Here is a 142,623-nt window from a genome sequence, read left to right as displayed (position 1 = left end):
AATGAATAAAGACTTTGGCAAAAGACTTGGCAATTAAAAAAGACTTGGAAAAAGACTTGGCAATTAAAGATTATTGTTGGCACGTTGTATAAAAATAATTTTTTTTTAGTGTCAAACAGAACAGAAATATAAAAATGTTGCGCATGTTGCTCAAATTCAATTGAAATACAAGTGTGAATCATCTTGTTTCATTTACAGCCAAATGTACAGCTTGTATGTGTTGGAAATCCCTCCTTAGTGGAGTCAAGATGTGCGGCCGAAAAGGAGGAGAGAAATGGAGCTGCACATGCTTTCGGTGCCTTTGATTTCCTCCTTAGGCTATCTTCAACCCAAGGACCTAAACTCAAAATATCCCAAATTATTGCTCAAAATATCTCTCAACCCAAGAAAATGAAGGACCCAAAATTTGGAAAAACCCAAATTTGGACCCAAATACCAGTCCACTTAGGCCTTCTCCAACCTATGAGGGGCTAAACCCAAATTTTCCCCCTCCAAAAAGTGATTATTTGGGTTTTCTCCGTAATCAAATTGTTTTTTCTCCCAACCCTCCAGACTCAAATTTTAAGTCCGCAACTTTATTAAATTGTTTAAGAATGGTTTAAGTCTAATCTTTTTTTACGGAAAACTTTTCTTCATTAATCTTTTTAAATAACATCATAATTTAATTTTTTGAACAATTTGACCTAAAAAAAATTGAAATTCCATAAATTTAATTTTATTCCAAAAGTAAACACACAACATAAAAAAAACACACACACAAGATAATTGAAACACAAAAGGAGGATTGAAACAATTGTCAACCTCGTTCACCATCTCCAAAGCTCCTCATTCAATATGCCCTCCAGTTTCCTTGTTAATAAGAATTGACTGACGCAATATATATCTTGGCTCCACCATTTCAGAACTTAGTTTACAAGATTGTGCGAGGCTCTCATTATGAATCTATGCATCTTATGTGATGTGTGATGAGTTTAGATTAGTGAGGGTAATTTATGAAGAAGTGATTGTTGTAGAGAAAGCATTTTAATTTTACTAAAATTGTATGTGGGTGTAAAGAATGTGTCAGTTCAAAAAAATAGGATTGTTGGGTTCCATTAATTAGGCAGAATTAATAACAATAAAAGGGGCACGAAATAATAGTAGAATTTGGAACGAAGGAAACTAAACCCTGTATCAACGTTTGGGCATCGCATTAACAAAAATTGAAGTTCAGGCCGAAAGAAGATACAAACAAGCTATAAAAAAAATAAAAAATAAAAGAAGATACAAACATTCAAGTTGGGTTTTATTATGGAAACCGGAACACGTACATAATTTATTTCTTTAGAAAATTTGGCATAAGTCCAATTATGAGGAGAGATTTTGGGTGCAATCCACGCAGAAATTGTTGTTGATCCAAGTCCTTTGACTTTTGCGCCACATAAGATTACATGCCTATTTCAATTTATTAATATTTACTTTTTTATATTTTATATTTTTTATTTTTTGTTCCAGTTATGCACCTAAAACATAAATAATGTAAATTATGAATTCCTAAAACTGGTAAGTTGTTGATTTGTAGGATATTAATTATCATATTTGATTTGAATTTAATTGAAAATTTATTTATTGAATTCTGAAATTTTTCCAAGGTATACCGACATCAAAACTTGTAAGAAGAGTTCATAAAAACTTCATACCTTAACAATAGGTAAGGTACTTATGCATACACTTCGTATGCAGTATGCAGGTAATTAAACCCATAAATTACCTTTGGTCCAGGTAATTAAATACATAAATTACCTCTAGTCTAGGTAGTTATACCCTCTAGCGCAGCTAATTGAACTCATATAATATCTTGGTATAGATCTTTAAGCTCAACTGAGATAAAAATCCATACAAAATTTCTTTGGGAAAAAAAAACACTATTACATGGAAGACATGTACGTATGTATATCAATATGAACCTCCAGAAAAAACTGCTTAAGAAAACTCAAGAAAAAAACACTTGCCTGTAAGGCAGGTACATATATACCTGTATGTATTAACATTATTTACCTGTATGTCATGTTCATAATTTAATGTGAGTGATTGTCTAATCGATTGGTATAATATGTGAGTCTTTATTTTTTATTGATTAAATTGTATTTTATCTATATATTAGGAATATTATCAAGGAAAAAAAAATTCAAAATTCAAAATTTGGAATTCAATTTCAAGGAAATAATGCATTAAATTTAGATTTTCAATGTGTTTTCCTTATTTACCTTAAAGGGTAAAATCGACACAACAAAAAAGTAATAAATGTCAAAGGACCTACATCTAAAACCAAAAACACGAGGACTAGACCCAATTACAGCTAATCGTTTTGGACCTAGATCTAAGAACCCCTTATTTCTTTGAACAAGTCCTTAAAACTTTCTTAAAATTGATAGAAACAAATATCAGCAAAAATGACATAAAAATCCAAATGTGAATAATCCATATTTGAATTGAAATTGAGATATTGATACAAGTTCTTCCCTTACGAATCAGACAGATCGATTCATCCCAAAAAACGTTCTGATGCTTCCCAAAGTCTGCCTTTTTCGGCAAATATTCCTGCTCCATAAGTAGAAATGAAGATCTCAACAAGAAGGGGAAATTGCATCCATGCAAAGGAGACGATTGGAGCACTAGAAAGTAAAGTGATTGGAATCACGATCCATGACTTCTCACCCAACATAATACAAAGGGTAGAAACAAACGCAATCATCATGGTGGCTATGGAGAAAAAGAGGGTGAAAAGGCCTATAATCATTTTCTTTGGCAATGATTCAAGGAAATCAGCTTCGGCATAGCGTGAGGTGAGGACTCCCAAAAATGTCATTACAGAAGTCGTGGAAGAAAAGAGTGATAGGGCATCAGAAACTATAAAGACCTTAAACAACTTTTCATCTAAGAAGAAGGGCATGCCTGTATTTCCGTTGTTTCCACCTGGAACTGTGAATGCTGCAGTAAACATGATGGTAATGATAAGCGCACCTACAACCGTACAAGAAGTTGCTGTCTCTTTCATTGATCTTTCTCCTTCTTTCGCCAACTCTTTGTGGTTCTTAGTAAACAAATCACGTGCTGTCATGCCATCTGTAACATTTACAACCTCAAGAATCTTGGGAGGTACAATTTTTTCAATCTCCTGCATTTCGTTGAAGCAATTACTGCTTTTCTAATCCTCGAATATATGCTTTTCGACCGAAAAAAAGGAAAAGAATATTTTCTAATCCTCGAAATGTGTAAAGAAATTCTGACCTTGAACCATTGTAATTCTCTCTGCATTTGCAATGCGGCACCTTGGATATGATTAAGCTGTTCAATTGGGGATAAACCCACTGCTGCATGTAGCAACGTATTGCTAAACTGATCTATTCTCACTAACAAATTAGGCGCTATTCCGGTAAATTTATAGAAAAATAAATAGACTTTTTCTTGACGACATTCAATGGCAAACTGAAGCATGGTCTTCCCATTTTCATCAGTGAGCAGCCCGCCCACTGCTGGATTTGATCGAAATATCTCATGAACAAACTCAACATGCCCTTGTTTAATGGCTTCGAAGATTGCTGCTTGCACGACACTTCCTTGCAGTTGTTTACCACTTTTACCCTTTATCGCTTCGCATATGGAACATAGAATTTCAGAAATTCTTTCATGGGTCCATTTCATCTTATATATGTGATTAATTCCTAGGATGGCATAAATAAAACAATATTAATTACCAAGTCTCAAAAGAAAACGACCAAAATAAGATTTAAGAGAATGGATAATTATACATACTGAAAATCGAAGGAAAAGATTAACAAAATGTGGATATTTAACATTACGTACCAAAGAGGTTACGGGGATTTGGAACAAGTCCTCGCAATATAGAACAAGTCCTTGCAATACCTGTTGCAAATCGAAATATGTTTGCATTAGAGAATATTTTAATCACAAATTTTGTGTATGATGGTAATGTACAATGTCATTTTAATGTTATGAATTCATTCAAATTTTAATACATGTACAATCATTTATTTTAAAATATAAATTCAACATATAGATATGGGTAATACCACTTGGTAACTCGCCCCTTGCACCCAAGTTAGAATGAATTCATAATAGTGAAATCACGGTGTACATGCCTATATATATATACACACACAACTTTTTCTTCTTTGACAAAATATTTAACTTCTCCCCACAAATATGACCACAGACATGCAAATTGGGAAAGCACATGCCTCAAAGTTCCTACGCTAGTATAGTCAGTTGTTTTATGCCTCATTGTATTGGTGGGTTCTATCTCTATTAGAGAGGTAGAGAGGCAGAGAGGTAGTACACAAGGTGGTATGCAAATGTGGCATGGTTATGCTCTTATTGATGTATCTGATAAGTTATGATGATAAATAGGTATTCATCAATTTAATTTTTTGTTGACAATACACTATTTTAAACTAATACTCTAATATTTGGGGAGGGACACAAACTTAGGTATAAGGAGGCATGTACATTGCCTAGTCAACTGAACTAACCCACATCTGTTAAATGCTTAGTATAGATTTATTTTAATAAATTAACCATGTGATATTTGATCACAATATGTGAAGTTTTAACCTCAATGTTGGTCTTCAAAACAATCAAAACTGGCCTTATTCAACCTAGAAATTAAATATATATAATAAAAAATCTGTAAAAGTTGTGTGCAGAACCAAACCGACCAAAAGTTCAGTATACCTCCAGAACAGCTATGTGTCCAAAATTATCGGTTAACAAAAGATTTTGACCTACTGAAAGTCTGATACGGTGATCGGTTGAACTCTCTGCCGATCTGTCTCAAGACCTACTATATATGGAGCCATTTTTAAGGAGAAATTTTTGTTACACACACAATCATGTAATGTGTCGCGCAATCCCATTCATTTCAATATTTACTAGCAAAAATCATAATGCCACAATTCGGATATATCATACCTGAGCAACCTATGAGACCCCTTTTACTAATTGGGTCATCTTCGACGTTTTCAACATTTATGCGAGTATCATAAACTGCTGAATCAGGTCGTACGTGTATACCTATCAAGTTATCAACACAAGAACAAATGCCTAATCAATACGTTAAAAGTTTCCTTTTGATGTAAGAGCTTTCCCCTATATAGTGATTTTTGTGTCGTGAACATGGAAGTTCATGGGCATATACAACAATAATGAATGAGTGATGGTATAAGAACACATTATTTTTATCATACCTCTTTAACACACAACAATAATAACTATGTGATGTAAGTGCCCCGGGTAGGCTGGCTCAGGCGGTGGTTTGGCTGCTAGAGTGCATGAGTTATTGATCAGGGAGGAGATAAGAGAGATAGAGATCGATTGGGCTTGCTGGGTGCTAGGGAGATCAAAACCGAGGGGGGTGTGTTGGTGGGGTTGGGTGGGAAATCAATTTGGATGGCTTGGCATGGGTGGAAAAATCAATTTGGTGACTAGGGTGGAAAGTGTGGGTGGCTGATATTGGGAAAAGTTCAAAGGAGGTGTTGATTTTAATTTTCTGTTTTTACTTTCGTATTTTAATTAGACCAAAAAAATAAATTATTACATGAAGTCCAAAAAAAAAAATATGGGACATAAATAAAGAGTAGAGAAAATGTAGTACTAACAGTTATAGATCCATTGTTGCCTGAATTTGAGATGCATTCCACTTAAAAATCCAGAACGCATACTAGCGCACATTTGTAAAGGAGTGAACCCATAGTAGTTTTTAGCAAGGGCTAAGTTTGGGCAGCGCCGAACTAAATCCAATGCAATATCTACAGTAGGGTAGAGGAGGAGTGACAAGAAAAATGAATGAATCTAATGCTACTCTTAGGCTTAGTTTGGTATTGCTGTGCTTTTAAAAAAAACTGCTTCTGCTGTGCTGTGAAAATAAACAGCTATGAAGTGAAGCAGCAAAGTGTTTGGTAATCTATATTTGTAAAAGTGCTGTGAGTATAAAAAGCAGTCTTATAATGTTTGGTAAACTTTTTTATAGAAGTGCTGTGAGAGTGTATAATGACAATAAAGGGCACCATGATGAATTTTTTTTAAAAACCTAAAATTATCATAAGAAATAAAAAATGTATACTTTTTTCTCCCTTTTGTTTCCTCCTTTCTTCTTCCTTTCCAGGCCCCATTCCCTTTTTTTTTCTTTCTCCCTCGTCTGCTTTCTCTTTTCTTCTTCCTTCAGGGGCCCCAATTTTTTTTTTCCTCTCCCTCTTCTCTCCTTCCTCCTTTCTTCTTCCTCTGTTTTTTTCTTTCGTCATCTTCCTCATCCAAAATCTTCAAGACAAAACTTGTTTTTGTTGTGATTTCATACAAATTCTTGTTATAAAGACACCCGTCGCAGTTTTTTTCTTTTCTTCCTCTTTTCCTCTTCCTTCCCAGGCCCCCCATCTCTCAACCTTTTTACCTTTCCTCTTCTCCTCCTTTCTCTTTTCTTCTTCCTTCCAAGACTTCTTCCCTTCCCATGTTTTTTTTTTATTTCTTCCTCTTTACTTCTACCTTCCCAGCAACCCCCGCCCTCTTTTTTTTTAATTTTATAAATTTCTTCGTCTTTTCTTCTACATGCCCACCTCTTGGGGATTTGATTTTCTTTTGCTGAATGAGATAATTGGTTGGTAATCTGGGTGTTGAATTTTTTGTTGCCGTAGAGATAATTGGTTGGTAATCTGGGTGCTGAAGGAGATCTTCTAGGTTTGTAAAATAGGAAGCTGGGTTGGTGGGGTTTTGGGTTGAGTTGGTAGCTTTGAGGGATTGAGGAAGGGAAAAAGTTGCAGAGAGAGGATGATATTCTGGGTCTGTAAAATAGGGAGGTGGGTTGGTGAGGTTTTGGGTTGAGATGGTAGCTTTGACGGATTGAGGAAGGGGAGCAAGTTGCAGAGAGAGGAGAGGATGAGGCGAGCAATCCAGAAAATAAAAAAGGAACGACACTTGGGAGGTTCGAACTCGGGATGATGAGGATATAACATGTAATTGTGTGAAACAAATAAGGGCAATATGGGCAATTTGAAATTTTCATTTAAACCTCCGCATGCTTCTCCTCGCAGCAGTTTTCAGAAGCAGCTCCCCACCTGCTTCTGTTTTTCAGCTTTGAATGACAGCAACTTATTAAATAAGCAGCTTATTTTTGTTTTACCAAACACCCAAATCTCCAAAACTTTTTTTTTAAGCTGCTTATTTTTTAAGTTAAGCAATACCAAACTAAGCCTTACTACATTTATATATCACATTCTCATACCACCTTATGTGGGAGATGATGTGGATAGCCACATCAATTAGTGCCAACAAATTATAAAAAATAAAAAAAAATTTAAATTAATTTAAATTAATATGGATGTCCATCTCATTTGCCACATAAGGTGATATGGAAATGTGGTATACAAATGTGGTAAGATTAGCATTATTCATCTTATTATATGGCAAGGTTAAATTGGAAACACATACCGAAATTTTTGGCCCTAAAACTCTCCGAAACAATCTCAGCACCACCGCGGCCATTGTCTTGCAACAGAGCTTCGAGTGGAGTAACAGAATACAGGTAGCGAGCCAATTCCCAATAGCCGAGACTATAAGCCCGGAGAAGTGGAATTGTGTTGTCTGGAGGACATGGAAGGCTAAGCAGTTTTTTGTTTTTTTCAGTTATGCACTTAGCCAATTGTGTGATTCCTCTAGTCGCAACGTAGACCATAGCTGTTAGACCATTAGCGTCCTGTATTTCCAAGTCTTCCTCCGTCATCAACTCCACTAACGCTTTCGCCATATCTAGATGTCCAAGCGCAACTGCTATGTGAAGAGCTGTCACACCTGATATGGCACCTCTTTCTCTGATTGCTTCGGGATTTCGACTAAGATACTCCTTCGCTAAATCCCAATCGTCCTTTACCACATTATCAATAAAGGGTTGATGGAGGGCGAACTCATTGACGTGGCTGATGTTACTCTCATTTCCTGCCAAGTTTTTATTGTTTTAATAAATTACTATTTGCTAAGAATGTCAGCGTCCAACTCACTCAAACAAAATTCTTGAAAATTCTTGTCAGTCAGTGTATAAGTTAAAGATTAGATATTGAAGGGAAACAAAACAAGAAAAAAAATAAAAAATAAAAGTGTTTACGAGAGATCACATACCATCATTCGACGTCGGATTGATATTCAAGTCTTCCCGTGGCACCAACGGAAACAACTCCTCTGCATCGCACACATGATAAGAAAATATCAATTAACTAAAGTCAAAATGAGTAATTCTATAGACACTCAATTGGCATCTAGTTCCCAATTCAAAAGCACAAATTGACAATTTTACCCCTTAATTTGACGACAAATTTGATGGAGGGACAAATATAACACAAAAGAGAGAGTTGGAGGACCAATGGATTGAAAAATTTAGTTAGAGGACCAAATGGAACTTGAGCATAAATTCAGGGACCATTTCAATATTTAAAAACAAAAAACAAAAAAACCATTTTATATATTTGCGAGAAATTTATGCAACATGTCCTACACTCAATCAAAAAATTTGTTAGCAATCATACACATACAAGTAAACACTTCAAAATTCAATTACAAATGCATAAAGCACCCACAATATGAATATTCTACCTATTGTGAAGGAAGAAAAATGCAATATAGTTTTACTCAACCTTGTGCACAGTGAAATAATGTTTACTACTGCAGCTGTACCATCATAAAAATAAAAAATGAAAATACAGTAACCTAGATCGAACCATACATATATACTGATGCCGCGCTTCGTGATGTGTCCACCATTCTGTCAGAGTCATTTAGGTGTAAAACATGCATGCTTGTTTTGACTACGTACCTTGAGCTGGCTTTAGCTTTTCGGCCAAAGTATACCAGGCAGCTTTGGCGGTCTTAGTGCCCCGGATTAAAGAGTAATTATCAGACCCACAATAATTCTGGATTACAATTAAAGCCTTGGCATCTTCCTTCCTCCAAGCCTTAAACTCAGCTTCACCATCTTCTGGTTTAGGAGGTTCAGTGGTGGCTTCCACAACGTCCCAAAGATCTTCAGCTAACAAGTAGAGTTTAACCCGGAAACTCCAATCTTCATAGTTATTCTGGTTAAGAACTGGGGGATTAGGAATTGCACTAGTGACAGTTGTAGCTGCCATGTTCAATCTGCCAATTGACCCATGGTGGTATTATGTCAATCGAGTATATACGTTAGAACAAACAAGAAAAAGAAAATTAAACAAACACAATCACAGATTGAGTTGGAACAAAAGGACATAATTTGTTTCCATTCAACTATTTTTGGGAGTTAGGCCAAATAGATTATTGTTGGCAATTGTTGTATAAAAAAGGAAGATGTGCGCATCAAAAATAATTTTTTTTTAGTGTCAAACAAAAAAGAAATATAAAAATGTTGCGGATGTTGCTCAAATTCAATTGAAATACAAGCGTGAATCATCTTGTTTCAGTTACAGCCAAATTTACAGGTTGTATGTTAGTATACATCCTAAAGCACCAGATTGAAGCCTTAGTCTAAATATCTTATGCCCAATGGCGGAACCAGGAATTTTTCTAGGAGTGTGCTAATTTTTTTTTGGGGGGTATGGAAGATCTATATAAACAATGAGAACCAAATTTTATTTGGTATGCTAATTAATACAGTGAGAACCAAAAATAAAACATATATCATAATATGTAAACAATAACATCTTAATTACATACCTCCTTCTCTCTCTTTCTCATCTCTCTCGTGCAGCTAGGGTTTTTTTTTAAAATGATGGTTTTCATTTTTCAAGGATCGGATAAATAAATAGAGAAGACAAAAGGAAAGAAAGAGAGAGAATAAAGATGGCGGAGAGAAAGAGGAACAAGAAAAGAGAGAGAAGAAATAAAGAGAAAAGAGAAATGAGAGAGAAGAAAGAAATGACAAGGAAGAAACAAAAAGAAAAGAAAAAAAATGAGACAGAAGACAAAAATGACAAAGAAGAAACAGAAGAGAGAAAAGATAAAGGGGAAGGGATGAGGAACTCATTTTCAAGAGAAAGGAAGGAAGGAAGGAATGAATCATGTCAGAGGGAATATATGTCTTTTGATCTATTAGAGTTTGTTTTTCTTTGGTTTAATTAGTATATTATTGCAATGATTCCACAATCACAGTAGTCTAAAGAAATTTGTTTAAAAGAGAAATGAGAGAGAAGAAAGAAATGACAAGGAAGAAACAGAAAGAAAAGAAGAAAAATGGGAGAGAAGACAAAAATGACAAAGAAGAAACAGAAGAGAGAAAAGATAAAGGGGAAGGGATGAGGAACTCATTTTCAAGAGGAAGGAAGGAACAATAATCATGTCAAAGGGAATATATGTCTTTTGATCTGTTAGAGTTTGTTTTTCTTTGGTTTAATTAGTATATTATTGCAATGATTCCACAATCACAGTAGTCTAAAGAAATTTGTTTCTTTAGTTTAATTAGTATATTATTGCAATGATTCCACAATCACAGTAGTCTAAAGAAATTTATTTGGGTTACTTAAGAAAAAAAAAACATACATACATGCCAGTAAAACACGAGTGGAGAAAGAAAAAAAAAAACATATAGACCTTCTTGTAAAAGAAGTGGAAGAGACCTGATAAGAGAGTAAATCTTATTACGCAACTTAAGAAAGAATTTGAGTTTTCTTATTCCTAACCGTCATAAATTCTGTTGACGTGAGTCTCCTAATTAATCAAGGAGATTTATTTCCTTGATTAATTAAGGGATTTACTTTCCTATTCTATATAGTTGACAAATCATGTATAATTAGGAGATACTATCCTAATTGATTACTGTATCTATTTCCTTGTAACGCATTCATGTAAACTCCTATATATACCTCCTTATGGAGAAGAATAATACCTAACCCAAAGTATTCAAACCATATTCATATTTTAGCATGGTATCAGAGCAATCGATCCTAGGTTGTCTCTAAACCCTTATCTCAAATTTCTCATATTCAAATCCAAAACCCTATATCAAATTCCTCATATTTTTCCCCAAATCCAAATCCCTCAAATCTAAAGTCCTTAAATCCTCTTATCAAAATCCCTAAACACATACCCTCAATCTTATATACATAACTCTCAAATCCAATTCCTACATCAAATTCATACATCAAATTCCTCAAATCAAATTCCTCCAGTCAAAATTCCTCACATTCTCATATCACATCTCACTTCCACTTCGATGTTAGGAACCCCTACGATTCTCCCCCTTATTGCAGACTCATAGTAGCATGTGGTCAATCCTGCTGACCCGACTACTCGGACTCGTGCTTCTATCGCCACTATCAAAGGTTCTACTTTTCATATGTCCTCTTAAAAATATGCATGGATTATCGACTCGGGTTCTACGGATCACATGACATTTGATCCTGGCCAACTTATTAGTCGCAAATCATCCACTCCATCGGTGGTGTCTAATGCTAATGGTACCCCCTCCCCTGTGGTTGGGGAAGACTCTCTATCAATCTCTACTTCCCTACATCTGGATTCTGTATTACTTGTTCCATCTTTGGACCATAACTTGTTATCTGTTGCACAACTTACTACTACTTTGGGGTGCACTATAACATTTTAGCTGAATCATTGTGTTTTTCAGGACATCCTCACAGGAAAGATGATTGGTTGTGGTACTCGGCAGGGCAAACTCTACTACTTGGACTGGGCACCGGATAGTGAGATCAAGGTTGATCAAGCTTTCACAACCAGTGGAACTCGTTCTGAGGGGGAGAGAGACAAAATTTGGTTATGGCATAAACGTCTTGGGCATGCCTCGTTCAGTTATCTTAAGAAGTTGTTTCCATCATTATTTTCCAGTCTTGATGTTTCCAGCTTCCAATGTGATACGTGTGAATTGGCTAAGAGCCATCATGTCCCGTTCCTATTAAGTTCAAATAAGAGTTTGGTTCCGTTTTCTCTTGTTCATTCTAATGTTTGGGGACCTGCTAAAAGTGCCACTTCGGCAGGGGCTCGATGGTTTGTCACGTTTATAGATGATTGCACATGCATGACTTAGGTTTCTTTTCTCAAAACTAAAGGGGAAATCAATTCAAAGTTTCAACAGTTTTATCAAATGGTGGAGACTCAGTTTCATGCCAGAATTTAGGTTCTTCGTTCTGACAATGGCGGAGAATTTCTCAACCATGATCTTAACTAGTTCTTACAAGATCATGGCATTATACATCAACGCTCATGCCCTTACACTCCCTAACAGAATAGGGTGGCTGAAAGAAAGAATATGCCATGATCTTTTTGGGGCGAAGCTGTCGTCTCTACAGCATACCTTATCAATCGGATTCCCTCTAGAATCCTAAATTTCCAAACATCACTTCAAACACTTCACCATCATATCCAAACACCCCCCACCCCAAACCTAGAACCCCGGATTTTCGGTTGTGTTGTATTTGTCCACTTACATGATCACCAACGAAGCAACTTGGATCCCCGAGCCAAAAATGGTGTTTTCATTGGCTATGCACCTCATCAGAAAGGATACCGGTGTTATTATCCTCATAGTCAGAAGGTCTTTACCTCCATAGATGCTATGTTTCGGGAACATGACTTATATTTTTTCAATAGCCCATGAGGAGAATCGAGAATCCACCACTACACAAATTCTCGATTTTTTTCCCCAAGACGTCAATCTGCATCAAAACGATTGGTCGCCAGTGGAAAGCGATCGGTCGGCCCCCTTTAGCTCTTCGAACACTGAGAATCTGCTTCAAAATGATCGGTCGCCTGTGGAAAGCAACCAATCGCCCCCCTTAGTTCTTCAAATACAGAGAACCTGCTTCAAAACTAGGAGGAGGAAAACAATCAGTTGTCTCCACGCTGTCAAAATCAGGATGAGGAAATTGAACCGTTTTATGAGATTTTGCCCGCTTCAGCTCTAGTACTAGACCAATCACTTGCTGAGGAAGTCATTTATGTAACTTATTTTCCTGAAACTGATAACACTAATGAAATATCCCATGATGATTTGATTTCAAAAGGCATAGAGCCTACATATCAACTTCCAAAAAGGAAGAACCATGGCAAACCTCTAGTACAATATGAAACAGATCTTAAAGCCAAGGGGAAATACCCCATCAATAATTATATATCTCTCAGCAAATTATTAGAGTCACGTATGCATTATGTGAAGTAAATGGCGGATATATCTGCACCCAACAATGTAACTGAAGCACTAGAAGACCCAAAATGGAAAGAAGCCATGAATGAAGTAATGCGAGCTCTCCAAAAGAATGTCACATGGGTACTCGTGCCCTTATCTCATGGAAGGAAGACAGTAGGATGTAGGTGGATTTATACTGTGAAACTCAAAGCAAATGGATCCCTTGAAAGATATAAAGCTAGATTGGTGGCGAAATTGTATACATAGAGATATGAGATAGACTACCAAGAGACCTTTGCCCCAGTAGCCAAGATTAACACTATTAGAGTTCTATTGTCTCTAGCAGCAAATCTCGATTCGCCACTACATCAGTTTGATATCAAAAATGCATTCTTACATGGAGACTTGGAAGAAGAAGTATATATATATGGACATACCCCTAGGATGTAATTCAGCTCCTGACAAGAAAAATCAAGTTTGCAAGCTCAAAAAGTCATTATATGGGTTAAAGCAATCTGTCAGGGAATAGTTTGCTCGAAGTACTAAATCTATGAAGAATTTTGGATATACACAGAGTAATTCAGATCACACCTTATTCTTGAAGCGTGATGAAAGAAAACTTACTGCATTGAATGTTTATGTAGATGACATAATCGTAACTGGAAATGACGCAAAAGAGCAACTGAAGTTGCAAAAGTATTTGTCTTAGGAATTTGAGATGAATGATTTAGGTGATCTGAAGTACTTTCTCGGAATCAAAGTAGCAAGGTCCAAAACTGGTATATTTATGTCTCAAAGGAAGTATATATTAGATTTACTCACTGAAACATGAATGCTTGGATGTAAACCGATCGACACACCTATCGAGATGGATCACAAGTTGTGTGAAGACGTGGATCAAGAACCAATCAATAAGGAACAATACCAACGCCTTGTTGGAAGGTTAATATATTTAGCCCACACAAGACCAAATATTGCATATGCTGTGAGTGTGGTTAGTCAATTTATGCATTCACCCAACATGTCTCATAGGAATGTAGTTGATCGAATCTTAAGATATTTAAATCAGCCCCTGGGAAAGGATTAATGTTCTCAAAAAATGGAGATCTTGAAGTTATTGGATATACAGATGCTGATTGGGCTGGTTCCATTATAGATAGACGCTCTACTTCTGGTTACTTTACATTCGTGGGAGGTAACCTAGTCACTTGGAGGAGTAAAAAGCAAAATGTGGTTTCTCGGTCTAGTGTAGAAGCAGAGTATTGAGGAATGGCTCACGGAGTTTGTGAATTATTGTTGATCAGAAGGCTCTTGACAAAATTAGGCTTCATGCCAGAAAAGCCAATAGAGTTGCATTATGACAACAAGTCAGCTATCGATATTGCCCATAATCCAGTTCAACATGATCGAACCAAACATGTTAAGGTGGATAGACATTTTATCAAAGAAAAAAATTGAGAAGAAGATCATCCGCTTACCATTTTATCAACTGATAGATATCTTAACAAAAGCTGTTTGTGGTAGAGTATTTCATGACTCACTTACCAAGTTGGGCATTGGTGATGTATATGCACCAACTAAAGGAGGAGTGTTGACGTGAGTCTTCTAATTAATCAAGGAGATTTATTTCCTTGATTAATTAAGGGATTTACTTTCCTATTCTATATAGTTGACAAATCATTGTATAATTAGGAGATACTATCCTAATTGATTACTGTATCTATTTCTTTGTAAAGCACTCATGTAAACTTCTATATATACCTCATTATGGAGAAGAATAAAACCTAACCCAAAGTATTCAAACCATATTCATATTTTAGCAAATTCATTCTCAGAATTTGAGCTTGCTTGGATAGAAAGCTTGCACCGCCATATTGATTAGTGCATAATTGTATATCATTTTGTACTCTTCTAACTTATGATTTCGTTATGTTTTTTAGTTAAACTTGTGCTTTTAATCTATTTTGTGTTTGTCATTCAGTTAATTGAGCTTTAGGTAGTAATGGTGGCTTTGGATAGAAAAAGATGTAAAATTGTGCAAAAATGTGCAAAATTGGAGACTGAGTTAGAAACTTGTTTCGGACTTAACATCTTCATATGACCTTGGTTTGGCCCAAATGACATGCGGTTGGAAAGTTGACATTCTGAACTTCAAGTTGGAAGGCTTAAAGTCGTCCTTTGCTTTAAGGAAGCCCAAGTTATGATCCCACGAAATTGTTGGTCATTCTGACCTAAGCATGAGGTGTTGCTGATGGTGGGAAAGTTAGGTGATTTGATTCAAGTGGAGCTTTTTGGCAGCCACAAGAAATAAAGAACATGAAGTGGGAGCTGCAACACTAAGCCTAAAGAGAAGAGAAATTATTTTCAGATGCAATTGTGTGTTAGGTGAAGTGGGTGTGGTTGGTGGACTCAATTGTATAATCTGATTCACCTAACCCCTGTGCCTATAAATAGAGAGTCTCCAAAGAGCTGAGATTCATTCAGAATTCATAATTCCATCATTTACACTTACATTGTACACAAAGAGAGGGAGAGTTGAGAGTCTCAAAGAGAGAAAAGAGAGAAGGGAAGCAGTCATGAAGATGAAGCTTTTCCATCTCCAGCATGCTGTCTGTTTGTGTAAATTTCTCATGGGAGAATATTTGCTTGTAGATCCTTCACCCTTTGAGCTTCATTATCTCTCTTCCTCGATTACTGTAAAATCAAGCATGAGTAAAAGAGCACACACATGGGGTGTTGGCCAAGGCCCTCCGATGCCTAAGTTAGTTTGATTAGATCTTTGAGTAACAATATCTAAAAATGGGTATGAAGTTTTCTCTATGAGGAGAACCAGGTGGACGGAGCCGTGTGTGGTGGCACTTGGCCGTGAGGAGAAAGAGGAGAGAGAGTGAGGCCGGCGGCAATGGAGGTGCGTCGACTAGGAGAGAGAGAGAGAGAGAGAGAGAGAGAGAGAGAGAGAGAGAGAGAGAGAGAGAGAGAGAGAGAGAGATGGGTGTTTAGGGAATTAGGAAGACAAGGTTATGACCAAACACCTTGGCTTAATCATATTTTAGAGAAAATCAATATTTTTACTTGAATTGAACTTGTTAACTTATTTGCTTGAGTTAGTTCTTTTCTTTCTTTCTTGTTTTCTGCAGAGAATCAAATTGTATAAATCTATCATCAATCCTCGTGGGATCGACCTCGCGCTTACATATGCTATACTACCCAACGGTTCATGCACTTGCGAGTATCACAAGTTGAGGATGCAGCTGAATCGACACAATATATATGTATCAAACTATGATTTGTAGAAAGAAAAAATGGCCAAACAAACAATGTTCCTTTTAACTAATATTGACTAGAAGTCTCTATGAGAATCAAGACACAAAACCTTCAAGTCAAACTTCGATTGTAGAGTCTTTCTCTACACCAGCATCACCACTAATTAGGGTGTGGTTGGTGTGAAGTCCAAATTCCTCATCTGAAAAGTGGAATGCTTGATGTTAACATTTACGAAATTATTGTGATTTCTGATACACCAAAACTCTGTTTTTATTTTTGTAGCTCTTGTGTTGTTAATCCACAAAGAACTTTGGTAAATAGCTCTTGTGTTGTTAATCCACACTTAGAAGTTACTGCTTCAAGAACTTTTGGGAGGTACTATATGTTTGTACCATATCTGATCCTCCACTCATCCATTGACACGTGGATCGCTTAAACTCCCCAAATGCCCAAAGGCTCCGAACAATCGGCATCGGCTACCGATGATATTGTCTCAAAGCAGCAAAAGATCGCTACAGGCCCAACACAGCCTACAATCGGTATCCCTTACCGATTCTGCAGAATCACCCTCGAAGCACCAGCCCGAAATATCTAAGGACTCGTGTCAACCTCATAGGGCCCTCCCACGAGTCCCACATCGAAATTAAGTACTAAGAGCATACGAAATGCCCTCTATAAATAGGCCCCTCCACTACAATACAGGGGTAAGACTTTTCAGCTTGACTTTTATACTTTTATATGGTCAATAGCAAGAGCTCTTAGAAACAAACTTACTTCAGCATCGGAGGGTCTTAGGCTGGTTCCACACCGGTTCCATAGACCTCACAAGTCTCAACTCTCTTCTATTCAGGATCTGCATCCAAGGACAAGAAGAATTTGCATCTATCATTCAATCGATCTGCTAGATCATCCTCACCACTTGTAAGTTGCACTCATCTCTATCTGTTCAGTTTTAGTGCCAACAGATTGGCACCGTCTGTGAGAACGTTTCCAATCCTCAGCGACACTTCAACTTCCCGAATGTTGCACCCCTAGCCACCTTCAAGCACAACTCCATTAGCGAACGGCAGGCGCACATTGATGAGTTCTCACTCACCTTTCGTGCCGAACGGCAGACGCACATTGATGAGTTCTCACTCACCTCTCGTGCCGAACGGCAGGTGTTCCTAAACCTTGCCCTACACTATCCTCTCAGGCCATTCGGTACCGAATGCCATCTCTTTTCCAAGCTCACCCGCTCAGGCACTTGGGGGACTACATGCCACCATCGGCAACAATGAGACCATCGAATTCGGATCAGAATGCCAAAGATAGATTCAAGTCCCCAACCGAGAAAGCTTCTCAATCGGTAACTTGGGGGACTACTGTTTGTACCATATCTGATCCTCCACTCATCCATTGACACGTGGATCGCTTAAACTCCCCAAATGCCCAAAGGCTCCGAACAATCGGCATCGGCTACCGATGATATTGTCTCAAAGCAGCAAAAGATCGTTACAGGCCCAACACAGCCTACAATCGGTATCCCTTACCGATTCTGCAGAATCAACCTCGAAGCACCCGCCCGAAATATCTAAGGACTCGTGTCAACCTCATAGGGCCCTCCCACGAGTCCCACATCGAAATTAAGTACTAAGAGCATACGAAATGCCCTCTATAAATAGGCCCCTCCACTACAATACAGGGGTAAGACTTTTCAGCTTGACTTTTATACTTTTATATGGTCAACAGCAAGAGCTCTTAGAAACAAACTTACTTCAGCATCGGAGGGTCTTAGGCTGGTTCCACACCGGTTCCATAGACCTCACGAGTCTCAACTCTCTTCTATTCAGGATCTGCATCCAAGGACAAGAAGAATTTGCATCTATCATTCAATCGATCTGCTAGATCGTCCTCACCGCTTGTAAGTTGCACTCATCTCTATCTGTTCAGTTTTAGTGCCACCACTATACTCTCTACCTCCTGCATTTCATTGAACAAGAAAACAATTGATATATCGCCATGAACTCTTTGTTATTACAAATTATTTTTTGTTTTGAGTCTCTATCCTTCCTCTAGAAATAAACTGACAATTCATTTTCTGGTGTTTGAAGTTTAATTTTGCAGATTCTGTTGTGTTACGACTTTTCTTTTTCTTTTTCTTATCTGTGATTACTAGAAAAAGGGACTAATTAAGGCCACAGTTGCTATGGTGCAGTTTAACATTCTTTTCTGTCACAGTGAGACTTAGTTGGTCCTTACTGGGTTTCTCCTTAAACAATAATTAAAAGGAACAAGAAAAGAGGATGTGAGAAAATGTCACAGTGAGATTTTCTTGAATAATAGACTCAATTGTCAGCCATGGGATTCTACTTGTGAGTCAATCACAAGGAACAATAGACTAAAGATGGATTTGAAATTGAATATAGATGAAGCTGCGTAAGTTCTTGTGAGACAAAAACGTTTGGGATACCAGAAGAAGCCAAATAACAACGTTTAATTTTGTGTGTGTTATCGCTTAGATCGAAATTCCTAATTTACTTTGAAGAACCTTCATCTTTTTAGGGATTGCTTCAATCTTGCCCCATTTCGAACCCCTACTTTATTCCTACTTTCTTTTACTTTTTCTTTGTTTGGGTGTCTTCGTGTGTTTCAAGAAAAAGCAAGAAATCCAAAGAACCATTCGTTTCTTATACTCTTGTTGACCACTGTGAATCTCACGGCCTGGTGCTCCGGGCCGAGAGGGTCTGTGCCAACACATGTCGTCCTTTTTTGGTGCAGTACGGTTTTGTGCGGGCATGCCAGCACGGTCTATTGTGCGTTCGAAGATGGTGAGGATGAGCGGATGGATGAGTTGCGCGCTTGTTCGAGTTTAACTTCTAATCAGAGCGATTGTGGCCGAGAAAGGAACTAATCTCGGCCGTCAGGTTCACGGCTTGAGCTACAAGGCCATTGAATGATGATGTTAATGGTGGGTTTTTAGGTGGTGCTTCGGCGCGTTGCTGGGTAACAACGGTCGTATGATATATGAAATGAACGAGATAGTAACAAAGATGGTGCTCTGGCGCCTTGAGAATCAAGGGTCGTCTGATATATTGATGAATGGATTTTCCTACAAACTGTCACTCCTAAGAAAGCAAGTAAAGGTATTGAAAGTGCATTACAGGAAGATAAATGACAGGAGGTAAATGACAGGAAAAATAATCTGCTCCGCGGGAGGCTTGTGTGTGGTGTTTGAACCCTTTAAACGTAGTTGAAGCCCGATATTTATAGGGGAAGTCTTAAGAAGAAAATCAGGCTGAAAATTTGCATGATGAGGCTGATCAGAGATAGTGGGTGGTCGAGCTGACGTTTGTGGACGTGAAGTATGGTGGTGTGACCCCCATAAATCCCGGCCGCCGCCCTAATGGTGGGCTCTGCGTCTTGGGCCTTGGAGGAGCATTTAATGCCCCGGTCTGGTAGTTAGTGACTCAATCTTACAAGTCGTGAGATTTTTACACCTAATCACTCTGTTTACTCGCCATATCCTGACTTCAATCACTTCCTCTCTTTTCTTATGCATTAAATGCTCTCACGAGGACCGTGGGCCCTCTGTTGTAGTCAAGGGCGTTACTTCATTAAATGAAGTGTGGGGCCTTGATGCCACGTGGAGACGCCACTTGATCTTTTCTGCTTTGGCTGTGTACTTGGGAGTATATTAATTTCTTCGTTTATGTTCACCGTGGCCATGGCCGTGACGATTTTGCCTTCGCGGCTCAACCTTTATCCTACAAGAGAAACGAACCACAACTCGACGCGCCCGGCCCCTTCTTCTTCTAGGTGGGCGCTTCGGCCGAGAGGTTACTCCTTTGGCCGGTCTCATAGGCAGAGGTTTCTAGGCACAAACGACTCTTTGGAACGTCAATACATATACAGTCCCTTTTACTTTTCCTCTCCAGCTATATATAATTCATGGTGCACTATATGAGCAATAAACTTTGGTTCATTGAAATCATGAAATAGTGATAGTGATCATCCTGATAATGTTGACCAAGTCACCACCAAACATGTTTTCCACGAAAAGCGTCACAAAAAAAGAAAGAAAAATGAACATCCTGATTCTCACACCAACAAAATGTTAGCCCAATATCCAAAACCAAATTTTTTTTTAATCTTTTTTGCTCTGTTGGCAAAATTATTAGTGGCCCATCATAATGTTGGGCATGTCAGCCCATGAACAGTATCATATCCAAGCAAATCTCATACCATGGCTTCCTCTACTCTTGTCTTCTGCTTCCACTTCGCAGGTATACCAGGTACTGGCCCAGACTCTTAAGAGCAAAATATTTCTCAATCAATTTTAAGCTTTCGAGCGGAAGGTAGTGTAGAGACGTAGAGAATAAACATAATTATTATGAGGAATTCAAACATACAAAGCCAAAACCAAGGATAATAATATAGAGAAATTAAATACGATATCAAACGTAGTATCATTAATATTCAACAAACTTACATAGAAGCAGGGAAGGCAGTAGTGCTTAACAGAAGCTTCGCAGAAGCAGCACTTGAAAACACTCAAAACACTCAAAAACACTCCAAAACACTCAAAACACAAAGTTTATTTTCTGCTTGAGAGGCGATCTTTTTCGGTGCTTCGCAAAGGAGGAGAAGCCCTTCATTTAAAGCCTCCTGGCTGTTGACGTGTCAATTAGAGGCAGAAGATCACAAAGCAGCCTACAGTAGAGCGGCATCTTCACTTTAATGATTCTGTCCGAACGTTCACGCAAGCGGCCAAAAAAGGAAAAAGGCAGACTCTTACAAAAGGCAAATAAAAACAGAGTAAAAGCAGGAACGTATTGCTTTTACCAGAAAAACGTAAAAGTAAAAAGCTTTATCACAAATTACAGTAAACACAAATTGTCTTCTTATCAGACATAATATTACTTGGACCCACCATAAAGATCCGAATGGAGATCTGGATGAAAGTGGTCAAGCATGTCTTCATTAGCAAAAGGGTCCACCTCATCTTCAGGTTGAGTGGCTGAAGCTGATGCCATCGACTCGTCATCTAAATCCAGGATCTCGAGGACTTTCTTTTTCAAATCTTCTTTTGATGAAGAAGAGCCTGGCTGATCTATCAGCATCTGTAGCCTTTGCGAAACACTTAGACTGGCAGGAGAAGTGGCCAAAGGCTGAGCAGCAACAGGATCAAAGGAGGGAATAATTGCTGGGGTGATCTTGACAGGAACTAAGTGGTCTCTTGTGAATTTATCCCACCAACGAATTAAGATGCTACGGACTAAGTTAGGAATATAGGTCCATTCTTCATCAATGTCTTCCGAGATGACATATTCCCACTTTAATATCCAAGGTAGCTCATACATTATCATGAACCACATGAACAAAGTCCTTTGATCAGGATGATTCTTATTCCATTTACAAAATTTCATTTGAAAAGACTCCTTAATTTCAGGAGGAAGGTATTCCATAGTAGGACCCCAGATAAGGAAAAAGCTCTTGAACCAATTTGGGAGTTCTTTCAGAGCCCGAAGCTTAAATTGGATGAACCAAGTATGAGAATAGTTTTGATTTTGAAAACATAAGACATATTCCCATGCTTTTTTATAATCCCAGAAATTATATGAATATGGCCTAATTTCAGGATGGATAAATCTTTTAGCCCTTTCAGGGCTAGGACCCCATTCTTCCAAGGAAATAACATTTAGAATTTGGATTTTGGAAAAGGCTATTGTGTTGGTATTTTCACCCCTATGACGATGAACTATATTAACAGATTTAGTTTCAATTAGGAGAGTTTCATAGAATAGACGGGGCTTATTTAAGGGAGGAAGGTTATCCCTTAAATATTTTTCAGCTAGAAAATTCGGATGTTTGTCCAGATCATTCATTTCAATAATTGCTACAGACATATTCATATATTCACGGAATGGATTTTCAGCAATCTGCTTCTCCTTACCCTTATTATATGGAGAAGAAGTCATCAAGGGCTTTGGATCAGTCGGGGAAGACCTAGCAAGAGCTCCTGAAGAGCTCCTACTTGGAGTCATTTGTCCGGAACTCCTGGTTCGCACCCTGCAAAAATTCTCGAGTTAAGAAATCAGGGAGCGCATTAGTTTCACCTTTAATAAATTCAATATCAAAATCGAAAGCAGATAGTATTCCTTGCCATCTTGCGAAAATTTGTTTTGATGCTAAATTTTTTACATCTTTAAACAGAATGTCTTTTGCAGCCTTGCAATCCACTCTTATCAGGAATTTTTTATTTAAAAGATCACTTTCGAATTTAGAAACAGCATGGACTATGGCTAGCATTTCTTTCTTAACAGTAGAATAATTCTTTTGAGCCGGTTTCCAAACTCCAGAAGTGAATCTAACCAGTTGTTCTGAATTATTGACCTTCTGTTTTAGGATTCCTCCATACCCGATTTCTGAAGCATCTGTTTCTACTATTTTAAAGGCTTCGGGGTTGGCTAAGGCTAAGCAAGGAAGTTCTTTGACTTTAATTTTCAACCTTCTTACCGCTTTAGTGTGTTCTTCTGACCAGGGAGTTGGGTTCTTTTTCAACCTTTGGTATAACAATTTTGAATCTTGAGCCAAATCTTTATAAAAATCTTTTATATAATTAAGACTTCCTAAGAACCTTTGTAACTGTTGCTTGTCCCTTATCTCATCAGGGAATTTTTCAGCAAAGGATATTGCTCGATCAATAGGAACTATCAGTCCCTTATTAATATTGTGTCCCAAAAAACGAATCTTTGAAGAAAATAATTTCATTTTCTTTGCCGAAACCACTAATCCTGCATGCTTCACAACTTTCAAAAAGATATTCAGATGTTTAAAGTGTTGTTCTAAAGAATTAGAATAAACCAAAACATCATCAATATAAACAATGGTGAAAGCTGTGTAAGGATTAAATATATCATTCATAATATTTTGAAACTCAGAGGGAGCATTTTTTAGACCAAACGGTAAAACATTCCATTCGTAATGTCCGAAGGGGACATTAAAGGCTGTTTTGTACCTGTCTTTTTCTGCAATTTGAATCTGCCAATATCCCGATTTCATATCAAATTTAGAAAAAATTACTGCCTTATTTAATCTATCCAAAAGGTCCTTTTTATTAGGAATTGGATATCTAACCCATTTTAAGGCTTTATTAAGAGGTTTGTAGTTTATCACCAATCTAGGTACCCCTCTTTCTAATTCTGCTGCGTTTTCTACATAGAAGGCAGAACAGCTCCAGGGAGATGAGCTTTTCCTAATTAACTTTTTCCCTAATAAATCTTGAATTTCAGATTTACAAATTTCCATTAGCCTAGCATTCATTTGAATTGGCCTAGCTTTGGTTGGGATTTTCTTTTCATCAAAATCAGGCTCATACGGCAATTCCACTATGTGTCTTTTCCTATTCCAAAAAGCATTGGGTATTTCGGCACAAACTTGATTTTCAAACATCTTTTGGACTTCTTCTACCTTTTCTTTTACCCTATTGTCTTGCAGTTGTTCCTCTATTCTTTTGTACTGCAATTCTTCTTTCAAGTGATATAGATAACTTTCTTTCTTCTTTATCTTTTCTTGAATTTCATTAATATACTTATGCTTGGGTGGTTGAGAGAACCTAAAGACTATAGGTTGACCCTCTACCTCAGTTCTTATTCCCTCTTCAGAAACAGAGAAAGGATAAAGCATATTAATGAAAGGGGTTCCTAATATCAGGGACTGGTTTAATCCTTTCACCAAGACAAAAGGGGTTTCAAAGCAAATTCCTTGATTAAGTACAGCAGCGTCAGATAATTTAAACTAAATCCCCATCCTTTGACTATTGACTGCTGTGTGTAGGACTTGGGTAGTTTTCTGAAAATACCTCGTTGGTACAACACCTTCATTTATACAATTAAGATCGGCTCCAGTGTCTATCAGCCCTTCAACAGTAAATTTGTAGGTTTTATTAATAACAATAGTTATCATAGCATACCATTTTTGTGATATTACCTTATCTATGCTATTAATGAATCTCATAGTATTAACTTGTTCTTCCTGTAGGGTTTCTCTTGTTACAGGTTCTATTTTTTCTTGAAATTCTTCCATTAGGTTTTCGAATTCTAATTGCTCAGATTTTTCTTCTGTATCTTTTTCTGAAAAAGGACGATAGAGTTCTAAAACTCTAACCCTATTTTTTAACTCTCTAAGTTCTTCTTTCACCTCATGGACCTCGCACTGAAGGTCGTTGAGCGTAGGTTCCTTTTTATGAATTTTATCATTCATTCTGTTTACTATAGTCTTAAAACTATAGTTTTCAACTGGTTGTCTTACATTAGCTATGGCCGGTTGGGGATTATTTGGTCCGGTTCTAGCTAGCGAGATATAACTTTCCAAAGCTTCTCTCTTCTTTTCTGGATCTTCTATTTTATCAATTAAGTCTACTATTAGACTTTCTTCTTTTGTTAAGACACATATTCTCAGATCTTTGAATTGACAGGCGCACTCTTCCTCGCTACCTGAGCTAGTCTCAGCATCTGATTCAAACAATTCTTCATTTTCTAGTTGGGCTAGTTCGTCATCACTATCTTGTTCAGAACTAGATGAATTAAGCATTATTTGGCAAAGCTGTTGTTTAAGGTCTTCACTAATGCTTAGGTTACTGATTTTATCCTTCATTTTGCACTCAGATTTATAATGTCCTACTTTTCCACACTTATAGCATGTAGGGACAGCTCCTTTCTTTCCTTTACTAGCCTTTTTGCTAGTATCTCCTGTGTATTTCCTTTTTCTGAAAGTTTTATATGGCTTCTTGGGTTCAGACTTATATTTCTCGTATTTTTTAGTCTTACGCCCCCCAAATTTCTTTCCCTTCTTGTATGTTTTATGTGAATATGATTTTATTGGTTCAAAACCAAATTGTTCACAAAAGTTTCCTAATTCCTTTTTTCCTAGGGCCTTTTGCTTATCAAGCTGTTTTCTTAATTTCATATCTGTGCAAAGAGCTAATCCTTCTGCGCAGATTTCAGAGGACAATTCCCCATAGGTGTAAGACCCATAAGGAATGACACCACCATTTTTCTCTTTAATTCTATTCCTAACCTTTTCAGCGAATAGAAGTGGCAATCCTGAAAGAAATTTCTCTTTCCAAAAGTCAGCATTACAGTCTTGCCTAGTGAACACCTTGGAGTAAAACACGTCCTTATACCACCTAAAATGGGACAAGGTAGGACACTTAAGGTTCATTAAGAGTTCTCTAGACCTGTCGTGCTGTAATTCTGTAGTTCCTACAAAATGTAGAGTAATTGTGTAAATTAGTGAATTTACCGCATCTTCCTGGTAAATGTTTTCACTTTTGATTAATCCAGTTACTGGGTCTTGTACATTATGCTGACCAATAGCCACCTGGGCGTTCAGGATTTGGGCTCTTGCTGAGTCGCTTAGGTGGAAATCCCACCATCCTTTTAATTGACCTACAAAGCCTGCGATGATAGCTTCAGCCACCCTCTTATCTCCATTTCCTTTTATCTTAGAGGCTGTAGCGTACATCATCATATGTTTCATTGCATTAATGATCTGATATTCCGTTAGACCATCAATATTCCATTCTACTATGGAGCTTCCATCATACTGAGCGGAATTCCACATTCCATCTTCCTCAAACTGTAAATCTACTGGAGTGGGTCTGGGGTAGTAATTTCTTGTTTTAGCAGTTTGAGTGAATTTCTTTTCATTTGTTAACTTATTAATTTCAGGTCGTTCTTCCTTAAACATCGTTTCAAGGTCCTCTATTTCTCCTTCAGTGAGAACCGACACTTGAGGTCCTTTTCCTTTATCTGACAATTTTACTTCTGATAATTTCTTTGCCAGGATATCAACAAAATTTTCATCTTCTGACAATGTTCTTCCCATCTTAAAGTTTTTATTATCTAAAGGGGGAGGTGGTTTGAAGAACACCTGACTACTCATTTCCTTGATCCTTTTAGTTTCTGAGGGACCGGGGTCGGATTTCTGCTCCTTTACAGAAACAGACGTTTCAATCCTAGTGACTTGCTTTCCTAGAGACTGCAGAAACAGGTTGGTGTAATTATTCTGCTGAATAACTGCGCCTATATCCTCTTTACTCGCTGTGCGAAAATTATTGGCGCTATCATCAAGGAAAGTGGTTTCTTTGTAGGGAGCCGCTATCATATCTTTCTGTTTAATTACCATCTCGGGTGGATGTACGGCTTTTACTGATTTCCCATCTTTGGAAGTGTAAGTCGAGAATGGGCTTCCTATCATCTCTATATGGCTCCTATATTCAGGAATGTCATATTTCTGAGCACACCAATCTAACCACGTAAAAAAGAAACAATTGAATTTCTTTTCTTTCATAAAGGCGGTATGGGCTTTCCAGAGATGATTTTGCCTATGCTCCTGAAAGGCTGTTTCAAACCAGATTCTTTTATTAATATTTTCAATACTCAGATAATTCCTTTTTATCTTTTTGTGTTCTATTTCGAAGGATTTTAACATATTTATTTCAAATTCTACATCCGAGAAGGAAGGCTCGGGTTGAGGTGGATTCATCCTAATTCCTGGGTTTGGAAGGGTTTGCTCAAACCTGTAGGCTGGCCTTTGTGTCTGTTCCTGGGTTCTCCTAAGACCTGCCAAGATCATTCTGTCATGGTCTAGATCGTAACCTATATCAGAGGAGGTGCTCGACCTATGGGGTTCTAGGTTGGATCTAGAGGGTGCTAGATCAATCCTAGAGGTACTCGACCTATGTGGTTCTAGGTTAGATCCAAAGGGCGCTAGATCAATCCTAGTTTTTCTAGCGTTGGAGAATTGTATTTCTACCTCTCCATCAGCGAATTGGGAGATCCGAGTAGGTTCTTGATTTTCAAGGGGCTTCTTTGGGACTATTTCATCCAAAATCCACTTTTCTGGTAGGGTTATATCACTCCACTTTATCATTTTTGGGACTGCCACGTTTGATTTTTCAAGGTTGGTTTGGAACAAGGTAGTTTCACCTTTGCTGTCTAAATCTTTAGCTTTGGGACAGACAGTGTTCATAACCTTATATGAAACCCTATAAATGATCGCTAGATTTTGGGATCCTGGGTCCATATCATAACCCTGAGTTTGAATATTTAATGTTAAAGCTTTTAGGACATTTACGTCGGAAAGTGCAACAGAAAAGTTTGGGAAACAGTTAAAGTATATCGGACCTTCCCCTAAGGTTGACTCAACTATTCCTAACAAGGAATCCGTGAACTTTCTATGTCTTCCATCTCTTACACAAATCAAGATTGAACTGGGCAATCCTGTTCTGGTAAGTGGTTTCACCGCTACCTGCACCAATCCTATGTGCAAATAGTTATAATTTCTCTCCAGATGCTGGTCGATTTGACTCTGGGTGAATAGCTGAAAACTATCTTTTTTATCAATGACAGATATCGTTTTTTCAACAGTTTTTATTGCGTAATCAGATCTGAACTTGAAAGATCCTTTATAGTATATATCAGTGATGGGTACTCTGGGTATATCCCAGTTGCACAACTCCTTTTCTACGTCCCGCATGATTATTTCTTGAGAGTTTTTAACTCGTAGGGTTCTATGGCTAGGACTGTTACTAGAGCTTGCTTCTCCAGAAGAACGGATAGACAACATTCTCCTAAGGCTTGCCATTTTAAAATTCTGGATTTTATGCTTTCCTTCTGTTCTCCTCCTAATTCAAGGTTGCTAGTCCCTGCCTAGGTCTCTCAACGCCTTAGCTTAACGGGCAACGGCTAATGAGCCTATCTGACAGCTAGACAACTCGATGACTAGTGAGTAAAGGAAACTTGACAGAAAAACCAGAAGATTAAACCAACAACTTAGTACGAACCTTAAACTTAACCACTCTTCTAGGGATTTTTGGCTCTGATATAAGAAAGATATAAGAAAGATACAACAACAAAAAAACCCTATAGATATAAGAAAGATAGAACTCATTAGTTATTCAATTTCAAATTAACAATATATAGCAAATGGATCACTAGTTTCAACATTAGGACGAAAAATACAAACCGCTCACCAAGTAGGAAAGAAATATGTATTTTGCTTACATAATTCATACAAGCTTCTTAAAATTTGCAAAATAAAAGAAAAAAACCATTAAGTTACATATATAGCATCAATAATTTAGAATAAGTGTTCGATTTTCTTTTCAAACATTCTTCTTCCATAAGTAGAAACAAAAAGCTCACGAAGGAGGGGAAATTGCATCAGGCCAAATGAGAAAATTGGAACAACACTTGCAAGCGAAATGATCGGAATAAAAATCCATGATTCCCTGTGAAGCATATGATGAGGGCACAAGAAAAGGCAATCATCATGGTGACGATAGAGAGAAAAAGAGTGAAAAGGCCTAATATCAGTTTTGTGGGCAAGTATGTGAGGAAATCTTTTTCTGCATAACGTGAGGTCGGGATTCCCAGAAATATTATTACTGAAGTTGTGGAAGCAGAGAGTGATATAGAGTCGGAGATTATAAAAACCGTGAACAAAGGCTTTTTCAAGAACATTGGAAGTCCTGTATCTCCTCGGATTCCTCCAGGAACTGTAAATGATGCAGCAAACATCATTGTAACGATGAGAGTACCTGCGACTGTACAAGAAGTTGCTGTGGCTTTCAATGATTTCTCTCCCTTCTTCACCAATTCTTTGTGGTTCTTGCTAAATAGTTCTTGTGCTGTCATATCGTCGGTACAATTGGTAAGTTCACGAACATTGGCAGGTGCAATATTCTTCACCTCCTACATTTCATTAAAAACAAAAATTTAGAGATGTGACCCACAAACCCTTTATCTCTTCATACAAATCCTTGAGCAGTTACGTACGTAACCAAAACCATTTGAGATAAAATAATTGTAAATTGATTTGATGAGTTTGATAAATACTTTAAGGAAAGTAGCATATAAAACAGTGAGAAATTCTGACCTCGAACCATTGTAGCTCTCTCTGCATTTGCAAAGGTGCGCCTTTAATATGATCATGGTGTGGATACAAATTCCCTGCTGCATGTAGAATGCCATTGTTAAACGTACCTGTAGAATTTATACTAGCTTTCCTTCATTGTCATGCTTGTATATAAAGTCGTAAACTTTTGCTTGACGAGATTCAATGGCATGTTGGAGTATGTTCCTGCCTTTTCCATCAGTGACCCGTAGGAGGTCTGGATTTGCTTCTCCTAAAAGATCAATAAACTCAACATGACCTCGTTCTACAGCTTTGAAGATTGCTTCACGCAAGCATGGAACTTGCACAAGCTGTTTGTTTTTTACCACTTCACACATGCACTGTAGAAATTTCCGGGTGCGGATATGAACCAGTTTCATGTCATATATACATTTGATACCTATAGGTTAACATTGAAAACAATATGATTTAAGGGAGTGTTAGAAAAATGATGACTAAAATAATATTTAAAACAGAAATCAACAATATGTGGATGTAGCATACGCAAAAGTTGAAGGAGATTCGCAACAGGTGCTTGGAAGAAACCCCTAATAACTGCATTGAGAATATGTTTATTAGGTTATATGTATTTTCCTGCAATAGCAATTGACGTGTTTTGTTGATGTTTTCTGGCATGCAATCACAAACCTGAGAGAATGTGTTCCGTTTGATTGCCTTCGTCATCTTCTTGTTTTTCAAAAATGTTTACACAACAAATGTCACTGGTAGTAGGAGTAGGACAATGTTTGTATATGCCTATCGACAAAAGAATGCAGCGCCAATTAATACAATAGAAGCCATCTTTATATGATGAAAGCTAATTTTACAAGAGAAGCAGTACTAACTGTCATAGATCCATCGTTGCCAAAATTTGAGTTTCTCTAGATCTCCACTTGGAAATACAGACCGGGCATTAGCTAATGCATTGAAAGGATAGCGCCCGGAATAGTCTTTAGTAATGGGCAAGATTTGGTGATGCTGAATTAAATCCCATCCAATATCTAGAATAGGGTCGAAAGAAGAGGGAAGAATTAATTCCCCGAGACAAAATTCAGAAGCCGCCATAATACTAGAGAGATCATATTTGAATATTATTCAATGAGGTAAGTGATGCTTTATATATAACCAAAGTTCACTGAAATAAAATCATTTGTTGACATGGCATGTACACATCATTTTTATAAATTTAAAATTTAAAAAAAAAAAAAAAAAAGGTTAAAAAAATCTTACCAAATTCATGGGTAAGAAAACAACGGGAAATAAGTTCGGCGCCATCGCAGCAGCCGTCATTTTCTTGAATCAGAAATTCGACGGGAGTGACAGAATAGAGATAGCGAGCCATTTTCCAGTTGCCTGCTTTATAAGCCACAAGTACTGGAGTCATATTCATATCCCTGGGAGAGGTAAGGCGCTTGCTAACTATTTGCTTGTTCTTCTCAACCAGGCATCTAACCATCTGGATGGTTCCGGTCGCACAGCGCAACCAAAAGTTGAAACGCCATAACCATCTGTTATTTCGAGGTCTTCTTCTGTCATCAACTGCAGCAACGCTTTCACGATGTGCAGGTGGCCCGCCGAGATTGCTAGTGAAGTGCTGTCGTTCCATTTAATGCACTTCTTGCTCGAACCGCGTCGGGGTGTTCGGCAATGAACTCCTTTGCCTTGCCCCAGTCTCCACTCTTCACATCCCTTAAGAAAGATTCAAAGTCGGCGATCTCAGGCTGGTCCTTGTTCTCAGATCCTGTTTGGTAAAATTAATTCAGCTAGCATGTAAATTTCACTTTTACTTATCACTAAAAAGTTCTCTAAAACTTTCAACAGTCTTCTTTATTTTTATTTATGACAGAGCACGACAAAAAATTATGTTAGCTAGGTGCTATATTTGTTGGAGAACTATGAGCTAGATATATAACCTTGGCTTGTTCAAATGGTTAGGCTGAAAATATGTCGTGCCTGATGTTTGTTATGATTTGTTGGGAAAGAAAAGCTATCGTGAAAATCATTTTGATATCGTATTTTGAGTTTATTTTTTAGAAGATGTTATTGGCATTCACTTTTTCTTCGTGAGAAAACATAAAGGGTGAGCCAAACTTCTAATTCCACTATGTGCATCCAAATGCAGTAGCCAAACTTCTAATTTATAGACAAACAATAATGTTTCGTTCAAAAAAAAGACAAACAATAATGTATGTTTTCGTTATGTTTGTTTACAATAACAAATCAGAAATTAATTAAAAAAGAAAGAGACTTGGCAAAAGTAAGAACACTCCAAGTCGCAAAAGGTGTCTCAAGGGCTGACCTGGAAATCTCATCGATGATTACAATTTAATAGAGTATAGCTCTTATAATTTGTTCTGTGCCACTGTAGTTGATATGTCTAATTAATACAAATTTAGTAGTCTAGTAATGGAAAATTGAATTTTTTAATTTTGGACATATATACTGGACAGGAATCTCATTATTGCGTTTTTTTGTTGCCAAAGTTAGAAAGGAGTAATTAAAGAATACTACAATAGTACATCTTGTACATGTACATGTGTTATAATCAATAAATGGATATTTATTGATATTATTTTCTAAAAGGATGGAAATAAACTCTGTCAAACAGAGAAACGAGTTATTTAATAAATAATAAAGTAATTTATGTTGACATCTTCTTTTCACTAGATATTAGATTATATTTTCATTTTGGTGGTTTTTTATTTATTTTTTAGCCAAAGTTAGGAATGGGGAGGGGGAAAATCACACACACGAGTATCATAGGAGAACATCAAAGGTCTAGGCTAGCTAGCGATGCGAGTTGGACTGGAAAATCCGATTTCGACCAATTCCAATTAGAAAATTTCCAATTTTGGCAAGTCCAAATTAATTACAATATCCAAAAATTCCGAAAAAAAGTTGGATTAGAATTGGAATGTATCTCGAGATTCCGAAAAATTCCGAATTCCAAAATATATTGAGGTTTCTAGCTTAGACTACATACAATTACTAATTTCATGTTAAACTAAATATAATTTGATGACAAAATAGATATAGATAAGTTATTCCATAAATGATAACAACATCTAAGTACTAGCATATAATAGTTTTTCAAACATTCAATATGAGTTCTAAATTTTGAGTCAATTTTAACAATTCAAATGGTTAGGCATGTTTAAAATTTTGAACTATTTTTAAAAAATTCTAAAAATTCCGAGTTTACCGAAATGGATTGGATATCGAAATTCAGAAAGATTTTGGAACAAAATTGGAATAGAATTTTCATTCCGAAAATATTTGGATTGGAATCACCTAATTCTGATATGATTTCTCTGAAAATTAGCCATAGTATGAACCAATCCAACTAAAACCCTGTTCAGTCTGAAAGATTCATTTTGGTGATTTAATTAGGTATTTATATTTCTAGGTATAATTAAATAATCAAAACCAAAATTCACCAAACACTTAGGTTTAATGAAAGAAAAACCTCACACCCAATCTATTCCGGAAAATTATGTGATGTTTCTTTACCATCCAAGAAAAGAATGTAAAGCGTTCCAATTCAGACATCTTTTGCTTACAAAAGAAAGTCAAACAACTTGTGACTAAAATAACGCAAGAGGTGCATGATTAACCAAATTTTGAGTCTACTTGTGTTTTTTGTTTTTGTTTTAATCTGAAGTCTTTAATTATCCTTATTTTACTCTGAAGTCTTTAATTATGCTTATTTTTATCTGAAGTCTTTAATTATGTCTGATTCTTTTAAGATTATGAAATTTTCAATCTGCTGGCTAGGCTGCTGACAAGGATTATTGGAGTTATTTGGAACAAAATGACATAATTTGTTTCGTTTTCAATTATTTTTGGGAGTTGGGCCAAAAAGATTATTGTTGGGTGTACGTATCAATCAAATATAAAAATGTTTAGAACTTTAGTACAAAAAATATATATATATATATAAAAATGTTTAGTGCCAAAAAAAATATAAAAATGTTGTGTCTGTTGTTCAAATTCAATTGAAAATACAAGTGAGAATCATCTTGGTTCAGTTTGAGCCAAATTTGCATGTTGGAGTGGTCCTACCTTCCGTCGATGATATGACATAAGCATGAACGATGCAATCAAACGTCAGTTTTTACAACTAGCTCATACAATAATTTTGTTTTTCTAAATGCAAAGAGTACTTATGCTTATAAGCATTTCTGGGAAAAAAATGTTTTATTAGAAAAATATCAAAAAAGTTATTTAAATTTTTTAAAAAAATATCACTAAATAAGCACTTTTAAATTTTTCTATCAAATATTATTAAAAATATTTTTAATTTTTATAAAATGCTTTTAATCATTTCAGAAATAGTTCAACATAGACCGAGTCTTGAAACCTAGCCTTAGAAATATATACTTATTTTGGCTAGTGAATGATTTTAATTTTTATTTATGAAAGAGGATACATAACCAACAATCTATAAGCCATTTCAGGCCAAAAAAAAAAGATATTTATTCAAAAACTCTTTTTAGCATGACATATTATACAAAAATTCGTATAGAGCCTATTTGGAGAGAAAAATCCAAAACTTGCCACTTGTTATTTTCTAATTTGGTTATTAGTGTGTTAAAATTTTATAAGAACCAATTAGAAAATAACAAGTGCTAGTTTTGGGTTTTTCTCTCCAAATAGGCTCTATAAGGGCTTTTGTATATTATGTCATACTAAAATGGGTTTATTAGAGAAATCTTATTTTTTTAAAAGCCTTTTTTATTTAAACCCCTAATGAGAAATATTATGAGCCAATCATCAAGCTAAACAAGCCTTTTTGGCCGAGCCGTCAAAACTTTGAATTAATAGTAATATTCAATTGTTTGTTTTGCTGGACAATGTGGGCAAAAAAAAATACAGGATCTAGCAAGTCAGGCTAAAGGTAGGTTAACATGTTGATTAAAGTTAAGTAATTTCCACCAGTGGGGTATAGCTCAGTTGGTTGAACTCTTCCACCTCCATTCATGTGTGTAGAGGTTCGAAACTCCTATACACCCAATGATTATTTGTGTAAAGCCCCTCCCCGAATCGATTGTACTAAAAAAAAAGGATTAAGTAATTTCCTATATGTGCTCCAGACGTCCTCAAGTTTCAACATTTATTTTGGAATGTTATGAACCTAAGACCTATGACGTTTTCTCACAATTGAATTCATCGAAATAGCAAATAGGAAGGTCCTTGCACACTTCAAAAGAAGCTTGGCTTATAATAATCAGGGTATCCCATTCATCCCAAGACAGAGCAATAATGTATGTACAATCGTAGTGTGAAGGCAACACGATAATTATTGGACTTAAATCATGTACGTAGTATTGGAATTACATATTGTTTTTGTCTATGTTTGAAATTAGGAAATTTCTTTATTTCCATTTCTGTAATTGATTGTAATTGATTGAGGAGTAGTCTCCAAGTAAACCTAGGATTCCTTGTAGGGTTTGTAAATCTTTCTATAAATACTTAGCCTTCTGGCTCTATCAATCAAGGTCTAAAATATCGGTGTTATCGGAAATATCGGAAGTCCAAAAATACGGAAATATCGATGGAAATATCGGTATCGGTAAAAATTGAATAAAAACCACGGAAATTGTAAGAAAAACTTGGAAATTTTTATTGAAACTTTGCAGGATGTTTATTTAGTCAATTATCTATTAGTTTATCACAAAAAATTGGAAGGAAATGCATTGCCTGATGGATTTAACTGATTTAAGTTGATTATATAGCGAGCTGGCAAACACTGTAAGTGTAGAAAATATGTAGTAATTAATGAAAGAAGATTAAACACACCATAATCATTTATATATAATGAATTACTATAATATTTTACACTTTATACATTGCATGGTAAGATACATGAGTGACTTAGTACCACATAGAGTTCCTATGAGAGGTTCAAAATTTTCACTATCTTCATCATCTCTATGTGTAGAGTAAGTATATTTTGAAGAGTAGTCATCAAATGATAAATCCCCAAAATAGTTTTGCATGTAATTGTTAACACGCCACCATATGGATCCGAGATTGGTTGACGTTGTCCATAAGCAAAATCATTTGAAGATTGAGTCTCGGATTCTTTCCATGAGTTGCTTGATTCCATCCCAACAGGAATGAGATATGAAGGGTAGGGAAATGGTTGGTTATGAGTATAACCATAGTTACTACTCATCTCATGTGAAAATTTGTTTCTTGCAAAAAGAATTCAAAACAAAACCATGTATATATATATATATATATATATATATATATTAGCATATTTTCACAAAAACATAAGTGATATGGTGGTTAAGGTGTTGAAGGAGTAAAATGGGAGGGGTTCGAATCCCTCTATGCGCAACAGGGGAGGCTTTTCAAAAAATTTCATGTATTTTTTGGGTTTCGTATCGGGATATTATCATGATATTATCAATAATATCTCGATATATTGCCCAAATCATTCATAAAAATGTTGAAGTTATCTCCCCGATAATATCGGGATAATATCGATATATTGACGATAACACCATGGTTAGTTGCTAAAATATCGGCCCCCCAAAAATAAGATATTATCGGGATAATATCGCCGATAATATCGATATTTAATACCTTGCTATCAATACATAGAGAAATATTCTTCTCAACACAGTCTCCAATTTGACATAGTATCAGAGCGCCGATTCTAGGTGTCTCTTTGTTTACAAACCCTAGCCGTTTAACTCTTCATGGGTGACACTAGCAACACCTCCCAAACAGAAGCCAAAATTCCTCCAACAGAAACCATGGATCATACTGATCCTTACTTCTTGCAATCCTCGGATCATTCAAGGCTTGTTATTGTCTCCCAACCTCTTGATGGAGATAACTACAACACGTGACGCCGCACCATCACCATTAGTCTCAGTGCCAAAAAAAAAATTAGGGTTTGTTGATGGCACCATCAAATCTCTTTCTAAGAAAGATTCCAAATACAATTTATGGCGTCGCTGCAACGATATGGTGATGGCTTGGTTGTTGAATGCTCTCACACCAACCCTCGCCAATAGTGTCATCTATGCCGACACCCCTGCTGAAATTTAGAGTGATCTGCATGATCGATTCTCTCTTGGCAATCTTACTCGTGTTTTTCAAATTCGGAGGATCATCGCCGAACACAAACAAGGTCAGCAAACCGTCTGTCAATACTACACAAAATTGAAATTCCTTTGGGATGAATTGGGCTCTTATCAATCCGTACCAAACTGCACCTGTGGAGCCTTGAAGGTGTTGCGAGAACGCGAGGATGAAGAGCAAGTCATACAATTTTTGATGGGTCTCAATGACTCATACACAGCCATTCGATGCTAAATTTTATTGATGCAGACTGTTCCTTCTGTTAAGAATGCCTATTCCATGATTATGCAGGAAGAACAACAGCGTGAAGTGGGAGAACACACTCCGTATGAAGTTGCACATGCCATGAACGTGAGTAACAAGTTGTACAAACCCCCTGGCTCCTCCTCTTCCAACAACTCCAAAGCACAAGAGACCAACTCTTCTAAACATACCGCTCAAAGAAACAATTCATGCATATCACTCTTTTGTACCTACTGTGAGGATACTACTCATGCAGTAAACATGTATTATTATTTGAACGGTTTTCCTACTTGGCACAAGCTTCATAGAAAAGATGTCAAGCCACCCAATCGCTCCAAGAAACCCTATATTGCAAATCAGACACAATCTACTCCACCACCCGCCGTAGAAGGTTTCAAATTCTCCGCTGAGGAGTATGCTCAACTCAAGTCTTTGCTTCGTGATGGCAAACCTCGTGCTAATTTCACAGGTAAAATACCTTCTTTCTCTGCCCTCACGGGCTCATCATCCATAAATCCTTGGATATTTGATAATGGAGCCATTGATCACATTGCGCCTCCTTCCGGGCTATTTGTTACTACCTCACTGAACTCCATTGTTGATCTTCCTGATGGGTCTCATGCAAAAATTAGTGGCCTTGGTTCCTCATCTCTGGGTCCAAACTTATCTGTTGATGGAGTTCTTTGTGTGCCTTCCTTTCGTGTTAATTTACTTTCTGTTAGCAAACTTACATCTCGTCTTAACTATTCTATTCACTTCTTCACTACCTTTTGTGTCTTACAGGACCTGAGTTCGAAGAGGATGATTGGCTTGGGGAAACAAGTTAATGGCTTATACTACTTGCTCACGAAAGAGAACGTCACCACTCCACCATCCACATCCAACGCCACCACATGCCACCTCAATCACAAATCCGCTGCTCTCTAGCATCAACGCTTAGGTCATCCATCCAAAGAACCATCCAAATTTTTATCTCAAACAATTTCTAGAATTTTATTTGATTTGCACCATCATTGTGATGTATGCCCTTTAGCTAAGCAAACTCATTTGCCTTTTTCTTTCAGTTCAATAAAAACTACTCGCCCTTTTGATTTAATTTACTGTGATATTTGGGGTCCTCACCGCGTTGCATCTCATTCGGGTGCATTATACTTTCACACTATTGTTGATGATTACACACTCTACACTTGGCTTCCCCATCACAAATCTGGCACACAACAAATTCTCAAGAATTTGTTTGCTTATGTCCACAATCACTTTCATTATTCTGTCAAAAGTGTTCGTTTCGATAATGGAACTGAATTTGTGTCTATGATCTATTTCTTTGGTGAACATGGCATTACTTTTCAACACTCATGCCCTTCAACTCCACAACAAAATGGTGTGGTTGAATGCAAACATAGGCACTTACTTAATGTTGGTCGAGCTCTTCAATTTCAAGCTCATCTTCCTCTTCCTTTTTGGGGAGAAAGTGTTCTCATTGTTGCCTACCTCATCAATCGCCTTCCCACACCTACCCTCAACCAAAAATCACCATATGAAATGCTTCACCAAACACCTCCCAAATATACTCATCTTTGTGTCTATGGGTGCCTTTGTTTTGCTACCAACACCAACTCCAACTCACCTTCCAAATTTTCACCTAGGCCTCGTCGTTGTGTCTTTGTGGGATATCCATTGGGCCAAAAGGCTAGGGGTGAGCATTATTACCGAAAACCCGACCGAACTGGCCGAACCGGACCGCCCAAGGTGGTTTGGTTCAGTTTTTACACTCAAAATTGAAGAATCGGTAAAAAAATCGACCGAACCGGCCATGAACCGGGTTGGACCGGTTTTAATTGGCTACAAATCGGCGAAAACCAGACCGGACCGAGTATTTTAATTATATTATTTAAAAATAAGTAATACACGTGTCAAGTGATGATTCATCGAGCGAAAACCATTTCCTACTCTATGTTACACCGGATCGAGCGAAACCCTAAAAGACATTGCTTCAATTTTTTTTCTCCATTTCGCCTCTTTTCCTCTCAAACTCTCTCACTCTCAACCTCCTCTCCCCAAATCCGCCGCCAGCTTTTTCCAGATTTCTTTATCGCTCTTGCTCTCTCTCAATCGCTCACGATCTCTCTCTCTCTCTCTCTCTCTCTCTCTCTCTCTCTCTCTCGTTCGATTTTGCTCTCTCAATCGGTCGATCTCGCTCTCTCAGTCACTCGATCTCGCTCTCGCTCTCTCAATCACTCGATCTCGCTCTCGCTCTCTCAGTCACTCGATCTCGCTCTCGCTCTCTCAGTCACTCCCGCTCTCTCTCAATTGCTCCCTCTCTCGATTTTTCTTAGACCTGGCAAACGGGTTGGATTAACGGGTTTCGGGTCGTGTTCGTGTCAACCCATTAAGTTAACGGGTTAACACGACACGACCCGTTAAGTTAACGGGTGACAAATACTAGACCCAAACATGACCCGTTACAATTCGCGAATATCCGATACGACCCGTTAAGCATAAACCCAAAAAAAAAAAAAAAACTAACTAAAACTATCACAGCAACTACCCAGCCACCAACACGCCTTCTCTGTCTTTTTTCCCCCAAATCCCAACCCTAACTTTTCTTCCCTCTTTCCCTCTTCATTTCAATCTTCTCACCCCAAAACAGTAGAGAAGAAGAAACTTGGCCAAAATGCAAACAAGTAGCCTAATGGAGTATGTGGCTTCTGAGCTCGAAGGAACACTTCTCAAGGACCCCGACCCTTTCTCCTACTTCATGTTGGTGGCATTTGAGGCATCGGGTTTGATCTGGATATGGAGGCTTGGAAAGTATTTAGCTCATATGATAGGAGGGTTGTGGTGACTAAGATGCCAAGGGTTACGGTGGAGAGGTTTGTGGAGGAGCATTTGAGAGCTGATGAAGTTACTGGAAAGAAGAGCAGAAGAGAAGTAGAGAAGAAGGAGAGGAAAAAGAAAAGGAAAAGGGCAAAGAAGAAAAAGACAAAAAGGAAAGAAGAAAAGTAAAAAAGGGAAAGAAGAAAAAGACACGGAAAGAAGAAAGCTAAAGAGGAAAACGGAAAGAATAAAAGAAAAAATATGTATTTTGCAAAATTACAAAATTAACCTCCTTAACGGGTGGTTAACGGGTTAACCCGTTTTCGACCCAACACGAGCCGTTAGCTGTTTGTACCTGATAAATCACGGCCATGAGCTGGCCGAAGGAGCCCTTTCTCTCGGCCCTGGCACTTGTTCGCAGAAGCTGAAACGCAGCGTTTCGCCAGGGTATTTCGCCTTCCTAAAAAATAAAAGAAGAAATGTTAAGGCATGATCATCTCGGCCTCAAGCGTAGGCCGAGGCCGAGGCCGAGGCCGAACAAAATTGCGGCCAAGGCATTAAAGGCAAATCATCACGTGACAGCAGGGTCCCAGACTTCATTTAATGAAGTAGTGCCTGTTTAATGCAGCAAACCCTTTGGCCACAAAGAAGCATTTAATGCATGAGGGAAGGTGGGAAGTGACTGAAGTCAGGATTTGGTGATAAAGATTAGAGTGATTAGACGTGGACACTCTCACAAGAATTCTGACAGCCTGAGATGTTAGTTCACCAGCTATCCAGGCCATAAATGCGTCTCCACGGCCAGAGGCTCAGAACCCACGATCAAGAGCGGCGGCCGAGATTCACCGGGATTTCTGGGGTCTCACCACCATACTTCACGATCCTAAATGTCGATTGGACTGCCCACTTGCGCTAATCAGACTCCACTACGCGTAAATTCAGCCTCGATTACTCATCCAGGGACTCTTCCTATAAATACAAGACTCGAGCTACATTCAAGGGGTTCAACACCAAAAGAAAGCCTCCCACGGAGCAACTTATTTTTTCCTGTAATGCACTTTCAATATCTTTACTTGCTTTCCTAGGAGTAGTGGTAGATTGTAAGGAAAATCCATTCATCAATATATCATACGACCCTTGATTTTCAAGGCGCCGGAGCACCATCCTTGTTGTTCGTTCACTCACCCCATATATCACACGACCGTCGCTCCCTGAGCAGCGCGCCGGAGCACCGCCCAAAACCCACCACCAACACCATCACTCAACGGCCTTGTAGTTCAGGCCGTGAACCTGACGGCCGAGACCAGTTCCTCTCTCGGCTACAATCGTTTGACTAGGAAGACAGATCAAACAGGCGCACCACTTATCCATCCAACACTCGTCAACACATCAACGCACGGTAAACCGTGCTGGCACGCCCGCGCACAACCGCACCGCACCCAAAAGCAGGAAACCCCGTGTTAACGCACATCCCCTCGGCCCGCTACTCCAGGCCGTGAGATTTGCGCGGCAGACACTAGCTTAACGGGTGGCTAACGGGTGGCTAACGGGTTCACCCGTTTTCAACCCGACCCATTAAGCTCAACCCAAATACTGATAATTTCGTGCGAATTAGTGTCGTGTTAACGGGTCGTGTGCAATATTGTCATGTCTAATTTTTCTATCTCTTTGAGGTAATATCTCTAAACCCTAATTTTCTATATTTTGATTCAAAGGATTGGCTCTCTCAGTCGCTCGATCTCGCTCTCGCTCTCTCAGTCACTCCCGCTCTCTCTCAATCGCTCCCTCTCTCGATTTTTTTGTCTCTTTGAGATAATATCTCTAAACCCTAATTTTCTGCATTTTGATTCAAAGGATTGGCTCTCTCAGTCGCTCGATTTTCTGTCTGTTGTGATTTTGTCTGTCTATGTTGTGATTTTTTGTTTTTCTGGACAGAATTGATTTTGAAGGCTAAGGAAAGTACTGGTTGGTTGTGTTTCTTTTCTGGTAATTTTCTGTATTATTGTGGCTTTGTTATTGGTTTGGTTCGGTTTGTTTATGGTTGCTGCTTTATTTGTAAGGAGAATATTATACTCCATAATAATGTGCGGGGCATGATTCAACTCTGTTCAATCCTTATGGAATTACCATGTTCAGAAGTACAAGTAGACATTTTATAATGCATATATACGTGTTAAATTTCTTGCTGGACATAAGCCTGTTTACATGGACACTTTTAATGATTAAATTTAAATTACAATATGGATGTATCAATATGCTTGCAGCTTGTGGTTAATGATGTGGGGAGATGTTGAAGATAGCCTTGAATAATCACATATTGCTTCAGTTTCTACCAAATATTTTTTTTTGAATTGCGGACATTGTTCATATCTCATTTATGTTATTTGGTATCCAATGAACACCCCTAATAACATTCTTGTTTGTTATTTTCTATATCATATTAAGTTATATATTTATTAATTTTTTTTTTCCTTGTGCAGATGTGCTAATTTAATTTGAGGAGTATGAAACTCATGGAATTTGATTTCTATATGTAATGGTCTGTAATAATGATTTTCTTTTAACTTTGCAAATATGCAGATTGTGATTGAGATTACTCTCACAATCTGCTATGGTTTGTAATAATGATTTCTGTGGATTTGGGCATGTGTGGTGGATGATGATTTTCTTAGGTTTTTTTTGTATTTGAGTGATGATAAACTGTAAAATATGCAAAACTACATAAACTGGATAAACATACAGGAACCCTAAAATTTGAATGGACCTGGAAATCTGACCAAATAAAATGGGCCTAGAAAACTTTAAAAAAGCTCCTTCAATTGTTGCCTTTATTGGGCCTCGGCAGACAACTGAACCGAACCAACCCAACCCGACAAATTCGGGTTTCGAATTAAGTCGAAATTGGGCCCAACAAACAGGTGTTTGGTTCACCATTTGGGCCTATCGACATGATCCGGTTCGGCGTACGATTTGGGCCCATAACCGACCCAACCCGACCCGTGAACACCCCTACAAAAGGCTTATAGAGTATATGACCTTTCCACACACAAGTTTTTCTCTACTCATGACGTCGTGTTTCATGAACATGTCTTTCCTTACCACACCTCATTATCAAACACACATCTCATTGCTTTCGCACCTTTTCCTAACTCGTTTCCAGACATTTTTCCCTCTGAAATACAATCTCACCCTCAAACAACGTCTAGAACCACAAACTGCCCAGAAACGATCGATCGCCCATCCTCTAGCGATCGATCGCTTTTTGACATAGAGCATTCGAACTCTCCAATTGACGAAACGATCAATCGCACCTCTCACGACAATCGATCGCCCCGTGACATTGATAATGTTCCTGACTCTCCTTCCACAGAACTGTTCGGTTCATTTTTACACATGATTTTTCATGTTATTCACCCACTATTTTGAGTTAGTTCTTGACATTTTATAGCTTTTTACTTCTTTTTTGTGTTTTAATAGGTTTTACCTTGGTTTGTATGAAAATGAGCTAAAAGTGCATTATTTGATATAAATTCTGTTTTTGTTCATTTTCGTAGGTCAACTTCGTGGCCTTGGATCAGCATGTTCCGGTCCTTGGATGAGGTGATGATCTTCATAAGACTTGTTCCAATGGATGTTAACTACAACATATCCAAATTTGAGCTCCATTGGGCAAGTGTAGCCTATCCAGCTGATCGGACAATTGACGCTGGCTCTGGATGTTTGTTTTGGCCCAGTTTTCACCCCCACTTAATAGCATTTTATTTCTACTTGTTACCACACCTTTTGGTAACAATGGATTGCATTTGAGTGGCATTTCCTGAGTCAATTGGAGCCTTGGATTATACCTTAAAACAAGGTTTCATCATTTGCAAGGGGACAATGGGCAATAGCTTTAGAGAAAGAATAAGTTTTATACTAAAAGAAAAGCTGGAAAGGAGGAGAGAGAGAAGTCAAAAGGGATTGCAATCAGATTTGGGGGAGTTTTTGCGACGGGAGAGAGGGTATTCCACCATTCTACACAATTGAGAGCAGATTTTGGAGCTTGGAGCTAGGAGAAAGCCAAGGTGCAGTCAAGAAAAGTGGAGAAGAAGACTTCCACCATTGATGATCTTGAAGCTTTCATCATTTTCTGAAAATCTGTAAACTCTTTCTAATTTCATTTTGAATTTGTGTTTGAAATGATTATGAGGAACTAAACTCCATAGCTAGGGCTTAGGTTGAAGCCCTAAACATGATTACCTTTTTGTTTTGATGCTTGAGTGTATGAATTTCTAGATATTGTTGATGAATTCCAATTCACCAAATTAATCTATCCTTGATGTATGTTCTTCTTTGATTGATCACCTTTGAAAGCATGCTTCTTGAGATTGTTGGGATTATGTGTATCCTCATGTTATCCTAAGCAATAAATGGATGAAGTAAGAATCATCCATGTGAATTGGTTTCTTGAATACCTAATGTAAACACCATGCTATTAGGATTCTTGTGATGTTCATATTCTCTTTGAACTTAATGGGTTCTCCTTGTAATTGAATCGAAGTACGAACCATACCTAGGTTCGGTTATGAGGAGGGCACAAGTATTGTAGCACGAACCATGCACTTTACGTATATTAGAGAGAATCAATGCGTCTTGAGCCACGACCCATGGTCTTGATTGCGAACATCTTCATCAACACGTTTAGAGTTCATTACTTGAGTATTCATGAACTTGGGTAGAATTGTTTAGGGTGGATTCCGAAACCCTAGTGTTTGTTACATTTTGATTTCACATCTTGATAATTCATCTCCGCCATTCTCATTTAATTTCAAAGTCCATTTACTTTCATGCAATAGAAATAGGTTACTTCAAACAAATCAACCCCCCCCCCCCCCCCCCCCCAATGTGTGTGTGAGTTGCGTGTTTGACACGTTACGTGTCTTTGTTATTAAATTCTATTTGTTTCCGTAATTGTTTTGGACTTTTGGTCCGCGTTGTGTTCTTCCATTTTCTGTGCTGAATTCAACCGTATAAAGAACGTGAATTTTGGACGTACGGTTGGAAAGTTATAGGCAAAACACTGGATAGAGGTCGAAACTGGAAAAACAGAGAAAACGACTCTGCCCAAGAACGACCGGTCGCTAGTGTCTCACGACCGGTCGCTCAGCACACAATTCTGAAGTTTCGACTCTGTACTAAAACGACCGGTCGCTTTTACCTCACGACCGGTCGCCAGACAAAAAACGACCGGTCGCTCTTAACAAACGACCGGTCGCTGGTCACTGTTCACAGCACAATTCTTTTTTTGTTTTGTTTTGTTTGTTTCTTTTATATTTCTTTTTAGTTTCAAATTTTCATTTGTGCATTGTGGTGTGTTAGTTAAGTGTTCTTTTTGTACTCGAATTAGAACTTATAGACAACCGACAAGTTCTTCGTGGGATCGACCCCGTACTTATACAATCTATACTTCGATAGATTCGTGCACTTGCGGGTATTTTTAATTGGTTGTTTGCACATTAAATTGTGTCCTTTTAGGAATGCAACAATTTTTGGCGCCGTTGCCGGGGAACTGGCACGGTTGCTTATATGTTTTGTTTGAGTATATTTAGAGTACTTAATTTTATTTTCATTTTTTTTCCTTGTTTGTCATTTCATTTTATTTGAGTTTGTTTTTGTTTTCTTCTTATTGCAGGAACATTTTGCTTATGTCCCTTCTGAATTTGGATATTTCATTAGATAGCACTGTAGAAGATATCCAAGCTCAAGCTTTGAGAGAAAGGAACATCCAACTAGCTGTGTCTACTCCATTGCCTTTTTCACTCTCGCCATTTTCATCATCACCAAGCTCACCAAAAGTCGAGTCACCTCCACCTTCACCAATGGCGGCAGCAGCTGCAAATGCGGAACTTACTATGCAAGAATACTCTTCACCGCCAACAACTGGACAACCATCTTGCATAGTATATCCCGCAAGCACTTTGGAAAACTTTGAGTTGAGATCGGGCATGATACACATATTGCCTAAGTTCTTGGGAAATCCTGGAGAAAATCCTAATGCACATATCCTAGACTTTGAGGAAGTGTGTTCCACAATAAAGATCGAAGGCATGAGTAGTGATGAGATAAGAATGAGACTTTTCTCATTTAGTTTGAAGGATACAGCAAAGGAATGGCTTCACTATCTACCTCCAAATTCCATCACAACATGGACGGATCTTGCTTCAAAGTTCTTGCAACATTTTTTCCCAGCACAAAGGACAAATGAACTCCGAAGTCAGATTACAGGAATTCTGCAAAGGCCGGGAGAAAGCTTCCAGGATTATTGGGACCGTTTCAAGAAACTTCTAATCACTTGTCCGCATCATAACATACAAGCTTGGCTTCTAATGCAACACTTCTATGAAGGATTTTTTGAAGCGGACCAAAACAATGTGAATGCAGCTGCAGGAGGAACTATAATGACCAAGACTCCAACAGAACTGCGAGCAATATTTGATCTTGTTGCTGCAAATGCTCGCCAATATAATTCAAGGCAAAGACCAGTCAGAAAAGGGGAATCCTATGATGTAAGTACCCTTTCTAGTATGGAAGCTCAGATTGCAAACCTAACCAACATGGTGAAGAAATTGGCACCGGGATCATCCAAGGTTTGTGCATTTTGCTCCACAATTGGTCATGACACTGAGGATTGTCCCTTGGCACATGAGGAAGCAAATGCAGTGGGCTCATTTCAAAGAAATCAGTGGCCTAAGAATGATCCTTTCTCACAAACATACAATCCGGGGTGGAGAAATCATCCAAATTTCAGGTGGAGTGACAATTCTAATGTTCAACAAGGGCCAACTCAACCACCTCAAGGGCCAACTCACCCACCTCATGGTCAACAACATACTCGCCCACCTCATGGTCAAATGCACTACTACAATCCACCACAACCACCACCTCAACCACAATCTACAGGAAAATCTTTGGAAGAACTTGTTGCTTCCATGGCTAGAAACACAGATAGTTTCATCACTGAGACAAAAAGCTACATGCAGAGGAATGACACCCACATGCAGAAAACGGATAAGGCCATTTCCAATCTAGAAAATCAAGTGGGGCAAATTGCTCAAGCTTTGAGTCAAAGGGAACCTGGTATGATGCCTAGCCAACCAGAGATTAATCCAACTGGGCGTGAGCATGTTCAAGCAGTTACCTTGAGAACTGGTAAGGTAATTGGTGAAATTGATGGTTCTAAAGATTTGATTCACAATGTTGATGACATGCAGGTTGAACAAGTGGCTGAGCCTAAAGAAAAGGATGAAAGCAACAAAGAGAAAGATAAGCAAGCAGCTTCTTCATCCGAGTGGATCCCAAAGCATGAACTTGCAAGAAGGGCAAGAAAGGAGAAGGTAAGTCGTGAACCTACTGACGAAGAAATCTTACGTGCTCCTTTTCCTCACAGGCTTATGAGTTCCAAAAAAATTCAACAAGCCAAGGAAATATTGGAAACCTTCAGAAAAGTGCAAGTCAATATTCCTCTCTTGGATGCAATCAAGCAAATTCCGAGTTATGCAAAGTTTTTGAAGGACCTTTGTACCACCAAGAGGAGATTCCAAGATCATGAAACGGTTGCACTGACGGAAGAAGCTTCTGCTGTTTTGCAAAGGAAGCTCCCTCCCAAATTGAAAGATCCAGGAAGTTTTACAATTCCTTGCATAATTGGAGATAAATTGTTTGACAAAGCTTTACTTGATTTAGGTGCTTCAATTAATTTGATGCCTTACTCTGTTTTTGAAGCCCTTAACTTAGGTGATCTTAAACCAACTTCTGTCAGCATTCAATTGGCGGACCGATCAGTGAGATATCCAAGAGGAATTTTGGAAGATGTACTTGTGAAAGTAAATGATCTCATCTTACCAGCTGACTTTTTGGTGCTAGAGATGGAAGAAGCTCCTATTCCGGGTGTGGATCTTCCATTGATTCTTGGCCGCCCTTTCATGGCCACTGCAGATACTGTGATCAATGTTCGACAAGGAACATTGACAATGACAGTTCAAGGGGAAACAATAAAGTTCAAAGTTTATGATGCCTTCAAACTCCCCAATGATGAACATGAATGTTTTCGTATTGATACATTGTGACATATTGTGCAAAATACATTTAATAGTACTCATGGTACAGATTCATTAGAAAAGGTGTTGACACAAAATCCTCAAGTTGCTGAAATTGTTGATAATGAGTTACTTGAGGCTGTGAAATTCCTTGATGCATGTCCAGCCATACCACGTAAGTACACTCCAAATTTTATACCTTTGCCAGTCAATACTGAAAAGCTTGTTCCTTCTCTTGACAGGGCACCCGAGTTAGAGCTCAAACCATTGCCATCCCACTTGAAGTATGTTTATTTAGGTAAAACAGAGACATTGCCCGTGATTATTGCTAGCAATCTCAATGTGGAAAATGAACAGAAGTTGATGCAAGTGTTAAGAGAACACAAGGGAGCAATTGGTTGGAGTATTGCGGACATCAAGGGCATAAGCCCAACAAGATGCATGCATAGAATTTTACTGGAAATTGATTCCAAACCCACAAAGGATGCTCAACGCAGGTTAAATCCAATCATGACAGAGGTAGTCCGAAAAGAAATTCTGAAGCTATTGGATGTGGGTATAATTTATCCTATTTCCGATAGCAAGTGGGTAAGCCCGGTCCAAGTGGTTCCTAAAAAGTCAGGAATAACTGTTGTAAGAAATGAGGGAAATGAACTTATTCCTTCTCGTGTCAAAACGGGATGGCGTGTTTGTATTGATTATAGAAAATTAAATACCGCCACCCGAAAAGATCATTTTCCATTACCATTCATTGACTAAATGCTTGAACGTCTTGCAGGTCACAGTTACTACTGCTTCTTGGATGGCTATTCAGGATACAACCAAATTGCCATCGCTCCTGAAGACCAACACAAGACGACATTTACATGTCCTTATGGTACCTTCGCCTACCGGCGTATGCCATTTGGATTGTGTAATGCCCCGGCCACCTTCCAACGATGCATGATGAGTATTTTCTCCGATATGGTAGAAAAATTTATTGAAGTATTCATGGATGATTTTAGTGTGTTTGGTCATTCATTTGATTCATGCCTTAACAACTTGTCTTTAGTTTTGCAAAGATGCCGGGAATGCAACTTAATTCTCAATTGGGAAAAGTGTCATTTCATGGTACAACAGGGAATCGTTTTAGGTCATGTGATTTCCAGTCAAGGCATTGAGGTTGACAGAGCCAAAGTAGATGTGATAAGCGGGTTGTCACCTCCCACATCAGTGAAAGAGATCCGATCCTTCTTAGGACATGCCGGGTTCTATAGAAGATTCATAAAAGATTTTTCTAAGATCTCTCGACCATTGTGTAGCTTGCTTGCCAAAGATGCAAATTTTGATCTTAATGATGAATGTTTGGCAGCTTTTCAAAGGCTCAAAACTCTTCTCACAACTGCACCTATCATTATGCCTCCAAATTGGAATTTACCTTTTGAATTAATGTGTGATGCATCTGATTTTGCAGTTGGAGCTGTATTAGGACAAAGAGTTGAGAAGAGATTGCATGCAATATATTATGCAAGCCGTACCCTTAATGATGCTCAGTTGAACTATTCAACTACTGAGAAAGAGCTGTTAGCTGTAATTTTTGCTTTAGAGAAATTTCGTTCGTACTTGATAGGCTCTAAAGTAATTGTTTTCACTGATCATGCAGCTTTGAAATATCTCTTGGCAAAGAAGGAAGCAAAACCAAGATTGATACGATGGGTTTTGTTGCTCCAAGAGTTTGATATTGAAATCAGAGATAAGAAGGGATCGGAGAATGTGGTAGCTGACCACCTTAGCCGATTGATCACTAACTCCAATACCGAAGAAGACACTCTTCCTCTTCGTGAATCCTTTCCTGATGAGCAACTTTTTGCATTACAAATTTCTGACCCATGGTATGCTGACATTATCAACTTTCTCGCTACAGGAAATATACCAAGGGATTTGTCAAGAGGTCAAAAGGACAAATTGCTGAAAACCACCAAGTCCTATGTGTGGGATGACCCATATTTGTGGAAGTATTGTTCGGACTCCGTGATTAGGCGATGTGTTCCCGAGACCGAATCTCAGTCCATACTCACATTCTGTCATTCGAACGCATGTGGTGGCCACTTTGGAGCCAAGAAGACAGCTTTAAAAGTTTTGCAAAGTGGATTCTATTGGCCAAGCTTGTTCAAAGATGCATCACAATTCTGTCTATCTTGTGATAGGTGTCAACGAATGGGTAACATTTCATCTCGAAATCAAATGCCTTTAAACCCAATTCTAATTGTTGAAATATTTGATGTTTGGGGAATAGATTTCATGGGTCCATTTCCTTCATCTTTTGGAAATCTATTTATTCTACTTGCGGTTGATTATGTTTCAAAATGGGTGGAAGCAATTCCAACCAAGACTAATGATGCGAAAGTTGTTCTTAGCTTTCTTCGAGCCAATATCTTTTGTAGGTTTGGAACACCGAGGGCCATCATTAGTGATGGGGGATCCCATTTTTGCAACCGATCATTTGAGACCCTACTCAAGAAGTATGGCATAACTCACAAGGTGTCCACCCCCTATCACCCTCAGACTAGTGGACAAGTGGAGATTTCTAACAGAGAGGTGAAGCATATATTAGAGAAGACTGTTGGTCCTACTCGAAAGGATTGGTCTTTGCGCCTTAACGATGCTCTCTGGGCCTACCAAACTGCTTACAAAACTCCAATCGGTATGTCTCCATTTCGCTTAATCTTTGGTAAACCTTGTCATCTACCTGTCGAGCTTGAACACAGGGCCCTTTGGGCAATTAAGAAGTACAACTTCGACATGAAGGAAGCAGGAGATATCAGAAGGTTACAACTGAGCGAACTGGATGAGCTTCGCAATGATGCTTATGAGAACGCAAAAATTTACAAAGAAAAAACAAAGGCGTTTCATGATAAGCATATCATTAGAAGGTCGTTTGAAGTAGGGCAAAGAGTATTACTCTTTAACTCTAGGTTCAAACTCTTTCCAGGTAAGCTTCGTTCCCACTGGACTGGCCCATTTGTTGTTACTAATGTCTTTTCCTATGGTGCAGTTGAAATCCGACCAATAGGCATAGGAAAGGAATTCAAAGTTAATGGGCATAGGTTGAAAATCTACCACGAAAATACTTTGCATCAAGAAGATGAAGTGCTTCACTTCATTGATATACATTCGGGGATGCAAAACTGAGTTGGGAAGGTAAGTCCTTAATAAAGTTTTCAACCTAAAAAAAAAAAAAAAAAAAAAAAAAAAAGAGAGAGAGAGAGAACGACCGGTCGTACATGCCTCGCGACCGGTCGCTCGTTTGGAGTTTCAGAAAAAATTGAATCTGCTTCGAAACGACCGGTCGCTCGTTGTTTTTCTTAAAATTGAATCTGCTTCAAAGCGACCGGTCGCTCGTCGCGATTTTTTTTTAAAAACCGTCTTTTTCTTTCCTTTCTCTCTTCTCTCTCCTCACTTCCTCTTCTTCCCAGCGACAGACCCACCCCCCCCCCCCTTCGACTTCTCTCTTCTCCCTCCCTCTACCTCCCTCACAACCCACCCTAATCCTAACCCAAATCACACTTTTCTCACTTAATTTTTCGAGTAGAATCCGTTTTTGGCATCTATTCCTTGAAATTTCAAGTGTTTTCTTCAATTTGAGGTGATTTTCAGTTAGGGTTACTGTAGCACCAAGGTAATTTTCGAATTTTTCTTGGTGTTTTCTCTTTGATTTTCTTACTCTAATGCATTCCTATAGTTGTTTTGTTTCTAATTTGTTGTTTCTCTTTTTTTTGTTTTGGGTTTGGCTTGTATTTATCATTTGGTGTGATTTTCCTCAATTGGGTATGTTTTTCTCACTCTCAATCTCTTATTTGATTATTGTTGTTGTTATTTGTGTTTATTATTGGAATTTTGTCATTTTGGTTGAATGTTGGGAATGTTGTTTACATTTTGGAATTTTGGCTTAATTGTGCATTGTGATTAATATTGTGGCATTGTGGTATTTTACATTGTGATTAAATTGTCGACTCGTTCGAATTGGTGTATATTTGTATTGTGGCAAATTTTGGCTATGTGCATGCATTTTGGTTTTGATATTGGTATAATTGTGGCGTATTGCATGTTTGGGAATTGTGGCATGAATTTTGTTGTTGATTTGTTTTGTGCATATTGGTTTTTTTTTTCTCCTTAGATGTCTAGAGCTAGACAGGGTACCAGAGGGGGTGCATCTTCTTCACGAAGTGCACCTCAACCGGAAGAGGCAATGCTCACTGCCACTGTGGTTACTGAGCGTAACTTAGATCTTAGTCCCTCCATCCAAACCGCTGGACTTATTCAAGTCCGGCACCTTATTAGGGACCGAAACCTCCTACCCTTAGCTCACATCTATGCAAAATATAATGAATCAATTGTGCGTGAGTTTTATGCCGCTTTCCTTAGGGAAGAACTTAGACGTAATGCAGAGGTGCCCCTTAAGGTTCGGGGCAAAAATATTGTACTATCCACCTCCATTATCTCTGAGGTTCTTCAAATAAGTGACAGAGAGAATACTGTTAATTGGAGACAATTTTTGGGTGAGGATTTTGACATGCAAAGGGCAGCTGAAACACTTTTTTTATGCTGACCCTGCTGCCTTTGCATCTCAAACTAAAAAGACTGTCCTCATTCAGGGTAAGTTGACACCCTACTTTGCCATCCTGTGGAGCTTTGTGCGCCACAACATTTATCCATCCGGCCAACGGTCGGAAATTCCATCAGTAGGGGTCAAGCTCCTGCAAATTTTGCATGAGGGAACTTTTATCCTACCAGTTGTTGACATCATTTTTGAACGCCTGAAGGCTTGTGCACGTAAGAAAAGCATAATTTATTATCCTTGCCTTGTTAGCATGATTTGTGACCGCTCAGGTGTTCGGGCTCGCCCCACTGATATATATGTTGAGCCCATGGGTCCCATTTCGGACACTTCTGTGTCCAAGAGTATCTCTCAGAGGCGCCATGCACATGCACCTGCACCCGCACCTGCTCCAGTGCCGCCTCATATGCCACCACCACCACCACACGGGCCGGCCTCATTCCAGCCATTCCCGCCTGCTGCCACTGTCGACACTTCTGCTTGGGAGCCCTCTCTCCAAGCCATTTGGGACTTGCAGATGCTCCAGTATCAGCAGATGCAGCATATGAGCACTTCCATTGACGCCATTTGGACGCACCTCCAGATGCCAGGTCATCCCGGGACCTCTGCACATGTTGATGGTGATGATGTTGATGGTGATGATGTTGATGGTGATGATGATGATGAGACTGATGATGATCAGTAGTACTTTGAGCTTTGTACCCTTTTGAACTTTTAATTTATTTTGTTTTTGGGTTTTATTTTGAGACGGTTATTAGTTTGTTTGTTTCAACTTTTACTGTTAGTTCAACTTTTAATTGTTTACTATTTCTTTTATTTAGTGATTATCCATCCCAATTTTTCTATATGGCATTGTTTAGTATTAAATCTCCATCATTTATAAACATTGTTTCATATAAGTTTGGGAAGTAGGTTGCTTTATGATTTTGCACTCAGAATTTTGGCTCAAATGCTTATTTCATTCCAAAACATGTGATTCTACACACACACACACACACACACACACACACAAAAAACAATAAATTTATGAATCACTTGTTTCTTTTGCATTTTGAGCTAGCTGAGGCTTCTGCTAATTGCCTCTGTCTGTTCTTGCTTGTAGAATCTGCAGCAGCTCTACATGATCTTCGTTCCTTTTCTGCAGCATCTCTACATGCTGGTTGGCGCTGTAGAGCCGCTTCTGCAGGTCCGCCACCAGAGCTTTCAGGGCCGCCACCTCCTCACTCAGTGCCCCGCACTCTCGTGTTCTCGCCAGTAGGCGCATGCCCAAATTTGTGGCCGAGACCGCGTTGAGCACGGTTAGATTGTGGGACTCGTCCACTGCCATCTAGTCAGACCTCTGCGCCACATGCAGGTGATCTGCAACTGTCAGTCTGCTGACAGTCATGCCCTCCGGCATTACTGCCCTTCGCGGCACCACCTCAGAGAAGTTTGAGGCCGAGCCATGGTGGTATGAGGAGTTTGGGAAGATAGGGTTTGGAGGAGCCCTTATCTGGGAATTTGGTGGTGCTAGTGACAGCTCAAGGTTGAGATCATCAAGGTGAGTACATGTGGATGCCATTGTTTTGTTTTTGGATGTTTTTGATGGTTTTCCTTGAGTTTGCAGAAAGAATTGCAGGGTACTCTTCCGCTTGCAGAGGCGTGGCTTAAATAGACATATGCAGATGAGAGGGAGAGCCAACGCCATTTCGGATTTCCCGGGCATGCTCGACCTAATCGCTTCAAGGGGGAGCACATTAACTTTCACTTTACTTTTCTTTTTTCCGTGTTTTTCTAGTGTTTTGTGTTTTTGCCTTTCCCTTTCAGCTATCACCTTTGTCTTATTTTAGTTAGGGAAGTGTGTTTTCCCTTTCGGCTGTCGTCTTTGTTTTGTTTGGGAAGTGTGCTTCTTTTTCTTTTGCAACTTCATTTCTTTTATTTCTGACAAAAAAAAAACAAAAAAACAAAAAAACAAAAAACAACAAACAAATACACGGAAAGGGCAAAGACAACCAGGCACACCAATAATACATTAGAAATTATTCTTTCACAGTGCTCGGTGTCTCGGCCATTGGACCTTTGAGTTTAGCCCTATGGCTATCCTCTTCCGGGGCTTCACGCACAGCCTCTTGGGGCTCATCACTTGAGCTCCCGAAGATCGCACTCTTAGCTTGAGCATACCTACTCTCGCGATCGGTTTTCTTGCGTTTACCCGGTTGGTCCAGGTCCTCCAGCTGCTTTCTCATGTCATGGGCGTAAACACTTACCATCTTTGAGAGATTTTGGTTCTCTTCCCGCAACGCCTCTAGCTGGTGTCGATTCACCTCCACTATCCTTGCCCTTTCCCTTTTTAAACTTTTAATAATACTCTGGCACTCTTCCACCATACTTCGCTCCGCCGCCAACTGACCTCTTAGCACCTCCACTTCATGGGACTTCGCAAGTAGGCGATGACCCACACTTGCGACTGTTGCGGTGCTTTGCACGCTTAGTGCCAGAGCATCGCTCACGACCCGGTTGTCATCCCTTGATCCCAGCACCCGTATATCCTTGGGAGTTACTAGATTTCTAGCAACTCCAAGGGCAACATCGTTGTCCAGCAGTATCGAGTCATTCACTGTCACGTGCCCCCGTGCAGAGGCAAAGTAGGGCATCCACACTGGTGCCACTGCTTGGCCCCGAGTCTGAGTCGGTGGAGCTAGGTTGAGATCCAGCGAGAATGGGTAGGAAGAAGCCATTTGAACTTTCTTTTCTTTTGTTCTTTCTTTTCTCTGTTGTGTGTTTCTGCGTTTGTGTGTTTTTCCCCAACTCTTTCTCTTCTTCTTTTATAGAGTTAGTTTCTACGTAACCCTAGACACGGCGCTTCTGCGTTTTGCGCGGCCCTTACGGCCTATCCCCTTAGGTCACCTCACCTGGTCCCCAACCCCTTTAATTACAGTTCTGCCTTTCAGCACTTTTGAGAAACAAAAGTCGTCACACCTTCCTATGAAGCCAATAATTCTGGCTTGGGACCGAGAGAGAGACCGCTGCTTGTCGACACGTCTCTCACTTTGTTTCCCGTGACTCACAGGTGCCGAGACTTCAGGGCCCACTTTTTTCTATTTTACTGAGTCCTCGCTCTTTGTGCTTCTGACTTGGTTTCTCTGTTTTTTTTTTTTTTTTTTTTTTTTTTTACTTTCTTCGCTTTTGGGCTTTCGTTTGGGTTGGGCTTTCATTTGGTTTGTGCATTTCATTGGGCTGGATTTCTGCATGTGTAAGATTGTTGTTAGGGCTTACTGTTTGGTTTTGTTTGGTGTTGTTTTGTTTTGTTTTGTTTTGCAACCGTGTTGTAGTTGTTTTTCTTTTTTGTTTTTGTATTTACTTGCTCTTTCCCTTTATTTCTTGTTATAACGTTGTTAATGCCTGAATTCTTTAACATTGAGGACAATGTTTATTTCTAAGTTTGGGAAGGGATAGCAAGTCTTTTTCGTTTCGCTTAAATTCTTGCTTTAATTTGTTCTGTTTTCTTTTCAGTTTTGAGTCTTTTTTGTTTTCAAGTCACTTTCCGGACATATATGATGAGATTGTGATGAATGTTTACATGACTTGATTGAAGATGTTAAAAAATAAAAATAAAAAAAAATTAAAAAATTTGTTATTCACTAAATGGCATCGTTCTAGCATGATATGTTTGAAACCCTCTATGCACTTGCCATTTGTTTCATAATTCTCCAGTTGAGGGACTTGCATGATCCAAAGAATTGTATCAAGCATGAATTAGACTTGTATAACCATATAATGTGAGCTTTGAGCCTTGTGCTTCAATTCATGAGTGTTATACACATATTCTTACTTTTCTTGTCATCTGAGTTGTTGTCTGATCTCATTATTCATTGATTTGGTTGAGCACTTAAAAGTTACTCATTCTTGTGCAATTTGATTACATGACATTTGAGAAATGATATTAAGGCCCTCTTTGGACCGTTTGTGCCTTTCAAGCTAACCCTATGCATGCTTAAGCATGATTTTCCATTGTTAACCACCTTGAGCCTATATGTATGCCTTTTCTTTCAAGTAACCAATTATTACTTCTAGCCTTAGCCTGAAAAACAAGAATTCACCTTTCTAAGGAACTCGTGAGCTTTAATTTAGATGTGTTTTTCATGCTAAGTTTGGGAAGGGTTATTACATTCTTTAAAAAAAAAAAAAAAAAAAAAAAAAGTACTTCACTCAAAGGGTGAAAGAAAAGAGAAAAGTCGTGGTTAAGTGGCAATGGTTTCAATTTCAATTCCATGTTTCTTGGTTGTTCAAATGGAAGGAAGGAGTGTGAATCATAATTAGTGGAGGTATAAGGCTTTGTGGTCTATTTGATCACCAAAAACTGAGTGAAAATCTCAAGCGTGATGTTTCAAAGTCTTTTAGTCAACGATTATATGCTCTTACATTGTGAGTTCCTTGGACTTTGTTGTATCCATATCCTTCATTTCTTACTCACCTTACACCCTTAGCCCCATTACAACCTATAATAAAGACCTAAATTGATCCTAAATGTCATGTGGTTGATTTGCACACATTTTTCAGCTTTTAAGTGTTTAGCATCCTTCTTGAGATCATATTCATGCATGTTTTTCATCTTGCTAATTTTGAGTTAAGTCCCGTATGGTTTAACTCTATTCTCATATTTATTATTGAGTGATGCATTGTAACCCTCTTCCGAGTGATTCATTTGTGAGAGGACAACTTTGGTGAGATTTGAAGTTACATTTGTGCTTTGTATGATTTTTGAAGTTGTGTGAAAACTGAAATTGGAGAATGAGTTCCATTTGGCCATCACACTACTACACTTGAGCATGTTGTGTTATGAATTTTGCCGCCTTGTGAATAATGTGTAAACTGAGTTTTTCTTGTGAAAACTTTTGAGTCGTTTGCATGAGTTGCTCTCTCCTTAGAAAGTGTTCGGAAAGTTTTGTTTCGAGTCTTGTTTTAATTTCTGTTTTGCTCGAGGACTAGCAAAAGATAAGTTTGGGAAGTTTGTTCGGTTCATTTTTACACATGATTTTTCATGTTATTCACCCACTATTTTGAGTTAGTTCTTGACATTTTATAGCTTTTTACTTCTTTTTTGTGTTTTAATAGGTTTTACCTTGGTTTGTATGAAAATGAGCTAAAAGTGCATTATTTGATATAAATTCTGTTTTTGTTCATTTTCGTAGGTCAACTTCGTGGCCTTGGATCAGCATGTTCCGGTCCTTGGATGAGGTGATGATCTTCATAAGACTTGTTCCAATGGATGTTAACTACAACATATCCAAATTTGAGCTCCATTGGGCAAGTGTAGCCTATCCAGCTGATCGGACAATTGACGCTGGCTCTGGATGTTTGTTTTGGCCCAGTTTTCACCCCCACTTAATAGCATTTTATTTCTACTTGTTACCACACCTTTTGGTAACAATGGATTGCATTTGAGTGGCATTTCCTGAGTCAATTGGAGCCTTGGATTATACCTTAAAACAAGGTTTCATCATTTGCAAGGGGACAATGGGCAATAGCTTTAGAGAAAGAATAAGTTTTATACTAAAAGAAAAGCTGGAAAGGAGGAGAGAGAGAAGTCAAAAGGGATTGCAATCAGATTTGGGGGAGTTTTTGCAACGGGAGAGAGGGTATTCCACCATTCTACACAATTGAGAGCAGATTTTGGAGCTTGGAGCTAGGAGAAAGCCAAGGTGCAGTCAAGAAAAGTGGAGAAGAAGACTTCCACCATTGATGATCTTGAAGCTTTCATCATTTTCTGAAAATCTGTAAACTCTTTCTAATTTCATTTTGAATTTGTGTTTGAAATGATTATGAGGAACTAAACTCCATAGCTAGGGCTTAGGTTGAAGCCCTAAACATGATTACCTTTTTGTTTTGATGCTTGAGTGTATGAATTTCTAGATATTGTTGATGAATTCCAATTCACCAAATTAATCTATCCTTGATGTATGTTCTTCTTTGATTGATCACCTTTGAAAGCATGCTTCTTGAGATTGTTGGGATTATGTGTATCCTCATGTTATCCTAAGCAATAAATGGATGAAGTAAGAATCATCCATGTGAATTGGTTTCTTGAATACCTAATGTAAACACCATGCTATTAGGATTCTTGTGATGTTCATATTCTCTTTGAACTTAATGGGTTCTCCTTGTAATTGAATCGAAGTACGAACCATACCTAGGTTCGGTTATGAGGAGGGCACAAGTATTGTAGCACGAACCATGCACTTTACGTATATTAGAGAGAATCAATGCGTCTTGAGCCACGACCCATGGTCTTGATTGCGAACATCTTCATCAACACGTTTAGAGTTCATTACTTGAGTATTCATGAACTTGGGTAGAATTGTTTAGGGTGGATTCCGAAACCCTAGTGTTTGTTACATTTTGATTTCACATCTTGATAATTCATCTCCGCCATTCTCATTTAATTTCAAAGTCCATTTACTTTCATGCAATAGAAATAGGTTACTTCAAACAAATCAACCCCCCCCCCCCCCCCAATGTGTGTGTGAGTTGCGTGTTTGACACGTTACGTGTCTTTGTTATTAAATTCTATTTGTTTCCGTAATTGTTTTGGACTTTTGGTCCGCGTTGTGTTCTTCCATTTTCTGTGCTGAATTCAACCGTATAAAGAACGTGAATTTTGGACGTACGGTTGGAAAGTTATAGGCAAAACACTGGATAGAGGTCGAAACTGGAAAAACAGAGAAAACGACTCTGCCCAAGAACGACCGGTCGCTAGTGTCTCACGACCGGTCGCTCAGCACACAATTCTGAAGTTTCGACTCTGTACTAAAACGACCGGTCGCTTTTACCTCACGACCGGTCGCCAGACAAAAAACGACCGGTCGCTCTTAACAAACGACCGGTCGCTGGTCACTGTTCACAGCACAATTCTTTTTTTGTTTTGTTTTGTTTGTTTCTTTTATATTTCTTTTTAGTTTCAAATTTTCATTTGTGCATTGTGGTGTGTTAGTTAAGTGTTCTTTTTGTACTCGAATTAGAACTTATAGACAACCGACAAGTTCTTCGTGGGATCGACCCCGTACTTATACAATCTATACTTCGATAGATTCGTGCACTTGCGGGTATTTTTAATTGGTTGTTTGCACATTAAATTGTGTCCTTTTAGGAATGCAACAAGAACACATCCCAACCTCTCCACCACTTCGCCATAGCCAACGTGTCTCTCAACCATCCATTCTCTTACGTGATTTTCACATGCAATCAAGCTACAAATGGGCCATCATCTTCCAAGAAGTCAGGTACACGGTTTCCCTTGTCCAATTACATTTCTTACACCTCTTTATCTCCTTCACACAAAGCTTTTGTTAACCAAATTTCAAGTGCTGTTGAGCCCACTTTTTATGCTCAGGCTTCACTCAACCCTCACTGGCGTACCGCTATGGATGCTGAACTACAGGCACTTGCCCAACAAAACACTTGGTTGTTGGTTCCACTCCCATTTGGCAAGCGTGCAATTGGCAGTCGGTCGGTGTATCGAATCAAGTACAATTCTGATGGTTCTATTGAGCGTTACAAAGCTCATCTTGTTGCCCAAGGCTTTACTCAATGAGAAGGCCTTGATTTTACGGAAACCTTTGCTCCTGTTGTGAAATTGGTCATCGTTCGTTATGTACTAGCCATTGCTTCTGTTCATCAGTGGCCTCTTTATCAGATGGATGTTAACAATGTCTTTCTCCATGGTGATCTCTATGAAAAAGTTTACATGACCCCTCCTCCGGGCCTTTGTCAACAAGGGAGAGTACTTTGGTTGTCGACTACACAAGTCCCTTTATGGTCTCAAACAAGCTTCTCGCAATTGGTTTCACAAGTTTTTTGTTGCCATTCAGAAAGCAGGATTTACACAATCTCCCTCAGATTATTCTCTATTCACTCGTACTTGTGGTACATCATTTACTGTTGTTTTAATCTATGTTGATGATAGGCAATGACGAGAATGCTATACATAACTTGAAGTCTTTTCTTCATAATGAGTTTCACATTAAAGATTTGGGACATTTGAAGTATTTTCTCGGGCTAGAGATTGCAAGATCAAAGGTGGGAATTGCGATCTCCCAACGAAAGTACACACTTGATATACTCGATGATGCAAGTCTTCTAGGTGCTCAACCAATAGACTTTCCTATGGAGCAAACCTTGAAGCTCACAAACAGTGATGGTGAAGTGCTCAACGATCCTTTGCGATTTAGACGATTGGTGGGAAGATTAATCTACCTTACAATCACTCGACCAGAGATTACTTATGCAGTCAACATTTTGAGCCAATTTATGCATCAACCGAGGAAACCACATTTGGATGCCGCTTTACGTATTCTTCGCTATCTGAAAGGTAGTCTAGGTCAAGGATTACTTTTCTCTTCAAACAGCAAGTTGCATTTGATAGGTTATTGTGATTCTAATTGGGAAAATTGCCCCATGACAAGAAGATCCACTTCTAGCTACTGTGTTTTTCTTGGGAATTCACTCATATATTGGAAGACAAAGAAACAAAAAACGGTATCTCGCTCATCTGCTGAAGCAGAATATCGTTCCATGGCAGCTACTACTTGTGAGCTGACTTGGTTGCGATATCTTTTGAAATATCTACAAGTTACCAATTTAGGTCCTGCAAAGTTGTTATGTGATAACCAAGTAGCCCTTCATATTGTCGCCAATCCCGTTTACCACGAACACACGAAACACATTGAAATTGATTGTCACGTGGTTCGAGAGAAGATACAAGCTGGACAGATTGCTGCCTCCTTTGTTCCATCCGCGTCATAATTAGCAGATTTGTTCACAAAAGCCCTTGGTAGTAATGTTTTTCACAATCTTGTAAGAAAGTTGGGCATTCTTGATATCCATGCTCCAACTTGAGGAGGAGTGTTGAAAATTAGGAAGTTTCTTTATTTCCTTTTCTGTAATTGATTGTAATTGATTTAGGAGTAGTCTCCAAGTAAACCTAGGATTCCTTGTAGGGTTTGTAAATCTTTCTATAAATACTTAGCCTTCTGGCTCTATCAATACATAGAGAAATATTCTTCTCAACACAGTCTCCAATTTGACACTCTCTTTCCTTTCTTTTCTTTTCTTTTTTTTTTTTTTTTTTTTTTTTTGGTTAAAAGACTGAAACATTTCATTAGAAATCACAAGATTATACTATCTTTTCTTTACATACTTCATAAAACATTATTCAAACAAAAATGTATGCATCAAACAAAGTTAATTATAAGAATGGTTTTATTTGAACTAAATAGATATATATATATATATAGAAACACACACATACATTGTGTTTTCTTTACATGTTTCATAAAAACTTCTTAAAAGTGACAAAGCCAAAGACGAACATCATATGACTTCAGAAGGCAAACATCACACAGCATAATCAGGATTTATTCCCAGCCTCTGCATTTCTTGTCAAATATTCCTCTTCCATAGGTAAACATGAAAATGTCACGAAAGAGGGGGAATTGCATCCACACAAACGAGGCGATTGGAACGTTGGCAAGCAAAATGATTGGAATAGATACCCATGATTCTCCCTCAAGCATAATAAAAAGAGTTGAAGAAAAAGCAACCATCATGGTGGCGATAGATAAAAAAAGGGTGAAAAGGCCTAATAGCATTTTTGTGGGCAAAGACCTGAGGAAATCGTCTTCTGCATAACGTGATGTGAGAATTCCCAAGAATATCATCACTGATGTCGTCGAAGAAAAGAGTGATATAGAATCTGCAATTAGAAAAACCCTAAAGAACTTCTCTCTGAAGAAGATGGGAAAACCTGTATCTTGATTGCTTCCACCAGGAACTGTAAATGCAACAGCAAACATAATGGTAACAATGAGGGCACCTACGACTGTGCAAGAAGTTGCTGTCCCTTTCATTGACTCTTCTCCTTCCTTCACCAATTCTTTGTGGTTCTTGGTGAATAGTTCTCGTGCTGTTATTTTCTCGGTATAATTTATAGTTTCTATGGCCTGGGGGGGTATAATACTCTCCACTTCCTACATTTCATTAAGAAAACTCACATCACATATATAGCCTATAGGTATATGTAACAAAGTAATTGTCTAAGGTTACATATATGTAATAAAGTGAGAAAATCTGACCTTGAACCATTGTAGCTCTCTTTGCATTTGCAAAGCTGCACCTTGAATATGATTAAGATGTGCAGATAAACTCCCTGCTGCATGTAGGATACTATTGTTAGACATATCAGCGCGCATTAAGATACCAATCCTATCATATTCACTGAGCCCATATATAAGATTAAAAACTTTTTCTTGACGACATTCAACGGCATAATGAAATATTGATCTGCCTCTTTCATCACTCGTCATTAGTGTTCTTGGATTCGCCTTACACATCTCCTCAATAAACTCCACTTGTCCTCGTTCTACAGCTCGGAAGACTGCCTTTTGCACGAAGGCAGTTTGCTTCGGGTCAAGATTTCTACTTTTTACCACATCACACATGAGCCGTAGAACTTTAAGAATTCGGACATGGTGCAATCTCATTTCATGCAAGTCATGGATTCCTAGGTTAACAGTGAAAAAAATATTAATCTACAGCATATTACAAAAGTGAGAATTAAACCAAGAATCAATAATGTTGGATGTAGCTAGCGTACCCAACAGTTTGAGAAGATTCTTAACAACTCCTTGGAAGAAACCCTTAACTGCATTGCGAAATCTATAGATGTTGGCTAAACAAAAACAAAAAGGAAAGAAAAACAAACAAAAATGTTTATAGAACTTTTTTACTTCGACTGCTACTCCATATATACTAGTAGTACGTGTCTGATGAGCACGTTGAACACAGTGTACATGCATACGTTACTTTGCATGTGCTTTTTTTTTCATATAAAATATAACAAAGGATGCAATATTGAAAACCGAAAAGAAAATGGTAACGTACCTGAGGAAATGAGATCCCTTCGATTTCTTTTCTCATCTTCTTGTTCTTCAAAATTTACACAAACATCAGAGAATGCAACAATATCTAAAGAGAATGCAACAATATCCAATCAATACATTTTCCTACTTGTCTGAAGTAGTATTATTCTATTTCTATAAGGATACACGTTACTTTACATGTGTTTTTTTCTTCCATTACTTTATATAAAATATAACAAAGGATGCAATATTGAAAACCAAGAAGAAAATGGTAACGTACCTGAGGAAATGAGATCCCTTTGATTTCTTTTGGCATCTTCTAGTTCTTCAAAATTTACACGAACATCAAAGTTGATAGGAGCAGGTTGAGAAACACAATCCAAATTTACGTGTATACCTAAAGAGAAAGCAACACAATCCAATCAATACATTTTCCTACTTGTCTGAAGCAGTATTATTCTATTTCTGTATAATGATATATATATATATGAATTCATGCACTGTCTTGTGAACAATGAAAGCTAATGAATATGCAGACTTGCACTCCTTCATATATACATTATAAATAAAATCAGAAGGAAACAGAAAAAATAGAAAGCTCTTGTAAGGTTCATTTCGTATTAATATAATTAATTTTTTTTTTTTCAGTCTCAATTTGATTATTCTTGCAATACAAAATAAATCAAATCAGAAATATATATTTAGTTGGTACATCTCACTATATATATATAACTTTAACGTGAAAAATTTAGTTTGATACTACGAAGAGAAGAGAGAAGAGAATACAAAATACTAACTGTTATAGATCCAGCGTTGCCAAAATCTGAGGGGAACCCCATTTGGAAATGCGGAACGGAAACCAGCTAGTGCATTTAGAGGGGAGTGCCCGAAGTAATCTTCAGTAATGGACAATTTTGGGCAATTCTGAAGTAAATCCCATCCAATATCTATAGTATAGTTGGTTCATCATATAAGCAGCCACAAATCAACATATACTATAATTGGTTATATATATATATATATATATATATATATATATATATATATATATATATATATCAAAACTGTGTCAAAATTACCTAATTTATTTCTGTGGACAAAGGACGAGGAAATAAGTTCAGCACCATCGCGGCCATTATCTTCTACAGTCAAAACTTGGATTGGAGTGCGAGAATAGAGAAAGCGAGCTATTTCCCAATGGCCCAAAGCAGAAGTTAATAAAACTGGAGTCATACCACCTCCGTTGGTAAAACGCATGGTAACTAATTTCTCGTTCTTTTTAACCATGCTGACAACTATTTTGGCCATTCCTTTTTGCAAAGCATAGAAAAAAGCTGTGAAACCAACGTCATCTTCAATTTCCAAGTCCTCTTCTGTCATCAGCTTCAACAACTCTTCCACAATGTCTAACTGCTTCCTCTCGATTGCCTCGTGAAGAGCTGTCCCACCGCTTGATGAACCTGTATGTGTTAGTGCCTCGGGGTGTCGATCAATAAACTCCTTTGCAGCATTCCAATCACCAAGCTTCAAACTATCGTACAAAGGATCATACTTCACATCGCTCTCATCATTATTTTCATGCCCTGTTTCTTAGCAAACATAAAAATAAAAATTATGCCATCCTGTTTAAATTAAATATATCAAAACATATTTCTATGAAATAAAATAAAAAAGGACCCTTTTCCCGTTGGCTTACATATATATACTAATGCTATGTATCTCTCTTTTATCATTCCTTATTTTGACAAAGAGATATATGCGTATCACAGCCAGACTTTACTTGCGTACTTTATTTATTTGTATTTATTTATTGGTATATCTGTATTACTTAATAATTTCCCCCACATACAATAACAAATAAACTTGACAAGAATAAATGAAAAAACACCACCCCAGTAAATTAATGCCCATATTTAAAAGAATGCTCCACCATGATCCATCAATAACGAAACCCATTTACCCAAAAAATTAAAATTAAAGAAATATCGCGCAATATTTTGTGGGCATGGTTGATTGGAGAATGAAAACTAGTAAACAAAAATAAAAGAAGAACATTAGGCAACAGAAAATAAAAGAAGAAAAGAATTCCAACAAACAAACCTCAAAATTCAAGACTGAAAAAACCCACCATATAAATAAAACCAGCAATATACATGCAGGAGTCCATAAAATTAATTGCTGCTGGAGGGTAAAACTGGCATTATAAAATTTTGAGGATGAGACCCAAAACAATCATCAGTTGCGGAACCATTATTTTATTTTTATATGTAGGAGGGCAACATAAAAATATATTTAAAAAAAAATTTAAATCTTTCAACCTTAACACCATGCATGAAAAAGAAAACATAAAATCCAGTATGATTATACCTTCTTCAGAATCAGAAGGCTTTAGCTCTTCAGCCAAAGCATCCCAGGCAGCTTTGGCTTCGGTAATGCCCTCGATTATAGGGTAATTATCATCCCCGCAACACGTCTGGATTGCAAGTAAAGCCTTGGCATTATTCTTCCTCCAAGCCTTAAACGCAACCTCACCATCTTCTGGTTTAGGTGGTTCAGTGGTTGCTTCCACAACGTCCCAAACATCTTCAGCTAACAGGTACACTTTCAACCGGAAACTCCAATCTTCATAGTTAAGATCGTTTAGAAGTTGAAGATTAGCAATCGGGGAAACTGTAGCTGCGGCCATTGCTTAGGCTGTCAAGTTATCCAAAGTGATTAAATTATAAGAGCTATACCGATAACTTTAAGTGGTGAAATTAACCATCTTATTTAATTTAAATAAATCTGTCAAATTTTTAAGAAGAAAAAGAAACAGCTACCGATTCTTAGTTACACTAATTAACTTGACAACTGTGACAAAAGAAAAGTGAAAGAACATGAAATAAAAAGGGAGATTCACTATTATACCCAATATAAGAGTCCAAAGTATAAAAAAACCCTATATGAAATGAACTTTAGAAACACACCCAAAGCCCATTTACAACATAACAAAAGGGCTTTTAACTTCTTTTAAATTACAAAACTGTTATTGATTTCTTAAAACAAACCCAACCCTAAAACCTCATAAAAAAAAAAGCCTAAAACACTTAATAAATTAAATTCAATAGGGTTAACTTTCATTTTTTGGGTTTTTTTTGGGCTTGTTTATAGAAATTAAATGGTGTAGGATTTATTTATAATTTTAGTGCTAAGAATGGGTATTTGACTAAATATCTCAAATAAAAATTCTTCTACGCACGGTTAGTCACCCAAAAGTCATTTACAGAAAAACCAAAAACAAAAAATGAGAATGATCAAAATGGAATAGTGAAGTGAAGCAAAGTATAACTACTCACAATCTGAATTGGGGAAATCTTCAAAAGGATGGAGCTTATAAATTCCACTATGTGCATCCAAATGCAGTAGCCAAACTTCTAATTTATAGACAAACAATAATGTCTGTTTTCGTTATGTTTGTTTATAATAACAAGCAAGCAAAGATAAGTCCTTTAAAAAAGCTTTAAGTGAAACGAGTTATTTAATAAATAAAAGATAAAGTAATTTATGTTGACATCTTCTTTTCACTAGATATTAGATCATAGGAGAAGGTGCACCTGGTGTACCGATACACCCACATTTTAATAAAAATTGAAACCTGTTGTTCAAGTTGACCCGTTCCCAAGCTTTTCTTAATATTTAATTTTTGTCTTTTTTATGGGAAAGAAACTTTGTCTTATTCAAATTTTTTTTGTCAAAATGTCTTATTCAATTTTTAGATAAAGTAATTTTAACTTAATTAAATTTTAAAACTTTATTTAAATCCAGTCAACCAATTTTTTTTTTTTTTGTTAACTTGTAATAAAAAACAATAATAACTACAAATTTGTTGGGTATAAAATATTTATTTTGATTACCCAGAAATTAAAAGAAAAACTAAAAGAACTTATGACAAACAAATAGAACGCCACTGCAACTGTTAACAGTCTCATGGTGTTGTGGTTTTCCTTTTTTTCCACCTATGTTTTTAAATTAATGTAATTCTGAAAATCTTAAAACAATATTTTTTATAATGAACGAACTTGTATTTTTTTAATAAAGAAATACTGTTTTTTTTGGGATAAAAGAAACATTGGTTGTAGACCTGTAAACGGGTCAGATTCGGATCAGATATACCTCGATCTAAATCCGAATTCAATTATAATTGAATTATCGGATTTGGATCATATTTGGACTATCGGATTGCACATATCAACCCATATCCATTACGCATCGGATTCATATCAGATCATATTATTATCTGATTTATTTTCTGACGTACAAAAAAAAAAATCAAAATTTCATTAGTAGTCTCATTCTTTTATTGTATTTATCTACTTTTTATATCAATTTTTGATATTTTATCAACAACAAAAATTAGTTTTAAGTGTATTATTAGTGCATATAAAACTAAAATTACTCTTTAAAATATTAATATAAATCTTAGAAAAACTAAATTATAATTCATACTAAGTCAAATCAGATTATTATTGGATCGGATGAACTATAATCATATCCGTATCCATTTATAAATCTGATTATTGGATTCGAATTGTAATCAGATTATCAGATTGAGAAGTCCAATCCATCTCCTATTAATTACATCGAATTCGAATTGGATTAAAATCAAAATCCAATCTATTGGCATGTCTACTTGGTTGAGTTTACTTATAAACTAATTGGGTTTAAATAAAAATTTACCTAAAATTTTTTAATCACCAAATGGACTAGAGTTAAAAATTGATTAAGATCGATCTATTGTACTATCCAAAGGGGTTCCACATCTTTTGTACATAAAATGCAATTGTAGTCCAATAAGCACTTCATTTATGCAATTACTATCTCCATGTTTGGTAATTGCATAAGTAAAGGTGGACCTTACATAAGTAAATGTGGTCCTTATTCTTGTAAACACAAGGGTTTGCAATATTAAGGGCATTTTTTTACCATGTTTTAGACCTCAATATTCCATAAACTTGTAAGTGTATCCATAATCTTGTAACACTATGATTTACAATATTAAGGGAATCATATCACAATGCTTTGGACATCAACGTTCCATAAACTTGTAAAGTGTATACATAATGTTGTAATACTATAATTTACAATAGAAAGGATCCCCATTACAAGGTTAAGGCAAATGTGGACCTTGGAGAACTAAATGTGGTCGTTATTCTTGTAAACACAAAGGTTTACAACATTAAGAACTAGTTCTACAACATTTTGGACATAAGCATTCCATAACCTTGTAAAGTGGATTCATATTCTCATAGATTACATGATGAGGAAGTTCGTGTCGTTGTGTTTGAGAACGCTCCAGGGAATCTCAAGTATATTGCTCATAAAATTCAAAAAGATCTTGTCAATTCTTGTGTTGCTGAAACCATTGATGCAATTATTAGTGATATGAACGATGCATTCTTTTCTATATTGGTAGATGAATCACGAGATGTTTCAATAAGAGAGCAAATGGCGGTGGTGTTGCGTTATGTGAAAAAAAAAAAAGGCAAGTAATTGAAAGGTTTGTGGGTGTCCAATATGTCTCTAATACGACTAGTAGCAAATTGAAAGAGGCAATTGAGTAGTTGATTTCTTCAACAAATTTGAGCATGTCCAGGCTACGAGGACATAGGTATGATGGCGCTAGTAATATGAGAAGTGAGCTCAATGGTCTTAAAACACAGATTTTGAATATCCTCAAGCATATTATGTCCATTGTTTTGCACATCAACTACAACTAGCTCTTGTAGCCGTGGCAAAGGGAAATGAAAACATTGCTACTTTCTTCACAACGGCTAGTAGTGTCGTTAATATTATTGGAGCATCGTGTAAGCGTCGTGATGCACTTAGAGAGCAACAACAAAAAGATATTATGAAAGCTCTTGAAATTGATGATCTTGAAACAAAGTGGTATTTCTTGATTACTTTTCCAGGATTATCAAACATGGGAAAGGAATCTTCATTTTCCATTACTTGGAAAATGACATAGAAAGTAATTTCCCCTCAAATCCGTTCCGTGAACCAAACGGGACCTAAGTATGTCAATATAAACGCTTGACCTTTTGCTCCCACCTGCAGCACGCCAAGAGGTCTAGGTCTCTTCTTTATAGCATAATATATTAAGGTCATACAATATAAGATATATTAAGATAGATTTTGTAATTATAATAAATACGTATACCTACAATCAAATGGTAGGCCATTTAGTGACCCTGAAATAACGACAAGGCCATAAAGCCTTTAATGGCTGCAACTTTCACTTAATGTGTATAACCTCAAACAAAAACAAAAAACAAAAAAAAAATTGTGTATACCATCAGTCTGCAAAGCCATTTGTAATTCGCTCTCCACCCGGACTTGGAGTTTTGCTACCACCATTACTTGGACTTGGGATTTAAATCCCAACTTGGGGTTGATTTCCATCCGGACTTGAACTTGGCTTCCAACCTAACTTGGAAGCTTGGAGGTATCATCTCTTCAATCACACCATTCCACTTTATCAAATATATAATTATATTAATTTGGTCTTCTTGGCCTTGGAGTATCAGGCCGTAAGTCATTAGTGTTGAAACCAATTATGTCCCACATCGGAGAGAGAGAAGGAGAAAGAGTACTTTAAATAGAATTACCCCACTCCAACTAATACCGAGGCCTTTTGTGATAAAACCCCACACCTGAGGATTGTGCAGGTGGTGAAATGGGGACAGCTTACAATAATATTATTATAATAACAAAACCGAATTTCAACCACACCAAAAACAGAGAAAGAAGCTAACAGTATCATCTCCAAGAAAAATCTCATACCATGGCTTTCCTCTACTCTTATCTTCTGCTACCACTTCGCAGGTTTATGTGTCTTTGCTACAAATGGATGGATGACTGAAGATAGTGGCTTTGTGGGCCCAGCCTTATAAATATATACTGTCTTTCTCCAGTGAATTATATGAAACAATCTATAGGACATTTTAAGGGCCTTATCTAACGAAAAAGATTAAAAAAACAATCTATAGGACCTGTTCAAGATAAATTGATAAATCACATGGGATGGTACAAAACCTCAGATTATGAAATTCTTGCAACTTGCATGAACATCGTCTTTCACGCTACGTATGCTGTATAAAAGCTTGGTTCACATTTGGGTTCAAACTTCAAAGGGAGTTGAAAACAATAATTAAGGTCGTAAATATATATATAAGACCCGTACCTAATCGAACCTAGAATATTAGAACTAAAATCTATGACTTTTCCTGAAAAAATAATGGTTTCAAATTACTACATTAGTGGATCCCATCCTTTGCAAGAAAGTCAACTTAAATTAAACTAATGCAAGTGTTGGATTAATTGTTCCTATTTACAATCGTACATGAAAACTTACTTAATTAATCAATGTGGTTGTGCGTCCATCATTACAAGGAATATTGTTAATTATTTACTAAGCAAACCATCATTAAAACAAAACGGGACGCTCCAAATCTTCTGTTCAAATTCACATGAACCTTGAACTAACTAATGTGAATTAATATATGATATTACAACTTTTTATTTATTTATTTGGAAAAGATATATATGATAATGCAAGTTGTGCGTAATCAAACATGACATGCGCAGGCTGTTCCCCTGAAGATGGCTAGTGCTGCTACTTAAGGCGACTTAATATTCTATAAATCTTAATTAATCAAGCAGTTTGTGGAGAGAAATAATAGTAAAACTTCTTCCATCGATGGACTAAAAATGGGTAAAAAGAAAAGAAAAAGAAAACTTTTTTTTTTTTTTTGGGGGTGAACAAAAAGAAACTGAATTAATAATCATAACATGCGTCTTAATGAATGAATTAATGGTTTGGTTTAAAGTGCAAAACATTTTTTTAATGCGACGAAGATTAATTTCCAATTTAGGAGGGTACGTCTCGTAGCCACCAACTTTATCCTTTCCCCATTGTTTTCAACAAGATGAATGAGAGTAGGCACAGCTGCACAGGACACAGATTTTGTGAAAGGTGGTAATGGTATTTGGTGCCTCCTAAAAACGGGGAGCTGAGTGAGCTGCTAGGTAGGTGCAACGGTGTCGTTTTGCCCCCGTGATATAATGAAGTGTCCATGACCCACGACTTTGGAGCCTCGTGCATGAAACTGATCCACCACCTTTCTCTTCAACCACTTGTCTGTCCTCGGTTTTCCAGAAGATTCACCAAGCCCTTTCTTTCTCCAATTAAATATTCAAATATTCTGCTGATCAAGATTATGCCCTTTAATTAATTAATTAATTAATTGTCGCATGTGGTAGGAAGCTGGAATTCATTTGTTTCCAACTCTTTCTAGCCGCCCGCTTATCGCATGCATTTGGTAAGGAACTAGGAGGGATAAAAAATAAATGGAGAGGACTATATAATATATACATACATTTCTCTATCTTCGGATATTTTCTATTCAAAGAAGAGAAGAAATAATACAATAAATTCACACACATTACAAAAATATTAGAATTCGAACCTAAAACCTTTTCCGATACCTCCCATGTTTTTGGTATTATACTAGACAAACAAAAGGACAACTATTTTGCTTTATTTGTTACTATTGCAAAACCACCTCGGTATTTTTTTTTTTTTTTTCCAGCGAATTCTATGAAACAATCTATAGGACATTTAAAGGGCCTTATCTAACGAAAAATAGAAAGAAAAAAAAAGCCCAAAAGGCAATCATCATTCTGGGCCGAGCCGTAGAAACTTTGAATTACTAGAAACATTCAATCATTTCTTTTGCTGGACCGTATAATCAATTTTTTGTTATAGTTTTTGGGTCATGAAATTCATTCAGATTGAGAAATAAAAGCCCAATCATGATGGATGATACAATCCTTTTACATCCGACACTCCAAAACTTAATTCATATGCAGTATTGGATTTCTAAAATTATCTTTCAAATAAAAACACTAAACCATAAATTCTTAAACTCAAATCGACCCCCTTTCGGACTTAAAACAAGAACAATGACACAAATTAAATCAGAAAAAGGAACAAAATTATCTTCCAGTTAACATGCCCATAAGAAGGGAAAACAAAAAACATGATCGAGAAAGACACAATTGCCAGATGGTAGAGTTATTACCATGTATGCTAGTGGTCTACGGTTAGGGACGGATAGAGTAGGCTAAATTTATCTTACATACAAACATATTAAGAAAATAGAAAACTCGAGGGTACGAGTGAATTTCACTGATAGAAACAAATACACCTAATTAGGAGGGAGAGACATAATGAGCCAACAAAATCACCTAATTAGAGGGGAGAGACATAATGAGCCAACAAAATCAGCTGGAAACACAGATGCATGTAAGAACCAGAGATAAGTCAATACATTGAACCTTAGTAGAGTATTAATCAAACATAGTCAACAAATTTTTCTAATGTAACACTAAATTTTGTATTCAATGATAAGCAAAATATTGTGTGCTTAGATTTTTATGGCACGCAATATGCAATAAATAAACAAATAAAATGAGAAGAACAAAAGTAGTAGCGGCTGGGTCCTGTGTTTGATGAGAAAGCGCCCATAGATGATAGACCCACCCCCATCCAACCAAGAGCGGTATTGCATAAACAGCCTCCTAAATTTAGGAGTTAAAATTGTGACGGAGCGGAGAGAAAATAAAAATAAAATCAGGTGACCAAAGTAATGACTGTATGAGGCGTAAAATAGTAATCTACATTTCTTGTCCTAGTCATTTTTTTCTTTTGGCTGAGTTGAGTTATCTCTTATCCTCTTTTGGGCCATGGCCCATGGTTATCCTTTGCTGTAGGGGTGGGCACGGTATGAGATGACACGGGATGGAGGTCATCCCGGTGTCAATTCCGAATAGAGGAATCGGTATGGGATAACACGGGATGAGAGTTTTTGAAAACATGTTCAAATCATACCGGACCAAAATGGGATCGATATGATTCGGTATCAATGTTGATACCGTAAAAAATCTGCAAATTTTCAAGTTCAATCAAATCTGAAAATCAAATGGTTGTTACAAGAGTTCAATCAAATCTACAAATTTTCAAGTTCAATCAAATCTCATATAGGCTTTTTGTTAGGATCAATTTTTGGTATATTGGCAATTTCCTGTTACAAAAACATAGAGTAGGTCTTTGAGTGTAACCTACAGTTTTCAAGTGACGTTCTGCTATCTTGGATCAGTGTGGCTCAAAGACAATGCCAAGGTATGTTTTGCATCCATGCATTCATATTTGCATATTTGTAAGGTCATCAAAAGTGGCTGTCAGATGTACAAGACTGATATATGGTTTCAGTCTTACATAATCCAGTGCCAGACATCAGTGAGTTTTTTAACGGTGGTTTTATTTAAGTAAAAGGGTTATGTTGTCTTTACATTGGGTTTTTAATTAAGTGGCTTTATTTGTTTTAAAGAAATAATTTATTTGTTAAAAAGCCCATTTTTGCTAAAAGCCTTTTTTGGTCTCTGGCCTAGTTTTTAAGCGTGTAATTTAAGAAAGGAACTTAGCCGTTTTGTTTGTCTGGTCTGCAACGTTGAATAAAAAGCACGACAAAATATTTGCAGAGAGTTTTTGAGAGTTCATATTGAAAACTCATGTGGCTGTTCCTTGTTAGCCTCCGTGAGTGATTAAATCATCATCTTTTCATATATGTGTGAGTTCATGAGCATTATGCATGTTGGTGATCAACAATCGTGCCTTGAGGTGTGAGCAGCCGAGACCAGAGTTGTGCCATCTCTTGTTGACGAAGGAAGACAAGATCGCTGATTGGGTTGAGTAGCAAAGGCGAGTAGGCAAGTCTGCCTTGTGAGCGTTAGTTTTGTGAGTTGAGACTAGTAAGACCTTTTTGTATTCTTTCTCATAGTGATTTGTTCTCTGGCATAGTGCCCGCAGTTATTTTCCTCATCTTGAGGTTTTTACTGCGTCAACATATCATGTGTCCCTTTGTGCAATTGTTTGCATTTTTATTTGAATTTATTCCGCTGCGTATTCTGGAGTTTTTGTTTACAGGATTGTTGCAGTGTTTCAATCCTGCTGTGGTGTTTAAGTATTAAGAAATAGATCGATTGGCCATTCTAGGGAATTTCAATTGGTATCAGAGCGGGTCACTAGACGTGCTTAGTGAGATCGTTGGGCTGTGCTAGAATGGATCGTGCATGTGGGTCTGTGACTCATCCTCCATTTCTTGATGAGAATACTAACTATGGGGCTTGGAAAGCCAAGATGAAATCTTTTCTGTGGGCTCAAGGTACAAAGGTGTGGACAACCATTGAGAACGGTTGGGAACCTCTAACAAAGGAAATTAAAGGACGTGGAAAAGAGGTTGAAAGTGAAGGCCAGTCAACAACAAAGGTTGTAATTAAGCAAAACACAGAAGGGACTGATGAAGAAAATGATATGAGTGCCTACAATCAAAAAGGTCTTAACTCCATCTTCACTGCGGTATCAGCTGAAAAATTTGAGTTTATATGTCATTGCAAAACCTCAAAGGAGGCTTGGGATATTCTGGAAATTACTCATGAAGGAAATGCCACTGTCAGAGAATCCAAACTTCAACAACTGATGACTAAGTTTGAAAATATGAAGATGCTTGAAATTGAAAAATTTGCTGAATTTTATGCTAGATTGAGTGTGGTGGTGAATGCTTGCAGCAACCTTGGTGATGCAATTCCTGAACACAGAATAGTGAAGAAGATTTTGAGATCTCTGCCTGTGATGTATCACGCCAAGAAGACAGCGATTGAAGAGTGTAAGAATTTGAATAATTATAAACTTACTGAGTTAATTGGTTCTCTTACCACTTATGAGATGGAATTTCCAGAAATAAAGAAAAGCAAGGGCATTGCTCTAAATACAGTGAAAGAAGATGGGAGTGATAATCTGTCCGAAGACAAAATGGATTATTCCTTGCTTATAAAACAATTTCGTAAGTTTTTAAAATCTAAGAATTCAAGACCTGGTGAACAGAGAGGAAATTAAGGTTCAAGTACAAGGGGGAGTCGTCCTCGTGAGTTTACTTCTGACAAGTTATCACATACAACCAGAACTATGGAGAAAAAGGGCTCTAAAGATTCACTGAAGTGCTTTGAATGTGGTGGATATGGACACTTTGCCTCTGAATGCGCAAATAACTTGAGGAAGCAAAATAGTGGGAAAAATAAAGTAATGGCAGCAACTTGGAGTGACAGTGAGTCTGATAATGATTCAAATTTAGAAAATGAAGATCAAGTTGTTGCTTTCTCTGGTAGAATTCATGCGCAAAAGGATGAGAACTCTGATGTTGAAGAACCTGAGATAGAAGTGGTGATGAAGCAATTCAACAGTCTCTATGATTCCTCTGAAAAACTGAAGAAGGAAAATGCAGAGCTTGCTGATCAAGTGGTCTTTCTACAAGAAGAACTGACCAGGACTGAAGCTGCCTTTCAATCCCAGCTGAAAACAGAAGAGAATCTGCATGGGTCTTTGCTTGAAAAAATTCAGATGTTCCAAGACAAGTACCAGCTGCAGAAAGATATGATTGTTTCTCTTACTTTCGAAAGGGACCATGCTAGTGCTGAATTAAAATTAGCAACGAAAAAAATATTTGGTATGACCATTGGCGCAGAGAAGATTAACAAGATGTTAAGTCTAGGAAAAAAGGCTGGTGATACGAGAGGCTTGGGTTTTGAAAGTGAAAGGTCTAAGCAAGAGGTCAAAGCTGTGAAATTCATCAAAGAATCTTCTTCTACTGAAGTGAAGGTTAGCGCAAAGAAATTTATACCAATGTGTCATTTTTGTGGAGTTTTTGGTCATATACGGCCTAGATGCAATATGCTTAGAAAGAAGAAGAGGTCAGCTTACTCCTATTCTCCAAGAAATTTTAATCTACTTCAAGGAACCAAACTAGTGTGGAGAAAAAAGGAGGAAAAATGCTTGGTGACCTTAACTGCTTTATTTGCCAGAAAATCTGATATGTGGTATTTCAACAGTGGTTGTTCAAGACATATGTCCGGTGATAAATGTTGGTTTACAAATCTGAATACCCAGTGTGTGGAAGGCTCTGTGACATTTGAAGATGGAAGTAAAGGTAAAATTTTAGGGAAAGGAGATGTTGAGACACTTGGCTTACCGTTCTTAAAGAATGTCATGCTGGTGGAAAATTTGCAGGCAAATTTGATAAGCATCAGTCAACTTTGTGATGATGGTAGCAGTGTGTGGTTTGATAAAGATCAATGCTATGTTGCTGATTTGCAAGGAAAAGAAGGTTATGAGTGGTATGAGATCCAAGGATAATTGCTATTGCATTCAGGTGAATGAGAACAAAAGTCTTGTGTGCAACCGAGCTACTGATGACGCGATGGAACTATGGCATAGACAACTTGGTCATATCAACTTTCGTGATCTCTTGAAGTTGTCCAAGAAGGAGTGTGTAAGAGGTCTGCCAAATCTAAGTGGTAAGTCTGCAGGAGTGTGTGGTGCATGCCAATTAGGTAAGCAAGTCAAGAGTGCTCACAAAAGCATATCCTACATATCAACATCCCAGCCATTAGACTTGCTGCTTATGGATTTAGTTGGTCTCGTTCAGACTAAGAGCATAGGTGGAAAGAAGTATATGTTGGTGTTGGTGGATTACTTTACTCGTTTTACTTGGGTTGATTTTCTTCATGAAAAATCTAATGCATTCAAGAGTTTTCGTGGCTTATGTAACAAAATTCAGATTGAGAAAAATTCTTCGCATGTTACTGTCATGAGACTTCGAACAGACCATGGAACAGAGTTTGAAAATGTAAGCTTTGCTGAATATTGTGAAGAGAAAGGAATAAAGCACGAATTTTCAGCACCTATTACACCTCAACATAATGGGGTGGTTGAGAGGAAGAATCGCACCTTGCTTGAAATGGGACGTGTGATCTTGACAAGTGCTAAGATAGCGAAAAAGTTTTGGGCAGAAGCTATTGGTACAACGTGTTATACAGCAAATCGTGTATATCTTAGACCGGGCACAACTTCAACTCCTTATGAGCTTTGGAAAGGGAGAAAACCTAACATAAAGCACATGAGGGTTTTTGGCAGCATTTGTTATATTTATAGAGATAGAGAAAACCTAGCAAAGTTTGATACAAGAAGTGATACTGGCATCTTTTTGGGTTACTCTCTCACTAGCAGGGCTTATAGGGTGTTTAACAAGAGGACATGTACAGTAATGGAATCAATTAATGTTGTTGTCAATGATACTGATATGTCATTTGGTTCTTGTGCAGATGATGATAAGGATATTATTCCAGCAGCTCCTAGGCAAGAAGAAAAGGACAAGGTTGCTGACATTAATGATGAAATGCATGCAGAAGAAGATATGTTTTCACCTCCTTTTAGACCTGGTGCTTGGCAAGTCCAAAAGGACCACACACCATATGATATTATTGGAGATTTAAATGATCAAAGAAAGACAAGAAGCCAAGTCGCTGCAGAGGTAACTCATTTGTGCTATCTTTCCAAATTGGAACTGAAAAATTCAAAAGAAGCACTTCTTGACTGTGATTGGATCATGGCTATGCAAGAGGAATTTTTTTTGTTGACGTCCCAAGGACTCGAATGTGATAGGTACTAAATGGGTCTTCAGAAATAAAACTGATGAAAATGGTGTTATTACAAGAAATAAAGCAAGGTTGGTTGCACAGGGATATACTCAGGTTGAAGGGTTGGATTTCGATGAAACTTTCGCTCCCGTGGCAAGGCTTGAATCAGTTAGATTGCTTTTAGCTATAGCTTGTCATCTGAGGTTCAAACTACACCAGATGGATGTGAAAAGTGCGTTCCTAAATGGGATTTTAGAGGAGGAGGTATATGTAGAACAACCTGTAGGATTCAAAGATCCTTACAATCCTGATCATGTATATCGTCTTAGAAAAGCTCTCTATGGGCTGAAGCAAGCCCCTAGGGCTTGGTATGATCAGTTGTCATCCCATTTGCTGAATAAAGGGTATGTCAGAGGAGCTGTTGACAAAACTCTGTTTGTGAAAAAGACCAAAGAGGATTTGATTGTTGCCCAGGTTTATGTCGACAACATTGTTTTTGGGTCTACGTCTAAATTGCTTGTAAAGGAATTTACTGAAGTTATGAGCAGCGAATTTGAGATGAGTATGTGTGGGGAGCTGGGCTATTTCCTAGGCCTGCAATTCAAGCAACAAGATCATGGTATCTTTATTTCTCAAACCAAGTATGCAAATGACTTGGTAAAGAAATTTGGTATGAGCTCTGCCAAACCAACAAGGAATCCCATGGCTACACACAACAAAATTGATGCGGACCCATCTGGAAAAAGTGTAGAACAAACACTTTATCGAAGCATGATTGGAAGTCTCTTATACTTAACAGCCAGTCGACCTAACATCTCATTCAGTGTTGGTGTGTGTGCTCGCTTTCAAGCAAATCCAAAGGAGTCGCACTTGAATGCAGTCAAGAGAATCATCAGATATGTAAGCGGTACTCCAACTTTAGGTATATATTATTCATTTGACTCAAATTCTGAAATTGCAGGTTACACCGATGCGGATTGGGCTGGAAACGTTGATGATAAGAAGAGCACATCTGAAGGGTGCTTTTATGTAGGTAATAATCTTGTGTCTTTGTCGGCTGCGCAAATCTCACGGCCTGGGATTCCGGGCTGAGGGGATGTGCGTTGACATGTGGCCTCCTGTTTTTGGATGCGGTGTGGTTGTGCGCGAGCGTGCCAGCACGGTCTACCGTGCGTCGAGATGTTGATGTGGATAGAATGGTCAAGTAGTGCGCCTGCTTGAACTCGTCTTCTAATCAAACGATTGTAGCCGAGAGAGGAACTGATCTCGCCTGTTAGGTTCACGGCCTGAGCTACAAGACCGTTTAGGGGTGGTGAAAATGGTGGGTTTTGGGCGGTGCTCCGGCGCGCTGCTCAGTGAGCAGCGGTCGTATGATATATGGGGTGAATGAATGAGTAACAGAGATGGTGCTCCGGCGCCTTGAAAATCAAGGGTCGTATGATATATTGATGAATGGATTTTCCTTACAAATTAACACTACTCCTAGGAAAGCAAGTAAAGATATTGAAAGTGCATTACAGGAAAATATAATTTGCTCCGTGGGAGGCTTTTGTTTGGTGTTTGAACCCTGTGAATGTAGCTTAAGCCTTGTATTTATAGGAAGAGTTCTTGGAGGAGTAATCGAGGCTAAAAATCTGCATGGTGGAGCCTGATTAGAGCAAGTGGGTAGTCCAATCGACATTTGGGATCGTGAAGCATGGTGGTGTGACTCCATAAATCCCGGTGAATCTCGGCCGCCGCCCTAATCATGGGTTCTGCGCTTCTGGCCGTGGAGACGCATTTATTGTTCTGATAGTTGGTGACCCAATCTCTCAAACTGCAAGAATTCTTGTGAGAATGTCTGCGTCTAATCACTCTGATTCCTATCACCAAATCCTGACTTCAGTCACTTCCCACCTTCCCTCGTGCATTAAATGCTTATTCGTGGCCAGTGGGTTTGCTGCAATAAACATAGGCATTGCTTCATTAAATGAAGCGTGGGACCCTGCTGCCACTTGATGATCTGACGTTAGTACCTTTGGCCGTGATTTTGTTCGACTTCGGCCTCGGCCTATAATCAAGGCCGAGATGATCATGCCTTCGCAACTTTTCCTTTGCTTTTTAGGAAGGCCAAACATCTTGGTGAAACGCCGCGCTTTAGCTTCACGAGCAAGTGTTAGGGCCGAGAAAAAGGGGCCCCTTCAGTCAGTTCATGGCCGTGATTTATTAGGCACAAACAGTCTTGGCATAGCAAAAAGCAAGCTTGTGTTTCCTTGTCTACAGCTGAAGCGGAATATATCGTTGCCGGAAGTTGTTGCACACAATTACTATGGATGAAGCAAATGATGAGTGATTATGGCATTCAGCAAGGTACTTCAACTCTTTTTTGTGATAATCTGAGTGCAATAAATATTTCCAAAAATCCGGTTCAACATTCACGAACAAAACACATAGATATTCGGCATCATTTTGTTCGTGAATTGGTTGAAGAAAAGGTAGTAAGTCTTGAGTTTGTTTGCACAGAAAAACAATTGGCTGATTTGTTTACAAAACCATTAGACACTGTTCGTTTTGAAACACTCAGGAAGTCTCTTGGTATTTGTTCCATTGAATGAATTCTCTCTAACTTTTTATTTTTTATTTTTGCATTCAAATTTCATTGTTGTATGCCCATGTCGAATAGGTTTATCAAATTATGGTATTTTTCTGTTTTATTTTTGTAGCTTAGTAGTACATCATTGCACTGCATTTTCAATCCCATTATCATAAGCTTGTATTTCTTTGAACTGAGATTGGTTTTCTAGTCAGAATGAGGGACTAACTGTGAGACACATGCTCTCAGTTGATAGATATTTTTCCATGTTAGTCTCTAGCATTAATCCTTGCTGAGCCATAATTCTCATAGGCTTTCCTTGGTTCTTGCACACGCACACCAATATGAGCTATATGAATGCCTATGTTGCGAGATTTTAATTTAAACGACAATGATCGATATCTTTGGAGCTTAACTCAGGTTATCCCAAAGTAGCCGGACCTCTTACCTAACCAGTGTCGAGGGTCGCGTCGAATACGGGATGGCTTGGTCCATTTAAAAAATATATATATATTTTGTCCCAACTTTGAAGCCTTTTGACTCGAGTTGCTAAGCCCATGGAGTATCCTTGATATACTTAGTGCCCTAAAGTCCTCTGGCTTGGGAGCATCTGGCCTAAGACTTGTTACAGGTCACTAGAAAGCTTGATAACGTTGTGGCTTGTGCTCCATAAAAAATAAAAATAAAAATAAAAAAAATAAAAAAAATAAAAATACAGCACAATTGTGAATCTGTTGAAATAAGCTTGTGTGCATTGTCATTCCTATCTCTATTGGTTCACTTTCACACCAAGGACTCCTGTGAACTTCTGCTCACCTTGATTATATGTTGTTGCCTAACATGCAGAGATATTTAAAAACACTTGATGCGTTGGGTTTTCATTGTTACTCTTCAATTTTGACTTGATATCTCCTTACAAGCTTTGCTTAAAAATCTCGTTTGTGACACTGGTTTGAGAAATTCATATCTTGTGTGCCTCATTGCTCATTCATTATTATATGTGTTTTTTCATACATTCATGGGAGAATTCATAATTTGGAACATTTGCCTCCATTGTTCTTTCTGGGAGTGGTTATTTGATTTGCAAGTGGTTATTTACTTGAGGGGGAGTTTGCCATTGCCTATCCAAAAAAGGGGGAGTAAACGTTCTGAGTTTTATTTTTACTTACTTATTGTATTTTCAGTCATACATGCTTTTCACTGGTTATTTTTGGTTTAGTGGTGCAGAATTCAGGTTACCTTCTCTATTGCAAGTGGTCATGTTTGAGGAATTCTTTTCACTCACTTGTAATTGGTTTAGGGGGAGATTGTTAGGACCAATTTTGGTAACTAGAGTTTTTGTATAGGAAATGCCAAAGGGGGAGATTGTTAGGACCAATTTTTGGTATATTGGCAATTTCATGTTACAAAAACATAGAGTAGGTCTTTGAGTGTAACCTACAGTTTTCAAGTGACGTTCTGCTATCTTGGATCAGTGTGGCTCAGAGACAATGCCAAGGTATGTTTTGCATACATGCATTCATATTTGCATATTTGTAAGGTCATCAAAAGTGGCTGTCAGATGTACAAGACTGATATATGGTTTCAGTCTTACATAATCCAGTGCCAGACATCAGTGAGTTTTTTAACGGTGGTATTATTTAAGTAAAAGGGTTATGTTGTCTTTACATTGGGTTTTTAATTAAGTGGCTTTATTTGTTTTAAAGAAATAATTTATTTGTTAAAAAGCCCATTTTTGCTAAAATCCTTTTTTGGTCTCTGACCTAGTTTTTAAGCGTGTAATTTAAGAAAGGAACTTAGCCGTTTTGTTTGTCTAGTCTGCAACATTGAATAAAAAGCACGACAAAATATTTGCAGAGAGTTTTTGAGAGTTCATATTGAAAACTCATGTGGCTGTTCCTTGTTAGCCTCCATGAGTGATTAAATCATCATCTTTTCATATATGTGTGAGTTCATGAGCATTATGCATGTTGGTGATCAACAATCGTGCCTTGAGGTGTGAGCAGTCGAGACCAGAGTTGTGCCATCTCTTGTTGACAAAGGAAGACAAGATTGCTGATTGGGTTGAGTAGCAAAGGCGAGTAGGCAAGTCTGCCTTGTGAGCGTTAGTTTTGTGAGTTGAGACTTGTAAGACCTTTTTGTATTCTTTCTCATAGTGATTTGTTCTCCGGCATAGTGCCCGCAGTTTTTTTCCTCATCTTGAGGTTTTTACTGCGTCAACATATCGTGTGTCCCTTTGTGCAATTGTTTGCGTTTTTATTTGAATTTATTCCGCTGCGTATTCTGGAGTTTTTGTTTACAGGATTGTTGCAGTGTTTCAATCTTGCTGTGGTGTTTAAGTATTAAGAAACAGATCGATTGGCCATTCTATAGGGAATTTCACTTTTACAAGAGTTCAATCAAATCTGCAAATTTTCAAGTTCAATCAAATTTGAAAATCAAATCTAATAACAAATAAAACAAACAATCAATCAAGAGTTCAAGTTCAAGACATGTCAAATTACAAAGCAAGAAATGGAAATCTCTCACATAGACTTTTACAAAACAAATCAAGCCAAATTAAGTACAAACTTCAAAGCAAGAAATGGAAATATTAAATGGCATGTCCCTTTTCCTTTGGATCTACACCAAATGTGTTTGTACTGGTGGCAGCAGCTTCAGTACTTGCATATTCTGCAAAAAAATAAATCCACACATGTTCTTATAACCAAATGCAACATTATAAAATAATAAACAATTAAAAAGCCTAAACATTTAAGATCAAATTAAAAATAAATGCAACATTATAAAGTAATAATTAATAAACATAGTAAACATACCTAATTCAACACTATCATAAAACTCATATTCTTCAGGAGTAGGTTCATCTTCTAAATTTGTGCAAATGTCATCTCCATTCAACCAATTTTGCATACATATCAATGCCTCCACTGATCTAGGAGTTAATGAACTCCTAAATGCATCAATTACTCTTCCCCCAGTGCTAAAACAACTCTCAGATGCCACTGTTGATACTTGAATGGCAAGAATATCCTTTGCAATAGCTGCCAACACAGGGTACTTAGGACCATTGAGCTTCCACCACAACAAGATGTCAAAAAAGACCTCTTTGGTTGTTAATTCCAAAGGATCATGCAAGTAGGTATCCACTTCATGTGCAACCACAGCCTCTTCACTCTCTTCCACCACCTTTATCCAATCATCCATTATATCATCAACATCTTCTGAACTTGCATTCACTGTATGTGGAGCAGAATTCACATTTCCACCTCTCATGTGAATTCCACCATCCAATCTAGGTGCATATTCTTCATACATAGACATCAACACCTCCTTTATCTCTGTGGTTTTTTTTTTCTTTTCCACTTCTGCATCATCAAACTTCTCCTTCTTTAACAGATGTGTTACATGCCTAAGCTTGAATCTAGGGTCCAAAACCATAGCAACAACCAACAGCACATTCATATCTTCAAATTTGACAAAGTACTTGTTATATTTTTCTCTCATTTTGCTTGCCATATCAATCAACACTTTTTCTGCTTCTGAACCAGTGGCCATCTCAGGTAACACAAACAATTTATCAACCTCTTTTTCTATTGCTAAAATAGAATGAAAAGCTTTGTTGACCTTAAAGAAGATGTTACTTTGGGTTTGATTATGATATGATACAAAGTTTATTTTCTGCTTGAGAGGCGATCTTTTTCGGTGCTCCACTGAGGAGGAGAAGCCCTTCATTTAAAGCCTCCTGGTTGTTGACGTGTCAATTTGAGACATAAGATCACAAAGCAACCTACAGTAGAGCGGCATCTTCACTTTAATGATTCTGGCTGAACTTTCACGCAAACGGCCAAAAAAGGAAAAAGGCAGACTCTTACAAAAGGCAAATAAAAACAGAGTAAAAGCAAGAGCATCTTGCTTTTACCAGAGAAAACGTAAAAGTAAAAAGCTTTATCAAAAATTACAGTAAACACAAATTGTCTTCTTATCAGACATAATATTACTTAGGCCCACCATAAAGATCCGAATGGAGATCCGGATGAAAGTGGTCAAGCATGTCTTCATTAGCAAAAGGGTCCACCTCATCTTCAGGTTGAGTGGCGGAAGCTGATGCCATCGACTCGTCATCTAAATCCAGGATCTCGAGGACTTTCTTTTTCAAATCTTCTTTTGATGAAGAAGAGCCTGGCTGATCTATCAGCATCTGTAGCCTTTGTGAAACACTTAGACTGGCAGAAGAAGTGACCAAAGGCTGAGCAGCAACAGGATCAAAGGAGGGAATAATTGCTGGGGTAATCTTGACAGGAACTAAATGGTCTCTTGTGAATTTGTCCCACCAAAGAATTAAGATACTTCAAACTAAGTTAGGAATATAGGTCCATTCCTCATCAATGTCTTCCGAGATAACATATTCCCATTTAATATCCAAGGTAGCTCATACATTATCCTGAACCACATGAACAAAGTCCTCTGATCAGGATGATTCTTATTCCATTTACAAAATTTCATTTGAAAAGACTCCTTAATTTTAGGAGGAAGGTATTCCATAGTAGGACCCCAGATAAGGAAAAAGCTCTTGAACCAATTCGATAGTTCTTTCAGAGCCCGAAGCTTAAATTGGATAAACCAAGTATGAGAATAGTTTTGATTTTGAAAACATAAGACATATTCCCATGCTTTTTTATAATCCCAGAAATTATATGAATATGGCCTAATTTCAGGATGGATAAATCTTTTAGCCCTTTCAGGGCTAGGACCCCATTCTTCCAAGGAAATAACATTTAGAATTTAGATTTTGGAAAAGGCTATCGTGTTGGTATTTTCACCTCTATGACGATGAACTATATTAACAGATTTAGTTTCAATTAGGAGAGTTTCATAGAATAGACGGGGCTTATTTAAGGGAGGAAGGTTATCCCTTAAATATTTTTCAGCTAGAAAATTCGGATGTTTGTCCAAATCATTCATTTCAATAATTGCTACAGACATATTCATATACTCACGGAATGGATTTTCAGCAATCTGCTTCTCCTTACCCTTATTATATGGAGAAGAAGTCATCAAGGGCTTTGGATCAGACGGGGATGACCTAGCAAGAGCTCCTGAAGAGCTCCTACCTGGAGTCATTTGTCCGGAACTCCTGGTGTTAACAAATCAGGGAGCGCATTAGTTTCACCTTTAATAATTTTAATATCAAAATCGAAAGCAGAAAGTATTCCTTGCCATCTTGCAAAAATTTGTTTTGATGCTAAATTTTTTACATCTTTAAACAGAATGTCTTTTGCAGCCTTGCAATCCACTCTTATCAAGAATTTTTTATTTAAAAGATCACTCCCGAATTTAGAAACAGCATGGACTATGGCTAGCATCTCTTTCTTAACAGTAGAATAATTCTTTTGAGCCGGTTTCCAAACTCCAGAAGTGAATCTAACCAGTTGTTCTGAATTATTGACCTTCTATTTTAGGATTCCTCCATACCCGATTTCTGAAGCATCTGTTTCTACTATTTTAAAGGCTTCGGGGTTGGCTAAGGCTAAGCAAGGAAGTTCTTTGACTTTAATTTTTAACCTCCTCACCGCTTTAGTGTGTTCTTTTGACCAGGGAATTGGGTTCTTTTTCAACCTTTGGTATAACAATTTTGAATTTTGAGCCAAATCTTTATAAAAATCATTTATATAATTAAGACTTCCTAAGAACCTTTGTAACTGTTGCTTGTCCCTTATCTCATCAGGGAATTTTTCAGTAAAGGATATTGCTCAATCAATAGGAACTATTAGTCCCTTATTAATATTGTGTCCCAAAAAATGAATTTTTGAAGAAAATAATTTCATTTTCTTTGCCGAAACCACTAACCCTGCATGCTTCACAACTTTCAAGAAGATATTCAGATGTTTAAAGTGTTGTTCTAAAGAATTAGAATAAACCAAAACATCATCAATATAAACAATGGTGAAGGCTGTGTAAGGATTAAATATATCATTCATAATATTTTGAAACTCAGAGGGAGCATTTTTCAATCCAAACGGTAAAACATTCAATTCATAATGTCCAAAGGGGACATTAAAGGCTGTTTTGTTGACAGGACCCGCCCCGAATTCCTCGGAACCCGAGACGAATCCTGTGGGAATTTTTCGACATCACACCGATGCCGGGCCCACATACTAAGAACTGAGACTTTCTACCAAAATTTCAGCAAAGTCTCCCCTAAAATTTGGCTTTCCCCAAAATTTCAACATGCAAACAAAACACAGTTTAAAACACCAACTGGCAGCATGCACAAGTTAATATCATGCAATCACATAATAGGCCTCCGGCCTTCAGATAATTCGAAACAGAACCAACAATCACATCGAAAACCACATCCGAATCCAATCACACACACAGAATCGATCAAACCTTTTAAACACAATAATATTTTGCAGCTGCACCTGGTGAGACCCTAGGCTGCCTACGTACCCTTGGACAAGGGATCAAGCCACACGTAGTTCTCATCAACAAACCACAACTATTTAAAGCAGAATCAACGATACACTACCGATTTATCACCACTCCAAACCTGACAAAACATCATGAACATATCATCAATTTCTTCCCTTTATATCAATTCAATCCTGCAACCATACCCTATCCAAGGCGTATGTTGTCGTACAACACTTCCCAATCCAGGGCTCAAGCATTCATACATGTACAAGCTCATAAATCTCAAACCAGAATCAAAACCACATATACATATGTAAAATATAATAACACCCACCTCTCACCATCATCATGTACCAGGGGAAACAATCCAACAGGGGATTGTTGACTAGCTCACACTTATCCGGCCTCAAACGTCCATGTGGCTAGGGATGAGTCGTCCAACTGGGGGACTGACACTCTAACCCAGCACGTACAGACGAAGAATCAAGACCCGTACGCCTGGAACCGTCCTACGCGCGCAGACTACCCAATCAAGGGTCTACAGCGACATCCCATCAAGGATGCCCCGGGTTCCGTCATATCCAGACCATATCAAATCCATATCCATTTCCATGTATCCCAGTGTCCATAATCACTGTTTCCACGTATCATCATCCAAAGGAGGAGGTACGTATGATGGTGGAGTTCGTAATCCTTATATAAATATTATAAAGTAATATTCCCTTCCTTAATCCAATTTTTTCCAAGGCATCGTATTAAGAAGACATCCGAAGGGCCTGGGCAAAATAAATCTCCGAAGGGCCTTGTCTGCCGCGCAAATCTCACGGCCTGGAGTTCCGGGCCGAGGGGACATGCGTTAACACGGGGTTTCCTGCTTTTGGGTGCGGTGCGGTTGTGCGCGGGCGTGCCAGCACGGTTTACCGTGCGTTGATGTTTTGATGAGCGTTGGATGAGTGAATGGTGCGCCTGTTTGATCTGTCTTCTTGGTCAAACGATTGTAGCCGAGAGAGGAACTGGTCTCGGCTGTTAGGTTCACGGCCTGAACTACAAGGCCGTTGAGTGATGGTGTTGGTGGTGGGTTTTGGGCGGTGCTCCGGCGCGCTGCTCAGGGAGCGACGGTCGTGTGATATATGGGGTGAGTGAGCGAACAAACAGAGATGGTGCTCCGGCGCCTTGAAAATCAAGGGTCGTATGATATATTGATGAATGGATTCTGCTTACAACCTAACACTACTCCTAGGAAAGCAAGTAAAGATATTGAAAGTGCATTGCAGAAGAAAATAAGTTGCTCCGTGGGAGGCTTGTTTTGGTGTTTGAACCTTTTGAATGTAGCTTGAGTCTTGTATTCATAGGAAGAGTCCCTGGATGAGTAATCGAGGCTGAATTTACGCATAGTGGAGTCTGATTAGCGCAAGTGGGCAATCCAATCGACATTTGGGATCGTGAAGTATGGTGATGAGACCCCAGAAATCCTGGTGAATCTCGGCCGCCGTATTTAATCGTTGGTTCTGAATCTCTGGCCGTGGAGACGCATTTATTGCATGGATAGCTGGTGAACCAACATCTCAAGCTGTCAGAATCTTCGTGACAATGTCCACGTCTAATCACTCTGATCTTCATCACCAAATCCTGACTTCAGTCACTTCCCACCTTCCCTCATGCATTAAATGCTAATTTGTGGCCAATGGGTTTGCTGCATTAAACAGGCACTACTTCATTAAATGAAGCCTGGGACCCTGCTGTCACGTGATGATTTGCCTTTAATGCCTTGGCCGCAAATTTGTTCGGCCTCGGCCTCGGCCTATGCTTGAGGCCGAGATGATCATGCCTTAGCATTTCCTTCTTTTATTTTCAAGAAGGCGAAGTACCCTGGCAAAATGCTGCGTTTCAGCCTCTGCAAACAAGTGCCAGGGCCGAGATAAAGGGTTCCCTCGGCCAGCTCGTGGCCGTGATTTATCAGGCACAAACACTATCTCTTACGCAAAGCAAGATTGAACTGGGCAATCCTGTTCTGGTAAGTGGTTTCACCGCTACCTGCACCAATCCTATGTGCAAATAGTTATAATTTCTATCCAGATGCTGGTCGATTTGACTCTGGGTGAATAGCTGAAAACTATCATTTTTATCAATGACAGATATCGTTTTTTCAACAGTTTTTATTGCGTAATCAGATCTGAACTTGAAGGATCCTTTATAGTATATATCAGTGATGGGTAGTCTGGGTATATCCCAGTTGCACAACTCCTTTTCTACGTCCCGCATGATTATTTCTTGAGAGTTTTTAACTCTTAGGGTTCTATGGCTAGAACTGTTACTAGAGCTTGCTTCTCCAGAAGAACGGATAGACAAGATTCTCCTAAGGCTTGCCATTTTAATATTCTGGGTTTTATGCTTTCCTTCTGTTCTCCTCCTAATTCAAGGTTGCTAGTCCCTGCCTAGGTCTCTCAACGCCTTAGCTTACCGGGCAACGGCTAACGAGCCTATCTAACAGCTAGACAACTCGATGACTAGTGAGTAAAGGAAACTTGACAGAAAAACCAGAAGATTAAACCTACAACTTAGTTAGAACCTTAAACTTAACAACTCTTCTAGGGACTTTTGGCTCTGATACCAGGTACTGGCCCATATATATATACATAAACTGACAGTAGCCTAGCCCATATGCATGTCAATAATTCATGTCTTCCCAAAATCAAAACCAATCCATCCTAAATAATAAGAGAATTTATACCATATGGAATTAATAGATTCATGTCTTCCCACGCATGGTTACAAAACCAATTCATGTCTTCCCAAAATCAAAACAATTTCTCAAATTTGAAAACAAATAATTGCAAACCAAAACAAGTTTATATATTATGAATACCTGAGAATCTGAGATCGGACCGAAATTGGTAGCAGAGGGTAACAGGCTTGAAGAAGAAGATCCCACTGAAACCCCTGATTTTTCTACATAGAAGAAATTCGGAGAGACTTTGGGTTGGGGCTTTCCTTTTCCACTGGTTTGGTTTTGGAGAGAGAGAGAGAGAGAGAGAGAGAGAGAGAGAGAGAGAGAGAGAGGAGGATGAAGAGGAGAAGAAGATGAAATCGATTGATGTTGGAGGAGTTGGGAACGGATTCAATTTGATTGAGAAAGGAGAAGAGAACAGAAGAATCAGACAGAGGAAAGGAAAGGGGAAAAAACGCAGAGAAACAAAGAGGCAGTCGACAAAATCTCTGTGGACTCAGATAGGGTTAGAACTGAAATTAAATTAGGAATTACTAAAACTAATTTACTGTTCGGTACGGTATGACACCAACCGGGATCACAAATGTGGAACCAATGTCGTGCCAAACAGTAATGAGATGACACGGTATCATCTCGTTTACACGTCAACACCAAACGGGACGGCACTAGATTGGCATGGTTTAGCACGGTTTTGGTATTCCGGTTTTGATGCCCACCCCTACTTTCCTGTTAATAGTTAATGTGGACTTTTTACTTGAGAATAATTACTTCAAGAATTAATAAATATTTGCCCAAGTTAGAAAAGGAAAAAACGAAAACTCACACACACGGTTACTATGGTGATTCAACCCGAATCAAGAAAAACTCATCCTAACATCTATATATTAGGTAGAGCCACAACTACAAGAAACCATCAATACATCTATATATTACTGTTGAACATGAGGCGCCCACAGACTAGGTCCCTTGATGGAATCATTGTATAATAAAACAAAAAAGAAAAACTGGGGGAATTGGGAGAGTGAATGGTATTAAGTGTCTTGACAATTTTGACCATTGGATTGAAAAACAAAGAGAGAACCTTCCCAAAAACCAGGAGCTCAATTGTGACACCAAATATGGGAAATTTGGAAATAGGCATGTTCTATTTCATTTTCAATTCAATGACCATCTGGCTTATTGGACAGGCAGCCAATTGATCCCTCCCTCTTGTCATTTCTCCTCACTGTCTGTCGCTGCCACGCGCTCTCTCCTCACATCTCATCTCTGTTCCTGACCTGTGCATGGAGGGCACATTTTCACCATCCCTTCTGCTTGCCCTACACGTATATCACAGTCTGCTTCAGAATCAGAACAAAGAAGAAGAAGAACCTTTGGTTAGGGAGATTTTTGCTCACCACATTAACTAGAGGTGTATCCTCACCACCACTATCAAAGGGTGACATTTGTCCCATTATTAACCTTAGTTAACTTTTATGTGGGAATTTGAAAAAATAAATAAACAAGAGGCCACAACCTTCTCTTCTCTCCTCTCTTTCCTCCTTTTACTCCCTTCCTTTTTTTTCTTTCCTTCCCGACCCCCGACACTTCTCTCTCCTCCCTCACCAATATGCTCGTCAAATTCATTGAAGAAATTTGTTTCATTTACTTACTTGTGACTCTATTCATCATCTGTGTTTTTGTTGTAGTTTGGTTATGAATGATTTGTGGGCTTTCTCAAATTTGCATTTTGCACGGATTCTTTGAATTTATTTTTGAGAGGGGCCGAATATCCTTGCCTCCCGATTGCTTTGGGAAATATAAGATGGAATTAATTAAACGAATTATTTGCGTTTGATTAGAGACAATGCTTTTGGAAGTTCAGCTAATAAAACTGGTTATTTGTGAGAACATTCATCCCAAAACTGGTTATTTATGGAGGCTTTGTTATTTGTGAGAACAATCAACGGTTTTGTTATCAAGCATTTTCGGCACTAGATTTATACCTTTTTCTCTTTAAACTTCAATGTTGATGAAGATGTGAATGAATCCTATTCAAATAAAACATCTAAACCCTCTGGTTTTCTATTTTTTGAAATGGATGAAGGTCGCCGCCTATGGTGGTTTTCTGGAAATGGAAAAAAGAAGTGGGGTTGAGTTGTTTTAACTTGAGTAATAAATAATCATTTATATTTTTGCAAAGAGTGTAAGAGAGAGAGATACAGAATGAGGAAGAGAGAAGGGGTTGGGAGAGGCTGAAAGAAAGAAAAGACAAAAAAAAGGAAGGGGAAAAGGAGGAAGGAAGGGGAGAGAGGGCTGTGGGCCCCTTTTAATTAATTTTTTTAAAATTCTCCCATAAAAGTTAACCAAGGTTAACAATGGGAGAATTTACATCCTTGACAGATGTCACTAGCATTAATTAAAAGTTTAAAATATGCATAAAATTAAGCATCAATAATTATGAGTTCTGCTATTTTCACCATCTTGTTCTATTTTCCCACCCACCTTATATTCTCACCCACCATGTAAATTTGAAAAAACACAATCCTATTTTTTCACCCACCTTTATTCTTAAAATACCCTTTCATTATTAATTGAACCAAAACACAGAAATCCAAAAAAATCTCGAAAGATACCCTTTAGTCCCAAGTCCCTACAGCATGCCCTTGCTTTCATTGAAAGCATGCTAACCTTCAACCCCTTGCCAATCCAAAACCCAATAACCCCTTGAGTTATTCAACCTAAAACCATACCAAATAATAAACGAAAGAAAAATAAAGAATTCATTCATTCATAGGGGTGGCTGTCGAGAGGAGGGAGGAGAGAAATAAGGAGAAAAAAGGAGGGGTAGGGTGGATGGGTGCGTGGGGAAGATAAGACAGATAGTAGGGTGGGTTTGTTGAATAGAAAGAGAGGGGAAGAGAGAGAAGAAGGAGAGAGGAGGTGGGGTTCGGATGTGTGGTGGGTGGTGGGGTGGTCGGGGTTTCGTTGGGATGAGGGAGAGGGTGGTTTTAGAAGTCATTTTACAAAGAGGTAAATTTGTCTTTAAAATTTTGAAGATAAGGTGGGTGGGAAAATAGGACAATGGGGTGGAAATCGTAGCACTCATAATTATAGAGAGCAACTAGGAGTCTTTTCTCTCTCCTCAGATTTAGGAGCTCCTAGGAGGTGGATAGAGAGCATGGTTGGAGTTGTATTTATCCAATTCCTCCCTAAAATTTGTCTAAGAAGGTGGTTTAGAGAACTTATTATAGATGCTCGTAGGATACCGACAGTCTACTAAAGTCTTTATATTCAAAGTAATCAAACAGTTCAATACACTTCTAATTAATATTATTAAGTTATAATGGTCCTTTCTGTTTTAGAAGTTCTTCATTCAGTCTGCCCTCCAGTTTCCTTGTTAATAAGAATTGACTGACTCAATCTATATCTTGGCTCCACCATTTCAGTACTCAGTTTACAAGATTGTGCGAGGCTCTCATTATGAATCTGTGCATGTTATGTGATGTGTGATGAGTTTAGATTAGTGAGGGTAATTTAGGAAGAAGTGATTGTTGTAGAGAAAGCATTTTAAGAGCATCTACAATGGGCTCCCTAAATCACCTCCTCAGACAAATTTTAGGGAGGCATTGTAAAAATGCAACTCCAACCATGCTCCCTATCCACCTCCTAAAATAGGGAGTCCTCTAGGAGCTCCTAAATATGAGGAGAGAGAAAGGACTCCTAGTGGCTCCCTAGAATTTAATGCTGCTTTATTTAATAAGTATTTCAATGTAACATCCCAACCCAAAATATTAATAAGTTTGGATTTAATTAAATTAAAAGTGGAATTTCCAAGTTTACCCTTGAAGTGGGGGCAAAAAGGGTCAATTTTTATCCGGAGAGAGTTTGGAGCAACGGGTGATGTTTTTAGGAAGGTGGTACTGAGCCGAGTCCGTAGACACTTAGTGGACTCGATTTGGAGTTGTAACGAAGAAAATACGAGATAATTACCCCTAGTGGCAAAATCGTAATTATATTCAAATTAAAATTTTAATAAAAATCAGAAATCACTCTCTCTCCCGCGCGTCTCTCTCTCTCTCCCCCGTCGACTCTCCTCCCTCTCTCTGCAACTCCGGCCACCGTCCACGGCAAGCTACGAGACCGATGGCAAAAGAACCGAGTCGACCTCCCCGACGCAACCCAAGCCATCTCCGATGCCGGCAGCCACAAGAATCACCGGAAATTGCAGAAAAGACACTTGATTTTTTACCTAACTTCCAAGCTTTCGATCTCCTTCAATTCTCCACCAAATCAGTTGAGTGAGGCATGGATTCTCAACTATTTTTTGTGCTCTAGCTGCCTGTTGAATAGGTTTCCAGAAATTTTGAGAGTTTGTAGTTCAATTTTCGAAGTTAGGTTTCATCCGGTTTTCAATTTGAAATTCCGACCACTTCCGTCGAGAATTTGGGGTATGCCCAAGAACAAAAGAGACTCCAAATTAGGGGTATTACCTAGGATAGGAGTTTGAAGCCAAGATTCTAAGTTGTTCCGGTCACCTGCACAGTGACCAAGCCACCCACGCGCTGCCGGCGCTTAGGGCGGCACGTGGGCAGTCCGGCAGAGGTCACATTTTATCCTAAAATGATCCTTGTGTTGTCACGAGCACGTAGGAGTTTACGGATCTCAATTTGGATATCGTTTGGGCCTCGAACGAATTAGACATATTCTGTGATTTTCGGGTTTGATGTGTTTGGACTGTTGGATCAAACCCAATTTCATGTATGTTGTTCCTGGTATTCCTAGGGTCGTATAGGAATTCGCGGATCGTGAATCGGAGCCCCGGATGTTCCAAATCATCAACTTAAAGTTTTGACCGTCCGGTTGACCGAGTGTCTTCCGAGACTTTTCCAACGCTTGAAACCTTTAGTCGGACCGTAAAGACGTCTCGTTCCTCGTACTTAAGGGAAACCCAGGAATTTAGGATTTTACTTTAAAGTCTTATTTTGAAGAGTTGGATTTTAATATCGTGTTCCTATTCTGAAATAAGTAATCCGCCTCCGCCTTCACAGCAGGCAGGACCCTCTCAGGGTCACGCAGCTTGGGATTACTTGTGAGTGGACTTTGTTTTCAAATAAATAGCATGGTTTTATCTTGGAATTTGCATGCATAAGAATTTAAGGATTTATTGAAAGTCAATTTGTGCTTTAAAGTGAAACTATTATTTTCGTAAAGTATTTGGTATATTTTCTGGGTTTTGACATTCTAAGTATCTTGAGTATATAAAATTGATATTTGAGAAATTGCTACCTATCTTTGTGGGCTATGTGTGGGAAGTACGGGGTTGTTATTATGAGATGTGGAAAGATGTGAGTATCGATTGTCGGTTTGAAGTGCTATAAGCACTACCCCGTGTACCTCCTCCTGGAATTGTAACCGGATTATGGAAATGTGTGATACTTGAAAATGTCGGAACCCGGGGCATGCCCTAACGGGGTGTTGCTGTAGACCCTTGATTGGGTAGTCTGCACGTGTAGGACGGTTCTAGGCGTACGGGTCTTGATTCTTCGTCCGTACGTGCTAGGTTAGAGTGTCAGTCCCCCAGGTGGACGACTCATCCCTAGCCACATGGATGTTTGAGGCCGGATAAGTGTGAGCTAGTCAAACAATCCCCTATTGGATTGTTTCCCCGGTACAATTAGGTGTGTCGTATACCTATATTATATCTCTATTATATATATATATATATATATATATATATATATATATATATATATATATATATAGCTATACATTTGTTCTTGTTTTTGAGCGAGGATACTTCCCCGCTCGTCGTGCCGGTGGGCACGTGTTTCGAGAGTTTGTTTTAAGATTGGTAAGGAAAGGTTTGGATGGGTTCATAGTTTCACTGGATTTCGGATTTAGCTCGGGTTTGAGCAAACTATATATATATATATATATATATGAATATAATGGATTTAATGCATTGGTTTCATGCATGGTTTTCTAACGGTGGGGTTATATTACTTTGGTTTAAATTGAACTAAACTTTGTTTTGTCCACTCACAATTTTCTATTTTGCGCCTCACAACCAGTAGTTGACTGGAACGAGCAGCAGAGCTATGTCGTGTGCCCTGAACCGTGAACTGCAGTGCTCCGAGCTTTCATAGAGCTTCTGTACCTTGTAAATTCGTAAAACTTCATTTTTGTTGGTTTGTTGAATTATGTTAGACTTGATTTGTTATCGCCCTGTTAGGATGTGATTTTTGAGGCCAGAGGCTATGGTTTGTAACATTATGCTTTGTGTAATGCATGCTGGCTGTTGGGTTGTAAATATCTGTGTTTTGACAGGTTTGAAATTTGGGATTTGTCCTGTTTACAGAGGAGACTCTGCCAAATTTTTGGTAGAAAGTCTCGATTTTTAGTAAGTAGGCCCGGCATCTGCGGAATGTCGGATTTTTAGACGGGATCCGTCCCGGTTTATGAGGAAATCCGGGGCGGGTCCTGTCATTCAAACCTTTATTTAATGCTAACTATTTTTTATTTTATTTTTTAATAGAAATGGACCAATCAAAAAAGAGTTATAGCATTTATGACTCTCCAAATTAGGGAGTATGGTTGGAGTTGAAATTTTTTAGAGAGCTCCTAATATAGTTTTCTTATATTTTTAGCTAAATTTTAGCTAAGAAATAGAGAGCATCATTGCCGATGCTCTAATTTTGCTAAAATTGTATGTGGGTGTAAAGAATGTGTTTGGTCAAAAAATAGGATTGTTGGGTTCCATTAATTAGGCATAATTAATAACAAGGCAAAAAGTCATTTTTGGTCCCTGTAGTTTGTCATTTTTACCACTTTGGTCCCTGTAGTTTCAATTTGGTCAATTTTGTCCCTGTAGTTTCAATTTGGTCAATTTTGTCCCTGTAGTTTCAATTTGAAGCATTTCAAGGACAATTTTCAATTTCTGTCAAATTTTTTTAACTTCTTTTAGTTATGGAGGGGTAATTCGGTCAAACAAATTATTAAAAAATTTCATTCATTTTAAAAATAAATAAATAAAAAATCTCAAATTGCAAAAAACAAAAAACAAAAACAAACCAGCCAAACCCAACCCAACTCCCCGCGCACCAAAACTTTAAAAAAAAAGAAAAAAAGAAAAGAATAAATATATCTTAAAGAATAAAATAACAAAAAAATCAAATAAGTTAAATAATAAAAAAAAAAAAAAACAAGAACAATCAAACCAAACCCAGAAAATGCCATCCCCATCTCATCTACCCTAACCCCCATCCCAACCTCCCCCCATACCCACCACCTACCACCTCCCCGCACTCATCCCCGACACGACACACGCAGATCCACCCCTCGCTCCTCTCTGTCGCTTCACCAGATCTGACAAGCTAATGGAGGCGAGGCCGACCAGGTCGCAATCCAACCAACCCATCGATAGAGCTATGGGAGAAACTCGACCCACATCTGTCATGGCTCTGGCTCTAACGAGAAAGAGGAGGACAACGTCACCACACCATGGGTGAGTGGAAGAGACGCTTGTGAGTTCCTCCCACCTTGGTCGAAAGAATTGGACACCCAAGAGGAGGCTCAAGAAGAAACTAGATAGAAGCTTGTTGATGGAGATGTTTTTAGGGCACCAATAAATTTTTTCTTGCTTTGCGTTTACGTTGGGACGGGGGTTCAAATCTTTGGAATGACACTCGTAACCATGATATTTGCATTGCTAGGCTTTTTGTCTCCTTCCAACCAAGGTCTCATGACTGCCATGGTTCTCTTGTGGGTTTTCATGGTTGTACAAAATGTTCAGGGGTAAAGAGTGGAAGAGGAATACCTTAAAGACTGCCTTTATGTTTCCAGGAATTCTATGTGGTGGGTATGGGGGTTAGGGATGATGAGATGGGGATGGCGTTTTCTGGGTTTGGTTTGTTCTTGTTTGTACTTTTTTAGAATTTTTATTTTTATTTTATTTTCAAGATATATTTGTTCTTGGTCTTGTTTTTTTGTTTTATATTTTTGGTGCGTGGGGAGTTTGGTGGAACTGGGTTTGGCTGGTTTTATTATTATTTTTTAAAAATTTTATTTTTCAATTTGAGGTTGTTTATATATTTATTTGTCTTTAATTTTTATTTTTAAAATCAATGAATTTTTTTGACCGAATTACCCCTCTATAACTAACAGAAGTTAAAAGAAATTGTGGATTGTCCTTGAATTGCTTCAAATTGAAACTACAGGGACAAAATTGACCAAATTGAAACTACAGGGACCAAAGTGGTAAAAGTGGCAAACTACAGGGACCAAAAGTGACTTTTTGCCTAATAACAATAAAAGGGGCACGAAATAATAGTAGAACTTGAAATGAAGGAAACTAAACCCTGTATCAACGTTTGGGCATCTCATAAACAAAAATTGAAGTTCAGGCCGAAAGAAGATACAAACAAGCTATAAAATAAATAAATAAATAAAAGAAGATACAAACATTCAAGTTGGGTTTTATTATGGAAACCGGAACACGTACATCATTTATTTCTTTGCACAAGTCCTTAACACTTTCTTAAAATTGATAGAAACAAATATCAACAAAAATGACATAAAAATCCAAATGTGAATAATCCATGTTTGAATTGAAATTGAGATATTGATACAAGTTCTTCCCTTATACTTCCCAAGATTAGTGCGGGTAATTTAGGAAGAAGTGATTGTTGGAGAGAAAGCATTTTAATTTTACTAAAATTGTATGTGGGTGTAAAGAATGTGTCAGGTCACAAAATAGGATTGTTGGGTTCCATTAATTAGGCAGAATTAATAACAATAAAAGGGGCATGAAATAATAGTAGAACTTGAAACGAAGGAAACTAAACCCTGTATCAACGTTTGGGCATCGCATAAACAAAAATTGAAGTTCATGCCGAAAGAAGATACAAACAAGCTATACAAAAAAATAAAAAATAAAAGAAGATACAAACATTCAAGTTGGGTTTTATTATGGAAACCGGAACAGTACGTACATCATTTATTTCTTTGAACAAGTCCATAAAACTTTCTTAAAATTGATAGAAAGAAATATCAGCAAAAATGACATAAAAATCCAAATGTGAATAATCCATGTTTGAATTGAAATTGAGATATTGATACAAGTTCTTCCCTTAAGAATCAGACAGATCGATTCATGTCAATAGAGGTTCTGATACTTCCCAAGGTTTGCCTTTTTTGGCAAATATTCCTGCTCCATAAGTAGAAATGAAGATATCAACAAGAAGGGGAAATTGCATCCATGCAAAGGAGACGATTGGAGCACTAGAAAGTAAAGTGATTGGAATCACTATCCATGACTTTTCACCCAACATAATACAAAGGGTAGAAACAAACGCAATCATCATGGTGGCTATGGAGAAAAAGAGGGTGAAAAGGCCTATAATCATTTTCTTTGGCAATGATACAAGGAAATCAGCCTCGGCATAGCGTGAGGTGAGGACTCCCAAAAATGTCATTACAGAAGTCGTGGAAGAAAAGAGTGATAGGGCATCAGAAACTATAAACACCTTAAACAACTTTTTATCTAAGAACAAGGGCATGCCTGTATTTCCGTTGTTTCCACCTGGAACTGTGAATGCTGCAGTAAACATGATGGTAATGATAAGAGCACCTACAACCGTACAAGAAGTTGCTATCTCTTTCATCGATCTTTCTCCTTCTTTCGCCAACTCTTTGTGGTTCTTAGTAAATAAATCACGTGCTGTCATGCCATCTGTATCATTTACAGCCTCAAGAACCTTGGGAGGTACAATTTTTTCAATCTCCTGTATTTCGTTGAAGCAATTACTGATTTTCTAATCCTCGAATATATGCTTTTCGACTAAAAAAAGAGAAAAGAATATTTTCTAATCCTCGAAATGTGTAGAGAAATTCTGACCTTGAACCATTGTAATTCTCTTTGCATTTGCAACGCGGCACCTTGGATATGATTAAGCTGTGCAATTGGGGATAAACTCGCTGCTGCATGTAGCAACGTATTGTTGAACTGATCTATTCCCATTACCATATTAGGCGCCATTCCGGTCAATTTATAGAAAAAGAAATAGACTTCTTCTTGACGACATTCAATGGCAAACTGAAGCATGTTCTTCCCATTTTCACCAGTGAGCCCAGTCATTACAGGATTTGCTCGAAATATCTCACAAACAAACTCAACATGCCCTTGTTTAATAGCTTCGAAGATTGCTGCTTGCACGACACTCCCTTGCATTTGTTTAAGACTCATACCCTTTACCACTTCGCACATGGAATGTAGAATTTCAGATGTTCTTTCGTGGGTCCATTTCATCTTATATATGTGATTAATTCCTAGGATGGCATAAATAAAACAATATTAATTACTAAGTCTCAAAAGAATACGACCAAAATAAGATTTAAGATAATAGAATTATACGTACTGAAAATTGAAGGAAAAGATTAACAAAGTGTGGATATTTAACATACGTACCAAAAAGGTTACGGGGATTTGGAACAAGTCCTCGCAATATACCCATACCTATTGCAAATTAAAATATATTTGCATTAGAGAATATTCTAATCACAAATTTTGTGCTCATATTATTAAATTTTACACATATATGAGGAGCAGTTAGTGGGCCACGTCAAAACATGTTATCCCACACCCTTATAATTCCCTCTCTTCTTCTTATAAAAAGTACTATTCATACCACATTTATATATTATTTTGTGTAACACATCTATTAGTGGGCCCCATTGCATTAGAGAGGTAGTACATGAGGTGGTATGCAAATATAGCATGCCTAACATTGCTATGTTCTTATTGATGCGTCTGATAGGTTATGATGATAAATAGGTATTCATCAGTTTAATTTTTTGTTGACAATATGCTATTTTAAACTACTCTAACGTTCGGGGAGGGACACAAACTTAGGTATAAGGACGCAGGTACATTGCCTAATCAGCTGAACTAACCCACATATATTAAGTGCTTAGTAGGTTTATTTTAATAAATAAACCATGTGATACTTTGATCACAATGTTAAGTTTTAACCTCAATGTTGGTCTTCAAAACAATCAAAACTGGCCTTATTCAACCTAGAAATTAAAATAAAAAATACCAGTAAAAGTTTTGTACCAAACCAAACTGACCAAAAGTATCGGTTAACAAAAGATTTTGACCTACTGAAAGTCTGGTACGGTGATCGGTTGAACTCTCTGCTGATCTGTGTAAAGTCCTACTCTATGGAGCCATTTTAAGGAGAAAATTTTGTTACACACACAATCATGTAATTATGTCACGCAATCACATTCATTTCAATATTTACTAGCAAAAACCATAATGCTACTTTTCGGATATATCATACCTGAGCAAACTATGAGATCCCTTTCACTAACTAGGTCATCTTCAACGTTTTCAACATTTATGCGAATATCATAAACTGCTGAACCAGGTCGTACGTGTATACCTATCAAGTTATCGACACAAGAACAAATGACTAATCATACGTTAAATGTTTCCTTTTGATGTATGAGCTTTCCCCTATATAGTGATTTTTGTGTCGTGAACATGGAAGTTCATGTGCATATACAACAATAATGAATGAGTGACGGTATAAGAACACATTATTTTTACCATACCTCTTTAATACACAATAATAATAAATAGGGAGATTCACTATTATACCCAACTAGCCTTTGCGCAAGCGCTTCCGCGCCTACGAGAGGCTTTTTTTAAAAATTTAAAAATTTATTTTAGAATTAAAAAAGATAATGGGTAGTTGTGTTCCATAAAAATAGGATCCATTATCATATTTTTCTTTTAATTTTAATTTTTTTAATATGAAAAGTGTAAATTTACCATATTATCCTCATTTAATTAATAATTTCAATTCTTAATGTTTGCATTAACCAATGGCATTTTCTGGTATTTTGAATGTTTCATCATTCTTTACCTTTTGCTTTATATATATAGATATATGAGCCCAAATTATAAAAAAAAAGCTTATATGAAATGGACTTTAGAAACACACGCAAAACCCATTTATAATATAACAAAAAGGCTTTTAACTTCTTTTAAATTACAAAACTGCCATTGATTTCTTAAAACAAACCCAACCCCAAAACCTCATTAAAAAAAGCCCAAAACACTTAATAGGGCATCAAAGTAATTTAATAATCAAAATTAAATTCAATAGGGTTAGTTGTCATTTTTTGGGTTTTTTTTTAGTTTGTTTATAAAAATTAAATGGTGTAGAGTTTATCTATATTATTAGTGCTAAGAATGGGTATATGACTAAATATCTCTAATAGGTATGTGATGTTAGGAGAACATATTATTTTACTATATTATGTACAATCTCTTTAATAGAAATAGGATGCACCGATATGAAGTCCAAAAAAAATAAAATTATGGGACATAACTTTAAATAAAGAGCAGAAATAATATAGTACTAACGGTCAACCCAGAGTAGTCTTCAACAAGGGCTACGTTTGGCCAACGCTGAAGTCGCTGGTGTTACTCTCATTTCCTGCCAAGTTTTTATTGTTTTACTATAAATTACTATTTGTTAAGAATGTCAGCGTCCAACTAACTCAAACAAAATTCTTCAAAATTCTTGTCAGTCAGTGGATAAGTTAACGATTAGATAAGAGATTACATACCATCATTCGAAGTCGGATTGATATTCAAGTCTTCCTGTGGCACCAACAGCACCAACTCCTCTGCATCGCACACATGATAAGAAAATATATCAATTAATTAAGTCAAAATGAGTAATTCTATAGACACAATTGGCATCTGGGTCCCAACTCAAAAGCTTAAGGTGGTATTGGATTTAGTCCATTTCTTTTTCTATATTGGTTCGAGTCCATTGAGTTTTTAATTAAGGTCCAAATGCTTTTATTTCCATTTTGCCCCCTCCAGGTATAAATTGATGAAGGAAATATAACAATAATTTTATACTTGGGTTTTGACTGAAATGGTCCCTGAACTTATGCATGAGTTCTATTTTAGTCATTCGATTAAATTTTTCACTCTATTGGTCCTTCAACTTTTTCTTTAGTGTCAAATTGGTCCCACCAATCAAGTTTTATCAAATTTACCATCAAATTGAGGGGTAAAACCATCAGTTTGGGCACTAATCTCCTAAATCGACCAACCCAACTATGTAACAAACATTTCCCTCCATAAGCCATTACTCTCTCCCCCAAATTGAAACTCTATCCTATAAGAGAAACGTCTTATGGAGGGAAATATTCGTTACAAAGATGGAATGGTTGTTTTAGAGGAGATTAAAGCACAAATTGACAAATTGACTCCTAATTTGACAACAAATTTGATGGAGTGACCAATTTAACACAAAAGAGAGAGTTGGAGTACCAAATGGATTGAAACATTTAGTTAGATGATCAAAATGGAAATCAAGCATAAATTCAGGGACCATTTCAATTTTTTTTTTTAAACATTTAATATGTTTGCGAGAAATTTATGCCACATATGTCCTACACTCAATGAAAAAATTTGTTAGCAATCATACACATACAAGTAAACACTTAAAAATTCAATTACAAATGCGTAAAGCACCCACAATATGAAAATTCTACCTATTGTGAAGGAAGAAAATGCACTATAGTTTTACTCAGCCTTGTGCACAGTCAAATAATGTTTACTACTGCAGCTGTACCATCATAAAAATAAAAAATGAAAATACAGTAACCTAGATCGAACCATACATATATATACAGATGCCGCGCTTCGTGATATGTCAGAGTCATTTAGGTGTAAAACATGCATGCTTGTTTTGACTACGTACCTTCAGCTGGCTCTAGCTTTTCGGCCAGAGTATCCCAGGCAGCTCTGGCGGTCTTAGTGCCCCAGATTAAAGAGTAATTAGCAGACCCGCAATAATTTTGGATTACAATTAAAGCCTTGGCATTTTTCTTCCTCCAAGCCTTAAACTCAGCTTCACCATCTTCTGGTTTAGGAGGTTCAGTGGTGGCTTCCACAACGTCCCAAAGATCTTCCGCTAACAAGTAGAGTTTTACCCGGAAACTCCAATCTTCATAGTTATACTGGTTAAGAACTGGGGGATTAGGGATTGCACCAGTGACAGTTGTAGCTGCCATGTTCAATCTGCCAATTGACCCATGGTGGTATTATGTCAATCGAGCATATACGTTAGAACAAACAAGAAAAAGAAAATTAAACAAACACACTCACAGATTGAGTTGGGGCAGTCTTCCAAAATAAAACGGCTGCAGCTAGAAGCTAGCTTGTAAATTTGCACATACTCACTTCTGACTTATAGATAACAAATAAGCGAAGACCAAAAACAAGCTAACAAATCGCCAATTAAAAAAAGTCTGGCAAAAGACTTGGCAATTAAAAAAGGCTTGGACCCATTTCGAATTCATAGAACAAAGACATTGTTGGCAAGTTGTATAAAAAACGAAGATGTGCGCATAAAAAATAAATTTTTTTAGTGTCAAACAAAAAAGAAATATAAAAATGTTGCTCAAATTCAATTGAAATACAAGTGTGAACCATCTTGTTTCAGTTAAATTTACAGGTTGTATGTTAGTGTACATCCTAAAGAACCGGATTGAAGCCTTAGTCTTGTGCCACGTGTATTGTTCACGTGTGGAGTTTTGTGAAGCTTAATTGAGTTCATCCGCATGGAGTCTCTGAAGGAAGCTATCATGGTATCAGAGGAGTGCCTCTGATTATCATCGGCGATCCTTGCTTCGCTGCTTCATTCTCCGTTATTCGAATCTCTCTGTTCTTCGAGCTTGAGATTTTGCTTTCTTCAAAGGCTTCTGTGTAAATTGGCTCAAATTTTTTGGTTTGAATTAATTGTGTTTTTTGATTTGTGACCCTTGGGATTGTCAAGTGGCACTTAGAGGGTTAAGTGATCAAAGAGACACAAGGCAGCCAAAGGTCAAGCACTTCGTGGGTTGGTGCTGGCCATTTGAGAAAGAATTCTTTCTTTCTTTAATGTCTCCAAGTTGGTGAGGAGTGCAGCAACTCACGTGGGCATACTGTTAAAGGGATGGTCTTTTGTCAAATAGAGGAAACAAGGCCATGTGAAGCAGCTGGAAAAGAGAAAAATGCGGGCTGCTGATGGAGAATGGCTCGAGGCATCTTTATGCGCTGCTAATGGTGCATGGCTCAAGGCTTTTTTGACTGACCATCACGTGGCCTCCCTTGGCATGCGGTTGCTCTCTTTTGTAGAGTTGCTGCATGGGTTTATAAAAGGGTGAAAGGGAGCATGCAATGGTGAGAACGGTTTCATATTTTGCTCTTGTTGTTTCAACGGTTTCATATCCACCATCTAAGTGCAATCCGCTTCCGCTGCGCATGCACAACAGACTCATCTCTATTTTCTAAATTTTCGCATCTTGTTCTTCGTTCTCTTAGAATTCTTGCTTGTGGTTGCTTTGTTCCTTTTCTGCAACTCATTTTCAATCTCTGTATTTTACTATGTAAACCGGTGGATTTGCTTCGTAATGCATGCAATTACATTACACTGAAACTTGATGAGACTAATTACGTTCAATGGAGCTATGTAGTGGAAAAATTTCTCAAAGTTCATCGCCTATTTGGATTTCTTGATGGTATTGTTGTGGCTCCTACTGATTCTAATGTTGAGAAAATTTAGAATACACAATTCTAATGTAGACTTGTTAGAGATAAAACAAGTAAACAATTTACTTGTATTAGACTCACCAAATATTACAATAAACAACTCTCAAAGGAAAGACTAACTCTTACAAACACTCTTTCTCACTTCACTCACACTTCTCACTAAAACTACTTAGCTCTATAGCTCACTCTTCTAGTTGACACACTTCACTTCTTGATTGGTTTTACAATGCATGGCTTCATGCCTATTTATAGTTGTTCTAGCCGACATAGCTCACCGCCTTGGCTATATAATATTAGCTACATGGTTACCTTCTAGACTATTCTCCAAGCTTCAATCTGCCAACTTGCTTAGCCACTCCACCGACTTGAGTATTTACTTCAGCTATTGTTTTCTCATATATATATATATATATATTATTCTAGATATTTCTAGTGGTATTATTACCTTGTTCTTTATACTTGCTTCTAGAACATTGTAGAGATTTCTCCTCAAAATGGGCTGAGCTGGGGTTGATACTTTAACATCTAATAATGGTGATTCTAAGGAATGGGAAGCTATGGATACAACAATCTTGAACCTCATTGCTGCTAGCCTTTCTGATGATGCTTTCTCTGAGATGATCAATTGTCAATCTGCTACAGAAGCGTGGACCACATTGCACGGATCGATACACTTTGATCTCTGAACGAGGGAGAGAGAGAATCAGAGTTAGAACCACTGTGTGGTTCGCCAGATTGGTGTGTTTAATTATGAGTGTTTTTGTAAATCATGTCCAAAGACTCCAAACACTGCTGGATTCGCGTTCAATAATAGAATATCGAATTGAAAAAAAAAAAAACAGAGCGCTTGTGTAACTAACTCGAAAATAGAAATTGAAGTTGGATTGGATTGGATTGGATTGTACTGTAGGATCCAATAATAAGCACATCACATACATTGTCTTTTCTTTACAAGCTTCTTGAAAAAAGTAACAACATCGAACATAAAAATAAGATAACATAGGAATCTAAGGCCAAGGTTCGACATTCCTGTTAAAGATCCCTGCTCGACAAGTAGAAATAAATATCTCAACAAGGAAGGGAAATTGCATCCATATGAACGAGGTAATTGGAATACTGGAAAGCAAAATGACTGGTATGACAATGGATGGTTTTCCGTCGAGCATAATGAAAAGGGCAGAAGAAAAGGCAATCATCAGGCTGACAATAGATAGAAAAAGGGTGAAAAGGCCTAATATCATTTTTTCTGGGCAATGATTTGAGGAAATCATCTTCAGCATAACGCGATGTGAGAATTCCCAGAAATGTCATTACTGAAGTTGTGGAAGAAAATAGGGAGATAGTGTATGAGATTATAAAAATTTTGAACACCTTTTCATTCAAGAATATAAGAAGACCGGTATCTCCATTATTTCCTCCAGGAATTGTGAATGCTGCAGCAAACATCATGGTCACAATGAGAGCACCCACAACGGTACAAGAAGCTGCTGTTTCTTTCATTGAATTTTCGCCCTCTTTCACCAATTCCTTGTGCTTCTTGGTAAATAGGGCCCTTGGTGTCATACAATCTGTCAGATTTTTAGTTTCACGATGTACAGGATCTGCAATACTCTCCAACTCCTGCAGTTCATCCCGCAAAAACTTAGAATTCTTACAAATCATTGAACATTTGCGCTTTGAGATTCTGGTAACAAAACTCATCTAAGCTGCATGGGATGCTAGTGACAATATTTAAATAAAACAGCTTATGATTGATTTCTTCTTCAATTTCGGGTTTTCCCATTTTGCCAAAACAAAGGCACAAAAAAGAGAGGGTATTATTGTGCTTATATATGCTCATTATTTTTATTCTTCTCTAATATGGAGGTATTTATAAAGAAGTACAACCCTAAATAAAATAAGAAATAAATCTAAATTACAATAAAAAATAAATATAAATTACAATAGTAAATAAATCTCAATTATAATAGGACTAGATAAATTGGTAAGTAACCAAAAACCTAACATAGTAAGGAACCAAAATCCTAACTAAGTAAGGACTCACCAACATTCTATAGTCATAACCTAAACTTGAAACACGGTGCTTTCTAGGTGTTCAATTTTGATGTCGTGGACGAGGCTTCGATTTGCTCTACATATATGAGTAATGACCTCAACATGTCCTTTGCAATGGCGATTCCTACTTGTTGCGCGCTTGTATTTTGCAGTCGCTTAAGCTTTATAGTTTTCATTGCGCGTTGTAGAAATTCATCGACGCGGACATGGCTCTCTTTCATTTGATATATCCGATTGATTCCTAAGTTTGACATGAAAAAATACAATTACTTTTGGAGGAACTGACAATCAGGACTAAAATTGGGAAAGAAAAAAAAAAAAAAAACAAGGACGTGAATGTAGCATGCATACCCAAAAATTCAAAGAGATTTACGACTACTAGCTTCCGGAATAATAAGCCCGTAACTGCATTGCAAATCCAACATGTTGGCAAAATCTCTCCAGAAAATATGGTGGTTAGATATATGCTATTATATATTTGAAAATAAGAAGCCAAAAGAATAACGACATCTTATGGCTGATTATATATAGTGCTTCTTTTCGTGATGTTTCTCTAGAAGTCTTTAGAAATTTCTGTTTGAAAATCTGACACTACTAAAAAACTGGGCTAAAAGCACGAATTTTATTTGTGTTCTTTGTTTCAAACAGCACGGATAATCGTGCCCTATGAAGATAGCAACGGTGCAGCCACTTTATAGTGGTCGGTCTCCTGTATAGGGGTTTCTATTGATTATAGAGCACAAATATGCTGACTTGTGGCAAATATTTAGAGCACGAATCCAAGCATTTGTGCTTCTATACTGACAACTGACGGAAGTCTTAGATTGATTTGACAAGTGCAATCTGAGCACAGTTTCAAAATTGTGCCCAAATGGGGATGTATTATATATATATATAATTTTTTATAACTAAGCACACAGTTTCAAAACCGTGCTCAATGTGTATGTATTTATATATTTTTATAATTTTTAAAAGCTAAGCACAATTTAAAACCGTGCTCAATACAATAAGTTTTTTTTTAACTAAAAAGAACTAAGCACAATTGAAACTGTGCTCAATACAATAAGTTTTTTTTTAAAAAAAAAGAGAGAAAACATACGACCATTGAACATGTTTCCAACCAATTCACTTTTCCCATTTTCAAATTTTTTTTAATAAGCCTTTCCCAATTTCAGTTTTTGCACATGTCTGCTTATTGTGCAACATTAATACTACTGTAACCACCATTTTATTGGATGTCAATAAAAATCAATACTTTTGGCAAAAATAAAAATGAAAATCAATAATTTTTGTTTATTAAAAATGAATAATTTAATCAGGAGGAAAAAAATATCTCTATTTGAACATTTCCAAATCCTATACACTTAGCGTTTTACCCAAGTATTGCAGCCCTTAAGCACTTTATCAATGACGCAATATAAAGCCACTGGATACCATCAAACCATATGAACTTGTGTTTGTACATAAAAGACAATAAACAATTATCACTTTAACGAGATCCAATATTGCAGCGAAATGAAAATTATAAGCATCCCAACACATTATCGGTTGCAAGTACATAAGTATAACATTAAAATTCATTAGTTTGTAGCATCGCAGTTGGATACATCTACAAAGTAAAGCTATACATACTACCAAAACATCTACTTGAATTTACATCTTCATCTTCTAAACTTGGTCTACAATCTAAATGCAATTCACAACACCTACCTAATATCATGTACATCTTGGCCAGCAAAAGGCCTAACTTGTGGTCAAAATAGCAACCCAAAAATACAAGGCAAAGTCTCCAACCAAGTTAGCATAACAATCAGCTAACTCATGCTTCAAGTTCCACAAAATATTATCCAAGCCCCATCACAAAACATTCATCTAACTTATGCTTCAAAATATTATCTAATCCCCAATAGTCATCTAACTTATCCAACCCCTAACACATAATACTATCACAGCCAAACAAAAAATATGCATCAAGTCTGAAACTAACCAGAATTTGCACTATGACAATCCGTAGCATCATGCGTTGCATCTGATTGTGGAGCATTTGTTGCACACTGCATTCCAAGACGTGCCTCATACCCTTGTGTTGTCGTTTGAGCTTGAGAACTTCCACACTGCTGCTGGGTCATTGAAGTAAATTGTGCACTTGCCATCGCATTAACATCTACAGATATTCCCACATTCGCCAACATTGATTTAAATTGTTCAGCCATTTGAATCTTCATGAGGCTCAGATTTTCTGCCTGCTCTTCTCTTAGTTTTTTTATACTTTCTTGTTGCTGACATTTCAAACGATCCGCCTTCTCATTCGCCTCTTCCATTATGCGCTCCATCTTTTGTTGTGCTTCCACTGCTGCTTGCCTTTGCTCTTCATATGCTTCTCTTAGTTCTTGAACTTCCCTCGAAATTCGTTTGCGCTCGGTTATAATATTAGGTACATCTTTCCAATGGACCCCTATCCCATAACCACGAACAGCGTTTCGCTTTTCTGGCCCCATTACAGCAGCAAATATTTGATTGCGCACCTCAGTATTAATATCTTCACCTCGCTCCCGAACTTCTGCCTCACATTTTTCAAACTCTAGCTGCATGTTAATTTATAAAGAGTCATTACATTTGTTATTATTAGGAATAAAACTCCTTACTATCGTCAGAAAAGTTAAAGGAGATGCAATGCAATGTATTCACAAATGTTATATATAATTCTCAAGTGCTACATTTGATATATATCTTGCATGCTGCAAAGTGTTTAATATCATGCATGTTGCAGACCACTAAAACCAAGAAATGATCTATGTATTTATCTGGTGAATTAAAGAATATTATTGATGGGGGTTATATATGTACACTGCGTCAAAGATGGGAAGAATCTTATTCGTGGGGTAAACTACTTTCATGATCAGTGGGTTAATTCTCAGTAATAAAGCTATAAGATGAAGTTATCCAAAAAAACATACATCACATGCACTTCCAAATTTCCACATTAGCACATTTGAAAAAGTTGATTAGAATTTGCAGCTTATCTTTTGTGGTGTTTCTTAACCTCGTGGGGGATCTGCAATTGCTTTTTTGATGTTGGGCTGACGGATACTTATGCCTGAGTGATTGAAAATGTAACTTATTCAATTGATATTTTTTTGCTTTAAATATCAAGGTTTACACAATGGCCATAGCATGACAAGCTAGGATGGTTCGAGTACTAGTGGCATTTGATAATAATATTATATATTAATGACAACAATCAGTTTTTTACCAAAGAATATAAAAGGCAGTGATTGTAAATTTGAATAGGTCCATTACATTTTGTTATTATCATTTTCATTTAACTTAAATGTGCATTCAACTAAACAAAACAAATATAGGTTACCATCATCTCACGTGAAGCTTCATCAACTGGTTGCTTATTATCTCCCTTTCCTCTTGTATGTGTCATAACGAAAAAAGTCACTTGATCAGGTTGAACTCCATGCTTTTCCACCTGACAATATTCAAATTCACAATCAGAAAATAATATCAATCTAAGATAGCAAAATCAGATTCTCAATTTTTTACTCACATATTCATGGCGAAGCTGTGCAAACGTTGTTGTGCCTGTGGTGTGGCTCATCTTCAAGTTTTTTCTGTTTTTTTTGTTAGTTGCACTCCGTTTCTAATTGAATATATGAAACGAAAATAGTCATTGTTACTTACTAATAATTTTGGGACAATTGGTTCATTATTCTTACTACTCTCACAATAGCTCTTTTCAAAACATGTGAAATTAAAAAAATTACAATCCTCATAAGTAGAAGTGATTTTAGCTAGCAAAATCATATTTCGACCCCTATAATGAAATTTATATGCATTTCATACCTTTGCTGGATCTTCATCCCAATGGTTGACCAGTTTACGCCATTGGTCAGGGTGTACACGGTCATCACCACAATGCAGCCTCTCTTCCATTCCAATAAAGGGGGTGTAATAAATCCTTTTAACCATTGCTCTAAATGATCTAAATCGATCGTTCAACTTCTCTACTACCACGTCCCTTATTCTTTTCTCCATCGTCAACATTTCAGGATTTGACCAATCTAGTGTACGCTACAATGGTAATTTCAATTGAATTACATATTATGTCATGACAATTTGCAGAAAATTGTGTAGCACATAATGTCATACCTTAGCCCGATCCCATGCTTTGTCCATGTGGTCACTCTCATCTAACGTATGCCAATCTTCGGTGTCGAGTGGAAACAAAGAATGGTCATGAGCTAACATCCCTAAGTATCGAGACCATTTTGCCACTTGGTGAGCCGGTGCTACTGCCTGACCTTCTTTATTGAATTGCAAAATCTCGAGTCGTCCCCTACCCCAATTTGGCCTATTAATTCCTCTCTTCTTCTTCCTCACTCTGTTTGTAGAGGTTGAACCACATGACACACATGGTTCTGCAGCAACTTCATGTGTTTCAAGGTTCGGCATTGCTTCAGTTCTATTGCCATTGATCATATTTCCATTAACTTCAAATGAAGCAGTAGTGAAATTGGTTTCCCCAGCTATTCCATGACCTTGCCTATTAGAATTATCTTCGTTACTAGGAATATTGATTCCATTTGCATTAGATGTAAAGCCACCAATGTTTCCTTCAAACTCTGTGTCTGCACCTAGTCTAACAAACCATTCACCGAGTGCACCAAGGCGTGCTTGTGACTCTGTGTTGGCATATAAATTTGAAACATTCTCCATCTACAAATGCATTGAATTAATAAAATAATCAAAATATAAGAGGTTAAGGAATTGTCATTATAAAGCATGGTGTAGGTAATTCTTTTGTCCATTATATTTCATACTAGCATGAACATAAAGTACCAAACATATGATTTACTAAAATGCATAGGCAGGAAAATTATAACAAATTTGGATAACTCGAAAACTATAACAGAGTTGTAGAGGAGCATTTTTATGTGCTCTCGGCTGCTGCTGCATCATGTAACAGTGGCAGAGAAACTCCTAGGCCTAGAGTGTGCCCCCCCCCCCCAAAAAATTTTTATCTGTCCTCTTTTATACTATATATAATATATAGAATTTTTTAATAAACCACTTATAATTTAAGTTAAAGTTCCCTTTATAACAAATTAGACATAACTAAATTAGAAATATTTAGCTCTACACATGTAATTATTGAATACTTAGGTATTTTATATACTTCAGCCCTCCAAACTAACTATACAATTCTAGCTCCGCCTCTGAGCATGTTTGTGTGCTCTCTCTCTCTCTGAGAATGAAATAATTTTATAGTTCATTGTACTAAACTAACATGCAAATGAAATAATTTCACAATCTGTTCATAAAGCTACAGAGTTGCAACAAATAAAGTGGGATTTTACAACCTAAATATTTTTTTAACCCATCAATGGTGAAAGAATGTGCGCTGGACCTGTTCATTCTCCTAAACTAACATACAAATGAAATAAATTTAGCATTTGTTCATAAAGCTACAGACTTGCAACAAAAATGGGACTTTACAACCCACCTTTTTGTGAACCTAATCTGAAACGATCTATTGAATATACTACCAAAATTAGTTATGGAGGGGCCCTTACCTTCACTGACGCCGCACTTCTACATGTGTTTCAGGTTTACCCAACTAGATTGTAGGGCAAAGTTTCTGTTTGCAGTGGAGAGGGACTGGTGGTTGTGTTGACAAACCAAACTTTGAATGGGTGTGAAAAAAAACGCAAGCTTTAAGTGTTATTTTGACCCCAAAAAAGCGTTTAAGTGTTGTTTTAAAGTATTGCAACCTCATAAACCAAAAAAATAAAAATAAAAACAATCCCTTTTTAACAATATTTTTGTTATGTAACTGCTCCCTTTATATGCACTTGCCGCCCTTTTTCACATTTTAGCGGGAAATCAATTGCACATTTCCACCTTTTTTTCTATAATTAATTAAACATTGCTAGACCCCAAAAAAAAAAAAATCTTTATCTTCCTCTTGGTTGTTTTTCTAAAAAGCGTGTGTAACTAGTTATTACATTAATTGAAAACTCATAAAAAAAAGTAATAATATCACTTTATATTGGTTGTTTTTCCTTTAAGCAATGTAGTGAGTGTCCTTTTCTTATGGTTAGAGAGTACCTCTATGTTTTTTGTTTTGTTTTATTATGTTTATCCTTGCATACCATTTTTTCTTCTGTTAAAATTTTTTCTCACCTTTCTTCTCATAATGACATTATTTCAAGGTGGAAACCCCAATACTAAAGAGTCAGCACCGTTCAATCTACTTTTAGATTGTGAATATTTGAAGGGATAGGAAATTACATGAAAAAAATAATTGAGAAAGTTTTTGAAATGCATGACATTGTATTCCTCATACCATAGTCATTACAAAGTATCAACATCATCAGGTTATTTAAAAACTCTTACAGTACAATGAACAAAAACACATTCACCCAAACGTAGCATTTTCTCTTTACCAAAAACAAAATAGTGCCTTTTCTTCACCCAACTCCTTATGTTCCATTGACACAGGAACTCCTTCAAACTTTATGGTCCTCATGAAGTTTGTAATTGCTGTACCAAAAATATTCCCTGAGAAAAGAAGAACAATAAAATGAAAAACATATTATGATTTCTTACATAAAAGAAAAAAAAAGACATCAATCTGAAACAGAAACTGCACAAATAAGGATGTTGATCAATATAAAGATGCAACAAAAGAAAACCCAACAAGAGAAGACACTAATACAGATCAAAAATAAACATAAATGGAAAAGAAAAAAGAAATAAGTATATATTTAAAAATAAAACATCAAAACCTTTCGACAAAACACACACAAACATTGAAAAGTTGCTTCAGCCCACTAATAAGCCAATCTCATTTAACCAGATACACTATCTCAAGGAAAAGAATATCCTTAGTCTTTCTTGATGACTGCAAAAGGATATTGCAAGCACCCAACATGGCAGCAACAACAGAATCCATATTGAGAAAATATGAAACATTGAGGAACAACCTTTAAGTACGGATTTCTTACCTTCTTGTATAGCAATGCTGCTACTAGCTGTAACCTTTATTAGCTCCTCATTTAGTCAGTGCACCTCTAACTATCTTCTTCCAAAACAAAGGGTTCAACATCTTGTCTAGTTTCAACTATGTCATTGTCACCAGTTGAATCTTCCAAGTCTTGAGGTGCATTTGGTTCAATTGAGGTCCCTACGTTCATGTCAAAGAGATCACGTGGAACCGTTTTAATGGCCACATGCCAATCATGCTCAATAGGATCCTGAACATAGAAGCATTGCAAAGCTTGCATTCCTAATACAAATGGGTCACCAGGTGGTGATAGACGCTGAAAATTCACTAAAGTGAACCCATAATCATCATTTTTAACACCACGATTTGGACTCCTGCCATCAACCCAATCACATTCAAATAAAATGACTTTTCTACCATGCTGATAATCCAACTCTATTACGTCTTTTAATACTCCATAATAGTCCATAATGGCCACTCGTGGATTCCGATCACGCTTACTAGAGTAATGCACACCTTCGGATGCGACATAGACACCGCTGTTTTGATACTTACCATGAGTATCAATGGATCTCACCCTAAACCTAAAGCCATTCATTACGTAGTTGCTATATCGACATGCCCAAAGGCTTGGACCAACTGCCAATGCACGAAGGTCATCTTTAACAAAGTGTTCATCTTCCACTCCGATGTTTTTCACCTACAACAATGTATCTTAGTTGGCATATGTTTCCATGAGATAGCAAGCTAAAACCAGTTATAACCCTATTTACTGTAAATACTTACATTATTCCTACACCAAATTGCAAAAGATGCATGGGCCTCTCGCTGCGCTTCATACAACGTACGTCTTCTAGGACGATTTTCAATAACTTGTGCTTCGTGAATCCTATAAATGATGTGAATGAAAGAATAATTCACAAATTCAATTAACTACCAAATAAAGCACCATGTACAACACCACGTCTTACCTTAGGTAAGGTTGCATTTCTTCACAATTGAAAAGAACGCAACGATGTGCACGCTCCATCACCTCGTGGTCAAGGTGAAATACATCAGGAGTGCTTAATGGCCTGCCTCGACTTGTGAATATGGAAATTCCTTCTCTATCATTACCTTGCTCCACATCAAAGTTCCGGCCTGGTCTATTTCGACGTGTGACCACCGAGTCACCAAGATACATTGAGCAAAACGACAAGCACTCTTCTAATTTGCAACCCTCTGCGATGCATCCTTCTGGACGACTCTTGTTGCGTACGTACCCTTTCAAAGTTCTTAAATACCTGCAGAAATAACAAATTCAATTTCCATCAAATTATAATGCCAAAAATGCAAAAATATGTCGTGCACAACATGCATATACTAATTATTCTCACCTCTCAATGGGGTACATCCACCTATAGTGAACTGGACCAGCTATGGCAGCTTCCTCCCCGAGATGAATTGATAGATGTACCATAACATCAAAAAAGGCCGGAAGCATTATCTTTTCAAGCTTGCATAAAGTAAGGGCAATGCAATCTGATAAACCTCTAAAATGTTTCACAGTTCCGCTATTGGAACACAAATTTCGGAAAAAAGTACTTAGCTCCAAAAATACCTTCACAACTTCTTTTGGTAAAGTGTGACGTATCGCCAATGGAAGCAAAGTTTGCATGAGAACATGACAATCATGGCTTTTCAACCCCGTTACCTTTTTCTCCTGCATGTTAACACAATTGGCCACATTGGATGAAAAGTTGTCTGGTACTCGCACATATTTCAATACCCGACAGAATATTTGCTTCTCGATATGTTGCATGGTGTATGGTGCTGCTCTTATCTTCCTACGACCACCTTCTTGATATGGATGAAGATTATGTTTGATATTCAAAGCCACTAAATCAGCGCGAGCTTTAGCTCCGTCTTTTGTTTTGCCATCAATCATTAGCAATGTGCCAATCACACTCTCTGTAATGTTTTTCTCAATATGCATGACATCAAGGTTGTGGCGTAATAATAAATCCTTCCAATATGGCAATTCAAAGAATATAGTTTTCTTTTTCCATTGTCCATTGTATTCATCCCTTGTCTTTCTTTTAGGACAACCTTGTACGTTTGCTCCCTTTCCAAACTTGAAAGTCAATCCGGCAAGTGCTATTAGACAATCTATACCCGACATTGGAATTGGGGGCCTACCAAACTCTTGCTGGCCATTAAAAGAATGTCGTTGTTTTCTTAACCAATGCGACATAGGAAGCCATTTTCTATGCCCCATGTATGCATACTTTCCCCCATTCTTAAGCCAAAATGAGTTTGTGTTTTCACCACAATGAGGGCATGCTTTTTTCCCCTTTGTACTCCATCCTGAGAGCATAGCATACGCAGGGAAATCATTAATTGTCCATAAAAGGGCAGCTCGCATAGTAAATGTGTGTCGCTTATATCCATCATAAGTATCCAAACCTATAGACCATAACTCATTCAACTCATGAATTAGTGGTTGCATGAATACGTCAATGTCATTACTCGGACTCCTCGGACCAGGAATAAGTAATGCTAAGATAAGGTATGGCTGCTTCATGCACATCCAAGGGGGAAGATTATAAACTGAAATTACAACGGGCCATGTGCTATGCCTACTAGTCATCGAACCAAATGGATTGAACCCATCACTGGCCAAGCCCAAACGTACGTTACGACTTTCTCTGGCAAAATCCGGGTAACTATTATCCAAATGATGCCAAGCAGGCGAATCAGCGGGGTGCCTAAGTACACCATCTTTAGTTCTCTTCTCAGAATGCCAAATCATAGATTCTGCAGTGTAGCGCGACATATATAGTCGTTGTAACCTGGGCCCAATTGGAAAGTAACGTAACACTTTTTCTGGTACCTTAGTTGATTTCTTTCCAATCCTCGTGCCATTGGGCTTGTATCTATTAGCACCACATACTGGACAGAAAGTATCCTTTGAATGTGTTTTCCAAAATAAGATACAGTTATTCGGACATGCATCAATTTTCTCGTAGCTCAACCCCAATGAATTAATAAGCTTCTTAGTACGGTAAAAATTAGACGGAAGATTCTTACAAATGGGGAAATATTTTTTAATAATTTTCAATACTGCTGAGAAAGAAACATCGGTCCAGCCATGTAAAACTTTTGCTTGGAACATTTCCACCAAAAATTCCAACTTCTTGGTTCCACTCCCAGGATATAGTTCTTCATTAGCCTCATCTAGTAAAGCATAGAATTTTTTCGCTTCCGGAGTTGGCACACTGGTGGTTGAAGATTCTTCTTCTTGCTGAACCATATTTGAGTTCAAATCATGCCAATAACCCTCATGAATCAAATTGTACATGTTAACCCCAAGTCTATTGTTATCAAAAGTTTCAACTGCATTAACACCATTACTATCAACGCTAGGCAACAGCTCACCGTGGTCAACCCACGGCGCATCTACATAATCAGGATCCATTCCTTCACACTTCAAATGAGCCTCAATCACTTGTGGTTCACGCCAATACTGGTTGTAACATTTACGACAAGGGCATTTCAGTTTTCCCTCAAATGAAGCTAGACCCATAGCCGTGCTAATGAATGCACGCAATCCCTTAAGGTAGTCATCTCCTAGTCTATGCAAATGCACCCAATCCTTGTTCATCTCTAAACATGAGTGCCAACCAAGATAAAATAGAAGAAACAAAAATTACATATATAATCAAGAAAAGGACACACTGCAATATCAACACAAAAAATGGATACAAATTCATGAATATACTCAAATGCAGTCATAGTTGTAATTATATCTTTTATTTAACAAGAATAAGAAGAAGGAAGAAAACCCAAACACGATCCAGTATACAAAACTGAATCAAATTGACCAAATTCATGTTGTTCTTAGTTTTCCCCAATTCTATATATTAGTGTCAGTTATCATCAGTAACAGATTCACAATCCTTATTACAAAAAATTGGATACAAGTTCATGAATATGTAATACCCCGAAACATTTAAACTCAATTGATTCAATAATATTTGAAACAAGAAGATTGTATTTCATACTGGAAGAATTTACCTTGATATTGGATGACGAACTGAAATTAGCAAGATAAAACCAAATAGCAGCTGCTGTGAACATAACAGTATACACAAAACTGTTGCTATTATCTCCCAAAGGATGGGCAAGAGGACTTGCTTCGTTGTTTTGGTGGGGAGGAGGAGAACACCCAAATAGGCAAGAGGAAAGATACGTCTGATTTTTTTTTTAAAAACACCAAGGGGTATTGCGGCATGGTAATATTTGATAATAATTAAACTCACTTTGTTTTATTTGATAAAAAAAAAAACAAATATTGAACACCAATCGTTATCACTGTGTCGTAAAGTTATTTGGGCAATTGATTATTTATTTATTTTCAAGTTTTTTGCCATTTGGACCAAAAAAAAAAATTGGTAAAACACGTTTTCACAAAAACTAAATCCACAAAGGGCACGAAAATGAGGAATTGTGCCCTTTCAGTCACACAAAAAACCTTTTTTTTTTGTCAGAGACACAAAAAGCTTAATGCATCCTTTAGCTATGCTTTTTCGTTTTGGGTTTAATTTTTGGTAAAGTGCACATTTATTTTTGTGCTCAATTATTCATATATAAAAGTGAATAACATGAATTAAATTATTTTCAAATACAACATAAATTATATCAAGTTTCAGTTTTCATTTTACTAACAGCATGATATGACAAGGGTAAATTTTGCACCAATTAACCTATAAATTTTGCTACACAATTGAAAGAGAAATGAAACAACCTGCAATATCAAACTCAATAAAAATTACATTAAAGTACAATACTGTACGTGAAAAAAAAAAGCTACATCAAGGAAAATACAACTTCCATAAACATGAAAGTGAACAATAAATAAAAATACATCTGTCATAAGCATGAAACAATAAGATGTTAGACGTGTAGATGTCTAACCCATTAAAGTGTGGTCTTATAATCATCAAAGGATTCTAAGACTTGATATCAATTAGGAGTTCAAATACAACTAAACCTGCAGCTCTATTAAAGTTAGTGTTTTAAGGCTAATATAAGAGCTAGAAGGATTCCTATCTTAATTGTGGATTAGAAGTTATAAACCTAATGCAATAAGGACTTCTTAAGAGTTTCTTGATGGGCAAGACTCTTAGGAAGATGCATATAAATACAAGTGCCCCTGCTCAACCGATCAAGCCAACCCACACAAAAGAATTCACCCCATCTAGAATGAGTGTATGAAGGGATCGGATTGAGGAGATGTGCTCTTGTATATTCTTGATGTGTGTTCTATCATGTGTAGTCATTATAGTTTACATGTGGTATCAGAGCCTAGGCTACATGTTTTAGAACCAAAAGAAATCGCCCACGTTTTCTGCTGCTGCTGGCTTACACTGTACGACTTTGGGCTGTTGTGTTTTCCTCCTTTTTTGCTGCATCTTGATCAAGCTTCCATGGGGTATGATATTTTATTGAATATGAATTGATTGCTAAAGTTTGCGGCTATAACATTAGTTTCATGTTTTTAATTATGCAAATTGCATCCAGTGGTCACGAATTAGTTTTAATCCTAAAGAATTGGCAACTAGTATTATAAAGGACCTCTAATATGAACTCATGTCGTGACACTTATATTGTTTGCCTTTGTATTGTTTCCCCTTTTATACCTCCCTGGACACAAATTAAATACAATTTCAAATAAAAACATCTTGTTTTACGGCATATTTGCATGATATTCATATGGTTTCAGTTTACGATATCATGCATACTGAGTTTGTGAATTGCGGCATGTTAAAATATTTTATAAAGATGACATCAGTTTTCTATATGTCAAGCATGCTTAATTTTCATAAATTGATACATACTTTCAGCCGTAGCTTCAGTTATTAATGTTAAATTGACCCAATCATGTTAAGTAATCGCATATGTCATGAACTGTTTTTGTCGTGACCCATTTTGGAGAAATATGTTCTATTGAGGTTTAGGTTTTATATTAGCATAGCAACTATACACATGCGAAAGGTTATAAAGTACCAACCCAAAGTGATAAAACCTAAAACTGAAAGTTAAGCAATATATTGTTTTATTACCCTTTATTACACTAACATACTTTGTTAAGCGTGTTTCGATATACAGCTTTTTCTCGTTCATGCTTGAAGGGTTGAGATCAAAGTTTCAAGAGTTCTTGTTTCAATTTAAAGAGCGAAAGCAACCTAGTTGATTAAAGAACATTTGATTCTAAGATTGGTTATTAAATGTGATAAAAGTATAAAGTTTTAACTTTATCATATTTGGAAGTTTTATGATCATAGTCTACAGATATTCTAGCAATGGTTGAGTGAGCCAAAGCAACTCAATCATTAATAGTTTTCTGGATTTAAAGAATTGATCATAATTGGCATTATAGGTGAAGGCGTGTTAAAAAACTCTCTGTCCAAAGATGTGAGTGGTTTAACATGAGTACACTTATAATGGAACAATATGGGAGATGCACTGCATGAATTAGCAAGGAATTTCTTCAGTCCAAAGACGTGGGAGTTTCTTTGTTCCGGAAATTCGTGTATGTGCATGTCCTAGTGTTGAAAACATGTTTAATTCTCTACCCAAAGGTGTGAATTAATTATGTTTGATTGAGGATATGGGGACAGATTGATTATATGATATATTTTGGAAGATTTCAGTTATGTCACAATGAACCTTAACTCCATTGGCATACAAATTTTATTCTTGTTATACGGATTGTAACATGTTTAAGTTGTTGATGATAATTTGATATTGGTGATCTTGAATAGTCATGAAAGTTAATGGTATGACAAAGAAATAGATTTTTGGTTGATCACATAAAGGAGATATGAGTATGAAAAATTGATTGCATTAATTTCTCATATCAAATATTCTCTCAAGTTACACTACAGTTTCTGATCACTATTAGTTCACATCAAGGTTTATGCATATTCATAGAATGTATGCAATTTTGGTATTTGTGACTTGATTGATCGAAAATTTGTGTTTTCTTATTTGGTTATGTATGGACATGTTTGATACTTGGCTATTTTTCATATGCAATCAAGTGACTGTTTTATATCATACAGCTGGATTGATTCATACGTGTAAAAGGATTGATACATATTTAATTGGATTGAATCACGTAAAGTTGGATTGATCTGTAAGGTTGTGTTCGTCATATAGAATGAAATAAAATAAAGTTGGCTTGTTTTAAATGGTACGGCGTACTGCTGCAAGTGTTTTTGAGGCATGATTGGTGTTATTTTTTATGCTTTCAGTATTGGATAAAGACAAACTTGCTTTGTGAATATATATTTACAAGTATTAATTGTGGTTATATCACTTGCATTTAAGGAATATCACTATTTTATTGCCATTATAGTTTTCAATTCTCAGTTTATCGACGTCTAATTATATGTCATGTTATATAGTATTCATGCTTGATATTAAGAAATATGATCGTTTCACCCAAGAAAGGATAATTTTGAAGGATAACCTAAAGAAAAACTTGGGTTTTGCATGGCAAATTATTTGGATAAACTTTTGTTTTAATATGAGGAAAATGTCATGCTATATGAAGTTTAGATCTTGCATTAGAAATAAGGATATTCTGCTGTTGTATTGCTTTTTCTTAATGAATGAGATGCATGGATAAAATTGCACTTTTGATTAAGGATCACTTAAGATACGGCACATTGCTATATATAAAATACTCAAGATACGATCTCTAGATTGCTCAAAGGTGTTTTTTTTTTTCAAAAGTGACATTTTATATATTTTGGTTTTGTGATATGTTTTTAATTGTTTCGTTTGCACCTACATGCAACTTACTGTTTTATGATGTTTAGAATGCACATAAGGATAATTAAATTTTGAGAAGCATATTGATAGCATTCATAATTCTATAGTTAACTAATTTTTCAGTTTTGAACTATGCTGCTATGATGTCTATTTACATAATGTTGTAGTACGAATTAATTTGTGATAAAATTAGGCGATAAGGATCATTTTCTAAGCTTTCTTTAGACGCTAAATTCATGAAAATATATTGAGAATTGAATTTTTGGTGAATTTATAAAGTTGAAACAGATGCACAGGAATTTTCCTGACAGTTTCCGCATTATGAATAAAGATTGTTGAATGACTCACTTAAAGATCTTCAAATGAACTGAATTTTTGATATGTTGAGCATATACGTGTCTTCGTGAATTCTGCAAAGTTTCGTGATTATTGGATGTATAGATTATTTGTGAGAATTTTATTAGTGATCTGTGTTCAGGAAAAGTATGTGCTGACAAATTTTCTGAGTAACCTTGTAGGTCAATTTCAGACTTTTTAATTAGCTCTAAAACGACTCATTAATTTTTCTGTTTGAAGATTAATGACTCTAGTTTGTTTGCATTATTTTTATGCTAATCCGATTTATAAATTAATTATGGCAAATTCTCAAGTAATCACATATCATTGCTGGAATTTTCTTGACAGTTTTGTGCATTTAGGCTTATACTGTGAAGTACATTAGGAGCACGCCTTGAAAGTTCTTTTACACCTTTTTGTCACAGTTTTTCTAATCATAAGGTTATTGGTGCACTATATATTGAAGTAGCAAAGTAGTGAGTGTTTGCCCAAGTGGGAGAAGTGATGTAAAGTTTTGGGCTTCACACTCAATACCTTATTATCTTGTATTTTGATAAAGCTCACATAGGTTTTGGAGCATACATGGAATTCTTTTCTGGTTTTTTCTGGTTTTTGACACATTGAAGTTTTCTGAGTACTAATAAGCATACTTGGAACTGTTTGGATGACTGACTGTTTCGTTTTGGCTATTAAAATTCTTACCATGCTTATTGTTTTCTACTTGTATTGCTTAAAGAAAATTGAATATCGGTGTTTAAGATTCGAGTGGAATAAAGTTGAATGCTTCCATTACAGTTTTTTTGTTTTTCTCATCTACATGCAACTTACATGTAAAGTGTTGTTTGAGAAAGAATTGAATAAATTAAATTTGAGCTCTAACTCTAAGGATTGGACTGCGATAAAGTTTTATAATGTATTCATTCATTTTATATGGTATTGATCCATTTTTGTAACATGCAAAATATATGTTTTGATGAGTGGGAGCATTTAATGATCTTCTTTGAGGATGTATTCGGTAATTTGGATATTTCTGATTAATCGCTTAACAATCTAATTTTGCATTAAGGTTTTTTAAGGCTAATAAGAACAAAGTTTGGTTTACGTATGTTATATGTTCTTATTATTTCATGCAGTTTTGTTCAAATCTTCAGTAGTTAATCAATGACTTTTGCCTTTTCAATTGAAATTTGTGATTGCTAATAAGCATTTGGATTTTGGTTCATGCTTGTAAGGGAGAAGGCAAAAGAAAGAATTTTTCCAGTGGTTCATTGATTCATTGAATAAGGTTGTTTCATACTTGTTACAATTATGGTTATGCCGTTAAGTTTTGATATGTAGAATTAGTGGGAGCTGAGTTTTATTCCACTTAATTTCGTTATTTTCTTAGAGACAGTTCAGTTATTTTGTTTACTACTGTTTGGTTCAATTCTTTTGATAAATTATGTGACTTCAGTTTTATATTTATTATTCTTGACAAATGAATCCAGTTACATGTCATCATGCAATATAGCTAGCTACAGTCACTGCATAAGACATGAATTCATACCAGAGTCATTAAGGAGAGATCTTGGTAATCTCTAAAGGGAGGGCGTATGAATGAAAGTGACCTTTGTAAACACAAATTAAGTTTGGTCATGATCATTCTGCATTCTAGTCTTGACGGAAGTCTCATGTGATCTTGAGAGCTTGTATGTGTAATTGTAAAGACCTTGAAATATAGAAATGTTCAATAAGTCTTGATAGTTCCATGCATGTTCTTTTGATTGACAGTGACTTGATTAGGAATTATAGTTGAATTGAATTCCATAGGCCTTACAATAATTGATATTGAGTTCTTGATGATCATTAGACCAAGTGGGAGAATGTTAGACGTGTAGATGTCTAACCCATTAAAGTGTGGTCTTATAATCATCAAAGGATTCTAAGACTTGATATCAATTAGGAGTTCAAATACAACTAAACCTGCAGCTCTATTAAAGTTAGTGTTTTAAGGCTAATATAAGAGCTAGAAGGATTCCTATCTTAATTGTGGATTAGAAGTTATAAACCTAATGCAATAAGGACTTCTTAAGAGTTTCTTGATGGGCAAGACTCTTAGGAAGATGCATATAAATACAAGTGCCCCTGCTCAACCGATCAAGCCAACCCACACAAAAGAATTCACCCCATCTAGAATGAGTGTATGAAGGGATCGGATTGAGGAGATGTGCTCTTGTATATTCTTGATGTGTGTTCTATCATGTGTAGTCATTATAGTTTACATAAGAAACATAGAGCTGCAGGGTCACGAGTACGAGAAAGTGACTTAATTTTGTCTAATCCTCGTCGTCCGAGCTGCTTAAAATTTCCACAATAACATATCGATTCTTATTCAAAACTGAATGAGGTTTGTTGTATGGCCTATTACCTATGCTGCAAGCGTGAGCATATGCATCATCAAAACAAACAATGGAGCTATCGTCCGGTTGTGCTTCATAAGTATGGTCAACATCTTCCGAGACCAAATTGACTGGGTATGTACTAGTCCTCCCTGGATAAAACCAACTAGGTAACACCCGCCTATGAGTTTCAGGTGTCACATCTTGAACTGGTGGTAGAGTATTTGTGTGACGTCTATCATTACCGGTCGTTAGCCATTCATGTGTGCGTATGTTTCCACCAGGTGACTGCAGAGCATTAACACGAGGGCCCATAGGTCGAGCACGATGGTTTGTTGAAGAAATTTGTGTTGAAATAGTTGAAGTGGTTGAGTTATGCGATGAGTTACTAGCAGCTGGGGATTGAGTTCCTATTCTAACAGGACGGGTATGACGATCTCCCATTTTGTGTGAAGGATAGAAACACTATGCTAGAACATAAACAGATTTATTTGAAATGGAAATGGTGTGCATGTGAACATTTTATATAGACAATATAAAAGGCACAAATTTGGATTCATGTGTGTAATACAAATTGTTTAAGCACGAATGATACAAACGTGGCCTATATATATTTTTACTTTTTCACCCGATGTGACGTCCCATATCAGACATATGAAGGATGATTTATGGAAATGTGAGTCAAACAGACACAATGTTCCGTATTCGTGCTCTATAGGCAACTTAAAAACACGGTTTTAGTATGTGTGCTATATTGGGCAAGATAAACAGACACACTTTCAATATATTTGTGCTCTATAGGTTAATATACTTTGGAAAGTGTACAGTACAAAGGCACGAAAATCAGTATTTGTGCTCTATATAAGTCACGAGACTTTGAATGAGTGTCTAATATTGAGCCACAAAAATCCAGTATTCATGCTCTCTATAGGCCACAAACAGCCACTATTCGTGCTCTCTATATGCCACAAAAATCCAACATTCGTTTTCTATCTGGGCCACACAAAATCTAGTTTCGTGCTCTCTATATGCCACAACAATCCAATACTCGTGTTCTCTCTAGGCCACAAGAATCCAGTTTCATGCTCTCTATAGGCCACAAAAATGTCAAATGTATCCAATAAATTGATTGTTCCATGATGAAACACCCTATTTTATATGGATAATGGCAAAGAACATTGTGGTTTAAAAAAATAGAATGGTAAAACAATGGTTTGAAGTAGAATTTGATGTAAAAAAAAAAACTCATTGCTTATATATTTTGTTTAATAAACTAGCTTGTCATTCATGATTTATTTAAAGCCACATACGAAGTACATGAAAATATAAATACAGGAAGAGTTAAACATCAGCTGACAAACAAGAGTTAAACCTTACATAAATACAATTCCATTGTAGCTAGAGGGACTTCCTGGTTATATATGGTTTTATTCGGATTTGTACTGTCCACAAGACTTTTCCAGCTGAAGTCGGCTTTTGTACTCCTCATACCAATTGTTAAAATCATCTTTATTCCATGCACCAAATTTGTTGGATGGTCCAGCACCATGAACATTACCAAAATAACGAGCTGAGCTAATATCTGACTCTGTTGCATCTGAGATTACAGGAAGAACTTCAGTATCACTTGACAAGCATATGATATTTGATGTTTGCCTTCCATATTCGTCTTGCTTCCCTTGCAAAGTTGGTGGGATCGGCCCTGAAGATTGGTGTTTGGCTTTTCTAGGTGGTGAGTCTTCAATGATGATAACTTCAGTTTTTTGGGGAGAAGAATTAATTGGACTCGAACCAACAGAAGAACTTTGCTTGGGACCCTTGTTACCAAACAGATTTTTTGAAACTTTCTTTCTAGAATCCATTGCAATTCCTCAATTATGCACAAGTAGGATAGCAAGAGGAGATGATTTTATTGGTAATTAGAAGACACAAATAATGTTTTGTGCGTATAATTTTTTATTAATATTTAAGCAAAAGGGCACAAAAGGCTGAAAAGACTTTATTTTTTCAGAAATGTCAGTAGGTTGGCCACAATTATCTGTGCCTTATTAAATCACGTGATAAAGTGTACTAACAACACAACAACAAGTATGGCAATTGGGCACGAAAGTTGTGCCTAAATTCACTTAGGCACAATTATTTCCTTCTTCTATTTAAATTTGACACGAAATAATTGTGCCTTTTTTGTATATGACACAAATTTATATATTTGTGTCCAATGTGATTCAAAAGGGCACAACTCTCTTTTTTGTGGCGTTTGGATCGTGCTTTTTGCCCACTTTTCTAGTAGTGTGATACAGGAGAATATAGGGTTTTGTAGGAACTAACTGCTGATAAAGAATTAATATAAGTAAATATCTACTACATGCGTGAAACAGGAATTGGTGCATACTATGTATGGAAGAAAGATGTGAATGTATAACGATATGGAATAATAAAGATGTGAATTATTCTAGAAGCACCATATGGAATAAGTAAGCATTAACAATAACCAAATGCCACTCCTGACAACGTACGTGTGCAAATGAGGCAAATGAGATGCCTTTGATTAGCTTGATCGCCTTCTAGTTTTTGAGCATTAGTACGAGCATCGTTAATGGCATCGATAGTAGGTTCTTTTTCGGTATCGATAGTAGGAGTAGGTGGTACGTGCATACCTATTAAGATAAGAACAATACAATAATAAAATCGACACTCTTATGAAGATCTGAAGTAGGACAAATTTGGATAGTTTGGGAACAAAAATCATGTCAGAGTCAATATATGTCCTTTGATCTATTAGAGTTTGTTTTTCTTTGGTTTAGTGTATTATTGCAATGATCCCACAATCACAGTAGTCTAAAGAAATTTGTTTGGGTTACTTAAGAAAAAAAACACACATATATTATAAATAGGGAGTTTAGGCCATTGGTCAAAGGATCCCCCATCCGACACCATCAAATTCCTACATATTCATACTCATAATTGAAACACCCAAAGGAGAATACGAAGAAAGCTTGCGCAACCTTGGAGTTCTACTTGGAGAATTTGGTGTCTTCCATGTCTTCATCATCAACCATCAGGATGCTCAATAAGTCCTTCATGAATTAATTTCTTTTACTAGGGCTACGATGTAGCCTAGCTATGAATACTCAAATTCTTTGATATTGTTAATTTTATTTATCTATACATGTTGAGTGCTTGTTACCGTTCTTAATGCTTTCAATTAATTGGCCACTAATTGCATGATTGGAAGAATTGGGTTGAGACCGAAAGGAGATTCCTAATAAAAAGCTTCTTGTAACAAGTACCATAAATTATATAGCCGACTCGGAAGATTAGGTTATGGTTTGTGTAATCTTCAATGTTTTTCACAAATCTTAATGGGTTCTTAGCCATCTAAATCCATAACTAGAAATAGAGTGGGTTGATGGTACGGAACACAACTAATATAACTCAGAAAAGAGTATTGGTGAGTTAAGGGAACGATTATCAACATGTTATTAGGTAATTAAGATTGATAAGCTAGAAGGATTTGGGTGGAATTAGCTAAGTGAAATCGGTGTCATGATGCTTTATCATCTTTATTTTCATCTTTTTCATTATTTACTTAATCTCAATTTATTTTACTTGCTTAATTAGATTTTAATCATCATAATTCTCTTATCGTTTAATTCAAATATAATTAGAAATAAATCACTCTACTGTTTAATAGATTAACTTGATCCCTGTTGGAACGATACTCTATTTACTACTATACTAATTTGAGCGATATTGTCCACTTGCAATTAATCACATCATTAGGAGTTTTATAATTTGTTAAGAAAAGTGCGGCAAATATAATCTTCAGACAAACCCACTTGTATATTAATTTGATGTTAAATACTTTATAACTTGGATTCATGAACGTTATGTGGGTAAAGCTAAACATTAACCCTACCACATTACACTATTATCAAGCTAAACAAGCCTTTTCTTTACATAATTCATAAAACATTCAAACAAAAACGTATGCATCAAACAAAGTTAATTATAAGGATGGTTTTATTTGAACGAAATAGTTATATATAGAAACACACACATACATTGTCTTTTCGTTACATGTTTCATAAAAACTTTTTAAAAGTGACAAAGCCAAAGACGAACATCATATGACATTAGAAGACAAACATCACATCACATAATCAGGATTTTATTCCCAAGCTCTGCATTTCTTATCAAATATTCCTCTTCCATAGGTAAACATAAAAATGTCAAGAAAGAGGGGGAATTGCATCCACACAAACGAGCTTATTGGAACGCTAGCAAGCAAAATGATTGGAATAGATACCCATGATTCTCCCTCAAGCATAATAAAAAGAGTTGAAGAAAAAGCAACCATCATGGTGGCGATAGATAAAAAAAGGGTGAAAAGGCCTAATATCATTTTTGTGGGTAAAGACCAGAGGAAATCGTCTTCTGCATAACGTGATGTGAGAATTCCCAAGAATATCATCACTGATGTCGTCGAAGAAAAGAGTGATATAGAATCTGAAATTGTAAAAACCCTAAATAACTTCTTTCTTAAGAAAATGGGAAAACCTGTATCTTGATTGCTTCCACCAGGAACTGTAAATGCAGCTGCAAACATAATGGTAACAATGAGGGCACCTACGACTGTGCAAGAAGTTGCTGTCCCTTTCATTGACTCTTCTCCTTCCTTCACCAATTCTTTGTGGTTCTTAGTGAATAGTTCTCGTGCTGTTATTTTCTCGGTATAATTTATAGTTTCTAAGGCCTGAAGGGGTAAAATACTCTCCACCTCCTACATTTCATTAAGAAAACTCACATCACATATATAGCCTATAGGTTTATGTAACAAAGTAATTGTTGACATATAAGATTACATATATGTAATCAAGTGAGAAAATCTGACCTTGAACCAATGTAGCTCTCTTTGCATTTGCAAAGCTGCACCTTGAATATGATTAAGATGGGCAGATAAACTCCCTGCTGCATGTAGGATAGTATTGTTAGACCTATCTGCACTCCTTAAGATAATAGTCCTGTCATATTCACTGAGCCCATATATAAGATTAAAAACTTTTTCTTGACGACATTCAACGGCATAAAGAAATATTGATCTGCCTCTTTCATCCATCTTCATCAGTGGGAATCTTGGATTCGCCTTACACATCTCCTTAATAAACTCCACTTGTCCTCGTTCTACAGCTCGGAGGATTGCGCTTTTCACAAAGGCAGTTTGCTTCGAGTCAAGATTTCTATTTTTTACCACGTTACACATGAGCCGTAGAACTTCAAGAATTCGGTCATGGTGCAATCTCATTTCATGCAAGTCATTGATTCCTAGGTTAACAGTAAAAAAAAAATATTAATCTACAACGTATTACAAAAGTGAGAATTAAACCAAGAATCAATAATGTTGGATGTAGCTAGCGTACCTAACAGTTTGAGAAGATTCTTAACAACTCCTTGGAAGAAACCCGTAACTGTTTTGCGAAATCCGTAGATGTTGGCTAAACAAAAACAAAAATGTAACAAAGGATGCAATATTGAAAACCAAGAAGAAAATGGTAACGTACCTGAGGAAATGAGATCCCTTCGATTTCTTTTGTCATCTTCTAGTTCTTCAAAATTTACACAAACATCAGAGTTGATAGGAGCATGTTGAGGTTGTTGTACGTGTATATCTAAAGAGAAAGCAACACAATCCAATCAATACATTTTCCTACTTCTCTGAAGTAGTATTATTCTATATATATATATGTGTGTGTGTGTGAATTCAGACACTGTCTTGTGAACAATGAAAGTTAATGAATATGCAGACTTGCACTCCTTCGTATATACATAATAAATCAAATCAGAAGGAAACAAAAAAAATAGAAAGCTCTTGTAAGGATCATTTTGTATTAATGTAATTAATATATATATTTTTTTAGTCTCAATTTGATTATCCTACAAAGGAGATCAAATCATACATATATTTAGTTGGTACATCTCGCTATATATATAACTTTAACATGAAAAATTTAGTTTGATACTACGAAGAGAAGAGAGACGAGAGAAGAGAGAAGAGAATAATCTCGCTATATATATAACTTTAAAATGAAAAATTTAGTTTGATACTACGAAGAGAAGAGAGACGAGAGAAGAGAGAAGAGAATACAAAATACTAACTGTTATAGATCCAACGTTGCCAAAATCTGAGGGGAACCCCACTTGGAAATGCCGAATGCAAACCAGCCAGTGCATTTAGAGGGGAGTGCCCGGAGTAATATTCAGTAAGGACCAATTTTGGGCAATGCTGAAGTAAATCCCATCCAATATCTATAGTATAGTTGGTTCATCATATAAGTAGCCACAAATCAACATATACTATAATTGGTTATATATATATATATATATATATATATATATATATATATATATATATATATATCAAAATGGTGTCAAAATTACCAAATTTATTTCTGTCGACAAGGGACTCGGAAATAAGTTCAGCACCATCGCGGCCATTATTGTCTTCAGTCAAAACATGGATTGGAGTGCGACTATAGAGAAAGCGAGCTATTTCGCAGTGGCCCAAAATACAAGCGAATAAAACTGGAGTCATACTTGTTGCGTTGGGAAAACGCATGGTAACTAAATTCTCGTTCTTTTTAACCATGCTGGCAACTATTTTGGCCATGCCTTTACACAAAGCAGTGAAAAAAGCTGTGAAACCAAAGTCGTCTTCAATTTCCAAGTCCTGTTCTGTCATCAGCTTCAACAACTCTTCCACAATGTCTAACTGCTTCCTCTCGATTGCCTCGTGAAGAGCTGTCCCACCGCTTGATGAACCTCTATGTGTTAGTGACTCAGGGTGTCGATCAATAAACTCCTTGGCAGCATTCCAATCACCACGCTCCAAACTATCGTACAAAGGATCATACTTCACATCCCTCTCACAAAAATAAAAATTATCCCATCCTGTTTAAATTAAATATATCAAAACATATTTCTATAAAATAAAATAAAAATACCCTTTTCCCGTTGACTTCAAGCCAAAACCAGAAAGATCAAAGGGTTTAAGTGCTAGATTAACCCTTGAACCAGATGCGTAGGCTACAATCCCCTGAAGGTGGAGGCGAAGACATCGATATGGTGGAAGAGTGCCAATTTGGGCTTTATTATTGTTTCAACTTCTGAAAGGATTGGGATGGGTTTGAACTTTGATCGATGCGTTTTTCTCATTGGATGGTTAGAAAGCCAGAGGAAGAAGATGAAGAGTACATTAAAAACAAAGTTTTCTTTTCAATGTTTGTTTTATTATTAAGAAGTATGGGACAGTTGGCGAAATATTAAGAAAGAAACAAGAAGGCAGGAAAATTGAACTCTTTCCCGTTAGCTTATATATATATATATATATATATATATATATATATATATACAGAAATTCTCTTATGCGGACATCCGGACGTTATTATCGTGCGGACGCAGTGTATTTTGTACTACCCATCTCTGTTTTCCTGCCTGTTTACAATAGGATCCGCACGATAATAACGTGCGGACATCCGGATAAGAGAATAACTGTATATATATATATATATATATATATATATATTATATATACTAATGCTACGTATCTAACATCCCGTTTAAGCTACAATGATCTGACGCCAACCCAAAGTTTTGTTTTTCCTGTTTCTCTCTCTCTTTTTTTTTTTGTGAGTTACATCGATATGGGGAGGGGGGATTACAACAAACCTACTAGTTGGGGGGTTTCGAACCTCAGCCCTTTGGGCTGGAGGCCAACCACCTTACCATCATGATAAAGACCCATTGGCCTCTGTCTCTCTCTTTTATCATTCCTTATTTTGACAAAGAGATATATGCGTATCTGTGGCATCACTTTCACAGCTAGACTTTACTATAAAATAAATATCGCGCAATATTATATATTATTATACCTATTTTGTGAGCATGGTTGATTGGAGAATGAAAACTAGTAAACAAAATAAAAGAAGAACAGAAGGCAACAGAAAATAAAAGAAGAAAAGAATCCAACAAACAAACCTCAAAATTCAAAACTGAAAAAACCCACCGAAGAAATAAAACCAGCAATATACATGCAGTAATTAAGGAGTCCATAAAATTAATTGCTGCTGGAGGGTAAAACGGGCATTATAAAATTTTGAGGATGAGACCCAAAACAATCATCAGTTGCGGAGCCATGATTTTATTTTAATATGCGGGAGGGCAACATATAAATATATTTTTTAAAAATTAAATCTTTCAACCTTAACATCATACATGAAGAAGAAAACATAAAATCCAGTATGATTATACCTTCTTCAGAATCAGAAGGCTTTAGCTCTTCAGAATCAGAAGGCTTTAGCTCTTCAGAATCCGAAGGCTTTAGCTCTTCAGCCAACATATCCCAGGCAGCTTTGGCTGTGGTAATGCCCTTGATTATAGGGTAAGTATCATCCCCGCAACACGTCCGGATTGCAAGTAAAGCCTTGGCATTATTCTTCCTCCAAGCCCTAAACTCAGCCTCACCATCTTCTGGTTTTGGTGGTTCAGTGGCTGCTTCCACAACGTCCCAAACATCTTCAGCTAACAGGTACACTTTCATCTGGAAACTCCAATCTTCATAGTTATGACGGTTAAGAAGTTGAAGATTAGCAATCGTGGAAACTGTAGCTGCCATGTTCAATCTCTGCGGAGCTAGAGCTAGCTTGTAAATTCCCTACTATATCTATATGTGCGCTTACACTATATATAGGCAAACTTACTTCTGAACTGATCTATAGACAACAAATCAGTAAAAACCAAAAAACATGACAAATCAGCAATTAAAAAGAACTTGACAAAACCTCAGGCATGTGTGAACGTAGTAATTAAAGACATTCAGCAAAAAAGTAATGTAGTAAAGAGAGTTCCAATTCCAATGCAGGAAATTTCGTCGAGTTTAGAGCATCTTCAATGCTTTGGTGTAACTAATAAGCACATGAACCACATTTAGAGCTAGACTGGCCAATGTATACTCGACCCATACTTTTACCTTAATTTATAGTAATTTATATTATTGTTTGTATTAGAAAAATACAATTAAAAAGCAAAATTCCACTAATGGTGATTATTCCAAACAAACAATACTCTAACAAATACAAATACAAATACATATCACTACTTCAAATTTCCTAGCTAATAGACTACACTGCATAGGCATCAAGAAAATTAAAAAACGATGTCATTATGGTATTAAGCATCAGATGGAAAAAAAAAAAGATATTGTTAGGTACCTAAAGACTTCGCCACTTAAAACTACTGATGCCTTTTATAGTGTGTACATATATATATATATATACAATCTAATTGTGATGCCTATTACAAAATTTTAGCATTAGCATCCTAGAATGCCGATGCTATTGAATATATTTTTCTTTAGCAGGATTTTTAGCTCTTCTTTCCCAGTGAAAATTTCACGAGGCATCGGTATGTGATAGTAAAAGGCATAGATTTTTCCCCGATGTCTATTAGCCTTTTTGTAGTAGTGTATATTTTCTTCTTGGTGCACTACATATTCTCTTTTTCTTTGCTATTTGAACATTTGCATCTTAATCTAGCCGAGCTAGTGTCGTGTCAGGTCTTACTTCATCGAGCCGCATTGGTGTGTCGTGCTCAGACCAATCCGAACCGTTTGACATCTCTAGAACCGTACAAGAGGTTGATGTCTCTTTCATTGATCTTTCTCCTTCCTTCAACAATTCTTTATTGGTTCTTAGTAAATAAATGACGTGTTGTCATGCCATTTATATGATTTACAACGTCAAGAACCTTGAGAGAGGTACCATTTTTGTACACCTCCTGCATTTCATCGAATAGAAATGCAAAGATGTAACCGAAGCAATTACAACTGTGATAATCTCCTAAATCCTTGACTACTTTATATGATACTCTCATATCGGTCTTCTAAGTACCAAATATAAATAACATGTGAAGACAATAATTATTTTTGTTACAATAGAGAAAGTATGTATATAGGGAGAAACTACTACTACATTTTAGCGTTTGCGCGACGAATCAAAAATAGTCGCGCAAAGAACAAATCTGTCGCGGAAACAATAGCGCGACAGATATATCGTCGCGCAAAATCAGTCGCGCAAATACCGTCACGCTAGACTTTGCGCGACAAAACTATAAAATATCATCGCGCAATACCCTTCGTTGCGCCAATAGTTCAGGGACGACAAACAATCCGTCGCTCAATATTTTGCGCGACGAGAGTACAGGCGTTGCAGCAACTACGCGCGACGACACTTCAATCCGTCGCAAATATTTTTTGCGCGACGAATTAACAGACGTTGCATGAACATAATGCGACGACATATATTCGTCGCGCAAACAATATTTGCGCGATAAATATTTCGTCGTTGCAAATACCTTGTGCGATGAATAAGGATCGTGACTCAAACCCTTGCGCGACAATGATTTATTTGTCGCATTTTCTTTAGGGGACAAATACGTCCGTTGCGCAAACCGAGGATTATATTCGTTTACGATATATTTTTATGGTTTTTTTATTTTTTAAAACGTGATTTGCGCGACGGGTCAATTTTTCGTCGCGCAAATATTAGTAATTAATTTTTTTTTTTAATTTATGTGAAAAAAAAGAATTTTGATTTATTTTATTTTTATAATTAAATCAAATTGCAATTGAAAAATGTAATGAAGAGAAAATAGTTTTTTAAAACATAATATAAATGTATAATATACAAGAGAAATATTTAAAATGTAATTAAGAAAGTAAAAAACTAATTAAACAATGTAGCTAAATCTACTTCCTCGTCTGGCAAATGCGGCTCGGAGGTCTGGACATTGGGGACAGGGGCAGAGGTTTGGTGGCCATGCGCAGAGGTGGACGGGGGAACAAAAGATGGTACGGGAACGCCGGACTGGGCCATTGACTGTATAATCTGAGCCATCTGTGCCATCTGGGTTTCAAGCTGGGCCACCTTTGCTGTCAAAACACTATTTGACTGCGACGATGAACGGGATCTAGGTTCCCGCCGCCGGGCATTCCCCATCCCTCGACAGTATGTCCCTGGCCGCCTCCCTAGAGTCTGATCCAAGGTGTCCGTCAAGATCTGAAACCCTGCATCCTGTGGAGGAGCCACAGACTCGAGCGGCGTATCGGGAGGAAGCTGGGAGGCGGACTCCTGAAGAACCAACTGGCTCTTCTCAATCATGGTCGTCTGTTTAACATAACATAAAATATAAATAAAAACATTTATATAATAACTATGAAACTTGAACGCGTAAAATAATCATTAAAATTAAAGAGTACTTACATGAAGGGACTCCGCCAACTCATTCCCAGGTCGAACATAAACGTCGCCGAAGACGTCAATCTCTGGGAATTTGGACCCCTCCTAAATTGAACAAGAGTATAAAAATGTTAGTACAAAAAAAAAAAAGAAATTAACATTAATGACATATTAAAAATTAAATAAAAACAACTTATTATTACCCGACGTCGCGCATCCATCCTATAGGAGAAGGGCCTGGAACCTGAATGATGGAGAAGAGCCTTCTTCTCCCTATTGCCCTTATTTGCTTTAGCCATCTTCTGTTATACAAAAATTAAAACGTATTATTTGAAATTGAAATGAAATATTAAAAAATGACATAAATCATTAGTAAGAAACGTGTAATAATTTTGAACTTAATATAAAAAATACCACATAATCAGCCTCCTGAAAATGACCACAGAGCCACTGCCAACTATCCTCCCGCCCCTCAAGCTCCTTCGGGCAACCCTCCTGAAGAGCAACCTGCGGATCATCAAATGCCTGAAAGTGGTGGTGCAGGTCGCTCTTCCACTGCTTGTACCTATCAGCGAAGAGTCTGTTGATGTACCCCAACAACTCATCGTTGACATTCTCTAAATTGTAATTCATCTACAATAAAATAATTACATACATTAAATATTTAAAATATATAAAATTGGAAGGAAAAACAATTAAAATGTAAGATACATACCGACAGGTGTCCATGCATCTCGTTATGCACCGCATCAGGCATGGCCTTCCAAGACTTCCATTTCATCGGACAATAGGTCCGAACGACTGCACCAACATCGTGCGCCAATGAGCTATGTTGGTCTGCCGTTGGGGCAGCCCGATGACGATCGTCGTATCTGATGTTGATACGAGAGTTGTTCACCCGGGTGACCTTCGATGTAGCCAACTGGCGACACGGTCCCCGGGTGTTCTTCTTGGCTGCAAAGAAATATGAAATTAATGTTAGTTTAATTTGACTAAAATATTGGTACGAAACATATGTAGTTGAAGGAAATCTTTACCTGGTCCGCTCGAAGTGGCGTCGGTGGTGCTGGAAAGCCGATGACGCCGCCTGGCGCTCATTGGTTGCGCCACTGATGACTCTGATGACGCCGGCGCATGGGGGGCACTGGGACCCACTGGCAAGTCGGGCAACTGTGGTGGGCCAGAGGCCGGTGACATCATAGTCGGGGGAGGCAAACTACGTGAAGGTTGCACCGGCTTATGACTTCTGCTGATTAGGTTTGACATCTTGCAATAAAAACAAGCACCAAAGTTTAAAAAAAATAGTTACTGTAATACACCAATCTAATAACAAATATAACATTTATTTCATTTCATTTAAAATAGAGTCAACGTCTAATAACAAATATAACAAATATAACAAATAAAACAAATAAAATATAACAAAAATATAAAACATTCTTCATTAATTATAAAACATAAAAATTATTCCAATTTAGGGTCATTATATAAACTAAGCTAACAAACATACAAATAAATCAAATTTACCAATATAAACTAAGCATATTTTAACAATATTACAAATTTAATTAACGCATATATGTTGGCGTACGGTTTGCGATTTCCGAGTATCCGGGACTCCAATCCACAATCCGTTGAATCCTATATGATCCTAGACATACAAGGTACATCATACATGAGTTTGAGTTTCATCCAATGGTCCGAACAAATCAAACCGTTAAATCGTACAATAGGCGAAATCCATTCGAGGCTGAAACGGTATCCAAATTGGAAACCGAACACACCTACACGCTCATGACAACTAGTGGATCGCATTGGGACACAATGTGATTTTGCTATAGTTCCATAGCGCTGCCACACGCGGCAGCAGCGCATGTATGTGAAAAAGCGATAACGATCGCCGGAAAAATCTCAAAATTAAGGGCCAATATTCCTACCCTAGGTTCAGGACATCGAATAGAGGCAGTTTTCTTCTCGGACCTGGGCCAAAAAATGGCCGGAAGTGGCCGGAATTTCATCCCGAAATCCGGCCAAAATCTTAGTTACAAAATTAGACAACGTACGCTACAAATTTAACAAATCCTATCCAACCATCAGCTAGACAATAAAAAATAGGGGGAAATGCATACCTCAGTCGTCAGATTTGGAGGCCGGAGGAGGGAGAACGAAGCCGGAGATATTCGCCCAAAACCGGATAAATTCCCGCCGGTTTCTCGAACCCAATCGTCGCGGCGGCGGCTCGGAAAGGTCTGAGTCCGTTGGCGGTGATCGCCCGGTCGTTAATGTGGAAAGTTGAGGTGGTGGCCGGAGGAGAGAGAGAGAGAGAGAGAGAGAGAGAGAGAGAGAGAGAGAGAGAGAGAGAGAGAGAGAGAGAGAGAGAGAAGAGACAGCGGCGGCAAGAATGAACCAGAAGGTCTGAAACTGTCGAATTATTATCAGACCTTTGCGCGACGAAATATAAAGTATTCGTCGCGCAAAACAGTAAAGTGTCTAAACGGTGCGTTTTCGATTAAAATTTTCGCACAAAACTGAAAATATTAACTTTGCGCTACGAAATAAACTCCCATCGTCGCGCAACGTCGTTGCAGTAGCGGCAATTGAACCGCCAAAAATTTCACCACCTTACGCGACGGGGACAAAATTTTCCGTCGCGTAAACATCATACCCTAAACCCTAAACCCTAAACCCTAAACCCTGAACCCTGAACTCTGAACCCTGATCACATAAAACCCTAAACGACATCATCCCATTGCGCGACGAATAAAGTTGTGTTCGTCGCATATACATGTTTTGCGCGACGACAGTTACCCGTCGCGCAATTTCTTCTATAAAATTTGAAACAAATTGTTTTCATAGCATACACATTCTACGAAACTAGTTTCAACGATCCAACCGTCAAACGTATTTGCTTATACTTAGAGATCGTATACACCAAAAATGGGGGAAAAAAAACGTGTAGAGATCAAGTAACGGGACAAAAGTTTTCGACGGTTATAATGGAAAAATCACGATTTAACGGTCAATTTTACTCTGATTTCGATAATTTTTTACGGATACAATCCTTCACCCAACTTGAATTCAATGACAGTATTTGATCTTCATTTCAAATTATTTACACTAGTGGATATCACAAAATCTTATGTTCTACTTAACAAGTTTATATATAAACTTTTAATAGTTAGTGACTATACTGTGTGAATCATATACGCATTATAGAAAACTTTTTTCATCGATCCAACCGTCACACTTGTTTGTTTCTACTTAGAGATCGTATACGCCGAAAATCGAAAAAAAAAAAAGGTATGTAGATTGCGTAACGGGACAAAAGTTTTCAACGGTTATAAAGGAAAAATCACGATTTAACGGTCAATTTTACCCCGATTTCGAAGATTTTTTACGGATACACTCCTTCACCCTATATGTATCCAATGACAGAGTTTGATCTTCATTTCAAATTATTTATACTAGTGAATACTGAGTTAAAATTCCTAAGTGTCATGTATAGAAATATTTTTTAAAAAATTAAAGTGGTTTACGCGACGAAGTGAAATATTTCGCCTGTAAATAGTTTGCACGACAATTATTTTTCGTCGCGCAAACATTTTTGTGTCGAGTTATTCGTCATGTCGTCGCGCAAAGATCAGTTTTAAATTTTTTCCTGACACTTGTGTTTTTTGGGAAAATTAACCTTGCGAGACGAAACATATCGTCGCGCAAGGGTTACTATAACGACGCTGGTGTTGTCCATCGCGCAAAAGACACTTCGAAACTATTCCCGGACACTTGTAAATTTTTTTGGACAATTATTCTTGCGAGACGGAGATAATCGTCGCGCAAATGGGTTTGGGCGACGCTATTAGATGTTTTCGTCGCGCAAAATTTTGTTTTATTTTAAAAAAATTAAATTGATATTTAGTGTAAATATTTGTTGATACTATATTCGTATTTACTATATATGCAAAAGATGATCACAACTTGTTTTAGGGGACGTGATAAAGCATATATTTATATGGTTTGGATATCATATATTTATATGATAAAGCATATAATTGTCATAGAAAACTTTATATTTTTTCATACTATATTTGTATTTTGTTATACCTTTATTCATTTGTCTTTTTACAAAACTCTATGCAAATATATGACGTTAATTAGGAAAAGTTACTGACACAAAGAGAAAACATGTACATTTCATTAAATTACAAATAAATTACATTATTCATCAGATGAACATGTACATGTCGTTAAATTACAAATAAATTACATTATTCATCAGATGAACTATAATAACCTTCGTTATCATCACTATCATGACTATCCGTCTCCCAATCCTCTTCCTCCTCCTCTTCCTCCGCCTCCTCCATAAGTACATCATCGTCGTTGTCGTCCCCCATGGTTGGATCGTATCGTGGAAGATCACCGAGGTCAATTGTAATTGACTGAATCGGTATTTCTCTTGAAGACACTCCGTCAATCTGAAATGGTTCTTGAACAACATTTGTATCGAAAAGTGTATGTGCATCATTTTCCATGGAAGAGTCTAAACGTTGGTCAACGACGTCGACGTCGTTGTCCGATGGGTCTAGTTCTGGTATATCATACACATTCCTCTGATCCATATGCTGAACCACTTTCCAATCGTTCCCCGCTTTAGGGTCATTTAGATACACAACTTGTTTTGCCATGTTTGCCAAAATGTAAGGGTCGTCATCATACCAAGTTCTGCTCATGTTCACAGATAGTAACCCATGATCGATTTTAATACTTCCCTGCCTATTTGGGTTCGTATCAAACCATCGACACTTAAACATGATCACTTGGTATCGGTCTTTGTAAAGCAATTGCACGACAGTTGTGAGTTTGCCATAGAAATCAATGTCTGTACTTTCCCCTCCACCTGGAACATGGACACCGCTGTTTTGCGTACACAACTTGTCATCTCGTGCATGACCTAAAAACTTGACGCCGTTAACATGGCAACCTGAGAACAATTCTGCTCGGAGTGGGCCGAATGCCAAGTTATATAACTCTTCACTGTAAGTGGGGGAATTCTCTGATTTCAACTTATTCACCTAATATTATAAAAAAATACCGAAATAGGTTAGTTTGGAAAAATGTAATAGCACAATATATATATATATATGAATTAGAAAACACTTATAACTTACATATTCCAAAAACCATTGTGGAAACAATTCACGGTGTTTCTTGGAATACAAATGTGATGGATGTTCTCGCTTCATCATTTCTTCATGTTCATCTAAGTATGCCAATATCTCATCACAATTGTTCAATACGAACCAATGAGCTACCTCCATGTCATTTCTGGAAAACGATTCTCCTCGTACAGGATCTCCAAAGGGTCGTGCGCTTTGGGCAAAAACAGAAAGTTGCTCATTTCTCAGACCTCCGTCATTATTGCGCTGAGGTCGATTGAAAGCCGTGTCCACATCCTTTAAATACATTCCACAGAAAGTAAGCGCCTCATATTGAACCCAAGCCCCTACAATTGATCCTTCGGGCTTCGCTCTGTTGCGTACGCTTTTTTTCAGCTCTCCGAGTAGCCTGCCAAAATAAACCGAAATTAGCAAGTAGTAAGCATGAGATAATGATGCATACACAAATGATGATGATTATATACCTTTCTATTGGATACATCCAGCGATAGTTGACTGGACCAGCAAGCAATGCCTCTTCTGGCAAGTGAACCATCACGTGAATCATACTCGTGAAGAAAGCCGGAGGGAATATCATCTCAAACTTGCATAAGACTTGGACAATGTCTTGGCGCAACTGATCAATGTCTGTCTTTCGCAACGTTTTTGCCGTCAGTTGGGAAAAAAATCTGGACAACAATATGATTGGCTTGACTACATCTTCCGGCAATAGGTGTCGAATCCCCACAGGAAGTAAGCGTTGCATAAACACATGACAGTCGTGACTCTTGAGTCCAGTAAATTTACCCCCGTCAACCCTCACGCAACGTGCGATATTAGAAGCATACCCGTCAGGAAACTTTACAGACGATACGAACTGTAGAAACTCTTTGTTGTCATTCGGTTTCATGGAAAAAAATGAAAGATCCCGTATAGCTTTATCACTGCCCCTTTTCAGCCATAAACCCTTTCGTATGCCCATTCTTTCCAAATCAAGACGCCCTTTCGGAGTGTCCTTTGTCTTGCCCTTGATATCTAGAATCGTTCCCATCAATGTGTCAAACACATTTTTCTCAACATGCATAACGTCGAGATTGTGCCTCAATTTTAGTTTCAACCAATATGGGAGCTCAAAAAACATAGACTTGTGCGTCCAGTTCATATGTGTAGCAGGTCTGGTCCGACTAACTGTTTTCCCAAACGGAGCAAAATCCAAATGGTTAAGCTGTTCTAAGATCTGATCACCGGACCATTCTCTAGGTTTTGCGCGACGCTCTTTGTTCCCGTCGAACTCTATATCCTTCTCCTGCCACTCGTGGTCCCATGGCAACCATCTTCGATGCCCAAGGTAACACACTTTTCCAGCGTGCCAACCGGAAGTTACATCTTCCTTGCATACAGGGCATGCCATATAACCCTTTGTGCTCCACCCCGAAACCATTGCATATGCGGGAAAATCATTCACAGTCCACATAACTGCCGCCCGCAAAGTGAACATCTTCTTAGTAGATTTATCGTACGTGCGCACCCCGTTTGTCCATAAATCTTTGAGCTCATCAACCAACGGCCTTAAGTACACATCGATTGACCTGCCAGGA

The 142,623-nt window shown here is 37.3% G+C and overlaps 9 protein-coding genes, 2 long non-coding RNA genes, 1 other non-coding gene and 2 pseudogenes across 17 annotated transcripts in view; 3 read left to right on the top strand and 11 right to left on the bottom strand.

Moving 5' to 3' along the window:
- Positions 1–2,450: 2,450 nt before the first annotated feature.
- LOC110758214 (uncharacterized) lies at positions 2,451–9,831 on the bottom strand. The gene is made up of 9 exons (XM_088251188.1): positions 9,730–9,831; positions 8,855–9,174; positions 8,164–8,223; positions 7,480–7,983; positions 5,658–5,807; positions 4,972–5,073; positions 3,847–3,906; positions 3,271–3,704; positions 2,451–3,157 (listed from the first exon to the last, which is right to left on the bottom strand). The coding sequence occupies exons 2-9, from the start codon at positions 9,165–9,167 to the stop codon at positions 2,525–2,527; spliced, it is 2,256 nt and encodes a 751-aa protein (XP_088107314.1). The 5' UTR covers positions 9,168–9,174; positions 9,730–9,831; the 3' UTR covers positions 2,451–2,524.
- Positions 9,832–28,626: 18,795 nt separating this feature from the next.
- On the bottom strand, positions 28,627–29,697 carry LOC148296054 (uncharacterized). The gene is made up of 2 exons (XM_088250683.1): positions 29,464–29,697; positions 28,627–29,157 (listed from the first exon to the last, which is right to left on the bottom strand). The coding sequence occupies exons 1-2, from the start codon at positions 29,695–29,697 to the stop codon at positions 28,627–28,629; spliced, it is 765 nt and encodes a 254-aa protein (XP_088106809.1).
- A 7-nt stretch (positions 29,698–29,704) lies between these two features.
- LOC148296053 (uncharacterized) lies at positions 29,705–30,201 on the bottom strand. Its single transcript, XR_015834410.1, has 3 exons — positions 30,008–30,201; positions 29,864–29,914; positions 29,705–29,759 (listed from the first exon to the last, which is right to left on the bottom strand). It is a non-coding gene; the product is annotated as an uncharacterized LOC148296053 (long non-coding RNA).
- A 10,976-nt stretch (positions 30,202–41,177) lies between these two features.
- Positions 41,178–42,157, top strand: LOC148296052 (uncharacterized). The gene is made up of 2 exons (XR_015834734.1): positions 41,178–41,503; positions 41,998–42,157. It is a non-coding gene; the product is annotated as an uncharacterized LOC148296052 (long non-coding RNA).
- A 3,602-nt stretch (positions 42,158–45,759) lies between these two features.
- LOC148296051 (small nucleolar RNA R71) lies at positions 45,760–45,866 on the bottom strand. Its single transcript, XR_015834916.1, has one exon. It is a non-coding gene; the product is annotated as a small nucleolar RNA R71 (small nucleolar RNA).
- Positions 45,867–61,581: 15,715 nt separating this feature from the next.
- Positions 61,582–105,972, bottom strand: LOC110758249 (uncharacterized). Of its 2 annotated transcripts, XM_088251089.1 has the most exons (9): positions 105,950–105,972; positions 103,142–103,461; positions 64,168–64,667; positions 63,882–64,041; positions 63,365–63,481; positions 63,107–63,190; positions 62,820–62,867; positions 62,299–62,726; positions 61,582–62,193 (listed from the first exon to the last, which is right to left on the bottom strand). In XM_088251089.1, exons 2-9 carry the CDS (start codon positions 103,452–103,454, stop codon positions 61,582–61,584), a joined length of 2,262 nt encoding a protein of 753 aa, XP_088107215.1. In that variant the 5' UTR covers positions 103,455–103,461; positions 105,950–105,972. The 2 variants fall into 2 exon arrangements, with proteins under 2 accessions (XP_088107215.1, XP_088107216.1); XM_088251090.1 differs by lacking the exons at positions 63,365–63,481; positions 63,882–64,041; positions 64,168–64,667; positions 103,142–103,461; positions 105,950–105,972 and having other exon boundaries at positions 62,820–62,862; positions 63,107–63,142.
- Positions 74,243–76,369, top strand: LOC148296050 (uncharacterized). The gene is made up of 2 exons (XM_088250114.1): positions 74,243–74,979; positions 75,142–76,369. Exons 1-2 carry the CDS (start codon positions 74,243–74,245, stop codon positions 76,367–76,369), a joined length of 1,965 nt encoding a protein of 654 aa, XP_088106240.1.
- Positions 78,121–80,359, top strand: LOC148296049 (secreted RxLR effector protein 161 pseudogene; annotated as a pseudogene).
- Positions 98,501–99,860, bottom strand: LOC148296048 (uncharacterized). The gene is made up of 3 exons (XM_088250113.1): positions 99,817–99,860; positions 99,247–99,677; positions 98,501–99,133 (listed from the first exon to the last, which is right to left on the bottom strand). The coding sequence occupies exons 2-3, from the start codon at positions 99,655–99,657 to the stop codon at positions 98,501–98,503; spliced, it is 1,044 nt and encodes a 347-aa protein (XP_088106239.1). The 5' UTR covers positions 99,658–99,677; positions 99,817–99,860.
- Positions 105,878–106,674, bottom strand: LOC148296047 (uncharacterized; annotated as a pseudogene).
- Positions 106,675–109,010: 2,336 nt separating this feature from the next.
- Positions 109,011–111,753, bottom strand: LOC148296046 (uncharacterized). The gene is made up of 5 exons (XM_088250681.1): positions 111,187–111,753; positions 110,881–111,108; positions 110,585–110,677; positions 110,396–110,506; positions 109,011–109,613 (listed from the first exon to the last, which is right to left on the bottom strand). Exons 1-5 carry the CDS (start codon positions 111,751–111,753, stop codon positions 109,011–109,013), a joined length of 1,602 nt encoding a protein of 533 aa, XP_088106807.1.
- A 2,357-nt stretch (positions 111,754–114,110) lies between these two features.
- LOC148296045 (uncharacterized) lies at positions 114,111–117,686 on the bottom strand. The gene is made up of 4 exons (XM_088250680.1): positions 115,420–117,686; positions 115,015–115,326; positions 114,830–114,932; positions 114,111–114,743 (listed from the first exon to the last, which is right to left on the bottom strand). The coding sequence occupies exons 1-4, from the start codon at positions 117,684–117,686 to the stop codon at positions 114,111–114,113; spliced, it is 3,315 nt and encodes a 1,104-aa protein (XP_088106806.1).
- Positions 117,687–128,747: 11,061 nt separating this feature from the next.
- On the bottom strand, positions 128,748–133,571 carry LOC110758248 (uncharacterized). Of its 5 annotated transcripts, none has more exons than XM_021960052.2 (7): positions 132,886–133,571; positions 131,017–131,526; positions 130,735–130,884; positions 130,140–130,247; positions 129,999–130,073; positions 129,473–129,903; positions 128,748–129,361 (listed from the first exon to the last, which is right to left on the bottom strand). In XM_021960052.2, exons 1-7 carry the CDS (start codon positions 133,247–133,249, stop codon positions 128,750–128,752), a joined length of 2,250 nt encoding a protein of 749 aa, XP_021815744.2. In that variant the 5' UTR covers positions 133,250–133,571; the 3' UTR covers positions 128,748–128,749. The 5 variants fall into 5 exon arrangements, with proteins under 5 accessions (XP_021815744.2, XP_088107212.1, XP_088107211.1 ...); XM_088251086.1 differs by having other exon boundaries at positions 129,999–130,046; XM_088251085.1 differs by having other exon boundaries at positions 129,999–130,247.
- Positions 133,572–136,437: 2,866 nt separating this feature from the next.
- The window catches only part of LOC110744592 (uncharacterized), a 6,917-nt gene continuing 731 nt past the window's right edge, over positions 136,438–142,623 (bottom strand). Inside the window, exons 1-6 of the mRNA XM_088250679.1 lie at positions 141,511–142,623; positions 141,038–141,434; positions 140,366–140,941; positions 136,907–137,135; positions 136,585–136,823; positions 136,438–136,449 (exon numbers count right to left, since the gene is read on the bottom strand). The exon at positions 141,511–142,623 is cut by the window's right edge and continues 731 nt beyond it. Of these exons, the coding sequence (XP_088106805.1) occupies positions 136,438–136,449; positions 136,585–136,823; positions 136,907–137,135; positions 140,366–140,941; positions 141,038–141,434; positions 141,511–142,623 (2,566 nt within the window). The remainder of the gene's footprint in view (positions 136,450–136,584; positions 136,824–136,906; positions 137,136–140,365; positions 140,942–141,037; positions 141,435–141,510) is intronic.

Source organism: Prunus avium, chromosome 3, assembly GCF_965620075.1.
Source record: "Prunus avium chromosome 3, drPruAviu1.hap1.1, whole genome shotgun sequence".
In the NCBI taxonomy this organism is placed as follows: domain Eukaryota; kingdom Viridiplantae; phylum Streptophyta; class Magnoliopsida; order Rosales; family Rosaceae; genus Prunus; species Prunus avium.
Note: the sequence above shows the minus strand (reverse complement) of the source record. Positions and strands in the feature narration are given on the sequence as shown.

What these genes read in the sequence shown, in the direction of transcription:
- LOC110758214 (XM_088251188.1), bottom strand. Translation starts at nt 9,167, where the DNA reads ATGGCAGCTACAACTGTCACTAGTGCAATTCCTAATCCCCCAGTTCTT. An exon ending in GCAACAATGGATCTATAACT is followed by an intron (nt 5,074 to 5,657) that starts GTTAGTACTACA and finishes ATAACTTGATAG; the next exon opens with GTATACACGTACGACCTGAT. An exon ending in GGGTCTCATAGGTTGCTCAG is followed by an intron (nt 3,907 to 4,971) that starts GTATGATATATC and finishes GATTTGCAACAG; the next exon opens with GTATTGCAAGGACTTGTTCT.
- LOC148296048 (XM_088250113.1), bottom strand. Translation starts at nt 99,657, where the DNA reads ATGAAATGGACCCACGAAAGAACATCTGAAATTCTACATTCCATGTGC. An exon ending in GAGAATTACAATGGTTCAAG is followed by an intron (nt 99,134 to 99,246) that starts GTCAGAATTTCT and finishes AACGAAATACAG; the next exon opens with GAGATTGAAAAAATTGTACC.
- LOC148296054 (XM_088250683.1), bottom strand. Translation starts at nt 29,697, where the DNA reads ATGTGTGAAGTGGTAAAAAACAAACAGCTTGTGCAAGTTCCATGCTTG. An exon ending in ATGACAATGAAGGAAAGCTA is followed by an intron (nt 29,158 to 29,463) that starts GTATAAATTCTA and finishes AATGAAATGTAG; the next exon opens with GAGGTGAAGAATATTGCACC.
- LOC148296046 (XM_088250681.1), bottom strand. Translation starts at nt 111,753, where the DNA reads ATGGAGAATGTTTCAAATTTATATGCCAACACAGAGTCACAAGCACGC. An exon ending in AAGCATGGGATCGGGCTAAG is followed by an intron (nt 111,109 to 111,186) that starts GTATGACATTAT and finishes TTACCATTGTAG; the next exon opens with CGTACACTAGATTGGTCAAA. An exon ending in CACAGCTTCGCCATGAATAT is followed by an intron (nt 110,507 to 110,584) that starts GTGAGTAAAAAA and finishes GAATATTGTCAG; the next exon opens with GTGGAAAAGCATGGAGTTCA.
- LOC148296050 (XM_088250114.1), top strand. Translation starts at nt 74,243, where the DNA reads ATGGATCGTGCATGTGGGTCTGTGACTCATCCTCCATTTCTTGATGAG. An exon ending in GAAGATGGGAGTGATAATCT is followed by an intron (nt 74,980 to 75,141) that starts GTCCGAAGACAA and finishes ACATACAACCAG; the next exon opens with AACTATGGAGAAAAAGGGCT.
- LOC148296045 (XM_088250680.1), bottom strand. Translation starts at nt 117,686, where the DNA reads ATGAACAAGGATTGGGTGCATTTGCATAGACTAGGAGATGACTACCTT. An exon ending in GAAATGCAACCTTACCTAAG is followed by an intron (nt 114,933 to 115,014) that starts GTAAGACGTGGT and finishes CATCATTTATAG; the next exon opens with GATTCACGAAGCACAAGTTA. An exon ending in CAATTTGGTGTAGGAATAAT is followed by an intron (nt 114,744 to 114,829) that starts GTAAGTATTTAC and finishes ACATTGTTGTAG; the next exon opens with GTGAAAAACATCGGAGTGGA.
- LOC110758249 (XM_088251089.1), bottom strand. Translation starts at nt 103,454, where the DNA reads ATGGCAGCTACAACTGTCACTGGTGCAATCCCTAATCCCCCAGTTCTT. An exon ending in CCTTTGTCCACAGAAATAAA is followed by an intron (nt 64,042 to 64,167) that starts TTAGGTAATTTT and finishes TGATGAACCAAC; the next exon opens with TATACTATAGATATTGGATG. An exon ending in AAGGGATCTCATTTCCTCAG is followed by an intron (nt 62,868 to 63,106) that starts GTACGTTACCAT and finishes TTCGCAATGCAG; the next exon opens with TTAAGGGTTTCTTCCAAGGA.
- LOC110758248 (XM_088251085.1), bottom strand. Translation starts at nt 133,249, where the DNA reads ATGGCAGCTACAGTTTCCACGATTGCTAATCTTCAACTTCTTAACCGT. An exon ending in TGTCGACAGAAATAAATTTG is followed by an intron (nt 130,885 to 131,016) that starts GTAATTTTGACA and finishes ACTATACTATAG; the next exon opens with ATATTGGATGGGATTTACTT. An exon ending in GAGAGCTACATTGGTTCAAG is followed by an intron (nt 129,362 to 129,472) that starts GTCAGATTTTCT and finishes AATGAAATGTAG; the next exon opens with GAGGTGGAGAGTATTTTACC.